The sequence below is a fragment of the Takifugu flavidus genome, chromosome 22 (assembly GCF_003711565.1).
Source record: "Takifugu flavidus isolate HTHZ2018 chromosome 22, ASM371156v2, whole genome shotgun sequence".
In the NCBI taxonomy this organism is placed as follows: Eukaryota; Metazoa; Chordata; class Actinopteri; order Tetraodontiformes; family Tetraodontidae; genus Takifugu; species Takifugu flavidus.
In genome coordinates this window covers 8,898,884-9,017,465 of record NC_079541.1, presented here as the reverse complement: position 1 = coordinate 9,017,465, position 118,582 = coordinate 8,898,884, and the positions used below count along the sequence as shown (strand labels likewise).

General features: G+C 40.5%; 6 protein-coding genes and 1 long non-coding RNA gene across 16 annotated transcripts; 2 read left to right on the top strand and 5 right to left on the bottom strand.

Moving 5' to 3' along the window:
• Window positions 1–41: 41 nt before the first annotated feature.
• Window positions 42–7,369, bottom strand: adm2a (adrenomedullin 2a). The gene is made up of 3 exons (XM_057022879.1): window positions 7,249–7,369; window positions 6,708–6,865; window positions 42–1,994 (listed from the first exon to the last, which is right to left on the bottom strand). Exons 2-3 carry the CDS (start codon window positions 6,800–6,802, stop codon window positions 1,613–1,615), a joined length of 477 nt encoding a protein of 158 aa, XP_056878859.1. The 5' UTR covers window positions 6,803–6,865; window positions 7,249–7,369; the 3' UTR covers window positions 42–1,612.
• Window positions 7,370–21,140: 13,771 nt separating this feature from the next.
• Window positions 21,141–64,713, top strand: sbf1 (SET binding factor 1). 8 transcript variants are annotated; one of them, XM_057022121.1, is made up of 43 exons: window positions 21,141–21,383; window positions 32,274–32,359; window positions 33,060–33,197; window positions 34,729–34,851; window positions 35,106–35,216; window positions 36,129–36,206; window positions 37,775–37,804; window positions 42,377–42,482; window positions 43,013–43,145; window positions 43,262–43,370; window positions 43,553–43,666; window positions 46,426–46,500; window positions 46,732–46,845; window positions 46,909–47,037; window positions 47,213–47,311; window positions 48,456–48,663; window positions 48,837–48,949; window positions 49,045–49,194; window positions 49,681–49,749; window positions 49,892–50,053; window positions 50,200–50,465; window positions 51,762–51,934; window positions 52,003–52,076; window positions 53,521–53,713; window positions 53,797–53,924; window positions 54,160–54,335; window positions 54,963–55,099; window positions 55,320–55,527; window positions 55,620–55,816; window positions 55,980–56,117; window positions 56,634–56,729; window positions 56,838–56,912; window positions 57,384–57,556; window positions 57,838–58,014; window positions 58,420–58,521; window positions 58,607–58,792; window positions 59,207–59,333; window positions 59,413–59,543; window positions 60,930–61,274; window positions 61,360–61,565; window positions 61,649–61,736; window positions 61,815–61,946; window positions 62,468–64,713. In XM_057022121.1, the coding sequence occupies exons 1-43, from the start codon at window positions 21,329–21,331 to the stop codon at window positions 62,564–62,566; spliced, it is 5,829 nt and encodes a 1,942-aa protein (XP_056878101.1). In that variant the 5' UTR covers window positions 21,141–21,328; the 3' UTR covers window positions 62,567–64,713. The 8 variants fall into 8 exon arrangements, with proteins under 8 accessions (XP_056878101.1, XP_056878100.1, XP_056878104.1 ...); XM_057022120.1 differs by having other exon boundaries at window positions 46,720–46,845; XM_057022124.1 differs by lacking the exon at window positions 36,129–36,206.
• Window positions 64,714–65,228: 515 nt separating this feature from the next.
• On the bottom strand, window positions 65,229–81,022 carry ppp6r2a (protein phosphatase 6, regulatory subunit 2a). Of its 2 annotated transcripts, none has more exons than XM_057022128.1 (24): window positions 80,766–81,022; window positions 78,964–79,133; window positions 78,074–78,328; window positions 77,794–77,980; window positions 77,513–77,650; window positions 77,382–77,447; window positions 77,185–77,297; window positions 76,621–76,734; window positions 74,550–74,676; window positions 73,555–73,707; window positions 72,686–72,904; window positions 72,532–72,596; window positions 71,359–71,474; window positions 71,010–71,095; window positions 69,870–69,950; window positions 69,688–69,785; window positions 69,552–69,609; window positions 69,347–69,474; window positions 69,157–69,281; window positions 68,937–69,078; window positions 67,316–67,404; window positions 67,080–67,236; window positions 66,732–66,845; window positions 65,229–66,541 (listed from the first exon to the last, which is right to left on the bottom strand). In XM_057022128.1, the coding sequence occupies exons 3-24, from the start codon at window positions 78,298–78,300 to the stop codon at window positions 66,493–66,495; spliced, it is 2,652 nt and encodes an 883-aa protein (XP_056878108.1). In that variant the 5' UTR covers window positions 78,301–78,328; window positions 78,964–79,133; window positions 80,766–81,022; the 3' UTR covers window positions 65,229–66,492. The 2 variants fall into 2 exon arrangements, with proteins under 2 accessions (XP_056878108.1, XP_056878109.1); XM_057022129.1 differs by having other exon boundaries at window positions 80,885–81,019.
• A 311-nt stretch (window positions 81,023–81,333) lies between these two features.
• On the top strand, window positions 81,334–85,759 carry cbll1 (Cbl proto-oncogene-like 1, E3 ubiquitin protein ligase). The gene is made up of 6 exons (XM_057022135.1): window positions 81,334–81,586; window positions 82,329–82,493; window positions 83,226–83,332; window positions 83,446–83,529; window positions 83,619–83,692; window positions 84,446–85,759. Exons 1-6 carry the CDS (start codon window positions 81,349–81,351, stop codon window positions 85,452–85,454), a joined length of 1,677 nt encoding a protein of 558 aa, XP_056878115.1. The 5' UTR covers window positions 81,334–81,348; the 3' UTR covers window positions 85,455–85,759.
• Window positions 85,760–86,092: 333 nt separating this feature from the next.
• Window positions 86,093–93,720, bottom strand: LOC130519058 (chloride anion exchanger-like). Its single transcript, XM_057022132.1, has 19 exons — window positions 93,486–93,720; window positions 93,183–93,322; window positions 92,486–92,596; window positions 92,058–92,227; window positions 91,804–91,968; window positions 90,932–91,084; window positions 90,703–90,785; window positions 90,361–90,508; window positions 89,623–89,736; window positions 89,457–89,534; window positions 88,998–89,093; window positions 88,793–88,899; window positions 88,160–88,229; window positions 87,962–88,054; window positions 87,779–87,874; window positions 87,480–87,686; window positions 87,186–87,240; window positions 86,964–87,100; window positions 86,093–86,799 (listed from the first exon to the last, which is right to left on the bottom strand). Exons 1-19 carry the CDS (start codon window positions 93,611–93,613, stop codon window positions 86,779–86,781), a joined length of 2,172 nt encoding a protein of 723 aa, XP_056878112.1. The 5' UTR covers window positions 93,614–93,720; the 3' UTR covers window positions 86,093–86,778.
• Window positions 93,721–100,107: 6,387 nt separating this feature from the next.
• On the bottom strand, window positions 100,108–112,774 carry LOC130519057 (chloride anion exchanger-like). Of its 2 annotated transcripts, none has more exons than XM_057022131.1 (21): window positions 112,648–112,774; window positions 109,319–109,495; window positions 108,704–108,843; window positions 108,237–108,347; window positions 107,993–108,153; window positions 107,237–107,401; window positions 106,992–107,144; window positions 106,668–106,750; window positions 106,086–106,233; window positions 105,882–105,995; window positions 105,493–105,570; window positions 105,313–105,408; window positions 105,116–105,222; window positions 104,630–104,699; window positions 104,457–104,549; window positions 104,276–104,371; window positions 101,038–101,265; window positions 100,902–100,956; window positions 100,653–100,798; window positions 100,480–100,533; window positions 100,108–100,359 (listed from the first exon to the last, which is right to left on the bottom strand). In XM_057022131.1, exons 2-21 carry the CDS (start codon window positions 109,447–109,449, stop codon window positions 100,333–100,335), a joined length of 2,256 nt encoding a protein of 751 aa, XP_056878111.1. In that variant the 5' UTR covers window positions 109,450–109,495; window positions 112,648–112,774; the 3' UTR covers window positions 100,108–100,332. The 2 variants fall into 2 exon arrangements, with proteins under 2 accessions (XP_056878111.1, XP_056878110.1); XM_057022130.1 differs by lacking the exon at window positions 112,648–112,774 and adding an exon at window positions 109,837–110,182.
• A 2,336-nt stretch (window positions 112,775–115,110) lies between these two features.
• Window positions 115,111–116,144, bottom strand: LOC130519066 (uncharacterized). The gene is made up of 2 exons (XR_008948214.1): window positions 115,851–116,144; window positions 115,111–115,778 (listed from the first exon to the last, which is right to left on the bottom strand). It is a non-coding gene; the product is annotated as an uncharacterized LOC130519066 (long non-coding RNA).
• Window positions 116,145–118,582: the final 2,438 nt, after the last annotated feature.

The window sequence follows — 118,582 nt, the reverse complement described above, 5'->3', positions numbered from 1 at the left end:
GCAGGTAAGTATGGAGGATTTGAAAAAGTAGAGAGACAAACTGAGCGTCAAAGCATTGGAAAAAAGATTTAATGATCTATCACGAGACAACAATGAGCTCCATTACAGCAGAAAGAATGGCATGTTTAACCTCAATGTCTTTGACGAGACTGGAATAAGGTCTCAACGGTACTGATTATAATAACCCTATGATTCCACACAGAATAGTATTGACAGATGTTGGGAGAGTAAAATCAGGTGGGACAAAAACATCCTTGCGTGTAAAAACACGTTAAATAAATAAATTAATAAATATGTTTTTAAAAAGTACAAGAACACTTTGGTGATTGAACACATTATTCTGATGGTATTTACATAATAGAATAGGTCAGCAGTCTGCTCTCTGCATTAAAAGATGATGCAATCATGGATCAAAAACCCGGACACAGAGGTTATAGCAGGACATTTAAAAATATGGACTGTAAGGCCATGTTTCTTGCAAAATACAGTACAGCACATGAGTGCATTTCTTTGTTGCCTGTGAAGCTTTTTGCATGCTCAACATCTATGACAGACATACTGTATCTAAAAGAGATAACATTAGGACATTTATTCCCGATTTCCCACTAAGCTATTTTTGTTTGAAATTTAGTATTCCATCACCTAACATTTTGGTCACTGTGTTTAGAAAACCCTTGACAGCATCACTAGCTCTAATCACCTACTTGCAAAAGAGAAAAAGAGTTTCTCAAAAGTCCCCTTATCCCAATTTGCAAGAGTTGCACAGGTAAAATACAGCATCAAGCCATGTTTATGTCTGTTTGACAAACAGATTAATTAAACAAAATTACATTTTTGGTTTTATGTTATTAATTTTGTGGACTTCCTTCCTCAGTTAAAACTAACGGGGTTTACTCTTTTATATAAACATCAACATGAGGAAAGGAGATCATTACTCATTTTAAAAGGTTAGAATTGCAGAATTGACCTCCGGCAGGAACAGTGAAGCCCTACTCTCTGGAGCCAAGTTTTGCTTTTCCAACTTTTGGTTTGGCAAGCCAACCAATAAATAGCAGCAGTGAAAGGGATGCTTTCCTTTTACAGGATGAAGGTTTTTAAAAAAAATAAATAAATGCAGAATTCATGTTAGTGATAGTCCATGATAGTCCATAAGTGTAAGAGTTAATATCATTTTTTTGGGGGGGGTAAAGGGTTCATTTGTAAGGTCTTCAGGAACATTTTGCTTTGGACATTGATGTAGTGCAAGTTGAAATCCACATTAGGCGAGCATGTGTTCACAGGATCATCCCAGCTCATAAGGTCAGTTAGCAGATGGAATTGAGCCAATAAATCACATTGTAGGCAAGGTTTTACTCTTATTAACAGGATTATGATGTTGACCTGATGATGTGTTTGTTTAAACTTGAATGACCTTCTGCCATTCTCAGGAAATTAGGCTTATGAGGATGAATTAAAAGGATAAATATGCTCAAAATTCATCAAATGGAACTCATTCAAAGATACACTTACTACATGAAATTTGATTTTAAAAAAATACAAGTAAGGCACAAAGAGATAAATAAATGATGGACAGACTGACTTGCTTGACCATTGTTTGTAATGGTCATATAATTCACCCATAACTATGTGGACTTTTGGGGTTGATGGGGGAAGAGTCGTCTCTTCCACTCTGTCCTATTAGTTGGTAGAGGCGGTGACTGAGGTTCTGCACTTGGCACGTTCCCAACGCACAACCTGCCCTTATCAACTGGTTTGGATGTGGGTAGTGGTGACCACGCATTCCACGAGAGTGGATGTGACGTCGAGCTCTGAATAGTCTTTGAGGTCTCGCCCATGCCAGGCTCCTTAAGACCACTTTCACTCTTGAATGGCTTCCTGAATGTTTCGAGAGCCATTTTGGAGACAGACTTGAAGCTAAAGGTGGGACATCAATGTTTTTCTGGCTTCGCGACACTGATGATTTATCTCGTCTTTGGTCAATGATGTCATCCAACCTAAAAGAGAGAAGAAACAATTTTTGAGGACAATGTCACCACTAAATTCAAAAATTAAATTTAGCAACTTAGCAGTAGAGACAACTTTAAGTGTAACTTGACTTTAGTCTAACTTAAACTTTATCTAAATCTGTAGAAAGGTGAGCCATATTTTATAGCTTTGATAATAAAATGACCAGTGCTAAAGTTATTGTCATTGTAGCATAGAACACAGCGTTCTCTGACTTAGCCTTGCATAATACAATCCAAACCCATGCCTGGCTACATTTTAATGCCCATCTTGGTTACCGTGGGAGTTCTGGCCTTGCGTGTCAGAGGCCAAATCGCAACTAGAACAAAGGAAAATAATCTTTCACACTTTTAGTTTCACTACCTCACAACACTATGGATTATCGCAAATGAAAGCAAAAATTTGAGATACTTGATGGAATTAATAACACACACTGAATTAAATGGGTTGTTAGATGGACTACACACGACAGTGCTCTTGACCAGTTGAGTAAACACTGATCGGACCAAATGAACTGTTCACTGTTTAAACATAGACAAGTCCCTCTTGAAACCTTTTTTGGTGTACTGTCACCACTGTTTGTAGAACAGAATGTGACTCAAATGACCAAGTCTTAACCCATGACTGCCCCTAAGGCAAGTCAGAAAAAATGCTGTGCTATCGAGCCAACCAAAAGTAAAACCCAGCATCAGATCACCTATATACCTGTTTCTTTCCTAGGTAAAAAGTAAAAAAAAAAAAAAAAGAAAAAATGATTTCACCATAATATTTTTCAGGAGACCTGCTCTGCAACACTGTTAGAATAAAAAGTATTGGCAAACCACATCACCAGTTATGCCCAACGGTCGCCAGGGTGAAATTGATACTTCGCTGTGAAAAAAGCAACTTGCATGGGTTATTACGTTCTATTTTTGTTGCATTTTTATGAAATCCAAGTCCAGTTATTGCACAGGCCAGTAATTTAGAGTTAACTTACAGTGGACAAAAACTAGTCCGTTAAGGTGGTCAGACATTTTCACTTGATGCTGTGTCTTTTGATTGTACAAGTAATGCTGCTAATGTGAGTTAGCATCATCATTATTGAACAGGCACTATTTTGATTCTGCCAACAGCGAACAAATGTGAGGGAATGCAAAGTGCTATGAAGACACCTGATGCAACGATAATGGCTGACAAGGAAAATTAACTTGAATAAGAAAAATAATCCAAAGTTTATGGATGTTACAAAAGTATTGGTCAAGCTCCAATTCACCTGCGAGTCCTGTGAGTGGCATAATCAGCAAAAGACCAATGACATGATCTTATTACTTCCAAAGTTTAAAAGAATCTTTCAAATTAGGAATCAGAGGCCAGACATTTCACTTTAGCTAACCTGATCTCACAAGACACATTTGTTTGTCAAGTGAAAGCTTAATCCGACATCTGGAGAATTACAGAGCTCTCATGATTTGGCAGATGATCAAAGATGTCTAAATCACTTTCCTTTTCAAGTTTTAAAACCTTTGGGTTTTTCCAGGAATGACTATTAACCATCATTTCTTAGAAATATATGGTTGAAAAAAGGCCAAAGGAGTCCATTGCGTTCTCTTTTTGGTGTTATTTTAATGAAGTCCTAATATCTGTCAGGGTCCTCGGTGTTTATTTTGGTGGTCTTTTTTGATTGTTTTCACTGCTCTGTTCTTTCTCCATGGGGTGGGGTGGAGCCACTTTCCTGCAGCTGTTGCTGGTCACACTTGCTGCCTAATGCTAATCAACTGGCTATTTAGGCCCTGGGCTCCTGTTCAACAGTGTCTGATCGTTTCGTCAGTATTGTGTTAAACGTGGACTCAGTTACTTGCCTTTTTGTTCGAGATTCAGAAGTTATAATCGTTTTTGTTCTTTGCTCAAGGTCACCACGCCTGCCTCCTTTGGAGAAGGAAAGACCAGGAGCTTTTCCCCCGCGCTGAGCGTGTTTGTGATCTGCATTCAGGTCCTGATCAAACTAAATCGTAACAATATCGGTGTCATTAGCTCTTGAGTAACCCTAAAACTAGATTCCAAAACACAACCTTACTTCTGCAGTAACATCTGAGAGAGCTTTCGTTACACAGAACAAAGACAACATATGTTGAGTTGCATCAATATTAGAAAGAAAAGCCCTCTAAACCAGAGAACAGAACTTTTCCAAGGATTTGATCAATGTCCTCTTAATGGCCAGCAGAGTTAGGCATCGCAAGCCGTCTTGGTCCATTGTGTTACGAGTACAAATCTTACAGTACTGTCAGTGTCAATGATAGACCTCATAGTTTTCTTCAGGTAGCTCCTCGTCTCTTGTTTTCTTTAGCTCTAATTTTCAAACGATCAAAACGATGTTCCTCTCATAACCTATACACAGAGTAATGCATTTCTCACAGCCTTCACAATAGTGTGACTTTCCATGTGCAGTGGAAACCCATTTAAGTATATGAAAGGTGGAATTTAAGCCTCAGCCATTAATCCACAATGGAATTTTTAACCCACTAAGTCTGCCTCACTAGTACAACCTAGGTTTGGTCGGAGTGACCCCTCCCCCCCATATGATTGTTTATCTTGAGTATGTATGAGTAATCCACTCCGCTCCACTATATTCTGAACATTACCAAAGCAGAAAGGTACACAAAAGATACTTATGATTGGGTTTAATGATTTGAACTGCACTGACTGCACACAGACTTTTCATACCATTGTCCAAATGGCTTTACAAGCCCTGCATTTCAAAACCCCTGCTGAAATCTTTAGCAAATCTGTGTTTGGCACAACAGGGACACAAACTGAGAACATGGACGGAATGAGAGACCCATGAGCTCCAAGAAGAAAAATGGTGTAGGTTGTTATGGTGCTGTTGGTATCTTTCGCTCATAGTATATCCTCTAAAAAGTTAAAGGAGATATATATACTGTCCTGGTAAGTCAGGCTAGAAATTAAGAGAGCCAGTTATAAACATGTTTCGTGGTCATATTTAATGCAGCTAACTTATATTATATATTTTTAACATGATCGATTATAAAGACATTTCCCTGCTTTTACACTGCTGAAATAACGTCTTTTAAGCTAAATGTTTCCATTGGTTTCATTCACAGGGTTGTGTTGAATGCTGATGTGGAATTATGTTGCCATTGCACGAACACGTGGCCCAACTCATCAGGACACTCATTCAGCCATGCATCTAACCTCAAAGAGAAGGGACAATCTTTTGCTGACAACTGAGAAGACGGCTGGTTTGAAAGAGGAAAAGACGCCATCTTTGTCATACTGGAAAAACCTTCAATGAACACGCTCTTAAGCTAATCTAAAGTAGCTCCCGGCTACCTACAATGCTATCGTGGGATCCCTACCCTGAAAGTTTCACAATCATTCCCACTCAACATGACATGATGACCCCGATGATCTACACCCCTTCAATTATATAAATTTCCTACTAACCAGTAACGACAGCTTTTAGTAAATCAACACAGTATATGTAACTCTGGGATTCCCACCAGTTTAGAAGTGAAGAAGTCTCTTGGATAAGAAACATCTTCAAAAAACAATGATCAGCATGTCCAACGATTCACATTCTTATTGTGGGCAACTCCATTCCAGATTCAGTCTGGATTGTGGTGAAGATTCAAGCCAGGTTTTTTTTTTTTTCAACCCTGCGGAAACTGCTTCCACCAAGGGAATTGAAACTCCATGTTAAATTGTTTTCTGCATGTAGGATAGAAAACTCTGCTTGAATCCAGTACTCAAGGGCCAGAGTTACCAAATTCTGCCAGTAGAGGGCAATCATACACCAACTCATACAGATTCCTCGCCCCCAGCTTAACACCTCCCCATACTGACTCCATACTGGCAGGCCTAGTTATCAGTTGGCTATCCAACTGGTTGTTGGGTTTTAGCTTTCTATTTCTGTGTGAAGGGCAGAAAAGTACAGGTGCCAGTCATTGCCTGGTGATACCTCAACAAGAGTCCCTTTGTGGTTGGCCTCTTTCCTGACACAGTTTTCCATACAGAATTATTATGGTTACACTGGAAACATCTTCTATAAACCCTTTATCATCTGATTTCTTAGTAGTTTGAGAAGACAAAATAGAAAAAAAAGAATAATAAACCTACATTAAGAGGCAAAAATGTAGGATTCTTTGGTGTTTTAATGTATAATGGAAGAGCTTTTGTCCACATTAAGGGAAGATGGATGGATGGATGGATGGATGGATGGATGGATGGATGGATGGATGAACGTCCCAGTCTGTATTATGCACAGAAAGCCTACCTAACACCAAGGCCATTTCACTTTAATGTCTTTAAAAAAAATCAAATATGAAAAACATTTATGTTTTACTGCCTTACAAAAGAAGCAAAAAAGCTTTTTCAAGCAAAATGGTCTTAATTTTAAACTTTAATTTTAAACTAACAAGTATTTCAATAATGGCTCATGATCCAACACCAGCATTTTTAGGCTTCATAACCGGGTCATAATGAAAATTAGCCTACAGGAGCTCTCTGTGTCACTTTGAAAATAACATGCAAACAAAACAAAATAAACGTTTTAATTTTAACCTTAGCCTAGAAATATATTAATGTTGAGAAAACCAAGCAGTGTTGCCATTAAGAAAATGTATGCTAATCACTATGGGCTACCATTGCAATTCATCTCAGTAAATGAATAGGTTTTCATATCGGACACCGGTGTGAGCTGGTCCTACCTGTTCTCGTCGGGAAGTTCCTCAGCCGGGAGAGTTTCCAGCCGCAGGAACGACAGCAGGCTGATGCAATACGCGGTGAGTAGAAGGGAGCGCATCTCTGGGTCTCACTTCTCACCCTCCGTGTGAAGAATTGGGCCAAGCGGGAGAAACAGAAGATCCTAAAGCCGGGGAACAAATTAAATAAACAAGTAAATAAATGATCCCAACGCTGGTGCTGTTCTGATATCAAAATGTGGGTGCAGTTGATTTTTAATTTTGGATTTTTTTTATTATTATTTTTTTTTGTGTGTGTGGGGGGGGCAGAACAAAATGATGATGACATGTTTATTTTCAGCAGGAAGAAAATGAGTTCATTTGCTCCTGTTGCAGTTCATCTTAAATCTCAAAATAGAACCCCTCTGTCTGCCCTGCAATTTAATGACAAGTCGTTACATTCACTCAAGGGAACAACACGTTTCACGAAACACGTTTCACGAAATCACCAGAACCTTTGGACTGCATGAATGAATTTACACCTAATATAAGTAGAAAGCTGTCTTACCTTCTTGTTAGTTCAACGTCAGAACCTGGAGTTAAGAGGCACCCCCCCCTCCAAAAAAAAAACCTATTTTTAAGCGTTGGTCAACATCAACTTTCCCGGTGTGTTTCTGAGCGCCCGCTGACATTGGTTTAAATAAGTAGTGGGCGGGAATTGGGAGTGACAACCGGTGGGGCTACAGAGGTGAAGGTGCCTCGCCTTCATTTTCGGCCATATTTAGGATATCCTGTGAGGAAGGCAAACATGAAGACTGGTGTCACCTTTATGATTCAAATAAATATACTTGAGTCATGAAGATGATAGATAACTGTGAACTTGTAAAGATAGGCTCAGTTAATTATAAACATAAATGTTGCCAACTTTGTTTTATCTAAAACTGATGTAAACACATTCATGATTACATTACTACAGTGTTTATTAATAAAGATATTGTAGCTGGTATGATATCTTTATATTGATATCTTGATACCAGAACCTGAGGTGACACTGTATCCTTTTGTCATCTTTACTGTTTGATACAGTACAGGCCAGCCTTGTGTTTTTATGTTAATAAAGACAGACAGCAACAATTGTAAAATTATAGTAGTTTAGAAAATCTGAAATATTTACAAGGAGGGTCAGGTCTGTGGTTCAAGTCCTCACCACAAAAAGTTGGTAGGAGTGTGCAATGATAGTCTGCAAGGTGCTATTTCACCTCCTGGGCACTGCAGAAGTGCACTCGACCATGGCACTTTTCACTAATGTTGCCTTGGAATGGCTTAATGGCATATGCTTAATGTATACAGTCTATACACAAGGACTAATTCCGTATGTATGTGTGTGTGTGTGTGTGTGTGTGTGTGTGTGTAAACACAATCATTAATTATATATGCGTATGTGGCAAATGCTAAAGGTTTTCTTTCCACTTTACAAGTGTATATGTCTTGCACAATTATACCACTTAAAAAATATTGATTATTTTAAATACACAGCTAGAAAAACAATTTAGTATCCTCCAGAGTAAGCACAGACCAGGAAAAGCAAAATTAAAGGTACGATAATGAAATATATCACCAATAATATCAATATTATGCCTGAGTTTAAAATATTTGCTAACTGAATTTCTATTCAAAAGCGTTTCTTCATTAAATATCCATTTATATGGGAAAGCTGCTTGGAAAAGGATATTATAAGGACACTGTGTAGCTGTTATTCTGCCAATTCATGTGGACCAGGGATGTTTGTTGTACCTCACACTGAGTTTATTGCTGCTGTATCAACACACATATTTCACTTTTATGTAGCAGTAAGAGGCATTGACTTAATACAATATTGGCTGCTGAATTGAACCAGAAATAAGAGCCTACCATAAACTATGTTAATGTCACAGGACTGTTGGTTTTGTACACCATTACCACAGTGATATCGTTCATGAGCAAATAAATTACCATTATTTTGTATAGTTATATTACACAGTACAACCCCTAACACTGGGATGCATTTTATTATATTTATACAGACAAAGTATAAAGCAGCTTAGAATGAATAACAAGTCACCGTAAATCTTCCAGTATATAGTTATACATAGTTGATCACAACTGATGGCTGAAAGCAATTTTCATGAATTTCATTAGTAGTTTATCCATCTGGCCAAACCCTAGTCTATCTTTTAGGTTTTCAGTCAGAAGACTGTGTGGCACAGATAAAGAAGAATAGATCACTTTTGTTGTAAATGTCTTCTGGTGGTAGTCGACAGGTGCTGATGAGGAAGGAATCTTCGCAGACACCGACTTGGTTACAATAGTTGTTTATTGGAGAGAACAGTCAGGTATCTATCGGACACTGCAGTTTGCCTGAGGGAGGTTTCGTGGTCCTGTTGGTGAAGAACTCCGAAGTGTTTACATCGATAGCTCCTTCTTATACAGTCAAGTAAACACATTCTTCTCTGATGTGTGATACACATGATACACAATATAGCAAACCCAATGGCATAGAGTTCAGTTAGTACCAAAAAATGGGAGTAGTAGAAAGGCTTCATGATACACATCCTCATGGAGAACAACCAGGAGCCTACAGGCTCCAGCATCACCTCTTAGCAGCTCCTCTTAGCAATAACAAGACTTCCATTGCAATCTTAAAGAAAGGCAGAAGTCACAGGACACATGTGGAGCATATCCTAATATGGCACCAGGCTGGCTGAGAAACACATTGTGGCCTTACAGAAGTAAAGGCATGCACAGAATAGATACACAGGCTTCAGATACTACATACTGTATTTTCCCCCTTCGAGACTACATAGAGTCTCGAAAAATAAATGGATAACCAAGTTTTAATTAAAGGTGACAGTTACTAATAAAGTGGTATAATTTGATACATGTGAGAAAAAGATTGATTAAATAGGTGTGAATAATATGTGAAAATTTATTGGAGTGTGAGAGCGAAAAACCCATCCGACAGACCTCTTTCAGTTTAAAGCCATCAAAACACTCAAGACGGGAAAATTCTCTCACAGTCCCTCTGTCTACGGTGACCACCTGTACTCCAAGCCAATTTGCAAAAAGGTTGTATTAGGAAGAATTTGGCAAGCACCTACAAGATACTCAGAAACAAAATCAAAATTGTCCATGGTCAGGCTGGTCGACCCATCGGACCTTACCCTGGACCTTTCCCTGCCTAAGAACCCTCCCTGTTCCCCAAAACAAGGAAAAACCTGAGTTCTCATAGCATCGGCCTACTGATGAAATCTCCCAAGTAACTTTATTAACACAAAACATTAGGTATATACATGTTAAACACATCGAACAATAGTTTTTGGATTTGCAGTTCATAGTTCCCTGATGAAGAATCTTCAGTTGTTCCACGTATTCATTCAGGGTCCTCCAGCATCATTCACAGTTCATTTTGAATTTCTGAGTCCATTCGAACATAGTTGTCACCCCAAAGTAGATCCCCAACTACTGTCCTGGTGCCAGTATTCTTGCAAACAAAACATTGGTTTCATTAAAAGGAATACAATACAAACATATCAGACCATGAGTAAAACAATTAGGTAAATTATGTAACCATTTCCCCCCTTGGTACCGGTATCACAACGGAAGCAATGGAAACATAAACACCATTAATGCAAAGGATAACATAAGAGTATATCTCAACCGCTTATACTGGATATTTATCAACCATCTTTTTAGAAATGTCCTCCTCATCTGAATCAACCAAAGCTTTATCACTTAGGAGCGGCATCTGGATCTGATTGCCAGGCATCACCACACTTATCCAACACAATATCATCGCCTTGGCACAGGTCAATGACAAAGTACAAAAACAAAACCCAGTGACACTACGACTGCACTGAGAACCTGAATCAACATAGCTCCCATTGGACAAAATTGGTCCTGGAGCCACGCTGTCGCAGATGTCCCTGCGTTCTCAGAAGGACCAAACACATCGCTTATCTTCTTCAAAGCGTCAGTCACATATTATCACCATTGTCTGGAATCAAAGTATAACAAGCATCTCCTGTCAAACCCAAAGACACACACAAACCTCCTTCTTTGGCCAAGATGTAATCTAAAGCCATATCATGTTTCAACAACGAAAGTCTGTGGCTCCTCTGAGCATTGGAAAGATGTTCAAAGCCTCTAATGGTTTCATTAGCAATACCCTGCAAAGTGTAGGTAATATCGTCAATATGTTCAACACCATACCACGGAAGCAAACCGATACCCCATTTTTCTCCTAGACTAATCCTCCAATGATAAGATTCAAGGTTGTGAAATTGTGTAAGTTCTCTCTTTCTCCTGGCACCCGAGGCAGCGGTAAATTTGCTGGTAGAATTGGTGTCATCTAAAGGCGGGGTTGTACTGAGTATAAAAACCTCATACGGGAGTTTCAATGTCGCCATGTAGCAACATCCAGTCCATGCATAAGGCAAAAACAAATAAGCTTTATTGCCACACACCCACCAAATGTCTTTAAACGTTCCAATAGTCACATTCGTGAGCAAAAGATGATGTTTAGGCCACACAGTCTGACTGGTTTCACCTTTTGATCCAGGAAAAATAGTCGGATGCAACTTGATAGGGTTAGTAGTATCAGGGTTGAGTACTTTCATACGACATTCCATACAGTTAGACACTCCAAGGAAGACACCATCCCCATTGTATGTGTCATTTGCACAAAAGCATGTACGTAACAGTTTTCTCTTTTGTTTTGACCTCAAGAGGGTCTGGTGATAAGATAACCATGACAACAAAGAAAATTGACAAGTTGAAGGTAAGGAACCAGACCAGGGATGTTTGGAGTGGGATGAGGACAATTATCGAGTCTGAGGAGGAGCACGTCCAGCATGTCCGGCTCGTTCTTCAACGGCTCCTAGAGAACTGGCTTTTCATTAAGGCCGGGAAATGCGAATTCCGCACCTCCTCCATTTCCTTCCTGGGGTTCGTGGTGGCGCGGGGACAGCTTTCTCCAGACCTGGCCAAAGTGAGGGTGGTAATGGAATGGCCAACTCCTTCCTCCTGTAAGCAGTTGCAACAGTTCCTGGGCTTTGCTAACTTCTACCGTCGCTTCATCCGCGACTACAGCAAGGTGGCCGCCCCGCTCACCAGGCTCACTTCCCACCTACCTTTCTACTAAGCTTCCGCTGGACCCCCGAAGCCAAAGCTGTGTTCTACAGGCTGAAGGGCCTGTTCTCGTCATCGCCCCATATTGCCCCTCTCCTGCATCCTGGGGGCCACATCCTGGCAGGTGGTGGAGAGAGTTCGCTAGGCCCAGCAATCAGCCCCGGATCCGGGAGGAGGTCCTCCAAACTGGCTGTTCGTCCCGGTTGCGATGCGTTCGGAGGTGCTGCACTGGGCCCACTCTTCGAGATTGACCTGTCATCCAGGAGTCAACCGCTCGTTACACTTCCTCCGGCAGCATTTCTGGTGGCCCCCCATGGCTCGGGACACCAAGGAATACATAGCTGCCTGCTCCGTGTGTTCTAGGGGGAAGGCCTCCCATCAGCCACCGGCAGGACTCCTCCAGCCCCTGGGAATTCCTCGGCGGCCGTGGTCACATATCGCAGTAGACTTCATCACCTGCCTCCCGCCTTCCCAGGGTCATCAAGTCGTTCTCACCGTGGTCGATCGTTTCTCCAAGTCGGCCCACTTTATTCCCCTACCCAAGCTCCCGTCGGCAGCTGAGACTGGAGAGCTCCTGGTCCAGCATGTTTTCCGCCTCCACGGATTACCTAAGGACATAGTATCTGATCGTGGTCCACAGTTTTGCTCGCACGTGTGGAGGGCCTTCTGTTCGGCGCTGGGAGCTTCGGTCTTACATTGGGGTACCACCCACAGGCCAACGGGCAGGCAGAGAGAACGAAGCAGAGCCTGGAGGACACCCTAAGGTGTGTGGCGGCTCAAGATCCATCCTCCTGGAGCACCTACCTGCCGTGGGTGGAGTACGCCCACAACTCCTTGGACTCTGCTTCCCCTGGTCTGTCCCCCTTCATGGCTTCCCTGGGCTACCAGCCTCCATTATTTGAGGGCCAGGAGGAGGAAGTTGCAGTACCATCAGTGCAGGCCAACATGCGCCGTTGCAGGAGGGTGTGGAGGCAGGTGGTGAGGTGCTGATGAGGAAGGAATCTTCAAAGACACTGACTTGGTTATAATAGTTGTTTATTGGAGAGAACAGTCAGGTATCTATCGGACACTGCAGTTTGCCTGAGGGAGGTTTCGTGGTCCTGTTGGTGAAGAACTCCGAAATGTTTACATCGATAGCTCCTTCTTATACAGTCAAGTAAACACATTCTTTTCTGATGTGTGATACACATGATACACAATATAGCAAACCCAATGGCATAGAGTTCAGTTAGTACCAAAAAATGGGAGTAGTAGAAAGGCTTCATGATACACATCCTCATGGAGAACAACCAGGACCCTACAGGCTCCAGCATCACCTCTTAGCAGCTCCTCTTAGCAATAACAAGACTTCCATTGCAATCTTAAAGAAAGGCAGAAGTCACAGGACACATGTGGAGTATATACTAAAATGACACCAGGCTGGCTGAGAATCAAATCAAATCAAATCAATCTTTATTTATATAGCATCTTTTACAATCAAAATTGTTTCACGGTGCTTTACAGAATCCAGGGCCTAACCCAAGACAAGCAACAGTGGCAAGGAAAAACTCCCCTTTAACAGGAAGAAACCTTGAGCAGGACCAGGCTCATGTAGGGGGACCCTATTGCTGATGGCCGGCTGGGTAGAGAGAGAGGAGAGGGGGGAGGACACAAGAAATAGCATCACTAGTCTACTTGATGAGGAGAGGAGAGGAAACCATGACCCAGTGGGGTGACAGAGGCCTGTCAGGTGATCATGTTTCTGGGCCCCGGCAGCCTCAGCCTATAGCAGCATAGCTAAGATGTTAACCTAAAGACTAGACAACCCCTTAAGTATGATAATTTGTCTGTCTATGATAGTAACTGGAACTACAGAATTAGTAACAATAAGCTTTTTCAAAGAGGTAGGTTTTAAACCTAATTTTAAAAGTAGAGATGGAGTCAGCCTCCCGTACCTGGACAGGGAGCTGGTTCCATAGCAGGGGGGCCTGGTAGGTAAGTGCTCGGCCCCCTATTCTACTCCTAGAGACTCTGGGAACCACATGTATTCCCGCATTCTGAGAGTGGAGCAGTCTATTGGGCTGGTAAGGTATCACTAGCTCCTCCAGGTAGGATGGAGCTAGGCCTCTGAGGACCTTGTAGGTCAAAAGAAGGATTTATAAAATTATTCTAAATTTAACGAGCAGCCAATGAAGAGACGCCAGTAGAGGAGTAATGTGATCTCTTTTGTCAATACCTGTCAGAACTCTGGCTGCAGCATTTTGGATCAGCTGGAGGCTTCTTAAAGAGTTGTTTGGACACCCTGATAATAAAGAATTACAATAGTCCAGCCTGGAAGTAACAAATGCATGGATTAACTTTTCAGCATCATGTCAGTAGTTTCCTGATCCTTGTGATGTTCCTCAGGTGAAAAAAGGAACTTCTAGAGCAGGGGTGGGGAACCTTTTTCATATCGAGGGCCATTTCAGTTTTTATAAAGTCCTCCGAGGGCCATACTATTATGAACACATACCTAGGGATGCAAAAAAAGACGAAAAAAAGTCTATAACCACTGTGTTACTAAGTCTCATGATTGCTGCATTTGAATTTGAATTATTTATTTAGCACACATGCATATAAAATCACCAAAAAAATAGAATAAAATGACAAACAAGTTAAATATTTTTACATTATCATACAAAACAATAAAAAAAAGAGGTGCAGAGTTGAGGCAAGAGACCTGTAAGGGCCTGTTCGAGGCCTCTACTCACAAAAACTAACAGACAGACTTGCTAACAGACAGACAGACAGATAAACGCCGGCAAAAACATAACCTCCTTGGCGGAGGTAATAAAGACAATAATAATAACAATAATTGCTGCATTTCTACACCTAATGCGATGGGTGGAACTGCTTCTCTTTGGAGAGGCATCTAATGTCAGCTGGCAGTGATGATGATGCCACTCGAAGCTGGTTTTCCAAGTTTGGGTCAGTCAGTCTTGAGCGGAAGAGAGTCTTTGCAAGTGTCAGTTTTGAAAAGAACTGTTCACAGTCGTACGTTGTCCCAAACAGAGATGCAAACTTCAGGGCATGTCTCCTCAAGATGGGAAAATCCTCAGCACTAACGTACAGTTTGTAAAAGTCCAGAAGAGAGAGGTCGTTGTATTTAGCTTTGAGTTCGTTGTTGTTTTGCAGCTTAATTATTTCCATTTGGAATTTGTCTGGCACATCAGATGGATGCACATTAAATGGCGTAGCAAACATGTCTAGTTCCCTTTGTATGTTTTTCACATCATGAAACCTCTCATCAAATGCCTGAACGAGTTTTGCACATTCACCAGCATATTCAGTCATAACATCAGGCTTTTGTTCTTGCAGGGTGGGAAAGTGCACAGTGTTTCCCCTTTCTAGTTGTCCTTGCCACAGCCTTAACTTCACTTCAAATGTTTTCACATTTGAAAGCAGAGAGCTGACGAGCTGGTTGGGACCTTGAAGCTTGATGTTTAGCTCTGACAGGTGCTTGGTGATGTCCACCATGAAGGCCAGATCACTGAGGAACTTGCCATCACTGAGCTCCATGACAGGTTTCCCCTTCATCTCCATGAAGTGTTTGACCTCTTCCCGCAGTGTATAAAACCGAGCGAGCATATTTGCACGACTCAGCCATTGCACTTCACAGTGATAAACCAGATCACCGTACTCTCACTCAAGCTCGCTGAGTAGCTCCTTGAACTGGCGGTTGTTCAGCCCTCTGCTTTTGATGAAGTTTATGGTGGACACGACGGTTTTCATCACATTGTTAAGCTTCAGGGAATGTGCACACAGACTCTCTTGATGTATGATACAGTGGCACACAACTATATCACTTGGATCCAGACGGCTCATTTCTTTTTTGACTAATGCAGTCAATCCTTTTTGCGTGCCAACCATTGCGGGTGCTCCATCAGTGGCGATTCCGCTCAAATTCTCAAATGGCAGTTCAAAATTGTTCATGGCCACAACAACTTGACTGAACAAATCCTCACCTTTACTAGTGCCATGCATGGCTTGCAAAGACAACAACTCCTCCTTTATTTCAAACTTGGCGGTAATCCCACGCACAAAAATGGCAAGCTGCGCTGTGTTTGTGATGTCAGTTGTCTCATCACAGGCCAGAGAAAAATACTCAAAGTCTCTTGCAGTGTCCTTCAGTGTTTTTTCAATATTTTGTGCCATGTCAGTAATCCTGTCTGCAACGGTTCTTCGAGACAAACTAACGCTTTGAAAAAGTTTTACTTTGTCCGGCGCGAGAACCTCAGCGGCGGCTACGAGGCACTCCTTCACGAACTCTCCTTCGGCGTGAGGTTTCAGCTTTGTGGCTATTAATTCACTCACCACAAAACTTGCACGTGTAATATTCTCTCTGTCGGTACATGGTCGTATGAAAGCTGCTTGTTGAGCCTCCAAACTCCAACGAAGAGCGTTAACTTTATCCACACGCATCTGTCCTTTCAACTCGTCGAGTTTAGCATGTTTCGTGCTGTAATGGCGCTCGAGATTTGCCTTTTTCATCACCGCCAGCGCCTCGCCACAAACTAGGCACACTGGCTTGCCTTTTACTTCGACAAAGAAAAAATCATTTGTCCATTTCTCCTGGAATAAACGGCATTCTGCATCCACCTTCCTTTTCTTGACGGTCGCCATGATACATCAATTTTTCGTCCGTGTCAATCAGTCCAGCCCACTACGTACATCACATGCTGTGTTCACTGACCCTGACCTTTGCTCGGACATAACATTACCGTCCGTTTTATCTCAGAAAATGAATGGCTGCCGATACGTTTTTTCCTGATTTTTTTATTTTTTTTTTTTATTCATTCATACTACAATCTTATTGCATTGCGGGCCGGTAGAAATGGTCTCGCGGGCCTTATACGGCCCGGAGGCCGGAGGTTCCCCACCCCTGTTCTAGAGATTTTAATGTGTGAGTTGAAGGAGAGTTTTTGGTCAAAAGTTACTCCAAGATTCCTCACAGAGAGACTAGATGTGAGATACCATCTAGAATGATCATGTGATCTAATCTATCCCTGAGAGGTTCAGGACCAAACACCATGACCTCAGTTTTTCCTGAGTTAAGGAGGAGGAAATTTGAAGACATCCAGGACTTTATGTCTTTAAGACAGGTCTGAAGCTTCACTAACTTCTCTGTCTCCTCTGGTTGCATGGATAGATATAGCTGAGTGTCCTCAGCATAACAATGAAAATTTATTCCATGCTGCTGAATAATGTTTTCTAAGGGAAGCATGTACAATGTGAAAAGGATTGATCCAAGTACAGAACCTTGAGGAACTCCATGGCTAACCCTACTGTATGAAGAGGGAACACCATGGACATAAGCAAACTGGTATCTATCTGATAAATACGATCTGAACCAGTCTCGTGCTGTCCCTTTAATCCCAATCACATGTTCCAGTCTATGTAACAGGATGCTGTGATCAACTGTATCAAAAGCAGCACTGAGGTCCAGCAGAACCAGCATAAAGACCAGTCCATGATCTGAAGCTATAAGAAGATAAGAGAAATACATTATGGTCTTACAGAAGTAAAGGCATGCACAGAATAGATACACAGGCTTCAGATACTACACTTTTCACCGAAGCTCAAGAACGTCTCAAGACGTTTCACCTATAGGAGAGTAGATAAAAAAAACATATATATGATTTTATACATTTAATGTCTGATATTTGTAGACATGGGTACATGTTTGTCTTTGGATCTGGATCCACTCAGACTGTGAACAACTATTGCTTTGTCTGAAAATGCATGTTTATCCCCCCCTTTGGTAAACTTATGATTACTTGGCATTTAAGAGAAAATCCAGTGTCAATGTCATTTAGAAGAAACATTTTCAGAGTTCAAAAGCAATTTAAAAAAAACAACAATTTGCTTTCATTTACAATCCAGAATTTATGTATGAATGTCCTCTCAATTCTGGACCTCCAATGCTGTCACAGTCTGAGCCACTGTCAGACTGACCAATAACATGCTAATCCAAATTTAGTTGCAATAAAAATGTCTCAAAAATCTTTGGGATCAAAAAAGTTGTGGCTTCAGGTGAGTTCACACATGTGAGTTTGCGTTTGTATATGTTGTGTTTTCTTTGTGGTTGAAAGTGAATCAGGACTGGCCAGGTTTGTTCCATCAGAGGAGTCTGGTAGTCTAATGATTGCTGCCCTCTAGTGTAATTTATTTATAGTAAAGGTCTTTTTATTTTCATTAAACTAGTGTAATTCATGTTTAATTTCCTCAAAACTACCTGTGTATAGTGCCTAAAATGACACTGGTAAAGAGCACTGATAGATAAATGCATTGTTGTTAATCCCAGACATGTTCCCACTGTCTACCATCATCATCTTCTTGCCTAACCCCCACCGCCCCCCCATCCACCCACCCCCTCCAAAAAAAAAAAAATCCCACCCATTTATTTTCACTATCTATATTGAATTTTGCTTGTTTAAATGTTTTTTCATCCAAGTCTTCATATCGATGTTTGTTTGGCATGGCTGCTTACCAACTGTGGGAGAAAATTGGAGTGAGCAAACAGGACAATGGTGCATGAGTTTTGTGGACAAATGAGAGATTGGACTTCACTGTGGGAAATATATCGCTGAAGATGTCAGCAGTAATTGAAGAACTTACAGAAAATAAACTCACATGTTTGTGATGACATTGTACAAAATTCCTTTATTGACGTAAAAAGTCTGGCCATCACAAAATAAACTCTGTAGGTGTTACTTATTTGGACCAAACCGGTTGGGTAATACTTTCTAAATAATCTCTATAGTCACAATTTGAAAACTCAAATCATCCACAAAATACTCTTCCAAGAATTACAACTTTATTTGTGTCAAAACAATATTTTTGTTCAACACATAAGCTGTACAGACATATATTTTTGCTTTATGTCTCTTCTACGATGCTTCTGCAAGTGCATGTCCCTGAAAATTCAATAAATCGTAAAGTACTTGAACTCACCACCACTGACAATTTACATAATGTGCATCATTGATGCAGTATCCAGCTGTGTGCTACTTAAAAACATTCAGGTGTTGACTGTATTTAAATTGCATTTTCTGATGTGAATTATATCATTAACCAAAGAATATAGTGCAAATAGCACCAGCATTTTTTCGACTGTCATGTAAGAGTGTTCACGTGCTGCACTTCCCTTAAGCTTAGTGCGAACTGACCAACGATGATGTAACGTGTATTAAAACCTGCAACCACTTCCTGTTGTGTAGTCCAGGAAATCACATATTTTTTTGCATCCTTACTCGAACCACTTTGTAATATGATTGGGCTGCTATAACACAGAATTGCTGATTGACAAGTTTTCCCCTTCTTTGCTGTGTATTGATATATAAATTTAAGTGAACCTCAATGAGAAATTGCATTATTGTCTCTCGGTGTTGAAAGAGAATATTAAAATAAAATGATTTTTTTCTTCTTCTAGGTAATCAAATAAGTTACTATACAGGCAAGTTTTGTTGCATCTCTTGCCAATTGAGCTGGTTTCCAGAAAGACACTTCATTACCACAGACTGGGAGGCTCTGTAGCTTGTACTCACCTGTCTCACTTGTCTATGTCATTGGCAAGGAGCCAAGTGTGATACGAGATCAAAAGTTAAATGAAATAAACTGTATAATTCTAGCAGCACTGATGGGATTGCGACTTTTTCATTGAAGGTTTCACTCACACTCCAGGATGTGCAAAACGTTATCTAAGGGCAGAGCTGTGTTGTTTGTCACTACACAGAAATATGAACTAAGGTCAGGGGGGGGTCATAGTCCAGGAAGGCTTGGAATATATTTTGGCAGTCACACAAGTTTTTCAAATTTAGCTGTTTCAGGAAACAATTCTGCTCAAAGTGAGGACTCAGCTGTAATTTAACAAGTATTCACATCAAGATTTGAGGAAAGGTTGAGGACTTAGATGTTTAATGTGTTGCTTCCTATTTTTTAAGAGACCAAAAGTAATTTGACAATTGACTCAGGAGGTTGCATGGGCACTTTCCTTATTTAACAGTATATCTTGAAGCTGTTGCTGTGAACCAACAACATTTGGTAACGGGAGCCCTCAATAGAAGGGACACGGACCATCCTGAGGCTGGAAAAACAAAAGAAAATCAATCAGACCATTAGCAAAAATGTCAAGTTTCCACATAAACAGTTTGGTATATTCAGAGGGAGCAGTGGGGAGCTTGGGAACTCCAAAAGACCCCAATAATCAGCCTCAAAAAAAAGAAAGGCCAGATCAAACCTTGCAAAAAAGCATTTAAAGAAGCTAGCACAATTTTGGAAAAGCATTCAGATGAGCACATGTACCAGAATGACGGGAAGTAGAAAGTATGGAGGAGAATTGGAACGATTCACAATCCCAAGCACATATTCTCAAAAACATGGTGGAGGCAGTATGATGCACTGGGTCACGAGTATTTATGAATAGTGTGACAGAATGAAGTGTGCTGGATGAAGTGTATAGGGATATACGTTTGTCTCAAATTTAGCTAAATGGAGCACAGCTTAATTAGATGGCCCTTCACACTACAGATGGGTACGAGCCCTGTGAAAGGTAGTCACAGTTTTTAGGGAAAAGAAATAGAATTTTCTTCTGCGACTGAGTCAGTCTCCAGATCTCAACCCAATCAAGGAAGAATTTCACTTTGTAAAGACAAAAATTTAGACAGAGAGACCCATTAACAAGCAACAATTGACAGCTGCAGTAGAAGGTGTGGCAAAGACTCCAATGCACTACACTACTATTATACTGTATGGAAGTGGTTTTATTCAACATCTAATGTGGAATGCAGCAGAAATCATAAATATTGTACAACTGTCTGAACATTTCTGGGCTGAACTGTACTGTACCTATACCTATAAACATATACAAACAAATGGTGGCATACCCAGAGCCTAATTCAAAATTTGAATGCATGCACATTATGTATATCTGTAAGGTCTTTTTACATTTGGTGGTCACATTCGGGGTTAATTTGTTTTCTATAGTTAATTGTTACTTTTTATTTCTTTCATCATCATACATCAGTACAATCTTCTATCTCTAACCAATCTATATAACTGCTTAATATGAAACGATTCTGGGTCGTTTTGATATTATCAATGCAAAGCCATTTGAAACAAACGCATGCTATTCAGTGCAGGGCTCTTGAATAATTACATTTGAACCCATGTTGTCAGTAGACTGTTAAGATCATTATTGTTTGGGTCAGACTTTTGGCCCATGAACTGGTTTGGCTCCAAGCATGGGACATTCCTGCCGGGCTGCCCCTCCCTGCCGTCCCTGAGTGCGCAGACTCACGCTTCTCCACTGTCAGGGCAGATTGACAGTATGGCGGCGGGTTGCAGCTGGGAAGATGCTACTGTCACCCATCATGTGTCTAGGACTGGGAGGACATAATAGGATTACTGACGGTGGAAAGAAGAAATGATTTATTGAGAAAGACCTTTCTCCGTGAGATCCGAAGATGGCAAGGCTCGCCGATTACTTCGTAGTGGTCGGCTACGACCTCGATAAGCGAGGTGGGTGCTAGAGCTAGCTGTGCTCGTAGCCGGAAAGCTATGTGTAAACAGAAATAGGGGAGGGAGGCGGGGACGGGCCAAGCCGCTAATTGCTACTAAGCGATTCTAGAGTCTGTCAAGGGGGCCTTGAGGTTAACATAGGCCGTGGATATGCAGGCCTCACGCCTTTATAGCAGCCTGTCAGCAGGCATTCCGTGTTTAATTAATACCTGCACAAATTAATAACTGTTCTAACCGTACTGCTGCCAGGCGCGTTTTATTGTGTTTTAGTAAGTTAAAACAAACTCTGTAGTTGACAGGAAACTTGAGCTAACTTAATTGCTTTATGAGCTAAGGTTAGCCGAGCTAGCTCTGATGTGGATCGCCGCTTTAGCGGCTGTGACCCAAGAGGGATTTATTAAACCGTTTCGCAACATCAGTCGTCTTTGCTGGATGGGTAAAAAATAAAATTGTCGCAGATTTAAGTGTCATTAAGAGGGGGAAAAAATCAGCCAGTCTATATGGCACTGCGTTAGCGTTTTGCAAGGTCCGAAGAACTTCGATACGCAGAGCTATAAACCCCGTTTCTCTAAATTTGAGTTTGTTTTATGCTCGATCTTAAACTTGGAAGGTGGCGATTATGCTATCTGCTTGCTGTTTCATTTTCCCTTGATTTTGTAGATTAACCCAGATAACTTTGCCCCTCCCCTAGCCTATTCGGACCGTAGCTCATGTTTTATTGGAACGGGTTTGGACCGTTATCTGAGCCCCCTCCCTTCTTTGAGGCTGAGCTTTGGCCTAGATCAGAGTCCTATAATGGCCCGTTTCATCATGAAATATTCAAACCGTCTATTCACTGTAATCATAAGCTTGTAATGTGGCTGAGTTCTTTTTTTTTAAAGTGAGGATTTGCTCATAATTTATTCAGAAGTAACAAAGTGTAACACAGAAAGCGTTCTGCTGAAACCTTTGTATCTGCTGTTGAAAAACCAGCATTGTTCTTTTTTCCCCCTTGTTTGCATTGCTTCAATGGTTTTGCATTTTAAAATTTTCTTTTGAGAGCGTGGCGAATACAGGATGTTATAACGCGGACACTGCATGCTCTGCAGAAACTGCTTCCTGCCTAGATGCAACATAGAAAGGAGCAAACCCGTAAAACACATCTGGAAACCAGACATTAAAGCCACAATGACTTTAAATGATCAAGTTCTCAAGAAAGAAAAGACTTTAGGCAGATAATGATTGTTGGCATCTTCCCAATCCTGCAGCCTCTGCGTTTACAGGAACTTTACTCGATGCTGAAGAATCTAGGTGGTGCCATCTTTTAAACTTCTCAAGTGGGTGCAGAGAGGCTTTTCTCTCATCACCAGTGACATGATCCTGCATCTGTCCTCTTCTTTACATAATGTGCTTTTAATACTTTCACTGTTTTCTACTTTAATTCGGTGTGTGGATGTCCTTGGAAACACTGTTTGAATGATGTATTTTCTGAAAAAACTGAAAAGCGTGAGTCGGTAAGAATATTGCCAGTATTCCGTCTCGGGGTGGTTTTTACTTCATTGTGTGGACCCATAGATTTCTAAATGTTTGTATATTTTTAGTGGATGCATTTGAGTCATCCAACACATCCAGAAAACTGGCTGTGAACCAAGAAAGAAGGGTCCCCATTATAAGAATACCAGGAATTCTGTAGCACAGTAGAGTTTCCTCTCATGTCTAAAAAATTCTTGCTTCCTGTCTACTGCGTGTGACTGCTTACATACTGTCACTCAGCATGTGGAATGATTTGAAATCATGAGCACTGATAGTTTGTGATACAGGTGACATCACTGGTGAATAATTTCTGGTTTGCTCAACTGCTTCTCAAAGCACTATCATCAACAGAAATGTAGGTGTCTACACATAAACAATACCTGGCTACTAGAGCTTCTTTCTAGTTCAAAATATCCGCCTTTTCTGTTAAGCTTTAGGCATCTCCTTATCTATGAGTTCACTTATAGAAATGTAAGACTGCAATGGGCCTAATAGCTTTGCAGTTTGCACTACATTTAACTTTTACTTTCTTGGAGTTGAGTTATGCACTTGTCTAAGTTCATGAAACACTGGTGACATGGCATCACAGTAGACCCTATTATTACTTTGGCAGTTCACCATCAAATATGATCAACCATCATTTGGTTGCGACATATAAGATAAAATAACACAGGATGGATGAGGCACTAATAGCAAATCACTGGCAAAGTTGACATATAACATTGGAAGTAGACATGCATTCATATTGATATTGTGCTTTTTCCAGAAAATCTTATTTTTGTTGAAGTATTTATATTTTGTGTTGGTTATTACATATAGTGTTGTATTCATATTTTGGGTTTGTGCTTCCAGCAGTGTCTAGAGTGGTCTACTGTAATGCACCTTTTGTTAATTAAAATCCAGTCAGTGTTTTTGGGAGATCACTCTAGAGAGTTCACACAGATTGATCAGCAAGGATACCAACACTGGTCATCACCAATGTACAGTGGGATCTCTACTTACGAATTTAATTCATTCCAGAAGTTGCTTCGTAACCTGAAAATTATGTAAGTAGAGACGCGTTTTCCATGTAAATGCCCTAATCCGTTCCAATCCCCCAAAAATTCGTACATAATGTTTTTTTATAAATCATAAAAATGCATCAAAACATGTAACAAATACATGTTACAATTAGATTACCGCACAATAAATGTAGGAATTCAGTGCAAGGCTTCTCCAGGAACAAAATGAACTTTATTACAGGCTAATCTTACATTAGCCGTCATTACTGCCAACGAACGTTAACACTTGTGGGAACAATTCCATCTAATGGAAAACATACGAACACCCACAATAAATAAAAGTGAAACGAAGGCGACGCTGGGATACACACAAACTTGTACATATTGACGTCCCTCCTAGCCAATGGGATGACAGGAAAATGCTAGGTGATAGCCAATGGCAGAGCAGCTACAAGCAAGTTTGTGTTTGCTAAACTCATCGAGCTGCGAGTAGCAGCGGTAGCGTATTTTTGACCTTCGTATCCTGAAATTTCCTTCGTAACAAGAGGAAATATTTTCCCATTGAGACGCTTCGTAACCTGAAGAATTCGCATGTAGAGACGTTCGTAAGTAGAGGTCCCACTGTATCTGTGATCTGGCTTTTTTGTTAGTGAAATTTGCACAATATATGCCATTCTATTGGTAAATCTTTCTAGGTAGGTAGGCTTGTTTAGAACCTATAGTTTAGTTTAGTTAGCTGCTGCTTCTTACTCTGCATCTGTTTCACCTGCTCCAAATGATATATTACTGTAGCTTTATAGTGACAATAAAGACTTTGCTTCTTCAAACAGGCTACTGGATACTAGGGAGACTTATGTTTAGAACACCTGCCGATAATGCAGATTCCCTTCTGGTGTACAAATGCAAACTGAAACTTTTCTATGAGCACAATCTTTGAGTTTCCATTCAAGTCTGGTAATAAACATGTATGCACATCCGCCCACACACCCACGTTCTCTATTGTCATTCCATCTGTGCTACTCTGGCAGTTGGTGGGTGTTGTTATTGCATTAGCCCCTCAGTGGACTACAGGATGCTTTGGTTCAGGTACAACCTCCCCTGCACACTCAGTTATACACGTACACACACCGGATACACAATCTTGAAGCCAGCCTGGGGCCATTCCTAATTTTAAAGGCCAGCACAGACACAAAGAAGCACACATAGGAGAATAAACTGTTGTATTTGCATCTTGTATTTGTCAAGATGTTTTACTATATCAAATGGTGACTTTGCCAAAATTGACTGATGAATGTATATGCAACAGGTTTGGTGACCTGATTGTGGTGTAGATTTAACTTCTGCCAAATAAGCTTAATTTTTATGATTAGCTTTTTGTTTTGTGATTTTTATGACTTTGTATAGGAACGTAACTGTTTTACCTGAAGAAAAAGACAGCGTACAGCCATACGAATACATCATCTGTGTGTCGTTTGCTGTACAATGGAAAACTTGATAATTTCTTAGTTGGAAATTGTGAAGATGCATCATTAGGTATTTGGTTTGCAGGATCAGGCAAAATAATTAGTCTTTCTTTCTTTCTTTCTTTCTTTCTTTCTTTCTTTCTTCTTTCTTTCTTTCTTTCTTTCTTTCTTTCTTTCTTTCTTTCTTTCTTTCTTTCTTTCAACATTATGCAAGCAAAAAATAATCATGCAGCACCGTAAGAAATTAATTTAAATTAATTTAATAGTTTAATAGTTGTATAAATTGCTATAGTGTGCAGTAGGAGAGAGCAGTTTGTGATGTCAGTAGCGCCTGCTTGTGGGCAACCATTTCCTCTTTCACCCCAGCGCATGACTGGTGGATTCCAGTGCATCCAGAAATAGCTGCCACAATCTGCATTTTAAAGGTGCACATATGTGTTTCTGAGGTAACAGGCCATAGTGTACCCACCGTCCAGACTTTACCTGGGATTGAGGTGACCTATGATAGATAATACTGGTGCGTTTATGGCCTAGGCCAATTCATACTCCAGGGTATCAACTATGATTAGGTTTACAATTTTAAATGAAGCACTTACCCCAAACAACATAATGCATTTATTATATAAAGTTGGACCAACTTGACTTTTATGTTACTGTTATAATGTTCACAAAGCAGTTTGCCTTTGTTATGCGTATGATTATGATTATGATTATGCATGGTGTTTTACTTTGTTGTTCTTGGGCCACAAGGTTGACCTTTTACATCATGCCACAACAATCCATAAAGAAGTTAGACAGTGAGGTAGCAGCCACAGCTAAATCAACAGTAGCGATGGACGAGTTTGCAAAATTCTTCCGTGAGCAGCATCGCGGTGATCTTTGCCTCGTTCCAAAAATACTTTGCCATTGAAGGTTCTTACCAGTTGCTACCACATGCAACAGACTGTAATCAACGTGATTCTTCTACTTCTAGGTCAGCAAAATATAAGTGAAATATAGTGCATCTACAGATGGCATTATAGGCCTGCTCTCCATCCAGATGCTCTCATGAATCAACTCACAACATAGATATCTGACAAGTGTTAGTTTGGCTACATTCGGGTAAATCAAGAGCTTCGCCTTCTGGCTCAGCTCGGCTGTCTGGGCATCCCTCCTGAAGCTGCCGCCCCCGCGACCCAGACCCGGATAAGCGGGAGAGAACACAACAAATGTGACTGTATACCTAAATTATCATAAAGTGATCCTTTTATCCACTCATTTCTGAACTGAACTATGCACACATGTTCCTAACTGGGGCAAGTAAAATGGTGTGATTTCTTAAGGGAGATTTAGGGATACCCTCCTCTTTGCTGCTTTGATGGTTTCCCTGGAATGTGAAAAAAATCCTCTCCTAGTACAAAGGCTGAGTCAGTATAGTTTTCAGACAGACAAACTGCTCCAGGGAGCAGTTACTCATATCCCCAAGGGGTACAACGTGTCATGATGTGTATTCACATACAGAAAGTGCTGTGAAAACCAGGTTATTTGGCTAGAACTTTGCAGCTAAAATCTTCCCTGGGGATGATTTTGCAAAGTTTTACATATTCCACATACCCTTTGCAAGTGGTGAAACAGCTTTGTACTGCCTTTCACTGCGCCCAGCTTTCAGCACATTTTGCATATAACGTCATTTTGACCGGTGTCAGTCTTAACACAGGACTTTCATCTCTCCATTACATCTGCTTGCCTTTTGTTTGTTTGTTTTTAAGACTGAACAAATTCTTGCTCATGTAAAATCGCCAAAGCATCTTTTATAGACTAACAATACAATAATAAAGTGACCACTGGTTACAGCATGAAATGGTTGTTCAGAAAATAAATCAATATGCACAGTACCTATATGTTGAAACATAGAATTATTATTAGGGATGGGGCTGATCTGATCCGGTGTCGGTATCGGCTTCCGATACCAATGTAATTCATCAGAAATTTCTGTCTGCTGAGATTTACTCTACAAATGATTCCTGCCAGCATGTCTGCTAACTGGCTGCAAACTGTTGAATAGATTTCCAGAACAGAGATGTGTCTTTAGCGATGAAAGAATGGAGATACTATTTTACAGCTAGCATTGAGCAAGCTAGCATTTAGCAGGTGTAGAGCTATCGAACTTTTCCACACAATGTGTGCACTTTGTATATACTTGAAACTTTGCAAAACAAGATGTCAACGTGTAATGTTTACAAAGCCAGTATTCTAATCGAACATTTGAAAAACAAACAAAAAATGCGTCAAAGAACACTCAAAATATTTCGCCACCGAACAGAAACATGAAAAGAGCTGTCTGGATTTGTTTTCAGGATAAGATTTTCCCTGCCATCAGGATTTCCTGTTTATCTGACATCCTTTTCTGACCTCACACATGCATACATACAGTTACAAGAAAAATGTATGTGAACCCTTTGGGATTACTTGGTTTTCTGCATAAATTTGTCATAAAATATGTTCTGATCTTCATCTAAGTCACATCATTAGACAAGGACAATCTGCTTAAACTAATACTACACAAAACATGATACGTTTTCATGTTTTTAATTGAACACATGTAAACAATTCACAGTGCAGGGTGGAAAAAGTATGTGAACCTTTGGATATAATAACTGGTTGACCCTAATTTGCCAGCAATAACCTCAACCAAATATTTCCTGTAGATGCAGATCAGACCTGCACAACAGTTAGGAAGAATTTTAGACCATTCCTCTGTACAAAACTTTTTCAGTTCAGCAATTTTTATTGGGATGTCTGGTGTGAATCACTCTCTTGAGGTCATGAAACAGCATCTCAATCATGTTGTGTTCAGGACTCAGATTGAGGTCAGGACTGGGCAGCTCCAGAAGGCATATTTTCTTCCGTTGAAGCCATTCTGTTGTTGATTTACTTTGGGTCGTTGTCCCATTGTGACACCAATCCTCTGTTGACCTTCAGTTTGCAGACAGATGGTCTTAAGTTTTCCTGCAAAATGTCTTGATAAACTTGGAAATTCATTTTTCCATCGATTACAGCAATCCTTCTAGGCCCTGAGGCAGCAAATCAGCCTCAAACCATGATGCCCCTCCACCAAATTTCACAGTTGGGATGAGGATTTGATGTTGTGTGCTTTTTTCTCCACACGTAATGTTGTGTGTTCCTTCCAAACAACTCCATTTTGGTTTAATCTGTCCACAAAATATTTTGCCAGTAGTGCTCACAGTCATCTTCACAGGACCACCATACCAAGGGAGAATAAGAACAGTGCTGAACTTTCTCATATTAAGTGAACTCCAGGTTGGCTGCAATTTGCTCTTGGAGAAGTCATTAGCATGGGGTTCACGTACTTTTTCCACCCTGCACTGTGAATTTTTACATGTTGTTTTCAATGAAAACATGAAAACTTATTTTTTCTGCACTATTACTTTAAGCAGGCTGTGTTTGTCTAGGGATGTGACTTTGATGAAGTCATGAAGATCAGAACATATTTTATGATCAGTTTATGCAGAAATCCAAGTAATCCCAAAGAGTTCCGATACAACTGTATTTATCCACATATCCAAATTTGGGTATTGGGATCTGATGGGAAGTGAAAAAAATGTGGATCGGTGTATCCCCATATAATATCATGTATAACTGACTGAAAACAGATAGCCATTTTTCTTCTGTCCAACTTAATCTTCCCTAGTACAGAATGCAGATTTTCCTTTGAACATTTGTCCAACAATAGTCGTTAGGTAGGCACAGGCAGCCAATGCAATTACAACTCAACATTTATATTTATCTTAAAGTGATTATAAATCTGATTTACATAACTTTTAACTTAAAATTGTCTATTGTTATCTATACTATTTTAAATGGTCTTAATTACTTTTGCAAAATAAATATGTTTAAATCAGTTGGTATGTGACGGATGGAAAAGATTTTAATTCCAGAGATCCTCCATGATCTACACTGTATAGGTGCCTGCATTAACAATTCTGAAATAATTACAAAAGAAGAAGAGGTTTTTGGAATCCTTTTGATTGGCAAATTTAAATAATAAAAAAAAAGAATCTACGACTTTGTTTACAGTTAATGTAAGTCTACCATTTACCATTTTCAAACCATTAGTATAGTGTAGTATAGTATACATCAGAAACGTTAGACTGGAAACACATTTGAACATGTCAATATATATTGTCTGTTGATTTGCTCATAAATATAATTTTTATATGAGTTAGTGTTATAGTGTAATTGACTTAATTTGTGTTGAAAAGTAAAGTAATATTTACAATGCAGTCAGACATACAGAAAAGATTGTCCTTGTGCATTTTTCTCAATATGTATGCACCCCCCCCATCAACAACTGTTTTTTTGTGTGGATATGACAAATGTACAAGCTGATGATTTGTTATATTTTGTTCTATTAACATGAATTCATTTTTTTGCAACTGAATAAAATGTGGTTTTGGGGTCAAGGGACAAAAGAAATATGAGATTTTGCTGAGTTAAAATATTAAGTATCCAGAAAGATGCATGAAGTTGTCAGATTATCATGTTTCCTGTTGAGCTGGGAAAGGATGACAAGGGGAAGTCCTGTTTACGTCGTGTTCTTGAGGTTCCACTTGTATTATAATGTATTTCCTGCATTTCATTGTGTCTGTCCATCATTAATCTAGTGATAACTTGGGTGCAAGTTGGTCTTCCTCAGTGGACAGTAAATTATTTATAGCTTATCCTCGCTGACATGTTTATCTTATTTAGACCCATTAGACTGAACCTGATTTCTGACAATTTACATGGCACAGTATACAGTGTAGGGCCCAACGATGAACTGACAACTTACTTACTTCTTTTATTCCTTATGTAAAGTGCGTGCAGTGTGTATTTAGTGTTTGTGGTTAGTGCATGGAGTGTGGAACAATCATTTGAATCATTTTAACTGAAAGATTTTCAAATGGAAAGCCTCTCCCTGTCTGACTATTAGAAGAGACAATGTGACCAACAGTATGGGCGAAATAAGTCAATCATTGGCAGCTGGGGAGAAATATTTTTTTTTTAGGGCTGATGTGACTGTACATTTCCCTGCACAATCCATTTTTCAGAATTTAAATCAACAGCCACGCTTTAGGTCTGCTGGTGATGATAAGGTCATGCTGGTCAGGGCTCTGTAACACAGATTTTCTCTTCCGTCGTCCTTCTTGCGAACAAGTACATACCGGTAAATAAAGATCTCACCAAATTAAGTGGAAGCCAATGGATTCACTGACTGCTCCCGCAAGATTTTTGCAGAAATTTTCTGTTGCAAGGACAATATTTTCACTGCTCCAAAACCATAAAATTGTGTTTGGCCATACTGTATATTTCTTACCGTAATTTGCCCTAGCAACCATAGACTATTTTGCTGCACTGCTGGGGCACTCGAGGATGGAAAATATGACTCTTTCTGTGGAAATTCACTGGTGAATGAATGTCAGTTAGTAAAAATGTAGTTTATATAATGCATATAATATGGGTTTCAAATCTAATGGCTCTGTTTTTGAGACTTAAAAAAGACTATTAGAGAAAAAAATGAGTGAGAAGATTTTTTTTTTACACTTTGAGAACATTGAAAATTTGAAGAATAAAGTCAAAATACAATATTGAGAATAAAGTCAAAATATGATGTTGAGAGAAAGTTGACATTTTGAGACTTTAACGGCCAATGCATGGCTCCATAACGGCTCCTAAGAAATGCCATGCGGGTCAAGTTATACTCTGGCCTTGGCTTTAGTTACAAAGAAACACTTAATCTACTATTCATACTCTATAGCTTACAACCACATCTGTATCTGTATTAGGACTTTGAAGTGACTGCCAAAAAAAGAATGATCGCATGATTATCCTCAGTTTGACACTTGTTTTGTAAAATAAAAATTGCTGATCTTTGGAATTTCCACACCTGCAAAAAATATTAACTAATACTAACAATAATGAATTCATGCAGAATGTAACATTTTTCAAGGAATTGGACGTGTGAAACAAACACCACACAAACCCTTTTTGTTCACTTGTTGCCATCCATTTGTTACAATGAATCCTCCTCTTCTTTGTGTGGATTTATAGGTGGTATTTTGTTACAGTAAATATACAATCAATGCTTTGACAGTTTAGCTGGCGCTCATTTCAAAACAGCGCCACTACCACTACTGGTGGTCTTGTACAACTGCAGTTACATATGACAGGAATGACAGATCTTGAAGGGAATTGAATTTTGATTGAAAGTAGTCAGCCTGTGATCTGATAGCATTAAGGAATTTGGTGGTGGCTGCTGCCACCAACAAGGATATTTTGGATCTCCTTACATTGTGCTGTGTCATAGAAATGGAACTTTCCTGTATTTAAAGGCCAGATAATTAAAATGTAAAACTCATTAGCATGTAATATTTGGAAAAATTATTTTCCCAAATAATTTCCTCACCCAGTCCCCAGTGTTGGGGATTGGGTGAAGAACCAGAGGGTTCTTGGTTTAAGCCCCAGGTCCAGACAAATCTACATTTTAAGTGACTGGGTGCAAATTTGTGTGTTCCTGTATGCAGGAAGATGAGCTTCTGGTGGTGAAGTTCTTCTGCTTTGTCATTGTACTACTGATATACTCAGTACTGAACAATGGAGAAATCTCCTCAATAACCAGCATCAAATAAACTTTTAACTCCTACATTTAGCATAGTTAATACACAGTTGACAAGCAGAAAACCAGTTGGGGATATCCACTAAGTTGAGCCATGAATAGTCTTAGCTTGTGATGCATTTCTTAATCGTTTCAAAGGTAATTGAGAAGTTTGCTGTCCCAATGTTACAAAACACCCTCTTTTTAAAATATGATCAATCTTGTGTATGTACAAATACAAACAGCTTGACCTGGTCTATGTGTTTTTCTGTCTCTGCAGTGGAGGGTGAGGGTCAAGGTCGCATTCTTCAGCGGTTTCCTGAGAAAGACTGGGAGGACAGTCCATTCCCACAAGGCGTAGAGCTTGTAAGTCTTATGTTCCTGTGTAAATTGGAGGCTAAAGTGGAACACACTACATATTTTCATTTAATGATACATTCATGTACAGTTATCACTGAGGACAAAAAGGCTACTTTTGTGCTTTTGAGATACAAGAACACAGCACTTATAATTTTTAAGAGGACAAAGTCAGATTACTATCACAACCCATGCAGATCACTGAGTTAGAGATTAAGGAAGGATTGCCTATCAACACACTTGAAAGGTAATTTAAATAGCTTTAAGTTGTTTTAACCATTTATTTGTTTTCTTCAGAATGCTGTATGCTTTGTATAAATATTAAATATTAATACCATTTATAATAGAAACAGCCAGGTGTTTTACTATTTTTTTCTTAACATGTTTAGTTATAGTCAAACTTCTGGGCCTCATGTGGCACTTAAAAGCATGCTAAAATGTTTCTGATTGTGTCAATTTGTATACATTACATGAAGCTATCTTTCATGTGTCTCTGTACAAAAATCAAGTCAATAAAATCTTCTTTAATCCTAACTACAAAAAACAATGATTGCATCATTGTCTACAAAATGTTATTAGTTTTAGTGAATACAAAAGGCGTAAATATTAATGTATTTTCAACATCAGTTACTGCTTAATTCCAATTGATGTGTCATTGTTTATTGATTGAGTACCAATATGAATTAAAAATGAGCTTTTCCTCCTCTAGTTTTGTCAGCCCAGTGGTTGGGGCTTGGTTCCTGAGCAGCAGCCTGCTTCCTTCTTCGTAGCTGTTTTGACTGACATCAACTCGGAGCGTCACTATTGTTCCTGTTTTACATTTTGGGAAGGCTTGGACATCTCACAGGTTTGATCAGTTATCTTCATTGTCTTTATTTTTATACTGTAATTGGCCCACTTTAGTTCGGCCAATTCGCCTGTTTCCAAAATGCATGCCTTTAGACTTTGAGAGGAAGCTGAAGTACCCGGAGAAAGTCCACCTAGACATGAAAACACACAATAGCACCCTTGACCTTCTTCTTGGGAGGGTACAGTGCTAATTACTGTTCCTTTTTGCCACTTATTAGCCCCTTATTAGCAGAATGGTGAAATGGAGAAACACACATATTCTCACTATTATTTGTGATTTGTTGATTATGATGTATAAAGATATGTGTTACATTCAAGCCTTAACGGGGGGTTAATGTAAAGACTAACAAACCACCAGGGAAAGACTGATACAGCCTGTCAAGATAGTGCTTTATTTCTTAACAGGAAATACGTGCATATATCAGGAGTGGAGGGAGAGGTGGAACAAATGGGTCTGTGCCAAAGCAAAAGTCAAAAAACGGGGCATCTTAAAAGAAACACCAACAACTCCCCTGACACGTAACAATATGCCACCCAAAATCTAATGAATAAACAAAATCTAACAAATTGATATATATCTGTAGCCACGACCATATCAAGTGCTGAATTATCTCTATAATTTTTCTTCATTCACTATTAAGATGCTATTTTAGTCCTATATTTATACATTAATAACTTAATTTTCAATGTGCAGTAACTGAATCATTAAAAAAAATGTGTTTGCACTTTGACCCAACACAGTATCAAGATTAAAGCTGCAAACAGCATTGATCAGGCCCTCCTGCCCCCACACCCATCAGAGAAGTGCCAATCAAACATGACTTTGGGACTGCTTCTACGTAAATTTGTGTGCGGCGCTACAGAGCTTCTTTACAACACATCCCCAAGATATGTTTTTGTAGGTCTTGGAACATTACAAATATGTACATACTCACAAACATCTGCCCAACCTAGTCCAGGGGCTGCTTCCTTGAATGTATCTAGGATCTACTATCTACTTTAACACAAGTAATTATTGGAGTCCGAGGCCAGTCAAACATATAAATTCTGAGGTGGATATTAAAGCATATTCGCAGTTAGCACATTTCCATGAATGGTCATTTATATTTGCTGCACTGTCACACATAAGTTGAGACCACAATCACACATTGTTGACCCTGATTCTATATTTGTCCAAGTAACAGCCATTTCCTCTTTTATTGCACTTTCAATTTAAAATTTCTGATTTTTTCACTCTCACAAATACTTTTTTTTACATCTTGGGTCGTTCCACAACCCCATAAAAATATATCTATTCATATTGATAGACAGATAGGTCTTAATATGAACAATATGTACTGGTATAAAAATGGAGTACATGTGTGTTATATATGTATGTACAGCAAATACAACGTACAATGGTTGTACAGCAGCAGTGGGATATATACAAATCAAGCCTATAATAAATGTATAAGTACAGATCACAAGTTCATATATTAAGGAAGCTGAAAGCATGCCTCTGTTTCTTTCCTCCTCATTTTCAACTACAGAAAGCAGAGGCCAATGAGACGGACGAAGCAGATGAGGAGCCAACCGTTGTTCTGGCAGCCCAGGTGTTTGCACCTAAAAGCTTGGTGCTTGTGTCCCGCCTGGATCACAATGAGGTTTTTAAGGTGCATTGCTCAACCCTCCCAATTATAAATCACAGTTCTTGTATTATATAGGAGAACTCATTTTATATGTCTGACCTCAGCAGAGCTCAGTTCTATTAACCTGGGCCAAGCTTCATTTGGAAGCTGTAGAAATGTTAGTTTCACTTCCTCGATTTGTTGTCACAGAATGACTTATATTCTGACTCTTATTGACAGTATGTCAGGAAATTTCCTTGTTCTAGTCTGTGACCTTGGGATCCTGTTTGATTGAATAGAACTGCTTGAGCCTGATCTACACCGTCCATATAGATGGTCTGCCTGTCCCTTTGGAAACAGTGATTGGGAATCTCCTCACTTGTGTCATCCCCATTGCTGGAGGCTCTCAGGTAATTCATAACCATTTTGTTCTGTAGCACAGATACCTGTATCTACAAAGTAATTTTACTGGCTGGACACTTAAGCTTGAAGGCTCTTTTCTATACCCTGAATTCATTCTTCACTCTCACTTCTTTTGCATTTTGATGGCTTTGTTTTTGTGATCATTGCTTTTGTTCGTCTGCTTTGTCAAGCAATAATCCTATTGAGTTCCATGTATAGACATCCCTAACACTGCTTTTAGCATAGAGAGCAAGGTTTAACAGGTTGCGCTGCTCAACATTCATCTATGTTTGCTTAATGCAGCAGTAATTTAGTCACAGACTTGGTTGTAAAGCAGATATTTGAAGTGTTTTTTTGGATGAGGAGCTCAGACACCTTATAACAGTTAGTCTTGGCACTTTTGCACGATTTCAGCAATTGCTGTGAACCTACTGGTACTGGGAAACAGTCCTGTAAAATGTTGTTGGAACACAAGGTTTGATACTGCTTTACACTTTTGAACTAGTTATCAAAAATGTTTTACAGTAATGAAATTACTAATATTATCAATTACAAACATATGAAATTCATTTAATATAACATATCTTCTCAGAAATACCTTTTTAATACTTTTTAAAGATCGATTATTTTAACCTGTTGGTGGAGCATGGCTGTATTAGGATTAAAATGGTGTCTTGTTGCTGCATTTTTCTTTCATATACATTTTTACATATATTCATTGTCATCAGTCTGGCTACATTTATGAAAGTAGCTAAATTAAGTAATTGTTTTAAGGATGCTGTTGCAAGTTTTTATTTTTTCGTACACAAATATGTGCTTATTTTCTGAAATTATTTGGACCCTCTGAGGTTTTGGGATGCTATTATCCACTTGTTTCTTTATATGCACTCTACTGTACCATTGGTTCCTCTTTGTTACAGATAAATGAGTCCCCAGTTTGTAGTTTAGAAAAGATTCCTCAGGCCCTGGCCTGTCACTGGCTCCTTGCTTGTCTCAAGGTAACATTATTACTCTGCAGCTTCTACAAATCAACAACCTGCTGAGTTCTATTGATTATTTTAATCGAAATGACCAAAGTTATTTTCTTTATTGTATGTGCCCTTTTGTACAATCTCTTCAAATTGTGTGATTGCCGGTGCGTTATCTCTTTTTGACATCCTCATTATATCTCTATTTTGATTAAACAGGGTGTCAGAAATAATTTCATGTATTTCATTTTCTTTTTCCTCTCTTTCAATATTTATGTAATAATCAAGTATAACAATTTATGATATTTCATGTTGATTAATTCTGAGACCAAACATAAACCCACAAATTTAAACCACTTGCTTGGCAGGTCTTAATTCTGTTACTGGGTGAGCATATGGGATGGCAGATGGCCTCCTCTTTGGCAGCACAGCATCTCTATAAAACATATAATCAGTATTAACACACATCGACCCAAACAACAATGCCCAAACAACAATGCATAATGTAATGTAATGCATAATGTGCAGCTCTGCTCACCCACTGAGACACATCTAAAAACAGAGATACAAAGCAAACTTAAACTTAAAATAATGCCTTTCCGACATGGAATTTTATTGATGTTATTTATATTGTTCCGATCTGATTCAGAATAACGGATAGGGTTGAATACAAGCCTTTTTAACAGTGTCGGATCAGCTCTGAGGAACAAAAACGCCTTATACTGTTTGTAATCAAAGGTGGTTGCAAAGGACAGAAAGTCTTGACTAGCAGAGGGTTGTCAAGCTATGCTAGCACAAAAGAAAGCAAAGCTTACTTTAAAAAAACGAACCTTAATAAATATTTATTGTTTAAGGTCAAATTTGGTTTTGCCGTATGGTGGTGGTACACCATCTGGGGCAGTACTTTGCCATGTTGTGTGTGCAGCTTCTTGTTGATATAGACTGTAAATGGGTCTAGATTGCGGCACTTCTCAGTGCAGGTTAGAACACAACTGCAAAGTTTTTATTGTGTAGTTATTTTAAGCATGAACATTATTTTAAAAACTGATGATTTGTTTAGTCTCTGTTTTTTTCTGACCAGTGAGCAGAACTGTAGATCTGGCCACTACCTACTAATGGCTCCAGTTATTTGCGTTATAGGCCTACTTCTTGAATATAATTGTTTCAAGGAACAGCTAGGATGTGGGCTTTTTTTGTGTAATTCCTCTGTAAAACATACATGCTTTGGTATTAATAAATGTAATGCTGGCCTACTTTAAGTCAGCTGTGGATTAGATTGGCAGTATATTTAGTATTGGGGCAATCCTAGTTATTTATTTCTTTGTGGTCACACTCTTTTTCTCTATTTGTTGATGCTGTATGCTAAGTGGTGACCTTTTTTTTTATTTTGCCCGTGTATGTCATGTCATTATTTCGCATTTGACATTTTGACCCTCTTGCGTCTTTTCGGTGCTTGGTTTTGGATGATTCTATTATTGTTTTTTTCAGCAATACATTTTTGCCATGTTGTTGGTTTTAGGCCTTCTGTGCCCCAATTGCTATTCTAACATTTGTCCTGTTCTATGGTGTGCACAAATGTGTTTGTGTGTGCCTTTTAGCCGGGTCAAGAAGAGCAAGAAGAAAGTTTGGTATGCCAGCTTTACTTTGTTTCATTATTCCCTTTCCACCAATCAGCTCCAAGCTTCCTTGCCAATCAGTGCATCTCCTTTTGACAGGAAATCAAATGAACATGCTCTTTAGTTTACTCTCTTTGTGACCCACAACTGATCAACTCACAACTGATTAACCCACAACTGATCAAACCATATAAAACTGGTGTTGAGGATTAAAACTAAGTTTCAACTCACGGATTTAACACTACACTACAATGAGGGTGCAAAGACAGGCAGACATGTCCCTCTCTGGAGTTGATTTAGCATTTGTGAAATTTCATTGATGATATGTGTCTTCTATATTATTGAGACATTTCTTTTGCTCTTTCTCCCAACAATCATTAATGTTTCCAAACCACAATTTTGCTTGAACAGCCTTTTGTCCATCTTGTAATTAACACAAATAATTTAATGTAATGTTCACTGACTAAGAAGCAGCTCTTAGCTCAGTGTTCAAATATCCGCAATAAGAAGCTGCTATCACAGCTAGAGATTGCCTGAGATGTGCCTCACCCACGGTACAAATATGCTACGGCAAGGGGGAGCCAGGATGCCAGGCCAGTGTGATATCGAGATTGGGTACAAAGCCCCAATGACAGACGGAATTGGGACAAGGGCAGCTGACCTAAGAGAAAGAATCATGAAGTCCTGGGGGAACTACCTCCCTGCCAAGGTTAACACACAAATCTCTACTGGAGGACATGAACACGGCACTGTCAACCATCCCTACCACTACCATCGCTGAGACCAATCAGCTGATGTATGCAGCGGCAACGGTAATCCTACAGATGCTTGGCTATAAGATGAAGAGCATGAATAGCCATGAGGAGCAAATGGCCCCATGGAGGAGAAGGCTAGAGGCAAAAGTAGTAGTAGAGGCGTGAATCCAAGGACAGAGCGGCCCAAGAAATACAACAAACTGTCCATACCCGAGGCACTGGAGACTGCTAAGCAAAGGCTCACAGCCCTGGCTACCCGACTAAAGAGGTACACAAGAGAAGTAGAGGAAATGACGATAAACAGGGTGTTCTCCACCAACCCGGCAAAGGTCTACTCTCAATGGCAGGGCAACAAGATGACAACAGACCCCCCCAGGGCTGAGATGGAACAATACTGGAAGAGTATCTGGGAGAAAGAGGCAACGCACAACACTATGCCCAATGGCTGCAAGACCTATAGACTGAGCACAGCCAACTCCCAGAACAAGACTCAGTTGTCATCACCTTAGCAGACATCCAAACAAGAGTGTCCAAAATAAAGAGCTGGACAGCACCAGGGCCCGATAAGATCCATGCCTACTGGCTTAAGAAGCTGACTGCACTCCATGAACGCCTGGCAGCACAAATGAACCAGCTGCTAACATCAGGGGACCACCCAGAGTGGCTAACCCAAGGCCGGACAGTCCTCATAATGAAGGACCCCCAGAAGGGCACAATACCGTCCAACTACCGGTCCATAACCTGCCTCAGCACCACATAGAAGCTTCTATCAGGCATCATAGCGGCTAAGATCAACAGTGGCTATGGGTACCATTTCCGAAGTGGAACAACCGTCAGCCACCTCCTCTACATGGATGACATCAAGCTGTATGCCAAGAACGAGTGTGACATCGACTCTCTGATTCACCTCACTAGGATCTACAGCAAGGGCATCGGGATGTCATTCGGGCTAGACAAATGTGGGCCGATGGTATCTAGAAGAGGAAAGGTGATCGCAACTGATGGGGTTGACCTACCTGAAGGGAACATCACAGATCTGCAGGACAGCTACAAATACCTGGGGATCCCACAGGCAAATGGTAACCATGAGGAGGCAGCTAGGAGGTCAGCCACAGCCAAATACCTACAGAGGTTAAGACGGGTACTGAAAAGTCAGCTAAATCGTAAGCATAAGATCCAGGCCATAAACACCTATGCCCTGCCAGTAATCAGATACCCTGCTGGCATAATACCCTGGCCACTGGAAGAGATACAAGCCAATGACATCAAGACAAGGAAGCTCCTCACCATGCACGGAGGGTTTCACCCTAAGTCCAGTGTCCTGAGGCTGTACAGGAAGCGAAAGGAAGGGGGCCGAGAACTAGTAAGTGTCCAAACTACTGTCCAGGAGGAAGCAACAAGCCTTCGAGAGTACACCAAGAAGATGGCCCCCACTGACCCACTGCTGAGTGAATGCCTCAGGCAACAAAAGCCCACCAAAGAGGAGGAACCTGAGGGGCTATCATGGAAGGACAAGCCTCTGCATGGAATATACCACCGACAAATTGAGAAAGTGGCTGATATCGAGAAAACATACCAGTGGCTGACAAAGGCCGGACTGAAAGACAGCATAGAGGCACTACTCATGGCTGCACAAGAACAGGCCCTGAGCACCAGAGAAATAGAGGCCAGGGTCTACGATACCAGACAAGACCCCAGATGCAGACTGTGTGGAGATGCCCCTGAGACATGTGCCCCAGCACATCACAGCAGGGTGCAAGATTTTAGCAGGCAAGGCATACATGGAACGGCATAACCAGGTGGCTGGCATAGTGTACAGGAACATCTGCACTAAGTATGGACTGGACATGGTCCAGGTGGGAGACACCCCCGAAAGTGCTGGAGAACAAGCAGGTCAAGATCCTGTGGGACTTCCAGATCCAGACTGACAAGATGGTGGTGGCCAACCAGCCTGACATTGTGGTGGTGGATAAACACCAGAAGACAGTGGTGGTGATAGATGTAGCAATCCCAGGTGATAGCAACATCAGGAAGAAGGTCCACGAGAAGCTGGAGAAGTACCAAGGGCTGAAGGAGGAGATAGAGAGAATGTGGGGCATGAAGACAACAGTGGTCCCAGTAGTGATTGGGACACTAGGGGCAGTAACACCCAACCTTAGTAGATGGCTCCAACAGATAGCAGGAACCACATCAGAGATCTCTGTCCAGAAGAGCGCAGTCCTAGGAACAGCTAAGATCCTGTGGAGAACCCTCAGACTCCCAGGCCTCTGGTAGAGGACCCGAGTCTGAAGGAAGGAGGCACCGCTCAGGAGGGCGAGGAAGAGATTTTATATACATATGTGTGTGTGTGTGTGTGTGTGTGTGTGTGTGTGTGTGTGTGTGAGTAATATAGAGGAACCTAGAGGTACAGCACGTTAGAATCAGCAGAATATTTTAGTCAGTTTAGTTAAGTTTAGTGACACATACACACATAACATGCAAACTGAGAAGTTCATGTTTATAACATGCCCTTCCATCTTGTCAAAACTAAATCTAATGAACGGATGTTACTTGATCAGATGTTGGATCGCGGTATTGATCTGCCATAAGCTTGCCATATGTTCACTGGCGTGGTTACTGCTGTTATAGAGAGCATGACAATAAATCTGTAAATCAACTTCTGATGCAAGTACTACATTGTTATTCTGTTACTTTGTACAAATTCAAATTAAAAAAGAAAGTTCCTGAATTTCATTTTAGTCTACAACATTAAAAAGAAATACCATAATAATACGCACATACATTTTATTGGTTGTTTTGCCTGTTGCAGACTTGAATTTTAGGTGTATCTTAGTTTGGTTATGCGTACCACATTGCCAGATTAGACAGAGTATAGAACAATTTTGTGTTTTCTTTTAAAATCACATAATGAAAAGATAAATTGTTGCAATTGTCACAACATCAGATTATAAAAATGTTTTACTACATCTTAAATGAATCTAATCATAATTCTTACTCTCATCATGCTTCAAATTGTGCACAGTGGAAAATGGATTATGCATGATAACCTCCTATTCATGTTGGGAATTATCTGAAAGCACAACATGATGGTGCCGGTTTTGTTTTACAGTCATTGGCATGGAGTCTTGCTCTGCTCCGATCATGTCCTGACTAGTGAGAATGGCTTGTTTTAATTTGTCATGTACAGTGGGACCTCTACTTACGAAATTAATTGGTTCTGGAAGTTGTTTCGTAACCTGAAAATTACGTAAGTAGAGATGTGTTTTCCATGTAAATGCCCTAATCCGTTCCAAGCCCCCAAAAATTCGGACATAATTTTTTTTATAAACCATAAAAATGCATCAAAACATGTAACAAATACATGTTACAATTAGATTACCGCACAATAAATGTAGAAATTCAGTGCAAGGCTTCTCCAGGAACAAAATAAACTTTATTACAGGCTAATCTTACATTAAAGTTAAACGAAGGCGACACTGGGATACACATAAACTTGTACATATGACGCAGCTACAAGCATGTTTAAGTTCGCTAAACTCCGCGAGTTGCCAGTAGCAGCGGTAGAGTATTTTTTTCCTTTCGTATCCTGAATTTCTTTCGTAACAAGAGGAAATATTTTCCCATTGAGACGTTTCGTAACCTGAAAATTACGCATGCAGGGACGTTCGTAAGTTGACGTCCCACTGTACCTGCTAAGCTTCTCGGACTCTTCATGTGGCTGTCTCTGACTCGCGCTGCTCTCCGGACAAATGCTGCTGATTAAAACCCTGCTGTTTCGCCAGATTTTCTGAGGATCACCAGTGCTTTTCTCTTTCTTTTCAAAATATAGAGGACGATAACCTTGGGTGCTGGGGATCGGCAGGTGATCCAAACCCCTACTGACGATTCACTTCCAGTCAGTGGCAGCAGTGTGGCTCAGCTCTTCAAACAGCTTGGTCAGTATACTATCGTCCCTATTCCTTCCATGAAGTGTTTTTTTTTTGGGAAGGGGGGGTTGAGTTAATAAATGTGGCAAATTTCCCAAGAAAAGGTGTAAATAGATGACAATATGTTGATTTACCAGTTATGACAAAGTCAGTCAATAGTCATCTGCACATTTGAGAAAATACTTGGTAGAGTTTTCTGCTTCCAAACTGACAGTTTTATTTCAGGAAAATGTTGTTTAACCAAATCAGACAAATACCTTATTTAAGACTTTGTAGTGTTTAGGTCCTAATATGACCTTTTTAAAAAAAAATAAAAAATAAAATTGACACATTTTCACAGTGAAACAGTAGAGTCAACTCTGAATTGATTATATATTTCCTAGACTTCTGTGGACAATTTAGAAAAACAAAATATTTTTAATAACCTTTTTGGAAAACAGAAATGATCCCTGTCAGTAATACAAAAAATAAATCCTCAGTAAATGCCTTTAGTGTTTTCCTCTTCTCGCTGATATTTAACATGCATCTTTCTCCCTTAGGTATAGTGAACGTATTGTACCTGTTCTGTGCTGCCCTGACGGAGCATAAGATCCTCTTCTTGTCCAGCAGCTACCAGAGACTGTCAGATGCCTGTCGAGGGCTTCTAGCCATTATGTTTCCCCTCAAATACAGGTATGTTTCTGCTCATCATGTCTGCACTGTTTTATTCGACTGTTTTATTACAATTTTCACTACAGTGGGCTAAAGCCATAAACACATGTATCACATTTTCTCTGTTGTCCTTCCAGCTTCACCTATGTTCCCATCCTGCCTGGAAAGCTTTTAGAAGTCCTGAGCAGTCCCACCCCCTTCATTATTGGTGTGAATTCTTTCTTCCGTTCGGAGACACAAGAACTGGTGGGTTTATCATCATATGCAAAATTATTAAGCAGCACACTTTGCTGGGTCAGGGTGGGCAACATTGCATTTGATTATTTTATATAGTTTCCTGAGATATGCAGCATTATTTGTCAGAGTATGTATCTTATATGTCATTGTTCTTTTATGCGGAGGTGAAATATGTTTTTCTACATTTTCAGTTGGATGTGATCATTGCTGACCTAGATGGTGGCACAGTGACCATCCCTGAGTGTGTCCACATTTCCCTGTTGCCTGAACCCCTCCTACAGCAGACCCAGACTGCTCTGTCAATGGTAAGAACTGCATCCAATCCTATCTTTGGGTAATACAGTGGTATATTGGTTTGACCTAATACCTAGAAATCATTGACTGCAAGCTACAGCTCTGTCTTGAATTAGTTAAGCTCTCCTTGTCTTTGTGTGGCTTTCCTTGAATGGTTTGGTGTCCCGCTGCACCTTCACCAATGCTCTGACAAGGCCTTAAGGATTGCCCCACCATCAGGTCTACAATTTTTTAAGGAATTGTATCCATTATCAAATCATGCTCCAGAGTTCCTGTAATGACACAGCCCAGTCAAAATATACAACTGTCTGTCTGTTGAGATACAGCCTCCATATAATCATAGGTTGCTGTTTTACAGTAAATATAAAAAAATACAATAAAACCTGTCATTTAATCAAGGATGTAGTTACATTTTATATCCCCAGTAAAATCCATATCAGCATATCAGGGACTGCGTAATTCTAATAACATAGCATCCTCTTCTGAGAAAATCTGTCTTTCTGGAAACAAGTGACTATTTAGTTTCCTTCTTCCATCATATTAATGAATACCCTTTTCCTACTTCCTACTGGGACTTTGCTGTTTTGCTTCGTAAACTCATAAGTGCTTACAGACACGTGCAACATCTGATAAAGAAAATTTGACTCATTTGACTGACACTCACATAGGACTCAGAGTAATAAACACCCAATTGTTGCACATGATGTGCATTAATAGCCATTCCAAAATTGATTAATTAATCTGTTCTTAAATAATGCATTATCAGCTTGTTGTGGACTTCAGATAGTTTCTCTTCAGCCATCATTGGAAGTAAACAAAATAATAGAACTGCAGACAACAGGGTTGATAGCTGTAAGGAGTCTGCCTCGCAGGCTCACTGAGACGTTGACTGTCAAAATTATTTTCAAATTTGTAATATACACTCACTGACCACTTTATTAGGTACGGCTGCTAGTTAAAGGTTTTGATTAGATTAGTCAAAACCTAGTTTTGCCATAGATTCAACAAGGTGGTGGTATAATTTCTCAGTGGTCCGTGTTGACATGATAGTGTCATGCATGCATCATGTGTCATTTGCTGTGGTGGCCATTGGAGAACAGTGACCTCATTGTCAGGTTCAGAATACCAGTTTGAGATGATCTGAGCTTTTTGACATGGTGCATTATCCTGCTGGAAGTAGCCATCAGAAGACAGTCCACTGTGGTTATATAAGGATGGACAAGTTCAGTAACATATTCAGTTAGGGTCCCAAAGTGTGCCAGGAAAATATCCCCTACACTATTACACCAGCACTACTGTTTGGTACAAGAATGGCTCCACGCTTGCATGTTGTTTACTCTAAATTCTGATACTACCATCTGCATCAACAGTCTGACATATCAAAACCCAGGCAACGTTTTTCCAGTCTACTACTGTCCAATTTTTGTGAGCCAGTTCGCATAGCATCACTTTCCTGCTCCTAGCTGACATGGGTGGCACCCGGTGTGGTCTTCATCAGGGTTTGAAGTGTTGTGCATTCAGAGTGGGAAGTGTGCATTCCTTCATTGTAATGATTGAATACTTGATTTGCTGTTGCCTTTCTATCATCTCAACCCAGTCTTCCACTCTAACCTCTAAGAACAACATGGAATTTTTGTCTTTTTTCTGAAAATTCTCTGTAAACCCTAGAAATTCCATAGATCAACATTGCATGCAAGAACAAAGTCACAAACACCTATGCCCTGCCAGTCACCACAATAGTATAATAAAATGGCCAAAGGTAAAGATAGAAGCCACTGACATAAAGAGATAGCTCCTCACAATGCATGGAGGGCTCCACCCCAATCCATCATCCAGAGGGTGAACAAGAAGCAAAATGAGGGAGGTCAAGGACGAGGTAATCCTACCAATGGCTGGAAATGCTAGACTAAAAGACAGCACAGAAGCACTGATCGTGGCAGCACACGAACAGACTATGAGTAAAAGAACAATCGAAGCAGGATCTAACACACACAATGTGTACACAGAATAGCATAGTCTACAGGACCATCAGTACCAAATTTGGACTGGAAACTCCAAGGTCAAAGTGCGACACACCTCCAAAGGTGGTGGAGAATGACCAAGCAAGGATACTTTGGACTTCAGATATAGACAAACAGATGATGGTGAACTAGCCAAACATTGTGTTGGTGGTCAAAATGGCTGTATTGATGCATATGGCAGTCCCTTGACAGCAACATCAGGAATAAGGATCTCAAGGTTTCTTCTGGTTAAAATGAAGTATTCCCTTGCCACAGTTGCTTTTTAAAATAAAATGCAGGTTGTCTTCCTGTAATTCCAGGTAGCATGATGCATCATTAGAATCAACAGATAGCTTTGGGCAATGTATCCATCAAATTTCCATTCTTGCTGCAACAAACTGTTAATGTATAACAGGTAGTTAAGGATTACAATATGTTCCCAAATATCTTGTGTGAATCACTAAGTACCGTAATTAAAAGTACTGGGTTAAAGTAATTATTGATTATTGTTACATGTATAATGTGTTTCTTCCAGAAATGTTTGAGATTTTCAGAATTTCATAACTGTAGAAAATACTGTAAAAATTGTGTGTATAAAATGCATTACTGAAATTTGTTTAAATAGGAGTGTATTACTTTTATTTTCATATTAAGAACTTTTTTAAAAACCATAATGAAAATTGCATTTATAGCTAATCCAAATTAGAACAGGTGCTTGGCTGGGGGTCATCACTATGCTGTCATCATTGTTTGCTTCATGTTTGTTGTAGGTTTTAGATCCAGAGCTGGAAGTAGCTGACCATGCGTTTCCACCCTCTACACAACCATCTGCACTCAAAATTCAGGTAAGAAATTTATATTAAGGGAATAATAACATTTAAGGTCCTGTCTAAATCTAAATAATGTACTTATATTTCTATTTGAAGCTTGTAAATTTGGCACACTGACATATTTTACACTCATGAAAGGGGATGCCATGCCATTAAAAAAAAAAAAGAAGTCATTATTCTTTCTTTTTGTGAATGTCTTATCATGTGTATGCACTTGGTTTTAAACCTGATTAGTCTTTTTTGCAGGATAAAGAGATCCGTGGTGTTTTCCTGTGGTTGTTTGCTCGTCTCTTCCAAGGCTACCGCTGGTGTTTACATATTATTCGCATTCACCCAGAGCCTGTGATTCGCTTCCATAAGGTATGGTCATAATGCATATATGTGTGGGCACACAATATCTCAAAACTAAATTTGTGTCCACAGGCTGCCTTTCTGGGTCAGAGGTCACTGTCAGAAGATGACTTTCTCATTAAGGTGTTGGATGGGATGGCATTTGCAGACTTTGTGTCAGAGAGAGGGCCTCCCTACAGAGCCATTGATCTGTTTGATGATGTAAGTTTAATGGGTCAAAAGCCATTCCATATACTGTAACACTCTAACTGTCCAGTTCTGGAAATCTTACAGTAGGAGTTTTTATGCAACCATCAATTCCACATAGAAATAAAAACATCAAGTCTTTACATTTTATATGAATATGAAATATTGTTTTTGTCATGTTTTCCCACAGCTGGTAGCCAATCATGTGGAACGCATACGACAGGAAGAAACCTCTCCGCAGAAAGTATTTAATCACGTGAAAGAGTTGGCAGAACAGCTCTTCAAAAATGTATGTTGTTGAACTTACTTTCTGTCATGTCAGTCAGGTCATTGTTCACCTTTTGGCATAGTTTGTCATTCCACTATTTTCAGAGTTTCCAAACCTGTCACACTCCTGTGGTTTAAATACCGTAATTTCTGGACTACAGAGCGCACCTGATTAAAAGCCGCATAATCTAATTTTAGAAAGAAAATCAATTTTGTACTTATACAAGCCGTACCGGATTTTAAGCCGCGTGTATCCCACGTAGTAATATGAAAAATTAGATCGAAAACATTCAGTACTGGTATATGTTTTTATTACCGTAAGAGACGAGTCACTGACAACGAGTGACAGACAAACAGGTAAGAAACAACAGCCACTCTTTTCACTTGTATGTTTATACAGAGACCTTAAATCCAATTTTTATCACATCAGGATTTTTTAACTTTTAATTTAATCCACTTAGCAACATAAACAAATATATTGTAGCGGTAAATGCTTTTTTTTTCTAACGGTGTCTGTAATGCAGCTACCTTGAAATATACGATTGTATCAGCTCCACACAAATTACGTTGTTTATGCTTTTTTACTCAAACAATGAACAATCTAAAAACCTCCGATGGCCCACCTCTAAAATCTTCTATTTTCATCGCGGTGGCGATTGCTTTTGCCTTCCGTCTGATTTGTACAGCGGAAACACCGCGGCCGCCTGCTCTCTGTGTGTTGACCCAGTCTTCCAGAACGTTTTCAAGCTCGGGCCACCTGCGATGTTTACGCCTAAAAGCTTTGGTCGTCTTTTTGCTTTCGATCAGTTCTTTATGCTGGCGTCTCCACTTTCTCCCCATTGATTACAGTAATTTATGCCAAGATTACGCGCGGCAGCTCGATTTCCTTCCTCAACCGCCAGAGTGATCGCTTTTAACTTAAAAGCTGCATCATATGCTTTTCTTCTAGTATTTTCCACGTTGATGAGGGTTAGTAAAAATGACTGATTTACAATAGTTGTGATAGTGCGCCACGAAAAAAAACATAAATAAGCCGCACCCTAGAATAAGCCGCAGTGTTTAAAGTGTAGAAAAAAGTAGCGGTTTATAGTCCGGAAATTACGGTAGCATATTGATTTGATTTTTGTTTGAATTGTCTTCTCACAGTAATCTTTTGCTACCCGTAGGAAAACCCGTACCCATCTGTGGCAATGCACAAAGTCACACGCCCTTCCGAAAATGGCCAGAATAGGACACAGAATCAAAAACTGTTTCCTTGCCTGGATGAAGTCACAGTGCAGCTCTTTATTGACCATGCAGATGCCAAGCTCAAGACATCCCCACCTATAGTGAAAGCAGAATTAAAGGGAATGGTGCCTTCTGGACCCCCACTGGGTGAGTTGGGTGAAGTCTATAGAGCTGATACTGTCTTAATGTTTAATTTGGTAATTTTTTAATACTAACAACTTCCTATGTGAATACCTCACTTGGCCCTATCTCATAATGTGTGTTTAGGAAAGTTTGGCTTTTTTGGCAGTTATGAATGTGTCTTCTCACTGTCCTTACAGGAGACACTGTAGACAGAAATGGAAACATGATCGCTAACAGCGCCCGCAGACTGGAGGTGGTCCGGAACTGCATCACATACATCTTTGAGAATAAGATGTTGGAGGCCAAGAAGGTAAAAGTAGCAAATCTTCAAGAGCTGAAGACTGTGTCGATAGTCAGAGTGGAGCCACTCATATATTTTTTGCTTCGGTCTGTTCTTTCATTCAGTTAATGCCAGCAGTTTTGCGGGCACTAAAAGGTCGGGCAGCTCGGGTTTGTTTAACCCAGGAGCTCAATCAACATGTCCTTCAGAACCGAGCTGTGCTGGATGACCAACAGTTTGACTACATTGTCCGGATGATGAACTGCACATTACAGGTTAATACAGTAATAAACATTTTTAATTTTGGGCTGATTTCTTTTTGTTTTATTTTTAATTTGGTTTGCTTTATTCAAGAAGTATATCATTTGAATATATCTCAGTATTTTTAGGTGCTTGAGCTTTGATGACAATTTCCAATTGACACTTTCCTTCATTCACACTTTACAAGAGAATTAGCATAAAGGCATCAAAGATGTTTCTGAATTACTGTTAGCAAAAATCAACAGATATTTTACCTTTGTTGCAGATCATGTCTGTTTTATGAATTTAAATGGACCAAATTAAGATGACTTGAAAATCATCATTGAAAACATTGAAAAGATTACATGTGATTGGTTTTTGTCACAAAGTGTGGTAAAAGAAATATGCCAATGTAATTAATCAAAATGTGTGTGTATATATTATAGAAAACCTACATACATATTAAATTATAAAAAAAAGTAATGATTTCTATGATCAGTTATTGCTGTGTTTTTGCCCAGGACTGCTCCCATATTGATGAACATGGTATTGCAGCTGCCCTTCTTCCGCTGGTCACAGCCTTCTGCAGAGTAAGTTATTTCAACTTAATTTAAAACAACAGCTCACAAGACATTTTTGTGTCCAAACTTACTTATGGTGAGGCTGTTTTTGATTGCAGTGCTAATTTGGTGTTCATTTTCTTTATAAGAATTATTTTTTTCCCTCTAATAGAAACTGGGAGCTGGCATTACTCAGTTTGCTTACAGCTGTGTGCAAGAGCACATGGTGTGGACCACAATGCAGTTCTGGGAGTCTATGTTCTACAGCGATGTCCAGAACCATATCAGAGCTCTGTATTTAGAAACAGAGGAAGTAGAGCAGCAGAATAACACTGTGAGTCTCACATTTAACATCTTCAACACATAAATAAATAAAGTGAAAATCTTGCCACCTCTTCTTGTAGGTTCAGTGCTGTGTCCCAACTGGGTGAAGTGCAGTTTTGTCTTCAGATCATTAATATTCCTTTGTTTGGTTGTCAGGAACTCCTGAATGGGTCAGCTAGCAGGAGAGAAATTAGTGCCTTGGAGCTGGCATCAGAGCAGAACCGACTGTGGCCAACTCTCAGCAAGGAAATGCAGGCTGAACGTGTGCAGAAGGAGGAGAGTACAGTGTTCAGCCAGGCAATCCACTACGCCAACAGGATGGGCTATCTGCTGCTGCCACTAGACACCAGTAAAAACCGCCTCCTGAGGAGCTCTGGCCTAGGAGATGTCGAGAGTGTCAGCAATAGTTATGTGACAAACAGGTACAGCCATGCATTGACACTCGATATATAAAACAACAACAGACCACTATTAAAACCACAATGAATCAAGTTCAGAATGCTATATGAAGATATGTCAAATTTGTTGCGATACGTGTTTATTTTGGGATTTAAACGCTTGCAGGAAGGTTATAACCTATTCCGTATAGGCCCAATATGAAATCAGGAAACAATTTGATTTAAATTAACTTATCAAATGTGTTTTATCTGTCTCAGTTACTCAGTTACTTTATCTGTCTCAGTTAAGTTTCACTGCACCGACATCCCTGGCATTTCTTTGCTAGTGACGGTGTTGCGCGGCAGTAATTCAAGTTTGAAAATACTTAATATAATAATATTAATAAAATACTTAATTGTCCGTCACATATGCTGTGTCCGAAACCACCCCTCTTTAGTACACTCAATGTAGTTAACACCATTTTCCAGGACTGTCCGAATGTTAAGTCCAGATCATTGTATCCTATGTAGCGCACTCAATTATCCCATAATGCATTGTGAAAAATACTGGGAAAATTATGCTCCCTAACCGAAAGTATTCCATCATCCTTTGTGATCACACTGAAGAAGCTAGACATGACGCTAATTATTAATTAATTTTTCAATTAAATATGATTGACATAATAGTACATCAACAAACAACCAGTCTGTGTATTTATTACATGTATTTATCTAGTGTATATATTATATTTATTAATTAGTAAAAAAAGTTAGTTTCTTACGCTGCTGATGTCATTCTGCTACGTATTTATTATCCAATGCTATGATGCAGTTTAAAGCACTTCGGTTTTGGAATTTTCACTTTATCAGTGAGTGCACTAAGTAGCTTATGCAAAAAAAAAAACTTCCTATTTAGTAGTGAATAGGAAAAGTTATTTTGGCTTCTCCTGATTGAACTTTGAACTTATATCTGGGCAGTTTTGAATGCCCGCTAGAGGTCATTGATGTTGAACCTTTTCATTTCCTGTGTATAGTAAATAACAAAAAATAAATTAATTAAAGGTATTTAAATAGAAATATTGCTCCCTCACTTGATTGGATCGTGATCTGTTTTCAGTTTATTTAAACTCACTGATCGGTAATTGACCCCCAAACTCCTGATCGTGTAAAGTCCACTATTTTGTAGTAACGTTTCCCCAGTAACTTTAGTAGTAACTTTTTTTTTTCAGTCATTGAAGTTCCTTTTAGTTATACCACACATGTTCACTTTGCTTTGTCCTGTAACATAATTCTGCAGCTGTTAATACATCTACAGTTCCTCAAAGCATTCCTGTCTTGTAGTATTGCAGGCAGCATGGCAGGAAGCTACGACACAGAGAGCGGTTTCGAGGACGCTGAAAGCTCGGATGTGGCTAACTCTGTGGTGCGCTTCATTAACCGCTTCGTAGATAAAGTGTGCAATGAAAGCGGCGTGACCAATGAGCACCTGAAGGCTCTCCACACCATGATACCAGGTATGGAGGCTTCATAAAAGCATCCCATTAAATCAGCTTAACCTTATTATTCAACATTTTTTTTGCAGATATTGTTCAGATGCACATCGAGACGTTGGACGCAGTGCACAGGGAGAGTAAAAGGCTGCCTCCCATCCAAAAGGTAACCAATTCCTATTTTTACCTTCCACTGGACAAAGGCCTTGCAGAGCCCCAGCCAGCCCCGCCCACTCCCCTCTCCACCACTCCTTACATCCCACAGTGTCACAGCAGGTATATCTGTCTGGCAGAGACAGCGTGTTACTCACAGCACGACCGAGCAGTGCATGCTGGGTGATTGCTCTCCATGTTTTGCCAACTAAGTGCCTTCAGTGGTGATGCTGCAGTGACCTGCAGTGGTTATGCTGAAAACATTTGTCATTTCACTAAAGACTTGAGAATAGAACATAAAACCTTTTTTACTCTGAGTATACTGTAGACCAGGGGTGGGCAAACATTTTGATTCGTGGGCCACAATGGGTTCTAACATTTGACAAAGGGGCCGGACCAGGAGCAGATGGATGGATGGAGTGCTTTGGTAACCTCACCTCATTGGAGAAAAAATACACATCTTGGGATATGGAGAAAACATGTGCTTTAATTTCAAATGAAAATGAAGAGAAGCATTACAACAAAATATCTGACTTTGGAATGAGTCTTAAAACACTTAAAATCAAATGAATAAAATGTGCCTTTTTAAAAAAAATTAATAACCATTTCTATTTTAAAGCACTGAAAGTTCTGTTATCCTTCACACCATCACTCTCCTCCTGACTGTCTTTTTTCTAGTGGGAAAACACCAGAATTGCAGTGAAAATATAACATTAACAAGGTTTATTCATTTAATTTTTGTTTGGCGGGCCGGATTAAAATGTTTAACGGGCCGCGTGTGGGCCCCCGGGCCGTAGTTTGCCCATGCCTGCTGTAGACTGTTGTTGACTTGTTAGATAAGTGTGGGCTGAGCTAAAGCACAAAACTTCACAGAATTTAGTGGCATTAGGTATTTGCAATAGCTTATAAACCAAACAGTTACAGTAGTGCCAATGAAATTTGGCATTCTTTAGCAATCTCTGGGACCTCACAAGCATACAAAGTTTTCTAAGTAGTCCCATGACATGAAATCATTATTCAGACAGGCAAACGTGTCTTGAGTGACCTGGTAGTCTTAACATGAGCTTTCACATTAGATTTTAAGCTTTGGAACAAGTGATAAAATTTAAATACAATTATTTAAAACCTCTCACCGTACAAACAAAGCATCGTTTTAAGAAAAGGCATGTTTATCTTTTGTTTATAAAATTATTTACGGCCAAGATCAACTGATTTGATGTTTCGTGCATAAGTTTACTTCCATCTTAGGTGTCTAACCTTTCCAAACAGTGAGTCAGTGAACCCAGCATGGTGTTGGAAGCATGAGAACATTTTTAGTATTGTTTGATGCATGTTGCCATTTCGCACATCACTTATTATAATCAGCACTCTCAACATTAGTAAATTTCCAATTTGTTTTGCCATTTGTCACAGTTGAAATCCTTTGCTCTCTTCTACTCTCTCCTTTCTCTATGCAGCCCAAGCTGTTGAGACCTACATTGTTACCTGGTGAAGAGCTGGTGATGGACGCCATGCGGGTCCACTTGGTCCCCGATGGGCGGGAGGAGGCCACAGGATTGATGGGAGGTCCTCCTCTTCTCCCTTCTGAGGGTGCCATCTTCCTCACCACCTACAGGCTCATCTTCAGGGGTACACCAATCGACCCATTAGGTGAGAGCTCACAAAGTCCACTGCGAGTTTAATTGTTGGTTAATTTCTTGATTCTAATGTTGTTTTTTGTCTTTGTCTTGCAGTGGGCGAGCAGGTGGTGACCCGTTCATTCCCTATTGCCTCTCTCACAAAGGAGAAGAGGATCGGGGTATCTTTACCAATGGACCAGTATGTCCAGGAAGGGCTCCAGCTCCGCTCCTGCACATTCCAGGTACTCTTCAAGAAAAAGTGTATTATATTATGGATGTCTATTTCAATGATCTGGTTTGTTTCTAATGTACCTTGCAAAGTAAATAATTTAAAAAAAAATATATATAGCTGATTAACCGCAACTTTCTCTAAATTACTTGAAAATATAGAGTGAAAATGTAAAGTAGTGACGAGCATTTCTTGATTTCTACCTAGCATCCCACCATGACATGGCGTATCTTTGCTTTCTTTTGTAGCTGATGAAAATTGCATTCGATGAGGAGGTTGCATCAGACCTGGCTGAGGTGTTCAGAAAGCACATGCACAAGCTTCGATATCCTCAGCATGTCCAGGGAACATTCGCTTTTACTGTGGGTCAAAGCGGGAAAATGGTAGTGGAGCACAAGGCCAAGGACAAAAACCAGTCACTCAAGTATGGAGAGAAAGAACAAAACTGACTTGAAAAATGAAGCAGTGGCATCAAAACTTTTAATTGTTCATTTTAATTTGCGTAAATGAAATTTGGAATAATATTTGAAGTGTTTTATTTTACGTCACTTGATCAATACTAATTACTGTAAATGTCTGCTAGCCACAATGTCACATCCCCTTTTCCAAGCCTCACGCCTGAACATGAAAATAGTCAACTACATGTGCATATGCATGTGCACACACACGCACACAGAGAAATGGTTTTGTCTGTGTGTGTGTCCATATCCCCTTTCTAGAATGAAAGAACCTTGTGAAAAGTCTTTGGTGGTCATCAGTGGAAAATGTGGCAGCCCTGTTTTTTCCCAATAGAGTACTGCATGTGTGAGTGTGCATGCTTAAGCACCTCAATTCAGTTATATTAAACTAGATTTCAGCAACAAGGCATTTCAAATCACAACACCACACTCCATTCACAGCCATGGTTTATGAACAGAGGCAAAATTGGAGCCAGGGCAAATAATTAGAAACCCTAGAAGACCCAAAAGGAATTGGATATTTAGTGACTTACTGCTGCAAATTGAGTCCATGTATGTCTCTAAAACAATTTTAATTTTTGTCTTTTTCCCAGAACACTCTCTAAAAACTTGGTGAAGAGTGCCAAAAGAACTATTGGCCGCCAGTATGTGACCAGAAAGAAGTATTCTCCCCCAAATTGGGAGAACAGGAGCAACTTTCAGTCAGAGTTGGATGAGGATGAAATCTCTGGTAATTCTGTTCTTTCAGTCTTTACATTTCTATCAGTTTCAGGTGGCAGGCTTCCTCCTATTACCTCCTTTTATTGCGTTTTTCCTTGTCATCTTTACAGGCTAATTCCAACTTTTGATTGCGACATCTGTGTACAGTCCATTACATTTAAAATTTCAAAGTGTAGCTGTGAAAACAAATGATTTTAGCTATGTCTCTGTTCTGCCCCATGCCTCTGCAGTTTCAGAGGACGTGGACCAGACTGCTCTCACTCTGTCATCCACCATCCGTTCATCGGATCGACAAACGATGAGCAATGTTGTAGAGCGCGCCTGTTGCCGTGACTACCAGCGCTTGGGTCTAGGCACCCTCAGTAACAGCCTGACGCGCTCAAAGAATGAGCCTTTCAGGATTTCCACTGTCAACAGGATGTACACTGTCTGCAGAAGGTGAGACAAATAACATGCAGATGTAATGTTGGCCAATATCTCTTGCAATTTATTATTGAATAATTGTGTGTGTGTGTGTGTGCGTGCCTCAGCTACCCTGGCCTGTTGATTGTGCCTCAGAGCATCCCTGATTCAACCATCCAGAGAATCTGCCGCTGCTACCGTCAGAATCGTTTCCCCGTCGTTTGCTGGAGGAATTCACGGACCAAAGCTGTTTTGCTGCGGTCAGCAGGTCTGCATGCGAAAGGAGTGGTGGGTTTCTTCAAGTCTCCAAATGCCCCTGCTGCAGGTACAAGACATTTCTGTGTTGACCTTGTATTTTTGCTGTGCTTTTTCCTTGTGTTAAAGACTAAAAATAAAGGAAGAGCTTCAACGTTTCAGAGATTGAATGCTGGAAACTTACAATATTGTGCATGATATACAGGTTTGATTTCAAGCATTGTTCTCTGCAGTTCCCTCCCAGGCAGATTCCACCAGTCTAGAGCAGGAGAAGTACCTGCAAGCCATTATCAGTTCCATGCCATCGTACAGCGAGAGCAGTGGCAGAAACACACTCAGCGGCTTCACTTCAACGCATATGAACACCTCAGGTTTGTTTGTACCACACGCAGTATGAAATGGATGTACTAATTCTGAGTTGTTTCTATAAATATGTGTGGGAAACATAGATTAAAATTTAAAAAAAAAAGAATCCATTAATTACAATAATACTTTTTTTTAACTGTAAGCCTAAGGTAAGCATCCATGTTTTATTTAAGTTTCATATGTAATACTTTATGTGTTGAACAACATCAACAAATTTTCTGATTTTATCTTCAAAATGTTGGATTTTCTAGATTCTCTTCTGGAAAGTTAATGTTAAATCTCTTCTGGTGTAGTTTTGGCAACCTAATTTTTACAGATGATATTCAACAGATAACAAACATAACTAATAGAAATTAAGCTTAATGGATATATTTTAATGCATTCAATTCAATGAAGTGATAAAATGTGGACTTTGGATTGATACAGTAAAAATATTATTCAATACATTTCAGTATTAAAATTGGGGTTTTAATAGACATCGTTTTTCCTGATGTTTTTTTTTTTTTTTCTTGTATCTTTAGACTTGTCAGATAAATTGAGGCAGCCCAAAATCGGTGCTCTGATGAAGCAAGTGATGGGCAACAAGGACGATGTGCCAGCGACCTTCAGTAGAGGAGGTGAGGAAAGGGCACTCGTGGCTGCATGTGTGTGTGAGAGAGAAAGGGAATGTATGTGTTATCCACTGTGGTGTTGTTTAATGGACCGTATTTGTTGTTTGACCTCAGCTCTGGGTCAAAGGGCGAAGGTCATCTCCCTCTCTCAGCACAAAGTGTCTGGCAAGGCCAGGAATCCCTCTAGAGGTACAGTCGGTCCCGCCCACCTCCCCCTCTTCCATTCCTACCTAACCAATCAGAAATTGTCCCTGGTAGTGTGGGTCTGAATGCCGTGAGTCCTTGTAGCGTCTTTTGTCTGGGGACTAATGATCTGATGATGGCTGTTGTGATCAGAGGGCTGCTGTGTATGCATGCTGCTGCTGCAGCTCTGACGTCTTCTTTGTCATTTCATGTTTTGATTCTTTGAATGTCAACAGCGACACCCTCGGTCACTCTTTTTCATGAAGCTGTAGACGGATGTACAACTGGAATAGATCGTCTTCTGTTTGTTTACTAGCATGAGTGTTTCTTGATTTTATGCACAATGGTCTGTTTTAAAGGCTCTCCAAATAAAACCAAGTGTTTCTTGAATGGCTTTAATGCTGGAAAGAACACAAAATGCTTGATGAGAGAATTTCATGGCTCGGTCAATCTGAGTACTATTTATATGTATTGCAGGTAAATGGGGCAGTATCAGAGGCAGCGGACGTCTAAGTGCCTACAATCCAGATGTGGGAACTCGCCTGGCAGGGAAAGAGTCACCACAGCCCAATGGCGGACCCAGTGATGCGCTTTTTCTCCGGCAACAAAAAGCTTATTTATACATAATAGGAGACAAGACTCAGCTCAAGGTAACTGAGTAGTCAGTTACTTGAGGGTTGTATTATTGTTTTAAAACGGCGACAATGACCAAAAGAAAATTGTGATTATTAAAAAAACAAAATGGGCAGATTAATAAGATTGTAACTCGCATTAAAATCTAAAGCGGCAAAAAAAAAAAGCCCATTCAAAATGTGCTTCATTTTAGATGAAAACACGCACCCTCAAAGGCACAAGCAAATATGTTTGTAGTGTACAAAGTTAGAAGATCATTTCCTAAAGAAATTGATAATAACTTGTGTGTTGCATTTAGGGAGGGAAGCAGGACTCTTACCTGCAGTGGGAGGTGGTCCCCATCGAGGTGTGTGACGTGCGACAGGTGAAAAACAGCTTCAAGAAGCTGATGAAGGCGTGCGTGCCGAGCTTATCGTACACCGATCCCAACATGAGCTTCCAGCGCAGCTTGGAGGAGTCGGAGTGGATGGCATTGGTTAGTGTCGTTTCATTATCCATTTGACTGTCCTTGTCTTTTTTGGATTGTTCTTTGGGTGTACTCAGACTAGGCCCACTTCTTCCGTGTGCCAAAGTGCAGCTGTCCCCTCACCCCTGCGACGTTCCTAAGTTTGGGTTCACACTTACTGTACATCATCATATTCGACATTCGCCTGGTGCAATGCCATACAAGGCCAAACCCTCGCAAATGTCCAGATTTATTGAGTTCAGGAGGCGGTGATTCCTGTGTAGTTGCCACATTTCAAACATTCTGGATGTACCATGTTCGTACGTTTGCGTGTCTACACCCTAAAGTCTGCGCTCTAGGGGGAAGCGGCACTTGGGCATGTTTGCTAGGGTCAGTGCGCTCTTACTCACTGTCTACATATGCATGTGTTTGTAGCTTCACAGGGTGTTGCAAGTGTCCGTCTTAGTGGTGGAGCTGCTGGATACGGGCTCTTCCGTCATGGTCAGCTTGGAAGATGGCTGGGATGTCACCACGCAGGTTGGCCCGACAACTTGATTCTTAGAAATCTTGTTTTTATTGAATGAGGGTTATCGTGACTCTGTGTGCGTGCACATATCCTCAGGTGGTGTCTTTGGTGCAGCTGTTGTCGGACCCATATTACAGAACCTTTGACGGGTTCCGGTTGCTGGTGGAGAAGGAGTGGCTCTCGTTTGGTCACCGATTCAGCCACAGAGGAGCACAAACTCTGTGCAGCCAGAGCAGTGGCTTCACCCCCATCTTCCTGCAGTTCCTAGATTGTGTTCACCAGGTGAGACTGCACACCCACCTTCAGTTTACAGGAGCTTTCACTTGGCTTTGATTTTACCTACTGTTGCATTGCAGTTTATTTAGAAGTAATGCAACATAATAATTAACTTGAAACATGGGGGTCTCAGTATGTCCACCCTGACTAAAATTAAGTGGATCACACTGCAGACACAATAATATGAAATAATCAATATCAATACATTTCTAATTTAAGTGAAAGGCCACGAGTCTCTATCAAGCCACGAGTCTCTTTGAAACAATAGAATAAAACACAATCGACAGCCTAAATCAGTAGAAAGGTCATATTCTGACTAGAAATAAAATTAAATGAAAATAATGTAGGTACGTTGTATTGCATACGAACATTCAAGATGAGTGTGTCCTTGATGTGCACTTGTGGTTTCCCCAACTTCAGATCCACCTGCAGTTCCCCATGGAGTTTGAGTTTAGTCAGTATTACCTGAAGTTTCTGGCCTATCACTACATCTCCAACCGCTTCCGCACCTTCCTGCTCGACTCTGACTATGAGCGCATTGAGCTGGGTAAAAAACAATTAAAAAAATTGGCTTCTTTGTTAGAGGAAAAATGAAACACTCTCTTACTGTGTACGCGTGTGTGCAGGAGTGTTGTATGAGGAGAAAGGGGAGAGGAGAAGCCCTCAGGTGTGTAAATCGGTGTGGGATTACATCGACAGGCTGAGCAAGAAAACTCCCATCTTCTACAACTACATGTTCTCTCCTGAGGACGATGAGGTGAGACTCAAGTGCAACTCAGTAATTTACAATATCCTCAAAAAATGCTTTTATTTCAGTAATTTCATTCAGTGTGTAGTTACCGTATCGGCCCGAATAAAAGACGGTGTTTTTTGCGTTGAAATAAGACAGAAAAAGTGGGGGTCGTCTTACATTCGCGGTCTAGACATTATACCCATTCACAACGCTAGATGGCGCCAGATATATTTAAAGCGAATGCTGAACTTAACGTCCCAGGCCAAAGCGAACTTCTGTCACGAAGAAGAAGAAAAAAATAGCGGTAGCACGAAGAAGAAAAATAAAAATAGCGGTAAGAAAGAAAGTAAGAGAAGAGATAACAGAAAATAGAGAAATGTAGCGACAGTCTGGAGAAAAGTGGGTCGAAGATATAATCATTTGTTTCAGATGTACTGTAATTATTTTCCTCATAAAAATTAAATTTGGTGTTCAAAAAGTCGTTTTTCAAACTTGAGTCTTGAAAAATAGGGGGTCGTCTTATAATCAGGGTCATCTTATATCCGGGCCAATACGGTATATTGATAACTTTCAGGGGATTATTTCTTCGAGTTTTGATGATTATGGTTTACAGCTAATAAAAATTCAGAGTCTGAAATATTACTAAGACAAAATACCGTCTAATTTCTCTTTTGGGTCATTCAAGGCCACTCAAGCCTGGTCCTTAAATCGGGTATTTGGCCGCAGTTCAGGCTCCTCCAGACTCTGGAAGCTTGAGTTCTGAGTGGAATGCAGAGTTTTCCCTCAGCTGAATGGTCAACTTTGCATCCCTGTTTCTTGTGCAACGTTTTCTACCACATTTCCCCTTTTATTCTGCTTTCCATTATTGTGCTCGGGTTCAGCAAGTTGAGGCCCCATTTACACGATAAAAATCCCTTTCTCTTCTGTTTTTTTTTTGTCTGGTTACAAGAGAATGCCTGAAAACCAGGTGATACAAAAACGCTCCAGAGTGGGGTTTAAAAAAGCTAACACTGTTAACACAAAGCGGAATAGTTGCGCGAGTAGTTGTGGAACGCATGTAGGCGTAGAAGAGCCGTTGCAACAATAACTCCAAATTGACATTCTCTGCAATCTTTTTTAATTTTTATTCTTAAGGATTGGCGGTAGAAGCAACTGCACCTCGTCATCGGTCCACATTAGAATCGCCTTACCTGTGCGGGGTGTCAGTAACCTGATGTCTGTCTACCCTGTCGTCTTAACCACTTTATCCCTTTCGGGGTCATGGGGAGGGGACACAATGGGTGAAGGCAGGTCCACCCCTGGATGAGTCTCATCGCAGGGCCCTATATGAGCGTTTGGGGGTTCGGTACCTTGCTCAAGGGTACCTGGGCAGTGCTCTGAAGTTGAGACTGACACTAGTGTACCTCCCAGGTGTTGCGGCCGTACAGCTTCATCTCAAATCTCAAAGTGTGGGACTTCTACATGGAGGAGACGCTGTCTGAGGGACCGTCCTACGACTGGGAACTGAGGAGTTGGCAGGAGCGTCCCGCTCAGGAGACGTCGGAGAAACCCGACAGCGGGGGCCTGAAGTCCCAGCGGCGGATCGTGTGGCCGTGCTACGACAACGTGCACAAAACGGTGCCTGACGCCATCACAAAGCTGCTGCAGGACCTACAGAGGCTGGAGGCGGAGCTGGGACAGACGTCAGAGAAGTGGAAGGACACGTGGGACAAAATCAAGACCACACAGAAAACTGAGCCCAAACTGGAAAGCAAGGTGAGGTCGTAGGGGTTTGCGGTCTGATCAACCCAGGTAATTAGTAGTACAATTAACAATAACGCTGTGCTTGATGCCCCCTCAGCCTTCGTTCTCCAGCTCCTTACTGATGTCGTCCAACTTGTGCCACCAACGGCGCTCTCAGGGCGTCTACCTGCAGGAGACCGGAGTCGGGTCCTCAATCAACTTGGCTCTGGAGTGCGAGGCCAGTGCCACGTCCACACCGGTTGCTGGGCGGACCAGCACCAGCACGCTTTACAGCCAGTTCCAGAGCACAGAGAGCGAGAACAGGTAGAGCGAGGCTGAGAGCAAAACCACTTCATAATGTAGTCATGTCATGTCTTTAATGTTCGGGTTATTCCTCCTCCAATTAGGAGCTTCGAAGGTATCCTCTTCAAGAGGGGGGCTTTGTTGAAACCATGGAAACCACGGTTGTTTGTTTTAGACAAGACTAAACATCAGGTCAGTGCTTGAACATTGCAAGCATTTAATCTGAATCATTCTATAGATTAATGAGTGTGTGTGGGTGTGTGTCTTCAGCTGAGATATTATGAGAGCAGGCAGGACAAGGAGTGTAAAGGTATGATCGAGTTGGCTGAGGTGGAGTCGGTGATCCCTGGAACGCCCACCATTGGGGCGCCCAAGAACATAGAGGAGAAAGCCTTCTTTGATGTGAGTTCATCAGCACAGATGCAAACCGGTGCCAGGATCCAATTTACATTGGAGCAACATTTCAGAATAGAGCTGCTTTATTTGGCTCCGAATCAAATGATTATCGTAAAGGAAAAGGCGTTTCTTTTCATCTGAATGATGCTTTCATACGTCACATTTACCAAATAAAATTGTAAATAACTCGTCCGACATCCACCAGCTCTGCTGCCGATGCGTCAGATTCGTGTGATGATCTAAAGCTAATATGATAAAGCTAAAGAAACGTATTGACTTGAGATTAAACTCAATAAGAACTGAAATATTTCCAGGGCTTTCTGAACAGTACCAGACCACATCACATTTTTTTTTGCCAGCTCCAGCAATTTCATTACATACAGCTGCATAAATGCCCTATTTTTGGAAACACATCAGTAGATCATTTGAATACTTTGTGTTGTTGCCCGATGTGCGTTTGTTTTCATGTATTTTAGTTCTGATCATAATTGCTGTGGATCAATGACTCAATCTCCTTTCACCCTCAGCTCAAGACGACCAAACGGGTGTACAATTTCTGTGCTCAGGACAGCACCAACGCTCAGCTGTGGATGGACAATATTCAGAGTTGCCTGTCGGACGCGTAGAATCCAAACCGTGACTGAATGAACAGAGGACACGTCTGCTGTCCCAGGAGAAAGGAAAGGGGCCTTTCAGCAATGAACGCTCTGTTCATTTCAACAGTGTTAAACTAATAACCTTTTGTCAAAATATTTCAGTGTTTTTGTAAGAAAAAAATAAGAAAAAGGCCAAAAAAAAAAGCACCAGGAGAACCACTCGCTCTTGTCTGATGAGCTACAGCAGGTCGCCGCCCCACCCTCACCACTCTAACCGTGCGCTAGATGTGTGCAAGAAAGCATGCATATTACAGAAATGTGTCCTGCAGCTCCAGCATGAAAAGTGTTCCAGACCTCCACCTGCAGCGTCCAAGTGGCGCGCGCTTCCTGTTAACCACACCCCCCTTTAACTGTCAACAGGGAGGAATGAAGGAGGGGCGACAGTCGACACATCCGATGGACCAAAGTAGCGGACACACACTTGCTCATCACAGCTTACTCTTCATTACAAACCGCAATGATAACGGAGGGAAAAGATCCCGGCTCGTGAGGGATGTCCCTCATCTCCGATTCTTCTCAAATTTGCTCCATTAAGGCTCAACGAAATACTGTGACGGACTGAAAGCAAGCGCAGATCAAGCACGTTGGCTAACTTTCACCGAGAGTGTTTACAAAGTCGATTAGCCCTTCACCCCTTTACTTGGGTTTTTATGAAGCAGTCACTCCACGATCAACATTCCAATTTTTAAGGGAAGCCAAAGGAAGCAGGAGGGATTTGTTTAAGAGCATTCTCTTGGAGTCCAAGGAGATTCCGAGAAGGGAGAGAAACGATCGTATGCATTGGAGGAACGGTAGTTTTACAGATGTTTGACACACCTGGATGTCAGTTAAAGGAAAATTCCGCTGCTTTTCACTATTTTAACATCTAAGAGCCATAAATCGCTGAATACAGGTAATAGAAAACATTTCTTTCTGACTAGAAGGAAACATCAGTTGTACTCATAGCAATCATTCAACAGGAGCAAGTTTCTTTTTTGCTAATTGCTTCTTGACAATGAGATGAGACGGCGTCTCAGAGCACACTTTTCTTTTAACTCCATCCAGCGGCTACGTCTGTGTCAACCATCGAGCCACTTCTTTTTAATAAATGTAAATGTAAACCACCCCCCTACCACCATCACCGCCTCCCAATACACACATGCACGCATCACTCTGACACAAACCCTTATGTAATATGTTCTACTGCTGTCTTTGTCAAACATTAATTTTGAAATTGTAGATTCTATTGTGTCCAATAACTACTTGTATATACTCCAGATTTGTATGTATCGTTTATGTTAGTAATTTATTTAACTTCTCAATAAGAAAGTTCCTCAAACACCTCTTTTTAAATTAGGAATCCAATGTGCCATTTGTTAATTTCTGTATTAATTTGACTAATGCTTAATTCTTTTTTTTTTTTTTTTGATAAAGTACAAGTAAACCCTCAATGTTGTCTTTTTCCTCGTCTTTTTAAAAAAAAACAAATTAAATACCAACCATTACTGCGTGGAAGAGCCTCGGTGCCGATATTTAAAGGCGGATCAAATTTTACCACGTTGTTCTGGATGAAGATTACAGTCACAACAATCAACTTTAAACACTCACGGTCTCCTTGGTGCCGTGTCCCGTCGTCTGCCTAAATGTTACGAGCCCAGTGTTCGTAATGAAGCTGCATATGTACTAATGTAACATACTAACATGAACATATACATTTAAAATAGCATTTTTTGGTGTCATGTATGTTTTTGAGAGCCAGGCTCAATATTTTGATTCCATTAGGCAGCAGGTTGATACACCCTACTGAAAAACAAATATAGACATTAAAATTGCGTATGATGTTTTTAGTAATTATTTAAAAAAATAAATCTGTCATTAAGTAGGTGGTGAGTAAAATAATGAGGCAACAGTGAGAACACTACCGACGCTGTGTTGTGACTGCAGTCGACATCCAGTCAGCTTGTTTTATTAGGATTTCTGTGGCTACTTTTCAGACATAAAGGCTAACATATTTTATGAATCTTTTTTACTGTATTTTGTTTATTTTGTTTTTTTTCTAGGACCGTGTCTCTGAGCCCAGTTGTTTTCAATCATGTCAATTTAGTTTTGAAGAGTCCAAATAAAAATTGTGGGTTTAAGTCTTTGTGTGTTATGTTAACATTTCCAACACACAGTTGGATGACATTTAACATATGTGGAGGAAAACTGCCTATCAATTAGCATCCAAAATGCTAATGCTATTGCTGTGGCTGCTGGTTCATTTTGCTTGCAGTTAGCATGGAAGAGACGTGCGTTCAGTTCTGCTAACCTGTTGAATCTATCTTTGTCACCTCAAATTACTCATTATGTAAATGAATACATAGCAAATTTATCTTTACAGTTAATTACAAAACTTCTTTCCATTCCCAGAATAGACCTTTCCATGACAACTCTACTCTCACTGATATTTTTAATATCATTTAGTTGTATATTCATGCTATAATTATGAATCTCGTTTATTCTCGTCATTTCACACTCACACACACACACACCACACACACACACACACACACACACTTCTTCCAGGACTCAACTTGAATTTCTAAGCACATCACATCACCATCATGAAGACAAACCTGGTTCTTTGCAGCATTGGAGAGACAACATGGGAACATTTTTCATATTAATGTGGCCAACCAGACACTTTTAATTTCTTTTTTTTTTTTAAACAATGATCATACAACCTGAACGCTGTCAAATATTTCATGGACGCAAAACAGGCCTGGAGCTCTGCAGAATTTATATCTGCCCTGTTTACAACCGTGCTGCTCAGAAAGGAGGAATAAAATGAAACACTTTAAAAAAAAGAAAAAAATAAAGTAAAGAAAGCATCATTCCAGATGCTCCTGCCCTCAGAGGAAGTGCTTATCGGACAGAAAAATGCAGATATCATTTGTGATTAGGTAGATAACGTTTGGTTGATTTAGGAGGAATAGCAATAACAAAGTTAAAGGTCATCACAATCAGAAGGTAGCTCACTAGCTAGGTCAACAGAGAACCAATTATACATGCACTAGAAATGAAGAAAGAAAAATTCAAACTAATTTCGACACAAATTCATATCCAGATTTGTTTGCCCAAGTCAATAGAACACAACTGTCTTTAGATTGAAAATCAAAAGATATATGCTGAATTTCATTTTAAATAAAATGGCTACTTGACATTATTGCACATGAGCAAAAGACGGTAATACTATTAGAGCTCTTTTCCGACGACCTCCCGACACTTTAAAACATTCATGGCAATGTGTGGCAACCCGAGATGTAATTGAAGGGGGGGAGGGAAAAAAAAGCATAAACGATGGATGACAAATATGCATGAGAAAAGATGAGAGCGCTAGCAGAGATGAGGGGTGGGCATGTTGTGCTAAAATGTACAGTAAGTGGCTGCATAAGTGCTTTTTCTTAAGCTTGAAGAAGAAGAGGAAGGGTATTTATTGTAAAGGCAGCCTGTAAAAATCTGCCTGTGCTATCCATTCTGCAATGTGACGTCTAATCCCAAATAACAGGATTCCAACAGCTTTGAACAAGTAGAGAGAAATCTTTCAGTTTTAGGACATAAAAAAATAATGATGGTGTTGCCTCTCAGATTCGGTTGTTGCTACATTAAAACTGCACAAATGTGCAACATTGGGTGGGGGTGGGGGGGGACGCTTTGAAGATGATTCCTCTACACCGCGTTCAGTCTGTTGGATTTCTTGAGTTTGCTTTTTCCCATTTCCTGCCGCTTCAGTTCTGTTGTTGATTGGCATTGTCCGGGTCCAATAACACGGCAGAATGCTTCTATAAAAACAGTGGAGCTGCAGTGAGGTTCTTTAAGAATCACTCTCGAGGACGCAGGACGTCTGCAGAGCTGAAACCAGCGGGTTCGACTGGCTCTCACACCGGCCCGTTCACTGACACCTCCTGTGCTGCTGCGGGTTCTTCTCTGTCAGAACAAAAAAGCAAAATAACACAATAAAACTCATCTGCAAAAGCTTCTCAGGTCAGACAAAAAGGCTCCGAATGAGGTTACTTTCGCCTTCGCATCAACCTGGTCGATGTGATGAAGACAGAGGGGTGAAACGGGTCCTTTTTTCCAGGGAGAAACAATCAAACCAGCGACAGTAGTTCCTTACTTGTTGACGGTCTTTGAGGCTGTGGGGGAATCTCCGGCGGGTGACTCCCGCTGCTCTGGAACGTCGGGAGGATCTGACAGCAGGAGCTTTTCCAGAGAGACCGGACTCTCCTCGCTGCACACACAACACAGTCAATGGATAAAGCAGTAAAAAAAAAGAGTCGGGAGAGCTCGGAATAAAGGGAGCGTCGTCACATTCGTAAGAAATGTAAGAAAAAAAACCGAGTCTGTCATTAAACTCAACCTGGTAGTTAGGGGTCAAATATAGCTGCTTCGCCGGCTCGCGGCACTTTTACGCGCTTCTGCAGCTCCGACTGCTCCGCAGAAGTCGGGAAAATAATGGACTCGCCTTTTGAGGTGATCTGGCTTGTTCCCAGGCACGCAAGTTGAAATGGGATCGGGAGGACCGCTTGTGGTTTTATCGTCTTCCTCGCTGTCGGAGCCGCCCGAGGAGCTGCTGTCGGAGGCCACCAGAGGGACGCTTCTCTTTGCGTCGGACGCCGCGTCTGTTGACGACATCACGCTCTTACAACAAAAAAGGCCGCCGGCATCTTTGAGCATCTTTGAGGCTTCCTCGACACTCACTGCTCTCGGCGTGGTTTTGATTGGCTTGTTTGCTTGGGCCGCTGCTGCCCGAGTCCACAGGAGAACTGCACCTGGGCCCGGTATCTGTACTGGAACAGGGAACAGTTGGCATATTTTAGGGCTGAAACAGCTCGATGGCTCCTGACGACAGATTAACATCTCCACTGTCCATCACAGTCCTTCCTGGGAACTTTACAGGGCCTAACTGAGTCCCCGCGCCACCATCGGGGGGCTTCAGAGGAGAGAAGAACATGTTCTACCAAGTTATCACCAGTATTTACAACAAATTGCTGCCTCTTACCTTTGAGATTTATGTGGTTTTCTAGCCTCTTACTCTTATTTTACTACCAAATATAGTGTTTTGACTGTGGTATTTTATTGAGGTAACACAAACAACACTTGTTTGTTGTTCGTTGCTTGTACAGTGGGACCTCTACTTACGAACGTCTCTACGTGCGGAATTTTCAGGTTACGACACGTCTCAACGGGAAAATATTTCCTCTTGTTATGAAAGAAATTTCAGGATACGAAAGGCAAAAATACGCTACCGCTGCTAATCGCAGCTCGCGGAGTTTAGCGAACGCAAACATGCTTGTAGCAGCTCTGCCATTGGCTATCGCTTAGCATCGTCCTGTCATCCCATTGGCTAGGAGGGACGTCAATCTGTACATGTTTGTGTGTATCCCAGCGTCGTCTTCGTTTAACTTTTATTCGCTATGGACCCCAGGAAAGTGATGGAGAAAAGAGAAAAAGAAGAAAAGAAGAAGAGAGGTTTTTTGTCCATACAAACGAAGCAAGAAATAATAGAAAAGCATGAAAAAGGGATGTGTTTGGTTGATGTCGCCAAAGAATATGGCCGTTAACGGCGATTTATTGTGAGTGTTCATACGTTTGTCCATTAGATGGCGGTGTTACCACAAATGTTAACATTCGTTGCTAGTAATGACGGCTAATGTGAGATTAGCCTGGAATAAAGTTCATTTTGTTCCTGGAGAAGCCTTGCACTGAATTCCTACGTTTATTGTGCGGTAATCTAATTGTAACATGTATTTGTTACATGTTTTGATGCATTTTTATGATTTATAAAAAAACATTATGTCCGAATTATTGGGGGCTTGGAACGGATTAGGGCATTTACATGGAAAACGCGTCTCTACTTACGTAATTTTCAGGTTACGAAACAACTTCCGGAACCAATTAAATTCGTAAGTAGAGGTCCCGCTGTATTGTCCAATCAATACGATGATGGCAGAATTCGCCTGCCGCATAAAAGTTGCCTGGGAACTGTTGGGCCTCGTTATGGGTTTATGCTAGCGCCGCTATTCCCTCGTCTGCTCGTAAAAATTGCAACTTTGCAGAGGGGGCACAGACCAAGGGAGCAGTAATTGGGTCGCCAAACTACCCCTACATCATTTCCAGGCCTCAACTTTATCCGATGCAGGTCGTGCCGCCCATATTTGCATCCTTCCGTGCTATTTTCCCCAGATATAGGGCCTCCTCGTCCACAGGACAATCATATTCAACTCCCCGATATTCCGTATTGAACATCCATTGTGTTTTAACTAGGCTGATCGGATGGAGGAATATACAGAATTCGGCGGCCGACGGTGGTTCTTCTCACCCAGAGAAAGGCCCAAACTGAGTGAAATTGGCCCAGCCAGTTTCCTGCATCTGCGCGTCGCTCCCTGGAGCGACCCACCCTGCGAGGGTCTGGGACCCCGCGTTCTCTCTGCAATCCCTGAAGTTTGCTGTCCAGCCAGGCCCTGGAATCCAAACGATGATAACGTTTGACACCACATGCATTTGACCGGGTTTATTGACGGAGCAGCTTCTCTCTCTACCTGTATCCGACGCGTTTTGCCGATGGTCGTCATCTTCATCAGACTCAGCCCCCTGTTCCTGATCCCTCCTGCCGTTCTCCATGCTGCTCCTGGAGCTTCCTTCTGAAGTCTGAGTTACCCCAAACCTGCGTGTTGAAGAAATATCAAGCTACCGATCCCAACTTGAGCCGCACGCGCCTCTCTCTCCTACCTTGTTCGGGATTTCGATTGAGTTGCATAGTTCATCTCTTTCTCCTCCCAAATGTCCTCTTCTTCCTCAACATCATCAAACTGTTGTATCCTCTCTTTACAGCAGGCTTCAAAGGCAGCGGCATTGGCCTGGAAATCAGCACCTCAGTGATTAACACAAGCTAGCTTTTTTTAAAAAAAAACATTTTTTATACCTGTAAACTTACACTGTTATCGTCAGCATCTAGATTGAAGTTTATCTCGGCGATTCTGTCAAATGTGGCACTGGGGAGAGAAATGATGATGAAATAACCAGATCAATTCGATGGATTTAACTGTGAAAAATGGACTTCTGTGACTCACTTAATATTTTCGTCATGCTCGCTGAACTCCTCGTCATTGAAACCAAACTGATCCACAAAGTTGGCAGTCATCTGTTGGATCTGGTAATCGGAGAAAGCCTGGGGTGGGAAGAAAAGGACGGTCAACATCTCTGCTCACGGAGGCATTTCAGGAGCATCGATCATTGTCTGCATGTTTGCTACCTGCTGGAGAGACAGGTCATTGGGGAAGGGGCTCTCTATGTCGTCATCCTCACTGGAGGAGTGCATGTTGTGGGTGCTGACCTGCAAAATACCGACAGTTGAAAAGGCTTTTAAACAGAGGTTTGGTAATGGCTTTTTAATGAAAAGAACTGCAGTTTTTGTCATCCTTTCTGACTTTTGGTTTTATATTTAAAATGACAAATATAGCTGTATGCTGGCCTGTTGACCTCTGACCCAGCCGACCCACTCCACTCTTATACCAGCAGCTTGATTTATTAATGTATTTCTATGATCTCTGCCTATTCTCTCCTCTCCTCTCCTCTACCTGTCCTCCCTCCTCTCCTCTCCTCCCCTCTCCTCTACCTGTCCTCCCTCCTCTCCTCTCCTCTACCTGTCCTCCCTCCTCTCCCTCCTCTCCTCTACCGTCCTCCCTCCTCTCCTCTCCTCTCCTCCCCTCTCCTCTACCTGTCCTCCCTCCTCTCCTCTCCTCTCCTCTCCTCTACTTGTCCTCCCTCCTCTCCTCTCCTTGTCCTCCTTCCTCTCCTCTCCTCTCCCTGTCCTCCCTCCTCTCCTCTCCTCTCCTCTCCCTGTCCTCCCTCCTCTCCTCTCCTCTCCTCCCCTCTCCTCTACTTTTCCTCCCTCCTCTCCTTTCCTCCCTCCTCTCCTCTCCTCTCCCCTCCTGTCTCCCTCCTCTCCTCTCCTCTCCTCTACCTTCTCCTCCTCTCCTCTCCTCTCCTCCTTTCCTCCCTCTCTCCTCTCCTCTCCTCTCCTCTCCTCTCCTCTCCTCTCCTCTCCTCCCTCCTCCTCCCTCTCTCCTCCTCCTCCTCTCCTCTCCTCTCCTCTCTCCTCCTCCTCTCCTCTCCTCTCCTCTCCTCTAGTCTCCTCTCCTCTCCTCACTCTCTCTCCCCCCAGTCATCATCATCATGCTTGGGGGGGTCAGACCCTGGGATTCTGGAAAGCGCCTAGAAGCAATTTAGGTTGTAACAGACGCTATATAAAAACAGATGGATTTGATTTGAAATCAAATAAAAATGTCTGAATGTGCACAGTGATACTGATGCTGACATTACTAATCAAACATCTCTGAGGGATAAGAAAAGGACAGATCAGCGAGGTTCCTGCTGCGGAAGGATCTCTCACCAGTTCTACCGTGTTCCTCCTGTTGGTCTCTCTTAGGGTCTCCTCTACAAAGCTTTCCCAGCGACCCCTGCAGTCTTCTGGAAGTTCTGAAATGGCGAGATTTGATATCATCAACGTCCATATGCCCACTGGTTCGTCTGGTATCACAAATAAGTAAAGAAAAGATAGCCCAGGTATTTTGTGGGTAATTGTTATCTGTTAACTCTAAATCCTTCTGCATTTGTCTGTTCCTTCAAACATTGGCTGTCCTATGAATATCCTAAAAACAATACTGTGTGCTTATCAATCTGAAATCTCAGCTGCCTTAAGGGAAGAAAGACCTTAGCACCAATTCAAGACGAGTAAATACCTTTGATTAAGTCGGCGATCTGGGCCTGAACAGGTCCTTTCTCCAGGTTGTGGACCACCATGTTGGCGATTCTGGTGAGGTGACCCATGTTGCCTCTCCTGGTGCCCCCTTCAGCTCTAAGTTTGACAAGTTTACGCCTTGTTATTATATGCATATGTATTTGGCCGCTCGGCACAAAGCTTTCTGGAGATCTGTTCGGCGATATCAGATCGGACAGTATTTTACGTTTCGTATCATTTGTAGGATTGTCTGTAATGTCTGACACCAAGGATCAGATCAATGGGGCCATTGGGGGGGGGCATTGTTGTCCTGGTCATCTACAGTGGAAGGATCCTGTTTTATCTGTCTCGTTTACTCAGAAGTTTTACTGCACCGACATGTTTGTTTGATACTGACGATGTTGCTAGCTCATGATTCCAAAAACTTTAGAGTCCATCATATGCTCACACACACACGATATAAAAACCACAAATATGTAAAACACACAGTTAAACCACATGTCATCATGTGTGTTTTTTTAAACACAAACATGTGTTGTTGTTTTTCCCCAATGTCACTGTGGCGACTACTGTCCATCACGTAGTGACATAACGTTTTTTTTTTTAATCTTGAATACAACGGATAAAAACAAATGCTAAGTAATTCAATTACAGTAAGTTAATTGGTTCCCATTATTTTTGTCTTGTTATTTTTTTTGTCTTGATCGAACCTTGGCCAGTGTTAAATATTTATGTAGTGGATTTTTTTAAATTTATTGATCGTGTCTTAACATTAATGAATGAATGAAGGAATAAATCAATGAAATCCCTCTATAGGTCATTGGCCTTTAACCTTTTCATCTCAGTCAGTTTGTGCAGAAAATTGTCAAACATTGGCAAAAAAGGCTTAAGAATTCATGTTTAGATGCTCAGTAAACAGTACACAAGTGTAAATAGTAAATAAAAGTGAATTAAATATATTGCTCCCTCACGTGATCGGATTCAAACCCATCATTTGTTTATTTAAACCTACTAATCGGCCCAAAAATTCCTGCTCTTGTAAAGCGACTGATCACAACATTCTCAGGCTTGCAGTGGAAAATCAATACAGCTGTATTTGAGGTAGCAAATAAATTAGGAACAGAGCAAAATGAGTGTTGTCACAACTATCCTTTCAATGTAAGAATCTTCTTACTGTATTTTATCATTTTCTTCCCAGGCATCCAGGATCTTCTGCACCAGCATGCACTTCTGGAAAAGCTGAACAGAAACAAGACAGGGAAGTGAGGGCGGAAACAGATGAAGAACAGCATCAAAGCTGTGGCAGAAACGTCCTGCTCGTCGCTTACATGTGCCACAAGGGCTTTGTGGATGGAAGTCTGTAGGTCTCTGTTTTGCTCCACCACCTCCCCCTGCACAACAGGGCTGGAGATGGCAGGATTCCCATCGAGATTCTGGAGGCCTGAACTCGGCCGCTCTTCTGAAGTAGGATGATTCAGGATGGCTGACACGCAAATCTCCACTTGGAAGTGCAAAAAATTATTCCAGGAGTATTTAAAGAACAAATCCTGCCAGAGAGAAAAAGTTAGTGACATATCCCTGAAATGGACATGAGTAGAAATTACTTTGAACATTCAACAATCAAAGTAACTGTATTTTGTTCACATTTTTTACTTGACTTTATTTTAAATCACATTACTTCCATAAAGAACTAAAAACCCCACTAAATTCGACTATTCTGCCAGAGACAAACTTGAAGGGAAAAAAGAAAGCTAGGCTAATATGTCCGGTGTGATTTGTTTGCACCAGAAAAGAGCACCATCTGATAAAAAAGGGCATTGAACATGCATGAAGCATGTAGAGGTATGTCAAATAAGGCTCTTACTGCCATTTTCACACCTTGATCAGATTTGGTAAAAAGCCTGCAAGGCCATAGACAGCAGCTGTTTGCTAGAACTATCATTTAGTTTGACTGTTAGTGAATGTAAATTAAGCCACATTTGCTGTCCTCTGCTTAGGTTCTTCATGTTTTAAATAAACACGAGTATGAAATACTAAACCTTCTATATTAAAAATATTTCTATATTAAAACACTAAACCTTTTGTCTGTGTAGATTCTCAATCATCCAGGTCATCGTTATGGATACTAAAACTTTTCTTAAAGGGGTGTAATATAAAATCATCAAATAAACCCAGAGTCAAGCAATCTTTAGCCTACCAGTAATGCATCAATGGTGGATAGATTGCAGAGCTCCTGGCAAATACTGGGATCACTGGTCTGCAGCAAAGCGGCCACTAGTCGGGCCACATGAAGGCGGGCGTTCCCGAGTGGTTGCTCGAGAATGCCAACGGTTGTCAATATTGCACTTTTCTGAGGAGAGAGATGACATTGTCTCCACATATTAAAACTTAAAAATAAGTCAAATAATAGAACAATTTTTTCCCCACTCAAATTAATGAGGTGGTCAATGAAGAATTAAGGAGCTCTATTTATGTTAGCATTTAAAACTACAATTTGGGTATTAGACACCAATTCCTTCAATATGAACAAACTGTTATATTTCTGGAATATACACGGGAATAATAGATAACTGTCCTCACGGCTGCAGTTGAGGAGGCCGGAAGAGATTTGCCCAGAGGAAGAAGACAAGCATCTACTAAGGTTCGCATGCAAAAAGTTGTAACTCACAATGTGGAGAAACTTTTTAAAAATTCACTGAAAAAAGCAGCGTTTGAAAACCTCAGTCTCAAATTAGGAGCTGAGTCAGACAATGTCCTGAGCATGTCCTCCCACTTCGAGGGGGGGGTGTACAGTCACCACTTCAAGAAAGGTAGGGCTACAATAGTGGAACTACTTACATACTAGGCTAAAACTAAAGACAAACATCAGTCTGTTATGTTACAGGAAACAGAGCTAACTGCGATATCACTGCACAGTATGTGGTGGCTCACACAAGACTTTTGAATACTACCTTTCTGTCATTTCCAATTTCTGTTCTCTAATTCCTGCCCCATCTGAATTTTGTACATCCCCGAAATCACGGGACAGCAAACCACCTATTATTATAAATTCAGTCTTGGTTTCATGCATACTGTGTAGCCTTCACACTCTTGATCAAATCTTGTAAATCAATGCTAAATGAGAAAATGGAAGGAAATGGATGCTTATTTGTCTAATTATTTCTCATTTATTTCAGATTTCTCCATCTTTACCTTGGGGGGATCCAAAAGAAGTTGCTGGAAGTCCTTTAAATGGGGCTCAATGGCATTTAAAATACTGCTGTTGACAGTGTAAGACCTTTCGTAACCCTGAGAATATAGATCCATAAGCCCTTCCAACCTGAAAACACACAGGGGGAAGAAGCTCAAATTTAGCTTTTATTTTCTATTTAGTTTAACCCAGGGGTGTCCAAACTTTTTGCAAAGAGGGCCAGATTTGATAACGTGAAGATGCCCGGGGGCCAGTAGATCCTTCTGATGTTTTTTTAACCAGAAAAGTTACATGCAAATGTACACTATTATAAAACAATTTTCTTTGTCACAATTCTCTTTATTTTTCAAATGGCAGTGTAACCAAATATAAGCCACTCAGGCAGACGTGAACAACTCTAAAAACACAATTCTGCCTTTAATTCATATCTGGAGAGTCAGATAACATTGAACACTGAACTGTATGGAATACCTTAAATTTCCATGAGTTTGATAAATGTAATGCAAAGTTGTCTGTTATCATTCGAGTTTAAAACAAGTAAATTTTGCTCTTGTCTTTTACAAGATCTACAAGAAAGGAGGAATTACATTTTAGTGATTTATTTATTCTGTTAGTGCCAGTGGGCCATAAACAATACATTGAATGACTGAAGTTGCGGCCGTATGAAATCTTATCGCGGGCCGTGATTGGCCCCCGGGCCGGACTTTGGACATGCTTGGTTTAACCCTTTTAGACCTACTACGCAATAAGCCCACCCGGAGCATATCTTACATTTTATATGATGTAGCTCCATATTTACCAAGTGTACGCTTACCAAACTAAATAAAAAGTAAAATTTAACACACAAGAAAATGAAAATTGTTTTTTATTTTACAACTAATTTCACGTAGATACAGATATGTTACAGCCGTATCCCTCCGAAAAGTTCTAGAAACCTATATAAAAAGGAAAAATGTATCATATTCTCTCTCAACAATATTCTGTGCCTAAAATGCACCATTGTAACGGGTTGGACGGATGCCGTAAACTGAAGCCCCGCTTTCACCCGAAACATTAAAATGACCTCCAAAGCTTCGTGACCAGTCATTTCATCTAGTACCATATTGAGGGAAAAATATTTTGGCGGGCTTGAAGCAAGACTGATAATGGTAGAATTTCTTGTTCCCTTGATTTGTGGTGGGGTTTTTTAAGTATAAAGAATTACTTCCTGTGGCCACAACATCATGACATGTATTAGTGCTGTGAACACCGAAGTACACAAAGTCAACACCCAAAGTCTGATTAGATTTTTATCATTTTAGTGCATCTGCAAAACTATCCACAGAAGAAAACAGCGCTCTGGGAATGTTGAATATGTGATTTGTAAGAGGAGTCATTCAATTTTTATATGCAAAAAGAATTGTCTTATTTGGTTGCATTTTTTTCTGCTAAAAGGATTCAATGTGGGGTTTTATTTCATTAATATTAATATTCATAATGAATCATTTACATCTGTTTTTGCTTAATATTGTAACTTGACACATTTATATTATGTTGTAATTTTATTTCTATTTTATTCTATATTTATGTATATATGCTTATAATGCTTATAATATGTCTATATTATATTATGTATATATTATATATATATGCTTATAATATATGTTGTATATATGCTAACGTTCTAATCTTATCTGTATTTATTTATTCTGTTTCTATACTTTGTATAGGTTGCTATTACAATTCAATTTCCCACGGGGATGAATAAAGTTCATCTTAATCTTAATATCTACATTTTAATTTACATCAAAATATCATTTAATCAAAAAGATCATGCACAATAGGGAACGGTTTCAGCCACCTAAATTATCAAAAGTATTCCCGTTTACTGTCAGCATTCCTGCTTAAAAAATAATAATCACAGAATAAAATAAATCAATTACTAAAAAGAATTGAGTGATGAAAAGCAGAAAAGGAGTTTAAACTATGATAACTGTGTTTAAACACCTACTAATTATCATTTAAATAATCTGAGTAGCAGAAACAGAATGTTAGGAATTTCTGAAGACTTAGATGGAATGTGGAAAAACTCACCCAGACCTTCTGATCTCCAGTAAGGTAAGTAGCACTTGAGTTCCATTAACGATGGAGGCCTCACTCCTCTTACCTTCAAACATGTTCTTGAGGAGTCCCGCTACACTCTCCTGCCTGAAATGCAGACAATTGCACGATTTAGAATCAAGCCAAATATCAATGGCACGTTAGAAATGCACTGACAAACACTTTACTACTACTTAGCATTAAATTTATCTGTTATGATTGTATAATAATACCAATATGCCAGTGCGACTCAATAAAGATCATTCTGGATCAATGATCTTGTACCCAATATCTGCTCTCAAACAGCACCGTTGATGTTTTCAACTGTAAAATGTGCAATAATTGTTCTCCGTCTTCAGAAAAAAAACCACTTTATCACAAAACAGATAAACAATGTTGCTGGGAACTTTGCTTGACCTCGAAGAACTATCCCTGCTTGTGTTACAGGAACATCCTGTTGAAATCTCACTGCGAGTTACGTATGTGTACGTTACTGGATGCTTTGATGATCTTAAGTTATTGAAATGGGTTCAAAAAGTCCAGAAAGTTCAAACGTACGACTCTAGTACTGCCAATAGTGGGTCAGCCTCCATATTCTCCTGCATCTGATTGGCCTGGTCTCGACTAAGGCGGATGATGTCACAAAGCGTTTGGGATGCATTTGATTGTCTCTAGAAGTGGCAAATTATTTAGAAATTAGCATCTTCAAATAAAATGTGCTGACAAATTTAATACCGGGCTCGATACACACTCACCTCCTCATCTTTACCAGTGTGGATGAGTTCTGAGAGCCGTTGTACCAACCTCTCTTCATTCAACCACTAACACAGAAATAAAATAAGGAACAAAGAAAGTCGTTTATGTATAACTTTAAAATATTACTTACAAGGAGGACCTCCTGCCTTAAGGAGGCAGGTTCAACACAGCTGATGAGGCGAAGCAGCAGGTCCATCATGGCAGAGGCATCAATATGCTTCAGCACGAGACTAATAAAACCTTCCTTTTTCTTTAGAAACGAAATCACCTGTAAAACAAAAGTCTCATCAACTCTAGTTGGAAACCCGAGATACATTGTATTGTTGAGAGTATTTATCAACCGACTATTGTTCTTTAAAAAAAGCAAAACTCTGGCCCAGGTCATGACTCTGACCTGTTCAACCAGTGTACCTGTTCAGTTTTCCTGGCAATGAGATTGCCTATAGTTTTACTGAAGAAGCTAGCCAGTAGAGGGTTGAGAGGCGGGTCCTGTTCCAGGAAGTGATAGAGCACCTCGAGCAAAGACTCATCCCCGCCCAGCTTATCATTTATAATTGCCACATCTGATGTCAGGAGCTCACAAGCGATGTTTGGAAACCTTGAGAGATGCAGACAAGCACAGGTGATAACATTTCTGAAATACCTGATTTCAGACTGAAAAAAAGGTTTGTCAGTTACGCTGAAAACTCACTTAAAGCGGCTTCTCTCCTCTATGTCAGTGGGAGGTTCTGTGGTGATCAAGTTGACGAGCTCCTGCATGCAGTGGTCCTGGGAAAGAAAGAAGAGCAATCGGCGGTTCTGAGCCTTGCACTCCTGCAGGACATCGTCCTCCTCCATCAGCTCTCTCAATGTCACATCCTCCTTGTCCAGCAGCTGATCTATGTGGGAGGTGGTGTGTAGGTCAAACTTCCAAAACATGGTGGCCTCCGAGATGTAGGACAGAGCCCTAAGTATGTGAAGAGCAAGGAGAAGAAGAAATGAGGGTATGACTTTAAATAACACCATTATAAAGAACAAATATAATACAAGTCCCTATTAACTCATTAACCAATAAAAATGCACTCACAATAAACACTAGTCAGCAGAAAAATAACCACTTTAAAATATTAATTTCCCATCAAGTTAAGCACTAATGATCTTGCTCTAATCAGAGCTGTTTATGTGGAAAGCCCATCAGATAATTTTCTGAAACGTATTAGAAGACGCGGTCATTTGTAAAACTAACCTTTTTGTAAATGAAGTTAATGTAGATACAAGCATGTTTATGTTTGAGAACTGATCTCAGCCTGCATTTGAATCCAAAACACACCTCTCGTGCTTGCAAAAATATTTATGCTATGTGAAAATAAAAGGGCAGCTTGGTCCATCTTGTGTGAAGTGTCATTTCAGTAGTAATATTATACATATTTACTACCTTATCATCCCTTCAGAAGTCTGAAATCTATTTAAATAAAATGTCACAGAATGACAGATTTACCGACATAAGTAACATAAGTGTTTAATAAGGTCGACGGGCTGTTTATTGTGGAAAAAGCTGAATAGTAAAATTAAATTATTTCAAAATAAAATGCTCATACACACCGACGGATGAAATGTGGATATATTTAATCAGACCTCCCAGACAGGAAGGCAGGCATTTGTGTTTGTGCAGACAACAGAGTGTGCAGTGAGGCCTGGCATTTATCAGCATGGGTCTCCTCCTAACACGCAGGCCTCTTTAGGAGATGAGACGTCGAGAAACTCAACATAACCTGGAACACAAATCAGCAAAGTATTTATTGCAGCACATCAACATTTTAGAGAGAAGACACCGTGTTAGCATGACCTCTTTTACTTGGCCGCACATGTTGCCAGCTAACGTCGAAAAGGTATATGATATCCAGTATCAATAAATGCATTTGCAAAACCAAACCGAATGTATTTATGATTCACAATCTCGTCTTAAATGTATTTTTGACTTTAGTGAGAATGCTACAGACACTGTGTATTTACTTCCTGTTGTTGCTGGGGCAGCTAATCCTATAAATTAATACTATTGGAAGAACAAAACAGTAGAAGCTTCGAGCTTCATCGGTGCTGACATTTCCAAGTTGTTAATACCGGTACATATCAACCATGGAAGTGAAACTGAAACTGGGAATCAAAGTGCTTCTCCTTTCTTTTCCCTTTCCCCCTGAGCAGGACTTTTGCCTGCACATTCAACAGCAGCAAAAGCGCTGTCCATCTGGCATACATTTACAGAGCACACAAGTACAATAATACCCCCCCCCCCCCCCCATGGTCCCCATGGACACTGAATGGGAGAGTAAATGCATGACTTTACATTTAAAATAGATCCCAGCAGTGCTGACCTCAACCCAACAGTCTGGTTGCATATATAAAATACGAAACAGGAGATGGTGTTATGACATGAATGGCATTTTAATGCATATATGAACGTCAACAAAATGGAAATCAAAGCAGAAGCACCTGAAAAGCTGTAACACCTGGTATCAAATCGTAATAAACACATATTCATCATCATGGGACTTCTTGCTAGATGCACCAACCCTAAGAGAGTTTTTACAAACTGAGCTGCAGTTCCTTTGGCAAGAAGTGCACATCAACTGACTTTGCAATAGGAGCTCAGATTTCTGTTTACTTCAACTCTAATAGAGACGGAGCTACAGACTTACTTTAGGCAGCAGAAACATACAGACTTTAAAGTTCATTTCAGCATCCACCACACATGACGTTGAGTGGTTTAAGCAGGTCGTAGCCATTTCAGACAGAAAGCAAACTGAATGGTTCCACCGTCCAGTTGTTTATTACCAACTAAACATACCTTGCTAACATTGCAAAAGAAAAACACTTGAAGTTTACAATAACCGAATCGAAGAATGCTTTGATTACGTGAGAGGTAACTTAACAATTCTGAACGACGTTAAGCGGTGATTTAACAGCACCAAGTTTTCGAGTTGAGAAGCCACTTAATATCAGCCAACTTCAAAGATAGCTCCTCCTTCCCCTGAACTAATTTGCACCTAAGCTAATTTGCTAACTAGCTATAGTATGGACCGATTCGAATGAGCGAAGTGAAATCGCTCTTTAAATTGCGTTCAACTTTGTCGATACGGTTGACGTTAGTGGAGTTCATGTAGGCTAAGCACTACAACTCATGGCCGTCTTTCCTTCCAAAAACTTGCCTTTTAATTGCAAGTCAGTGAGTATGGCTTCAGTCTTAGTGTGATTTCCGTAGGAGTTAAAACTTTACTAAAGCAGTCATTATTCATCCAACTATCGGCTACCCATGTTAGCTAACATACAGTAGCCTTCAGTGAATATTAATTTGTTTTGAAGGGTCATTCGGCGACAGAACAGGCTAGTTAGCTAGCTAAACTTACCTAACGTTGGTCGAATGTCTCTGTAGTCGATCAAATACACTGTTTCGTCTCATTAATGTCCACTCTTAATCAGTGTTAACGAATTGTATACAAATGTAGAGCGTATAATTTGTACTCACACACAAAGTAATTCAAACGCGGGGCTAAGTTTAGCATACAAAGCAGGAAAAACTCAGTCATATTTTTCGAATCAAAATGGCGACATGGTGGCGGGAGCGCGCAGCAGCGCCACACGGGAGGACGTGCACGTGCATTGACTTTGGCCAACGCATGGAACGCCTGAGCGCTACACGCTATTCACTGCGACAAATGCGTTTTCCTTTAAGTTTAAGTTAACCTTAACCAGTGATCAAAGGCCAAAAAATGTAATTCGATAGTCTATATAGTATAAACGGGGTAAAATACAATCCTCATCGTATGCAAGATTTGGTTTTTTTTATTAAATGTGACTAAGATGGACGCGTTTATTTATAAAAGATACGGAGAACCAGGTTAAAGTCGTGGCTTAATGGACGCGAGGGCATTTTATGCATTGAAATGATGATTCCAAAACATTAGCACGCACATTAAACTATGTTATGAAATGCAAATGTCATTTGTAATCCTAATATGCATAGGAATTTGGGACTTTTGCTCCATGAGCGATTTGATACGTTACATTTTTTTATTGTTTACAATGATATTTCCTTATTTAAGGCAAATCTATTTTAATTTCTCGCCAGATAACTTTTTCTTTAACTGTATCCTCTGTCCCTCTTCTCCCCCCTCCTCATCTATCCCATATTGCATTGCGGCCACACTTTGGATCATGGACCAAAGCGGTATGTTATATTCACAGAACATTAAAACTGTTTTGCTAGATACATATATCTCTCTTTCTCTCTTAAATGAAGTGCATTAGCGTAACTGTTTAGATTTCGGTATTCTACCGGACTTGTGATACATATATGGCTCAACGAACGCTAGCATTAGCTAAACAGGCTACTATTCAGAAAACCTGGGGCTCGTCTCGCTAAAAGTTCACTAAAGACTATCAATGGCCATGTAATAATAGACATATGTTGTAGCTGAGTGTACGCATAAGGAAAGTTAACTCCAAAAACCTAAGCAGTTAAGATATTTAACTGTTGGTAATCGCTAGCTGCATCTGAAGCGAGGCTTGTGCTAAGTTAGCATAATGCTAAGTTAATACATTACAAGAATAATCACACAATAATCACAAGTCCATTTTCTGAATCTACTGCCTTTGATATCAAACATGGCTTATAGGGCCGTTACATATGTGCTGCATTTTGTAACTATAAATGACAAGATAATGTGACGACTTCTTTTCCGAAATGTCGCTTACAAATACTCTGCTGATCTATGGCCTGGTGGGACTTTTCCTGCTTTTTTTTCCATTCATTTTACAAGAATGATTTAAATGTGATATATTGCCCTCTGGACGAATGTTATAGCATGCCAGGGTGATTAGTAGTAGTTCTTTAAGTTGAAAGCCATTTTGTACTAGCCTCACTGAAAGCCGTATTAAAACTATAGTTCATGTCACCTTTTCCACCACAGACAATGATCTTCAAGGAAGCGATGGTTCTGGGAGTTTGGGTGGCCCTGATGTTCGCAGGCGCATCCCTATCAAGCTAATATCCAAGCAGCCCTTAAGGAGCAAACCTCCACCTCGTACTCAAAGACCCAGCTGCAGACCAACCAAACTTGAGCCTGGTGATGATGGTAACCAGTGACTGAGCAGTACACATTATGTTTAAAGACCTTTTTAAAGTCATAGTATTAACTGCTGAGTATAGGAGTTTTGAATCTGTGCTCATCACCCTCTTTGGATCTTTAAATCCAGCTGTTTAATGCACTTTTAAGACATAGCTGTGTAGATTCTGGTCATTTCTTCAATTTTAAGACTTATTGGGGTCCACAAACACTTTTAAAAAAAGATTTAGTGCTATGGTTTGCAAATGGTTGTTTGTGACTGCTGTAGAGGGGAAAATAGCATTTTTAAGCTGTTTGTTACTAAGACTTTAATCATGTAACATGTATTTTGTTGCCCAATGTCTTAAAACTCCAACAGCTACACTGCCCAGCTTAATCAACCAGTAAAGAGATTCATTGTCATTCGTTGTACTTTTTTCTTTTAAACATGAAGTAATTAGTTTGGTAGAACTGTATTTATTTATCTATGGCAAAAAACAGAATAGAAATCTACAAAACAAATTATAACAAATTATAAACAAGGTAGACTGAAAATATAGATGTCCGCTCTGTAGTTATCCAAAAATCTTGACACAAGCGATCAATACATTGGTTATCTTTATAGTCACAAACAGGCTTAACTTTATCTAGTGTCTTTGTTGTTATTGGAGATGAGCAAGTTGAACGTCATCTTTGGTGGTTATTTATTATTCCGCTCTTGTGGCTTATTTTTCATTAATAATTGCCATACGTGTGTTACAGATAATTTTGGCTTCAAGCAAGAAGAGAGGTTCGCTTGTGGAGCCAAAGCCGTTGATGTGTATCCAGGTCAGAGGAGATTCCCCCAGCCTCTGTTTTGGGACTATAAGGTGCACAGATCATCATTAATTTAAACACTTATTTCTGTTTCTCAAAATGATTAGACGTGTAATGTGTTAAGTGGCTACCATTGATATTGATCTTTTTCAATTAATTATTCCAGTTGAATTTGATTGGAGAAAAGGACGACGTACCGATACACTTCTGTGATAAATGCGGTCTTCCTATCCAGATTTATGGGCGGATGGTATGTATTCAACATTCAAGTAAATGTTCTTACTTTAAGAGTCCGTCTACAAAGTTCCCTTGTAAATAAACGCTTTTCTAATTTCCCAGATCCCATGTAAACATGTTTTCTGCTATGAGTGTGCTTTGTTGCACGAGAAAAAAGGAGAGAAGATGTGCCCGGGGTGAGTTCCTCTATAGGTATATAACAGTCTAAGGGGCTTGTTCTGCTTGCCTAAACAAGAAAGGTTTGTCATTTATGCTTCAGCGGACTGTCACCTGGGTCGCTGTGCAAGATCCCAACAAAACGGGACAGGGGACGCCATTTCTAGGGAACCCTTGTCTTGTTCGCTATTCAACTTCCAAATTTTAGTTCTGAACAAGCAGATTTTTACAGCCAGTCACTTTGAATTTAATTAGTCGTGTAGCTGCAATGGGACTATTTGAGGATATATGGTCACCTTTTTTGTTTTCAAACACATTTAGATCACAAATTAAAACAACATTCCTTATTAATGTATATATATCATGTTTTATTTTGTATGAGGAAAGACTCACAAGCTGGGCTATGTGTTAGCCAAGGTAGTTGGTAGTTTGTACGTTGCTGCCCTAAATATTTGCCAGAGACATTCAGTAATTCTCCACTGCAGGTGGGTTAATTGCCTTCAAAGTTTTAATCAGATTAATCTGCATTGATGCATTAATTTTGACAGTCCTTGATACACTACAAAGTAAAAACTACAACCAAAATGTCTGTAGTTTGGCAAACCCTCTCTCCATAGTTACAATTTTTGGGAGGCTCAAAGCGCCTGCAGACATCTTGGAAATGAAAGTGTCTTAGCACCCTGATTTCTCATAAAGCGATGTCTACCAGCTGGAAATAAAATTCTTGTGTTTTTTTTTGTAACAAAAATCAGTATATGTTCATGTCTTTTCAGGCTCACCCTGTATAACTGCACAGATCCGGTTCAGCGCATTGAGCAGTGCCAGCGTGGTTCCCTCTACATGTGCAGTATTGTGCCAGGGTGTAAGCGCACCTACCTCTCCCAGCGTGACTTGCAGGCACATGTCAACCACCGGCACATGAGGGCCGCTAAGTCCTCTGCTACCCGCCAAGAGTCTGTCCACATGCCCTCTGTACCTGAGGTCCCGGAGCGTTTCCGTATGCATCAGCCTCACTTGGCTAAGAACCACATTCACCTCCCCAACCCCCTGCAGCATGGCCCACATGACCCCTACAGTCAGCCACCGAACCCACATGAAGCTCCGCCCCCAACCTCGGGGCTGGGGCCTGAGACGTTCCGGATTGCAACAGTAACAACTCGAAAGCACAGCAATCTCATCACTGTGCCAATTCAGGACGACTCGACTTCCTCTCGGGAGCCCCACCCCGGTGGACCAGTTCCTGGTCAGCCCCCCCATCACCACCCTGGAGACTATCCTGGTCAGCCGCCTGTAGTGTCCCACGCTCATCACATGATGGCACCCCCACAACAGCACTTTGGTCCCCCACCTCCCCCACCACCTCCCATCGGCCACCAGATGCCACATCCGCCCCAGGCCTCTGGGACTCCCCACATGGTGTACAACCAAGCTCCTCCTCCCCCCATGTCTTCAGCTCCACCACCAATCACTCCCCCACCAGGCCACATTATGGGCCAGATACCCCCTTACATGAACCATCCACACCAGGGACCACCGCCACAACACAGTGGGCCCCCTGTTAATGCTCCCCCACCTCATCATTACAATCCCAACTCCATGCAACAATTCCCAGAAGACCAGGGAACCCTCAGTCCCCCGTTCAGTCAACCTGGTGGGCTCAGTCCTGGGATGTGGCCTGCTCCAAGAGGACCACCCCCAAGGATGCAAGGTCCTCCTCCTCAACCCCAGATGCCTGGACCACATCACGCTGATCAGGGTCGCTACCGGCCATACTATCAGTAAACTGCCAGTTGAATGAACTAGCAACTTTTTTCTTTCACACCACCTGTATGAATAATGTGATTTAGACCTCAGGGTTACAGGATGTAGAATTTTTAATTTTGATAAACAGCTCAAGAAGCAAACATGAATGTTTTGCATTTTCTAGTTACATGTACTAAACATCCTGCTTAACATATAATAAACTTGGAAAAGAGCAGGAATGTTCCCTTTTGAATGCAGCGTTGTAAATGTTCCTGTATATCTATCAGCTTATCACACACATTGTACATTGAAAAACTGAGTGCGTCTGAATAAATTTGTAAACAGATTTGTATCTTTGCTTTTGTGTGAATAAAAAGTAATCATATTTGCTCTGGGGACGCTGACAGATGTTTGTTTTAACTAAGACAGTTATGACCACTGAAAACATTTTTCAACTTCCCTCTTCACTCCCTCTCCATAACTTTACATTTGTACTAGGACTGTAAGTATTTTATTCACATTAATGGGCATTTGCATGGTGACTTGATTGTGTATCACCAGTCACTTTGGACAAAAGCATCTGCTAAATGGCACACAAAAATATTATGATTAAGAGTTTATAAGAATCCACAAATACAATATTCTGCTGTGATGGCCCTGGCCAACATGAGGGCACGGTGGTTTCTCCTTGTGTGTGGTTGGGTGTTCTGGTTGTGTTTCAGCAGGTTTGGCTCCCTCTGCTGAAGGTGCTGGGCGTGGAGATGGTGTGGCTCCCTGATTGGCCTGCACCTCTAGGAAGGGCTTAAAAGAGGCTCTGAACTTCCAGCTCGGTCTCTCCCCGAGTTGCAGCCGTGACCTGCCACATGGCCTTTTTCTTTTTTTGTTTGTAGAATAAAACCTCTCTGAAAATGCAAGGTGCTGCTTGGATTTCCCCTTTTCCTATTTACTTGTGATCCTCACGAGCTGATCATAACACTACATTTGTGCTAAAATATTGAATTGAATTGAATCAGGTTTATTGCCATGAATCAGGTTTATTGCCATTGAATCAGGTTATTGCAATATGCCCTTTAATGTCCTTAATTAGCTGCATAATGGTTGGTTATGACACATTGTGCGACCTCTTTAAGATGAACACTCAAGTGTGTTTTAAGAACTTCCTTCCAAAATATGTTTAAACAAGACAATTATATGACAGACAATACAGCAAAATGAAAAGAATCCTCAAACTACTTTGACTAAATACAATGCACAGCATAAAAAATGTAGTGGAAATACAGTGTATATTGTAGTAATCTTACAGTATCAGAAACTTATACCTTGTGAATTCTTGACTGATGTTTTCTTCGTGCTGGATGCATTTTTAAAGTTTGGTACTCATCGACTTCAAAAAAAGAACACAGCAAAATCAAAGCGCTTCAAGAGACTACCCAAACCCTTATTGGTTAACATCCTAAAGCATTTCATTAAAATCTATATTTTGAAAATTGATTTGGCGTCTGCACAGTAAATGATCTGATCTGATACTTGTGTGAATGTTTTTCTTACCAGCCTGTTTGGCCTTTGGTCGAGGTTTTTTTTATCTAGCACGTGTAACACAGCATCATGGAGGGTTGGGAAGAACACGGAGGTCTGGATCTCGGTGTCAAAGAACATACAGTTGTGCAGTTTCTCTAGGACGTATACTGATAACAAGAAAGATGATTGTCATAAGTGTTTATGGACAACATTAAGTAAGATTAATTCGAGAATGTTGCACATGAAACTCACCGTCACAGGAAACAATGTAAACATCCACATCAATGTGTAGAAATTCTTTAAGTACCTACAAGGAATATGTTGTATTCAGTCATAATTTTAAATTACATTATATATTTAACAGAAAAAACTATGTATAATTGCATAATTATCCATTAAGCATCAATTAACAGATTGTATATTCTTATCATATAGGATTAATAAAGTCAGTCTATGTTGCAATTTTAGTTCTATAAAAAATTGGCAATAATTTTTAAAATCTTATGATCTTTTCAGTGGCTAGACCATCATAAAGGTTTAATGTACCAATTTGAGCCCTTTCACAGCAGAAATGTCCACGAAGGAGACGGTAGAGAAGTCCAGGATCAGGCTGTGGAGGTCCACTCTGGGAAAACTAATGCTTGCAGGAAGATTCCACCGTGAAGGAATGACCTCAACGTTGCTGAGTTCATCCAACTCTTCAGTCGCTTTGGAGCACTCATCATTTGTGCTGATCAAATCCCATAAGCCGTTCTGTTTGAATTGGATTCATGTGGTTTGTAAAAAAAATATGATCATTTGTGTAGTCCCAGTACACTGGGTAGTCTAGTAGTGTAACATCTCACCTCTGTGATGTCATAATTGCTTTTCTTCGCAAGGTTTCTTACTTTCCTGAGAGCTTTGTTCCTCTTTTTTAGAATTTTCAGGGGGTTAAATCCAACCTGAAACAACCAAGCGTTGGAATTAGCTTCATTCAACGAAAAAGCCTGGGGGCAGCAGAGCTGTGAGATGATGCGTGCTTTACGTACAGCTTCTCTGAGTTTCTCCTTAAAGAATTCAATATTGGCAAAGAAAAGCGGTGAAGGTATTTTGAAGATTTTTACTCCCTTTGGTTCAAATATCTGAGGTGGGAGGTACCAGTAAAAAAAAGAAAAAAGAAAAAAGGGATTTAACAGGCATAAAACACCAGCAAATGTTTGTTGACGCAGTTGATGACAGAAGCTTACGTGTGTGTAATCTTTGCGATCTCTGTAGAGGTTGGTCCCCTGGATGTTGGCCAGGAGACAACAACGAGGGCTGCACACAAGGAAGAAACAATGTTTTGTTCCAAAGGCACGACATCATGCGCAACATATGTGATCTCAGTGAAATTGTGAGCTGCTTTAAGAGCACTTGTGTCCTTGGGCAAGTATGTTGCTGGAGGGTTTACAATGGAAATCTGACCATTCCAGAGGCTTTTACAATCAGGATTGGTAGAAATCAATTAGACATGTTTAGGACTGTGTTCTTTTAACTCTGGATTACAAAGTCAACACAGGCAAAGCAGCATTCTAGCAATATTGCAGTGATGAGGTATGAGGTGGTAGTGAACTTTAGCCTTTACAGATCAAATTAGTTCATCATTAAGTGTTATTTTTGTAAAAATAAATAAATAAATACAAATACACTACGAGAAACCTATTTTGGATAAATATACAAATTCCACAAGGTCACAGATGCATATAATGATTGATAACAAAGATATGTGATTATCTGTCAATTTGGTATACCTTGCTAAAATAGGGGGTTTAAATCACAATAGAAGCCCAATTCATGCATTTTACATTTTACTGCTAATTTCATATATTCAGTTTTATTACAATTGTGTCCTGAAGATGACAGTAAGTAGCTCCACCCCAAGGCCAACTGCCAGACCAAGATCCAATCCCAGCAGGCAAGCTGACAAACATGTGACCACCCACACCACCTGCAGAAAAACACCTGTTTTGGTCTAGGGCTAGAAGAGCACATAGCAAAGAAAAATGGCCCATCTGAATTTGGCTAGTGAAATATTTGAACACCTACACAGTCTGGCGTGTCCTTCCTCCACAAGTACGGAATTTCTCTAAACTGCATCAGCATTCCTTTTAGGTTGACAATGACCAAAGCTCCCAGAACAGACTGGATGAAATGAATCTGAATTACAATACAATTTGGCATACGGGAAAAATGTATTGGCAATCAAAACCCTTGGAACATAAAAATATCTGAGCCGCCAGAGTGGTCTTTGCTTATAAATGAATATAAGTAAAGTATTTCAGTAAATAATATCAAAGATAATTTATAAGTAAAAGGCAAACTATAAACCATTTTAATAGAAGCCAGTAAAATTTGTAAAGCCGAAGGAAAATGTATTCTCAGATATCTTTTTAAAATTGTTTAAACATTAACGTGCTATCCAAATTGGAAAAGGTCCCTAACAAACATAGAGAATTGATCTTTCGACTCATAAAATCAGGGATAAGGATGATCTAAGAGTCTCACCCTCGGTAGTGGTTCCAAAAGGAATCCAAGTGCTAAAGTTACAATCATTGCCATCATAGCCGAGATCAGCCCTGCAACCTGACAAACAAGGGAACAAATGGGGATGCAAGGCAAATGTCTTCATGTGTTGTGCGGTAAAGGTTGATGGCAAAATTCCCCTCCTGACCTGTGTTTTGCCTCCTGAGCTCTCCTGCACAGCTGTTCTTGATAGTGCTGTGCTGGCTGCAAACGACTTGAAGGTTGCACCAAAAATGTTGCTTACGCCAAATGCAATGAGCTCCTGCATGGAAACAAACCCCAGTTTAATGGTTTTAAATTTCACTACAACTTAATGGCAAATTTGTGCTTTTGTTTTGTTTCGCATTTCTTCACTAGTTTGAATTTATTGATTTTGCAGACTACTTGTTTTGTCAGTTATGGCTTTATATTACTTTATTTTAATCTTGATAAGCTCAGATCTAACACTTTCCATCATTCAGCTCCTATAAAAGATTTCAATAAAGTGTCTGATCTGAAATGAGCCATTGTTTTATAACACTTTTTGCTCTCCTCTCCTCTCCTCTCCTCTCCTCTCCTCTCCTCTCTCCTCTCCTCTCCTCTCCTCTGTATGCTGACCTGCCGACCTCTAACCCTGCTGACCCACTCAACTCCTATACCAGCAGTTTGTTATGATTAATGTATTTCCATGATCTCTGCCTAGTCTCTCTTCTACCTGTCCTACCCCCTTCTCCTCTCTCTCTACCCAGCCAGCCATCAGCAGGAGGGTCCCCTGACATGAGCCTGCCCAAGGTTTCGTCCTGTTAAAGGAGTTTTTCTTTGCCAATGTTGGTTGTTGGGGGTCAGGCCCTGGATTTAATAAACAGGCAACCAGGAGATATTTGACATTGATGACATTATAGCTCACCTGGTTCCCATCAATAATATAATCATGTTTCTTGGAGTACACTTTAGCCACAGAGAAAGCTACAGCGAAGCCCACTATGGCTGTAGGAAAGGCCTCCAGAGCACTTTCCCGGAGCACTTCCAAATTAGGTGCAACAGGGGCCTCATACCTGAAATATAAGTATTTTGGATTTAAAACAGAAAGATCAACGTACTGTATTTGGACATATTCAGTAAATGCATGATTCGATATGCTTTCACAAACAGTAGTTACAGAAGAGTTTAACGAACTTGGAGTGAAGCAAGTTGGTCAAGGGAAACAACACATTGCACTTATACAAAAGCAGACAAAACTGAAACGTACCCACGAACCATTTCGCCAACAATATCAACGTTATATATTTTGTTGAAGTTAAAGCCATACGATACTCCACAAGCTATGATAGTCTGTGAATAAAAGGAAAATGAGAGTTTAATCTTCCTATTCCTACCACACATACATACATACTGTATATAGGTTGATTGATTGATTATTAAGGCATCCATGGGGAAAAGGATGCACCTCTGTTAGACTATAAGATAGCCATACTTACCACAATCACCTCTATGGGAATGGGAACAGGCAGCTTGGCTTTATATCTGTCGTTTAGCTCCTTCACAATAAACACCACAACCATGATGATAATGGACATCACCAAGTCACACAGGTTTGTGGAAGTGATCTGAACAAAAACCTTTTCCAGGGTCTGTGTAAATGATAAAAATGAACCCTATGGTTATAGCACAATTCACATTTCTGTTTTCTGGGAAATGAAATGGATATCCTCTTTGCCATATCTCATTCATTGTAGCTATTACATGATTATGGGAGCGTTATAGGTGAATAAAAGTCAAGTTCTGTAACACGCTAAATTGGTTGATTGCTTTCAGGTGGCTGGTTACAAGCAATGAAACCATTGTCAAAGGTCAGTCAGGAACACTTTTATTCTCTTTGATAGACTTTGGTTCTTTATTTGTGCTGCTTTGACATGGTCAGTCCCCTTTATGAGTTTTACTCCTGCAGATCACGTCTCCTTTTGAGGTCTTCTTCTGAATTGCAAAGACGTGTGTTTTTGACACATTTTCTTCAATTCCTATAACTTGTTCCTCCTACTTGAACCAGAACTCATTGAGATTGGAACAGTGGTAGTGCTCACTGTCATATATATTTTTAAAACTGGATCCACAATCTCTGTTATTGCACGATTGCAACAACCAATGCGGAGACCCCGGAGGAGCTCCACAGTACCATTAATGTGCATTTGGACACAACAATCAACTTCCAGTGTGGACCAGAAGAGAAGCGAGATAGTAAACAATTTCACAGTTAGCTTTTAATTTTTTGGTCAGTGTTAAAATAGCTAGTTTCTCATTGGAAAGTATTGAAAAGTTATTTATGATGCTTCCAGTGACATCTGGAACTTACATATATGATGGAGAGTGGACCACTGATGCCTGGAACATCTAGCCCTAACACAAATTTGAGCTGGGACACCAGAATATGGACTGCAGCAGCTGTAGTAAAGCCGGACACAAGAGTGTCAGACAGGTAAACAACTATAAACCCAAACTGCAGGATGCCCATGGCAAGCTGCAAGGAAAAAAAGGAAATGTTTTTGTGAGTTCCTGGTTGTGGTGGCTTTATAATTACTGTATATGGTACAGTCATATCTACTCTACCTGGAAAATTCCAACAAGGAAGGTCATAGAAGAAGCCACCAGGACTCTCTTTTGATCCAATGTCAAACCCTCAAATCCAGGTATGTTGGTGACGTTGGCTTGAGTTTCATCCAGCGGTACCAGACGGGTCACGACAGCCCCCACCATTAGGCTCAGGACTGGGAATGAGCCTACGTAATGACAGGTGTTGAAATGCATGAAGGCAAGGCTGTACATTCATATCTTCTACAATCTTATCTGGTTGCATCAAAGCGATAAGATCTATGATTTTCTGACATGTTTTATGGTCAAAAAACACTTTTATTACTTGGGATCATTTGTGAAAACGGTGCATAAAAGAAGAGGGAAACTGTCCATCTTGTCTGATCGATTAAAAAAAAAAGCACAAGGTGGAGATAAATCCAAAGTATGTCAATTGCAGTACATACCAACAGATATGTGTCTTGAAGTACCAAGGAAAAAGTATGTTAGCATAGGAAAGAATGCTGTGTAGAGGCCATAGCTTGGAGGAAGGGAGGCCAGCAATGAAAATGCCAGTCCTGAAAAAAAATCAGAAAAATAAGCTGATTATTTTTTTATTTTGTCTGTCATTTTTCAGTTACTGTTAATACTGACATTTACAACATTATATCATCATTTCAAGCCTCATTTTTGTTTTTAGTGGTTTTCTGTGGACGGTTAGCTTAATAGGATGGATTCTGGCAATAAATGTTTAATACTCAAGACAAACTCATCCAAGCTATTCACCTGTTTAAATATACAGTACATTGGTATAGCTTTTATATGAATACATGGGTCATTTAAGTGAAATATCCCCCGATTCAAAATACCCTTAAGTGCTCCTTGCTCTTTTGAACCATAAAAAAAGTACTGAAGCTCTACAAGATTGTTTTCATTATCTTTTCTTCATCGCTTTTATCATAATCTTCCTATTTTATCATCCATGATTGTTTTTATTTAATTTTATATTACATGTGTGCATTTTTGTTGTTTTTTCTTCTTTTAATACTTAATGGTTTACTTAAATCTGATTGATCATGGTTTAATTATTAAAAACCTTGACCCCTTTCCTCTCACTTTCAAACAAGAACTATCTTTCTGAACGCATCACTGTGTCCTCCCCACCTTGCATTATGGCCACCAGTCCAGTGCTGATTCCAGACACCACATCTCCCAGGAGCCACTCTTTAACTTTGTAGATTCTCAACCATCCAATGATGGGTAGAAGAGAGAGCACCGCATTCTTAGTCCTCTTAGAATCCCAGCTTTGGTTAAGAGAAAACAAAGCTGCTGGACGTTAATTAAATTTTTACTTCAAATCATTTTAGTGATGTCATCCCAACTTTAATTAAAAATGAGGCCTTTTTTGCTGTAGATTTTCAAGTAGGTTACAAGGTCGCATCACAGATGATCACAGCCTCTACTCACGTCAGATATTCACGAATGTGGTCCAATGTGGTTTTTCGCTGCCGACAAGTTCTCTCATAATGTTCAGCAAAGCTGTCCTCAGAGTATACAGGTCTGGCCACTTTGTATTGTCTCCTGAAAGTCACCATCCTTCCTCCTCGTAATGCCAGAGCAGTTTGAATGTCTCTGAAGATACACTACACACTCAACAGGAACCTTTGACCTTACGGCTTCTCTTCACACTGCTGTAATCCACAGTCTGAGATGGATCTTAATATTCTGCCAGTTTTGTACTAACCATGCTCAATCATTAACACAATTTCCCGTTCATTATGGTTATGCCCTCCTCTTATTGTAAATACAGTATCAAGTTTGAATTACATTTTTTTTAACATGTGTGGCATTGTATTTTAAGACGGATAGATAGAATTTTATCGGAATGGAACAACTTCCTGAAGAGATAAGGCTCACAATTTGACTGTGCTTATTTTATCACTTTTTTATCGAACCACTTTTTCTTTTTATCTTATCTTTTACCTTACCCACTTTTGCCTGTGTGACACTGTTATGATCAGCTCTTGAGGAACACAACAAGTAAATAGGAAAAGGGGAAATCCAAGCAGCAAATTGCATTTTCAGAGAGGTTTTATTCTAGTTAACAAACAAAAAAAACAAAAAGGCCATGTGGCAGGTCACAGCTGCAACTCAGGGAGACCCCGAGCAGGAAGTTCAGAGCCTCTTTTAAGCCTTTCCTAGAGGTGCAGGCCAATCAGGGAGCCACACCATCTCCACGCCCAGCACCTTCAGCAGAGGGAGCCAAACCTGCTGAAACACAACCAGAACACCCAACCACACACAAGGAGAAACCACCGTGCCCTCATGTTGGCCAGGGCCATCACAACACACATATAGTTTATAATTATCTTTGCTTATTTGTTCCCCTTTGTGGTGTTTATTAGTTCGTAGTTTTCGTTGTCACTTTGCTAGAGTTTCTGTTGCTACTTTGATTCCTTCGTTCCATGAACTGCTTCGCCTTGCATTTTTGTTATCAATAAAGAACCTTTTTCTTTTACTCTGCATCTGGGTCCTGGCCTCCTTGACTGTCCGTAACAAGAATATTACTAGAAAGAGTTAGAAGGCAGCATTGAGGAGATTTTAGTTTCAAGAATAACTATTTAATCTACTGTATGATCACAACTATTTATCAAAATTAATGTTAAAGATCACTTAATTATTTTAGGATGTGATACTGGGAATGAAAGAACTTTATTACATCTGTACTTTAGCTCAAACAAAATTCAACATTTGTGCAATGGGTAAATAGATGAATTGCACATCACATCTTTTATTTATTCATCTTTTTGATCATTACTATTTTTGTGGCATAAATGTTTAGAAAAAACAGATTTTTTCCATTGTCTGTCTTCTTTCCTCCTTCCTGTTCTTAGGTGGGTAGAGCTGACCTCCTTCCAGCTCATGCTTCCCCATCATAAAAATGGAGCTCTTCTAAGCTCATTCATCCTCCCACCAGTTTACTTTAAATGATTGCCTTCTTCATCCACTCTGCCAATTCACTGTAGACCACACTGCGGTAATGGCTCTCAAAATGGTTTTGAACATCACTTCTTTGCTCAACTGCTTTCCATGGACCCGCCTCCCACACTGCCTACACTGGGTCTAACAATACTAAATTGGATTCACTATCCTATCAATAGTCTTTGGAGGAGGTCAACACCCCCGCCTCCACCATTGTCCCTGGAAGTCATGTGGTGGCAGCACTTACCTGGGGCATCGAAATAATACACAACATCACGACCGGATGTTTTTGCTCCAGATATCTCAGTGAAAGTTGCTATAGGAATGTTTAACATTCTAAAGTGAGGATTCTGACTTTTTTCCCTGGACTGGTGATAAGAACCACTGCCTGATGAAGACTGGTGTGGCTCTACCCCTCTCACTTGGAAGTTGCTGCCTGCACCATACCAACCCTTTGGGGACCTCTCCAACAAGCAAAACCGTGGTAAAGTCTGACATTTTCGGTCTCAGAGTCATTGTAGTAGGACACCAAACTTGCTTCAGATAGTGTTGGTCAAGTAATTTGGAAATAGTAATTAGTTACTGATTACTTCTCCAAGAAAGAAAACTGATTGCTTTACTAACCAGCAGGAGGGTCTAAGGGTATGAGCCTGGTCCTGTTCAAGATTTCTTCCTGGTAAAGGAAGATTTTTCTGGGGCCCTGGGTTTCTGTAAAGCACCTAGAGACAATTTGGATCGTAACAGACACTATATAAATAAACATGAATTGAATTAAAATTAATAACCATTTCCTGAAGCAACTAATTACTTTAAGGGTCAGCCAACTGTCTCAAACTGGGAGGGTTAGTCTCAAAGAAGGGAGTCTACACACAAGATAACAAAGCAAATAAATTTATAAGTAATAAAACCCAAAAATTCCAAACAAACCACAGGAAGTAAATACTTATTTTCCAGGAGGAGACCTGTGCACGCACAAGGCAAAGTCAGGAAAGAGCTTGTATGAAAGAGCAAACACCCAGACAGCTAACTCTTAAATCCCCTGTTTGAAGTTCACCCACAGGTGAGACAACTCAGCCTGACAAGTCCCCATCTCCACCCAGGGAACACACAACCAGTGTGCAGATAGAGGGGCAGGTCGTCACACCTCCTAAAGCTGGGGTGGGCATCGAGGGCCGTATCCAAGCCAGACTTTCTGTCCTACAGGTAAACACTTTCACCTGGGGTTTCATTTACCTTGGTGAAAGCATTTCCTGCTTGGTAGGATGTAAATCCCGGCTTGAATTCAACCCTCGAGGACTGGATTTGACCTCCTCTGATGGGTAAGTCCAATCCATGAAGGCTGGAATCCAGCCAGGTTTTGCATCCTACCAGGGAGAAACCGCTTTCACCAAGGTAAATGGAACCCCAGGTGAAAGTATTTACCTGTAGGACAGAAAGTCTGGCTTGGATACGGCCCTCGAGGACTGGATTTGCCCACCCCTGTCTAAAGTATAGTCCCTTCACCTTTTCACCCATCGTCCACTCTCAGCAACCAGGATCCTAGGAGCAAATTAAGAGACCAGTGAGAAGGCAGAACTTAAAAACAACAGAAGAGAGAATGAGTGAGAACCCATGGACATCTAGGGCAGCCAAGGCAGGGCATCTTCTATCATATTTTCTCACCCTTTTATAAGTTAAACATCCAAATGGTATGGTTGTAAAATGCCCACCGCATCAGCCTCTGATTTGGGTTTTGAAGGGTTTGCAGGAATGTTAGCTTGTTATGCTCTGTATATACAACCAATGGGGTCAGACCCAATCCCAAGTAAACCTCAAAACTGCAACGCCCATATCTATCTATCACCGCATATAATTAAATTGGTATCTATTGAATTTCCTAGAAAAAAAAGCTATGGGATTTTCAACCTTCTGTTCTCCTACCTATAAAAGCACTGCCCCTGCGCCATTATCTAACATGTACTTAACCTTCTCGTCCAACTGTTTTCAATTTCCAAAGAAACACGGTAAGAACACTGGTGTATTGGAGTGGCATTGCCAACGTCAACATTGTGTTCAGAGGTATGGGAATGGTGGTGTTTTCTGGTGCATAGCTTGCATCTTGTCTCAGATTTGGTGAATGGGGTTGTTAGGATGGGTGTGTGTGCTGGTGTGTGGTAGATGGGGTGGATGTAATTTTGGGAAATGGTCTAGCTGAAGATCAGGTGTGGACTAAGGGTCCCCTTCCACATATATTGACTCAAAGTATACCTAGTCATTGTCAGCCAAAAGATATCTCAGAGTGTGCTTTTATCCAGTCTGTGCAGTCACACGGACCATAACCAGGGTGCAAAAAGCACAGAGTCCTACAGAGTACTACATCTTATGTGTCAGTCTTGGACGAGAATAGAAAAGGCTCACATATACCGTATTTTCCGGACTATAAGTCGCCCTTTTTTCATAGTTTGTCAGGGGGTGCGACTTGTACTCCGGAGTGAATTATATGTGAAATAAATACATTATTGCAGAATTCCACATGTTTGTTATTTTCACACTGACAACCACAAGAGGGTGCCAATAGGCTTGTATACCTGTACCTGAGGAACGAGTTCCTCTAGCGACGCAGAAGAGGAAGCGGCGCTTCGTCTATGGAATGAGGCTTGATTGTTTGGTAAACTTGCTTGGACGTTCTTTATGCTATAGTTATCTGAATAACTGTTAATATGTTACGTTAACAAAGCAGACACGTACTTAGTTCGTTGTGGGTCATGTAGCTGAATGTGTTACGTTAGCATACCGTAACCCTATTCAGCCTGTTGCTAATTCATTATTTGTGCTGGTCGGTTGTACCAGGACCTGAAAGCAGGCAACACACAGTGGAGGATGGTGTCCGAAAAGCACCTTTATTGAAGGTTAACAAGAACAGTTCGGTCCAAGAGAGGCGTAGAGACCTTGACAGAATCCAAAAACAAGTCCACAAAGAAAAACTCATCACAATAGTCTAGTAACAAGAAGTCAGGGTTTCGTGAAGGGAACAAAACACGCCAACGCTGGCAAACGGAAGTTCAGACTTTAAATAGAATAGATTGCCGATAGACCGCCTGCGGCGCCAACTGCAGCAGGAGAATGGCTTCACCACGCCCCCTGCAGGAAGAACCCAGCAACAAAGCTCCCAGAAGCTGGGAACCCAACATTATCATTTTTAATTGCCTTTCAAGATGAAATGTATGTTCTTGGTCTTGGATTTTATCAAATAAATTTCCCCCCAAAATCCGATTTATAGTCCAGTGCAACTTATCTATTTTTCTTCTTTATTATGCATTTTTTGGCTGGCACGACTTAAACTCCGGAGCGATTTATATTCCAGAAAATACGGTAAAATAATCAAAAGAACCTGTATCGCGTAATATCTTTACTGGGACTAAATTACCCCCTGGCAAAGACACAAAACCCCGAGACTATGGATGATTTTGGGCCCTTCATTGTTTTACCATTCTCTTCCAATAGTCCAAAATCCTCCATAATCTTCCCTTGCCTAAGGTAAGGTTGCTGTACACCCAGTTCAACTGAGGAGTTTGAACTGGTCAGAGCAGCTGGTTTTACAAGTGCACTGGATAATTTATTTTTGGATTTGAGCAAGGAAGTCTCACCCTTTCAATGCCCAATGCCGTTGCAGTAATTAAAGGATCCACCCACCATCTGCCTTTCTCGCACAACATGATCTAAACCTAAAGCATTGGAATTAGTCTTGTGAACTAAGATATATTCTTCAGCTAGAAACGCTGCCTGACTTGGTGAACTAACTTTGCACTCTGTAATATAATTAGCCACATTATTAGGAAGAATTTTTAAACTGCTCCAATGTCAACAAGTCAAAGTGGTCCTCAAAAGTGTGAACCTCTGAGGCTGTACACCAACGAACAATGTGGGTGAATGAGAGTGGAATATACTTCTTGGGCTCTACCAGTCAAGGCACATTTTAACATAAATGCCTGATCACTCTCCGGCCACTTCCTAAACTCTGCTATGTGTTCAAACAATTAGAATGATTCTGGGTCTAAGTTCAATTTATTATTCTGTACCTCCAATTTACCCAACTCAGTCTTCTGTTTCAACTCATCCAAAGCCAATTCTCTTTGATGTTTAATTATCTCCAGTTCTACTTTTAACTGCACTTATGAGACTGCTGTAGTTCTTTTTGCTGCCCAAATTCAAACCTGTATCTGCAACTTCCCTAAACTTAGTCCCCACCACAGTTAGAACTCCCTTTCCCAACAACCCTGCTTTTAAACTGCACTTAACAGAATCCTTTAGGTTCCTATCCAAAATCTCTATCTTGTAGTTCTCCGCAATTTGCAGGAAATGCACTGATCCAACAGTGTCACAGGAACCCAATGAAGTCCTCAACAACAGATGCCATGCCTTCCCGTCCACACAAACCAACTAAAACAAAGAGAATGAGGGAAGGAAGGGAAACAAACAAGAAAAATGCAGTACTAGCAGAGTCTGGAACAGTTAAACTAGAATAGAACTACCCCTAGCCCTGACTAACAATACAGAGCCCCCAACCACCCTGACTCCCTCCCTTCATGTCGCTACTGATGAAGGGGGTATTTATGCATTGCGGCCCAGTGTAGCGTGTTACCAGCCACTTTTCCTTGTACCATGGATGTGTCCCTGAGACAATTGCTCTACCCACTTTCTCAGCCACAGTAAGATACCCCAAGACTAGCTTCCCTTCTGGAAACCAGCCTTCTATACATCAATAGAGAGTCCCAAACGTTTTCTTTATTTAATGACACATGATTTGTGGAACTCAAAACACTGGCAGCTAACTAGAAGGCCACAACAGGTGCTCTCAACTCAGCCTGATGACATGTCCCAAGCTCCACCCAGGGAACACACAATCAGTGTGCAGATAGAGGGGGCAGGTTGTCACACAGCAAAAACTTAGAGCTTCATTTTAAAAAAAATGTGCCATATCTGTTGTGCAGGCGCACCGCATACGTCGCCACTACACTAGATTCCGGTAGAGTCCCATGAATCACACAAAATCACACCATTAATATATATATATATTATATATATATATATATATATATATATATATATATATATATATATATATATACAGAATTCTGAGGGGGGGAATGTAGAATTCTATGGGAAAAGTCAAAACTTTTGTTTTTTTCTTTTTTTCTTTTTCCCCAGTGGCCCTTATCAGTCTTATATAATACGTAAACACAAATTATTAGATTTATTAAATCGTTTAATTGCTTGAGACCCTTATACAGTAATTAATGTGCACAATATGTTCTGTTCTTCTTCTTTGGTTTACCTAAATAATCTGATAAAATTAAAACTTGGTTTCCGGATACAGAGTCTGTGGAAGGAAAAGAAATGCAAGTATGCAATGTTACAAATGTTCATCATTAATGTAGCACAGTAGGTTATTGCCCATTCAGTTTAGATTAAAATCAACTGAATGAAGATGGATACATACATTTCTATCTCTGTTCCTTAAATCAGGATAATGCACTGTGACTGATGTAATAATCTGCAAAAAAGAACACAATAATTTTAGTATAGTCAATTCTACCAATGGCCTTTACTTTGGTAACAGCATACCTGTTCCATTTACTATTTGCACTACCTAAAAACAATCAATGGCTTTACCGTATCATCTTGAGTATTTTTGTCTTCACATTCTGGATGTTTCTCTAAGACATGCACCATGGCATCGTGCAACGTCAAAAAGAAAATCGATGGCTTAATTTCATCATCAAAGAAGCAACAGTCATGCAGTTTCTCTAGGATATAAGCTGCAGGTGGGGACAAACAACATATTATTAACTTAAAAAATATATAATTTCACTTCCTTCCTCCTCCTCCAACTACTTCCTGGTAGTGTCCATTAGTACTTACGATCACAGGCTACAATGTAGACGTCAACTTCAATCCGGATCAGCTCTTTTAACATCTTTCAAAGTCAAAAATAAAATGGAGTTGAGCAGGAATAAATAAAACTGCAGTTGCTGCTGTTGTGAACAGTAAAACTCACAGTTTTAAGGCCCTTAAGAGCAGAAATATCCAGAAAGGAGACAGCAGCAAAGTCTAGGATCAGGCTGTGGAGGTCTAATTTAGGGACAGAGATGTTAGCAGGGAGGTCAGCATTCCAATCTATGCTCACAGGAAGGTCTTTGAAGTCGATGGACATGTCTAGCCCCTCCATGTTGCTCTCATCTTCTGACTCCGTAATGGGTTGAAATGATGTATTCAGGAAACCTTTCTGTAATATCAAAGAACAATTACTTTGGTTTCAGTAACAGGATCAATAGATGCCTTTTTTTCCTTTGGGTCTAGACTAGTTTCGTTTTGTTTCGTTTCGTTTTCTCCCGCTTATCCGGATCCGGGTCGCAGGGGCAGCAGCTTCAGGAGGGATGCCCAGACAGCCCTCTCCCCGGCCACTTCCAACAGCTCCTCTGGGGGACCCCCAGCCACCCCCAAGCCAGGCGAGAGATGTAATCTCTCCACCTGGTCCTGGGCCGGCCACGAGGCCTCCTCCCGGTGGGACATGTCCGGAACACCTCTAAAGGGAGGCATCCGGAAGGCATCCTAGTCAGATGCCCGAGCCACCCCAACTGACTCCTCTCGATGTGGAGAAGCAGCAGTTCTACTCTGAGCTCCTCCCGGATGTCCAAGCTTCTCACCCTATCTCTAAGGCTGAGCCCGGCCACCCTGTGGAGGAAACTCATTTCAGCTGCTTGTATCCGCGATCTCGTTCTTTCGGTCATCACCCAACGCTAATGGCCATAGGTGAGAATCGGGATGTAGATCGACCGGTAAATCAAGAGCTTTGCCTTCCGGCTCAGCTCCTTCTTCACCACGATGGATTGGTTAAGCGCCCGCATCACTGCTGACGCCGCTCCGATCCGCCTGTCGATCTCACGTTCCATCCTACCCTCACTCATGAACAAGATCCCGAGATACTTGAACTCCTCCACCTGGGGCAGGACCTCCTCCCCAACCCGGAGAAGGCACTCTACCTTTTTCCGAGCGAGAACCATGGACTATGACTTGGAGGTGCTGATCCGCATACCTGCCACTTCACACTCATTTGCAAACCTTCCCAGCATTTGTTGGAGGTCCCTGTTTGATGGCGCCAAAAGAACTATGTCATCCGCAAAAAGCAGCGACGAGATCTTCCGCCCACTGAACTCGACACCCTCCACTCCCCGGCTGAGCCTAGAAATTCTGTCCATAAAAGTTATGAACAGAACCGGTGACAAAGGGCAGCCCTGGCGGAGACCAACCCTCACTGGGAACGAATCTGACTTACAACCGGCTATCCGGACCAAGCTCCTACTCCTTTGGTACAGGGACTGGACAGCCCTTATCAAGGGACCGTCCACCCCATACTCCCGGAGCACCCCCCACAGGATGCTCCTAGGGACCTGGTCATAAGCCCACAAATCACATGTGGACTGGTTGGGCAAACTTCCAACTCCCCTCAAGCACCCCAGCAAGGGTAAAGAGCTGATCCGTGGTTCCACGACCAGGGCAAAACCTGGATTGTTCCTCCTCGATCAGAGGTTCGACTATCAGTCTAATCCTCTTTTCCAGCACCCTGGCATAGACTAGTCTAAACCAGTGTTTTTCAACCAGTGCCGCGAGATACTGTCAGGTGTGCTGTGGGAAATTATCCAATTTGTGTGCCTGTGTGGTCTAGCACCTGGCAGAGTAATCATGTAGTACTTTTCCATACCAGTAGGTGACAGCAGCACTGTTTTTTACACCGTGAAACCCTCGTAGCCAAGACTTTACCAGCAGACCTCGTTCCTGTGTTGGATGATGTTGTGCGCATAGTAAACTTTGTAAAGTCACGACCTGTGAAAAGTCGCATATTTGCGGCTTTGCGTGAGGAGATGGAAGTGGAGCATAAAGCCTTTCTGTTTCATACGGAGGTCTGGTGGTTGTTGCGTGGCAAGGTGCTGGCCCGTGTTTATGAGCTGCGAGAGGAACTTAAAGTGTTTCTGACAAATGAAGGGTCCGATTACGCAAAGCTGCTTGCAAGTGATGAGTGGTATGCAAGGCTGGCATACCTGGCAGATATTTTTCATCATCTGAATGAACTGAACAGACGAATGCAAGGCCGAAATGAAAACCTGCTATAAGCGAAGATAAAATAAATGGATTCCGTTCAAAGGTGCAACTCTGGCAGCAGCATGTGGAAAGTGGCAATCTTGAAATGTTCCCACTCACCAATAAAAGGCAAGATGTTGATATTGCTGCACTGTGTGAGATAATAGTTAAACATTTGAAATCTCTTGAGGAGAAGATGTCATTTTATTTCTCTTCAGCCTCCACGGAGTGCCTTGACTGGGTTAGGGACCCATTCAGCTCAGCACCAGCTTTTGGAAAGGACATGACTTTACAGGAGCAGGAGGAACTAACTGAACTGAGACAAGATCGTGGTCTCAAGCTTAGCTTTGCTCATCTACCTTTGGACAGTTTTTGTTTGGTAGCTGCCAAGGAGTTCCCCATGTTGGCCAACAAAGCTATTTTGACATTGCTCCCATTTTCCACAACATATCTGTGTGAGGTGAGCTTTTCAAGACTGACTGCTGTAAAAGCTATAAACAGAGAAAGACTGAGAGCTGTGGAGGAAGAGCTTCATGTGTGTCTTTCATCAATTCCTGTCAGGATATCAGCTCTCTGTTCATCCAAACAGGCCCAGGTTTCACACCGAGTGAGAATAAATATGAAAGATTGTAAAATACTTTTTTCTTTATGTTTATTTGATTCCTATTCAAGATTTTATAATATGTCATTTTCAATGTTAAATAAAGCTTATATTCTAATCTTATTTGTATTTATTTATTCTGTTTCTATACTTTGTAAATACAAAACCTAGTCTACAGTTATATTAATCCATGTTAGGCTGCTACTACAATTCAATTTCCCTACGGGGATGAATAAAGTACATCTTGAATCTTGAATATTAACAATATAAGTGTTAAGCTTTTTTTTCACGTTTTCAGCTGGTGGTGTGCTGCGGGATTTAAAACTGCATAGATTCAACTCTAGGATAACACAGATGAGCTTTTAATATCAGAGATTAAAGGAAGGTACGTTTCCTTGTTTGAAACTAAATAAGAGTGCAGAAGAATAAGAAGAAAGTAAATGAAAATCACTAGGCGACACTGCAGCCCATGGTCCTTAATATGAGGAGGAAGAAAACAACTTTTCATTGTAAAACATTCTAATGCTGATAATAGAACAATGTCAGTAATACTCACTGATGTCCACTGTAAATCTCCTTTCTTCAATAGTTTCCGAATCATCCTTAGTGCTTTATTCCTCTTTCTCAACACTTTCAGGGGATTAAAACCAACCTGCAAATTTATGGATTAGCAAAAAGAACAGTGGGGCTTATTGTCTGTCCATCTGTTTATGATATGGGGTCATAGTTTTACTTACAGCTTCTATTAGCTTGCTCCTGAAGAACTCAATGTTGGCAAAGAAAATGGGTGCTGGTATCCTAAAGATAATCACTCCTTTTGGCTCAATTATCTACAGAGATTTATGACCATTATACCCAAATTACATCCAAGTCCTGGCCAAGTAAAGCTACTCTTAAAGACACTACTTACATTGGTATAATCCTTCCTGTCTTTGTAGATATCTGTACCTCTGATGTTGGCAAGTACACTGCAGCGAGGGCTAAAAGAAAATAACAAGAACAATCCACAAGCAAATATATCGAAGACTTCAAGCTATGTTGATATGCTATCAGTGATATGCTATCAGCTACCAGTTTTACAGCTATGATTAAACAGTTTTAAAAATACCTCAAATCTGTTGTGTGATTAGTGGTACAATGACAAGAGGACCCAAGGATGGAGAAAGAAGGGAAGTACAATAAGATAGAAAGTACAACCAGCAAGAAAAAAAGACTGAAAGAGCTTTCCTAAATATGTGTAGAATGATTATTGAAGTATAATTATGTGATGCAAAATCCAATAAAAAAGGGGGGAAAGAAAAAAGCAGAGGAAAACCCTGCATTTATCTAGACACACAAGATGATGTCAAATGCATCAAATTAATGTGGAAAAGCAGTCGATTTGTTAGACGCTTACAATTGAGTCCTCAGGATGACGCTGATCAGTTCCACACCGAGACCTACGGCTAATCCAAGATCCAACCCCAGCAGGATGGATGCAATGCAAGTACCTAACCACACCACCTGCACCGTTTCAGAAAAATTATTCTCAAATTGAATAAACTGACTTGGTCTCTAAAAGTATACTATTTATCAGTCTGTAACTTTACTTACACAGTCTGGTTTGTCCCTTTTCCACAGGTATGGGATTTCTCTAACCTGCATCAGCATGCCCTTTAGATTTACAATGACCACAGCACCTAGGACAGACTGTCACGATGTTGAATCATGATTAGAGTCCAGCCACATTTGTAAAACTTGATTTATGTGATTCTCTGAAGTTGTGAGGTTTACCTTAGGAAGTGGATCAAGGAGGAAGCCAATGGCCAGTGTTACAATCATCACAATAAGAGCAGACAGCACACCAGCAATCTAAAAATGAAACAGTATGGCTGAGACCAAGGGCTTATCTCTGCAACCCCTCATTTTTTAATGAATATTTTACAAAGGGTGTGCTTTGCCCTGTATATATGTTTCTAGATTACCCCAGAAAAGATGCACTGTACTACAGCCTTTGGCCATTCCCTTATGTTATAATGCTCAAATTGGCATATCCTTCATTGTATTGGACAGATTGTATATTAAGTTGTTAGAACATTATTTGCATTTTAAACCAGGGCTCCCATTCATAAAAGTTGCTGAATTCATTATTGATGTGCCGTTTTTTTCAATGCAGATATTACCTGAGTCTTTCCGCCCGTGCTTTCCTGCACTGCACTCCTGGAAAGAGCTGTACTTGCAGCAAAGGACTTAAATGAAGCTCCAAAAATATTACTGATGCCAAAAGCTATCAGCTCCTATAGCCAAATAAGACAATAAAACAACAAGCACCCTGTAATCCAAAACCAGGATTAACCAAACACTTTGAGTAAATACTTGAACTTTACCTGGTTTCCATCTATGGTGTAATCATGCTTTACAGAATAGACTTTTGCCACGGAGAAAGCTACAGCAAACCCCACTATGGCCATGGGAAATGCTTCCACTGCTGTTTCCTTGAAAATGTGTAGGTTTGGGGCTATGGGTGACTCGTACCTGCAGATGGATATCGGTATGAAATTATTCCATAGTATCAACTGATGGACGGACGGACGGACAGATCTATCTATAGCTCCAGTTATCTGCAAATTGAGGTCATCTCCTTTTTTGGATTTTTCCAGATTCAGGTAAATAAAGTTCTTTAAATATTTTGTGTGTTTATTACAATGTCTAGAACACATACATAATTAGTTAATTTGGAAAACAATCATCTAATCTGAGCTATTATTTGGCCTGACATAATTTTAGTCCACTTATCAAATAAAAATGATAACACTTATCAAATTTATTGTTATGAATTACACTTGGAATAGTTTTATTTCCATGTGACCGAACTATTCTGAAATTATTAAAGTATTTCTATACATACACAAAAGATCCTGTACAACAACTGGAAAACAAAAATTTACCAAAAATAATTTCTAACTTACCCTTGTGGAATATAGCCAACTACATCAATTCCATATTTTACCCTGAAGTCAAAGGCGTATGAAACTCCACATGCGATGACAGTCTAAGGTAGCAATAAATGATGAATAAGATTAATTCCAAATGTATCTACATGCTGTACTCCTAAACTATTCAGTGGTAGATTATATTGCATTTAAAGGACATTGTTTATGGGATCATTCAGATTAAGGGCTATTGATAACCTCGCTCCAGTCCAGTATAACACATAATCACTGATATCTTCTATCAACATTTGCAGTCATTAGTTATGGAAATATCCATCATGTGTTGCTATTGGTACTCACCATGATGACCTCTATAGGGATGGGAACAGGCAGCTTGGATTTAAATCTGTCATTTAGTTCCTTGACAATGAACACCACCACCATGATCACTAATGCGATCACAACGTCACACACATTAGTAGAGGTTATCTTAGCAAAGATAATCTCCAGGGTCTATAAAAAAAACAAAACACACAAAATAAATAAATTATGTAGGATCCCTGCATGTAATAAGACTAAAATACTTTAAATGTATCTGTAATTACATATATAATAGCAAGGGGTCCACTGATGCCTGGAACCTGTAATCCTAACACAAACTTGAGCTGAGACACCAGGATATGGATGGCTGCTGCTGTGGTGAAGCCGGACACCAGAGTGTCAGACAGGTACATGACAACGAACCCCACCTGCAGGACACCCATGGCTAGCTAGATGACACGGTGAGATAATAAAATAAATGAATGCAATTTTATTGCAAAACATACCAGGAGAACATATAGAATAGCATCTATACACTGCATAGGTCTAATTTGCTGATTCATTACTGTAGCACTTGGGGTGCTTTTGGCTATTCTCATCTCATCTTCTTAACCGCTTTATCCCTTTCAGGGTCACAGGGAGGGGTTCTAACCAAAAACCCTCCGCTTCTCAGCACAGTTCCCAACAGAATGAGCTCCCACTGCCGTATTGACCATATTGACTTTGCAGCACTGAGAAAATGCACCTGTGGGAAACTGCTTTTGTGCTCATGTTGTCAAAGACAAGATGTAAAGGTGCACAAAGATTATGTCTCTTCTCTCCTCTGTTAGGAAGGTTCCTGTTTTGGTAAAATAGTAGGAGTTTATACTTAGGGGGCGCTCCCCATCCCACCAGCTGTCCTTTTTTGTCACCTGATCTAATGTGTAAATGACCTACAGGCCTTAAAGTCATATCACGTCATGTTGGCTGATGATGATTGAAATGGTGAGTACAAATCTGACTCTCATTGCTCTGACACTTATAGACAATTCATGATTCACCTGCATGATACCAGTCAGAAAGGTCACAGATGAGGCTACGAGAACTCGCTGCTCATCTCTGGTCAGGCCTTCAAAGCCCGTAATGTTGACAGGAGGACCTTCATCTGGGACCAATCTGGTGACCACTGAGCCAATCATAAGACACAAGACTGGAAATGGACCTGCAGAGAGTGAGAATTGAATTCTGTTCTTCAAGAAGCTTGTTCAAAATCTATAGTAACAATATACAGTATATGTCACTCACCTACAGAGATGTGTCTGGATGTGCCAAAGAAAAAGTAAATTACAACAGGGAAAAATGCAGAGAAGAGCCCATACCAGGGTGGTAAAGAGGCCAGCAGACAGTAGGCCAGACCTGTAACATTTTAGAACATTTTGGTTCAAGTAATCCAAAAGTGATAAAGCACTCAAGTAAAGAACAAATAATAAAGCTATAATTGTGGCTCCCATCTTAACATGTTTACTGTTTAATGGTACATCCATAAATTCTGTTTCATTTTAAATATTAACCTTTCTAAATCATTAAATAAACAGATCAAAGGTTGACTGCCGTACAGTATAAGGACGATATTGTGAATAAAATAGCTGTTTCTAGGTTATATTGGTTTTCTGACAGAATCAGCAGCTGAATAACGGCTGAGGTTTCGCAAAGAGGCAATAATTGATACTTATATTTTACCAGATTGGTTAAAACAAAGAAAAACTCTTCACCTTGCAGGACTGCTACAAGTCCGGTGCTGACTCCAGACACAATATCATTTAACAGCCACTCCTTGATTCGATAGATTTTAATCCAACCGACTATAGGCAGTAGGGACAAAGCTGTATTCTTCGCTCGTTTGGCATCACATCTAGAACAGCACAAAAGCACACCCTTTCACCCATTTGTCTTTCACAAAGAAAACATGAGAATAGCGCTAATTAGATATTTCAGCTCTCTTACCTTTTGTAAAAAAACAAACAAAGGGGTAAAAACAACAGTAACACCTTACATTGATTTTGTGGACTGATACTTCCATGCAAAATCCTCCTTTATGAACTTTTCAGTTATATTTATATTCAGTTTTCGATAATAAATAGCTCAAAATACAGATGATAATAACATTTTATATGTGTTTTCTTTTTCTTATTCATGTTTAGTGTTTCAGATTTACTCCAGATTTGTGCATAGCTTCCACCTTAAGTATACTGGTCAGGTTAAACTGCAATAACTAACAGCTATTAGATAGGATCTATAATATACTATTTTAATCCACAACGGACAGATTTGTGATTGTGTTCACAATCTTCTGACCAAAGAAGACCAAAATAATTATTTTTCCTTACTTGAAGTACTGCTTGACATGATCCAGGGTGGTCTTATGGGGTCTGCAGACTTTTTCATGCTCCTCAGCAAAAGAATCCTCCGAATACAACGCCCTGGCCACCAAGTATTGTTTCGCTCCCACTCGCTGCATCTCGCCTCTGCTGCCCTCAGAACTTGTGCTTCCGCTCTATGTAGCTCTGATGTTCATTAATCACATCAAGTTAGGAAACTGTCCTGTTTTTGAACATCACTTATCAAAGAAAATTAACAGCAAACAACAAAGGTCCAGACCCTCCAGGACAGGCAGAGCCAGATCAGACTCTGCACTGTTTTGGCTTGATGTGTCAGACTTGATCGGAGCTCGGCAACAGCATAGAGGGTGGTTTTGAATTGTATCATTAAATTCTCTTTCAACATTAGATTCCAGCTCTTTGGAAAAAAGTCCTTGAAATTCCAATGATGTCACACACACACTCTTTGTTTATGGCACTAACCTTCCTTTTCATGCCAAATCTACACTACAACGTGTCTAACATACCTGTTAGTCTTATTTTGTCCCGAATCCAAACTCTGCACTCTTCCTCACCCTCTAGCTCGATCAACTGTGACCACGGACGGCTGTGCAATTGATAAATGTCCCATCTCCTGCTTATCACAACTTTAATTATTAACAGCAATTATGATGAAGCATTTGTTCTTGACAAATGCTAGATGCCTGCCTCACCCTTGACCATTGTCCTGAGGACCTATAACCTACAAATATCACTACAAACATTTCAAGTATTAATAACGGTTGGAAGATATTGTACTGAGAGCCAGAGCAGTGAGGATGTGGACAGGGCAGGCAGGTCAGAATGCGAGGGTGGGGGCAATTATTGTTATGAAGTTGAAATAAATGGAAGTGGAAGTACTTATTCAGCTTGGAAAATTGCACATTAAGGGTGAACAGCAACCGAACTGTAGGAATGCAAAATACTTTTACTCGGTGTGATCGCAAACTATCACAATGTAACTTCAGATTTCTCAGAACACATTTTGCAACAGACAAAAAGATACATTCACAGTTTTCCAGCAACACTAAATGATAATATAGGGGATTTTACTGTCACTATGACGTCTGACCATCTTTGAAATTTGAGTCCCTGAAACTTTATTATTAAATGTCAGTGTGAAGATAAGGTTAATGATGATACATTGTGATATACATGTATGTATGTATGATATACGTATGTTTAAACTGAAGTTTACAAATGATAACCCTAACTACACAATAAAGATGCTGATGTTCTCTCTCTGTGTGTGTGTGTGTGTGTGTGTGTGTGTGTGTGTGTGTGTGTGTGTGTGTGTGTGTGTGTGTGTGTGTTTCTCCTTGCATCAGGTCCCTGTGCAGGTCTCCTCAGGTTGTGGAGTTGTCAGCAGAGAAAGAGGATAAAAATAAATGTGTAATTGTGTGAAGATGGTGCTGCAGTAATTTCAGAGAATTTCAAAAACGTGATAAGAGAATTGTTTGTGTTTCAGCATAGATAAGGGAGATGGTTGTAAGTGTTACAATTTCACACCCCGGCACACAAGAACATTAACTTCTTGTACATACAAATAGCCCTCATCCCCAATGTGCTGTAACTTGTGTGAACAAAGTAGAGTGACGTGGAAACAAGGACCTGTTCATTCCTTGATAACACCAAGGACAGCCAGCATCCACCTGGTTGTGCCTCTATTTGTATTACAAAAAGAGTCACAGTCAGCTGCTACCCAAACCTCCTCTTTGACCGTCATCAGCAGAGGTATGGATTTAAGTCACGTGACTTAGAGTAACACTTATATGACCCATTTGAATCCCAACATCAATCAGCATTGATCTTTTACGATCTTCCCGCAAACACTGTAAATTTCTTACTATGTGGCCCATTTCCATTCAATAATTTTCCCATTGTTAAGATGGAGAGCCTTTATATTAATTGTACAAATGTGTAAAATGTGGTTAGAGGTGCGCCATCTGCAAAAATTAAAATATAAAGACATAAAAAGAATAATCAGGCAGGTGATACAAAATTAGTCAACATAAAACTGAGACACCAAGCAGCATTATATGAGTCTGTGAGGGATTGGGCTGGAAGCCAGAGGATTTCTTTGTAAGGTTCCCAGTTGTGGACCAGAAATTGCAAAGTGGTAGTCGGAGAAGTGATGAGATGTTTTCAGAGCCCTGCTGAGGTGCCTTTCAGCAAGATTAGAAAAACCTGAAACGCTCTAAGCACTTGTCCACAGCAACTTAAACACAACTTTCACCTCTCTGGTAATGACTACATTTCTTCATTATTCATATATATTACATGTATCTTGTACAGCATGTAGTGACCAAAACAATTATTTCTCCTAGATGGGATTTGGTGGGATAATCCTAACCTGAAAGAAAGTATGATTGAATTTCACTTTCCTGGACAAACAAGAGATGTTGACCATTTTCAAGCCACCCTTATAGTGAGTAATCAGTCTGACCTGCTGCCCACTACCTGAATATAGAGCTTATGCAGTCATGTCTTCTCTTGAAGGAATAAATACCGTAATACCTTTAAATACCTTTAAATACTGAGTTAGAAAATACACAAAATATTGACCTCTATCCTACAATATCACCTCAGAGGATTATTCATTCAGTTAAAGTAATAAATTCTGGCGATTATTTATGACAGAATCAGACTTGTCCAGGTTAAAGTAAATCATTTATGGATTTTCAAAACATACATTCATATTATATGCACAATAACTACAGTTGTGTTTTTACTGTGTTGTGTACATTAGCAATTGTCAGGGGGGAACCTCATATATATTTTTTTATAGTGACGAATAAATAATTAAACAGGATGTGATCACAGCATGTTCAGATCAGTCAGGAGGTCACTGAAATATAAACAGCAAAGTGAAATCCAGCCGATACTGAATTGTTCATATTGTTACTAAAACCCCCCACTTCCAATGTAAAACAACGCTGGAGATTTTTGTATGTTTTCTGTCAAACATTATCCAGGCTAGAGAGTGTACTGGAACAACAACAAATCGCTCAGTATCGTGCTTGTGTACAATAAACACGCAAGGCAGCTGAAAGGCATTTTGATGGCAGAGACTTTAAACCCATCAGAGGCAATAAATAGTGGCAACCATAATGTGAAGATAATGTCGGCAGACCAAAGCTATGTGCTAATCTTTTTGATAATACAACACAGATAGCATTAAATACTACTAATAAAGTACATGTAGGGCTCGGCTGCTTTGTCTATCATCAATTCTTAATTATAATTAGTTTGATCACTCTTAAAATGATAATCAAACACCAGTGTTAAATGACAGGTACCTGATCAACGATGGGCCTTAAATATCTTTAGAATTGTTCAAAATGAAGATCCTCCAGAAGTTACAGACCACTGCGAGAAGTGACTTTCTCAGAGAAAGAGACTCTGCATCTCTCGCATGTCACTGACCATGCTGTATTCTGCTGCAGTGTTTGAGAAGGAGGCAAACTTTATTCTCTTATGAAGCAACATTAAGTTCAGGAACCTTTAGACCCAGAATATACAAAGTGGGAGGGTCCCATGGTTATGTCAACCACTTGCAATCCTTTCAAAATGAGTTTTTTGACCATGAATACTGAAAACTGGAAAATACATACTTAAAGACTAATTTCAACAACACATACTATATAACTGTTTAGAATGATTTTCTGTCATTTTTGTTACCATCCTTAGTTTCCTCTGATTGCCACTACAGCGTGAGACAGTAAAACATTCAGACATGAGTCAGTGTTTAGGCAGGGCCTTTTAATGTTCATGATGGTAACTGTTAAAGTTGAAACAGAGTCAACAAAAGACACAGACACAGGTAGCCTTGCGAGGGAGAGCGAGCAACAGTTCCCTCTAGAACACCCTCCGTCGCTCTGCTGCTCCTCTGCAAACCTCCTTCCTTTATTCACATCAGCTCATTATCCATGTGGAATTTCACCTCCTCCCAAGTGTACTAAATCAAGAGAAGTGAAAAACAATCTGTTTCTTCTTCATCTACTTAGGTGCTAAACATACAAATGCATTTAAACGATAACAATAGAATGATTATTCTCACATAACACATCACGTGAACGCCTTTCTGGGTAAAGAGGATGTATGTTTTCTTCTAGAAGATGAATTCAATGTACTTGATTGTTATTTCTGGCAGCCCGTTTGACCTTATCTGTTCTATTACTTAGCGATGACTACAATGCAAAGACCAATAGAAAAACAAATAAATCAAAGCACAATAAGAAGTGGAAAATGTTCCCAACCATGCAACGCTGGTGCTGGAACAATATTTGGAAGACGTATTAAAGAGAGCACAGTGCTATACTGTTTTATCACCACTAGTGAGTCGAAGTTGTCATTGGGCTTAAAAATATGTCAAATTAAAAAAAATAAAAAGCCCACACAAAGCATGAACACACAAATTAGACATGCATCTGAGATAACTGTAAAACTAAACTGGTGATAACACATTGCTGTAATTATCATGATCACTTTTGCTGCTGTTTTTGTGGTTGCCACTGATAATAGTGACGGAAATATTTCTGATAATAATAAACAGAAGGGGCAGGAGTCTTCAGATCTCAATTAACCTGCAGTCCACCCTACAAACTAACCTCTAACCTCTTGACTTAAAGGTTCTTTTCTTCTTTTTTTACACCTGGTATTAAAGTTTACATAATTGGTCATACTTACAGACTCAAAATACAGGGCTAACATTACATTTGTATGTATGTATGTATGTATGTGTTGATTTTGTACTTGTTTTTATGTCGTGTTTAAACATACAGTTGCCTGTTACCTGATTCTTGTGACCCTCCAAAGCAGAGATGTCAAACGTATGGCCCGCGGGCCGGATCAGGCCCGCAACAGGGTTTAATCCGGCCCGAGAGACGATTATATAAAGTATAAAAATGAACTTACATTTTTTAATCAACTGCTGTTCTAAATGCGTCCATTGCATGGCACAATAGCAATTATGTTAAGCAAGCAACCTGTTTTTACCGGGGCAGAGCAAGTAGGTCAAACAAGAGCCAATCAGATGAGCTCTTGTTTTGCCCGCGCGATTTATTACGGTTTCTACTTTTAGCATTTTATGCTTTTCACCCTCACTGCCCCAAAATGTCACTGTCAAGAGAAAAGTAGACACCGAGTGCAGAGTATTTCAAGAAAGATGGTCATCCTCCTATTTTTTCCACGGAAGTGAATGGGAAAGCAGTATGTTTGTTGTGTTCACACGTTGCAGTGCTAAAAGAATATAACCTTCGTCGCCACTATGTGAGTTTTCAAATATAACTTTCAAGGACAGTGGAGAAAAGAGAAGGTGGATGAACTGTTGTCTAGTCTGAAGAAACAGCAGTCCGTTTTTACTCACAGCCGAGACATCAGTGGTCAAAGCTAGTTATCTCATTGCTAAAGAAATCGCGGTGGCTTCAAAACCATTTAGTGAGGGTGAATTAATAAAAACATGCATGGTGACGGCAGCGGAGATCGTGTGCCCTGAAAAGCGACAGGCTTTTGCAAATATCAGCCTGACAAGAAACACCATCGCAGACAGGATTTCTGATCTTTCATTGGATTTGGACAGCCAGTTAAAAAACAAAGTCAAGGCTTTTATTGCTTTTTCAGTTGCAATTGATGAAAGTGTGGCGTGGGCCCAGACGGGGCTCGGTATCTCTTTTCTAAGTCGACAACGCCACCCCAGGAATTCCACCTGGAGAATTATCAAGGCCGGACAAGTGTTTTCTAATGAGGATAAGAGACTGGTCCAATGTGCAAAATTAATACCTTTATTTCCAGATATCCGCTAACAACAATTGCTAAAATACTCTCACACACCCATTCACACACACTCAACGTGCAGATATTAAATTCATATTCAAGATTTTACAATTATCTTTAAAACACCTGCACCCCACAGGGTAGGATCGGCACCACTTAGAAAATAACAGAAAAACGTACACAATAATAGAACCCAAATAAACATACAAAAATAACCCACACAGCACACAAACACCACAATTAATCAAATCCAAATAACATGCAAAAATAATCCACACGAGCAAAAAGCACACTTAGTCAAACCCAAATAAACATGCAAAATAACCCACACAAACAATAATCACAAATCAACCCCAAATAAACATGCAAAATAACCCACACAAACAATAATCACAAATCAACCCCAAATAAACATGCAAAATAACCCCCGCAACAAAACATTAAACCCAAAATAAAGGCAATCCTAGTCCTCCTAGAGGCGCAGTTCACTCACACACTCGCACTTTAGATTGGACCCCACACGATGATACCTCGCAGAGGTACACAGGAGTGACAGTCGGGAGCATACGCGATAAACGCGATGCGGAGGGCAAAACAGCAGCCGGCCAATGGCAACGGGAGGAAAGCGCACTAGAGCCGGCACCTGTAACAATTTCTGTTGAGAGAAAGCAATTTTAGGTTGCTGACAATTCCCCATATGGTGAGGCTAAAAGCAGCCGCTACGTACCGTCAGGTAAGGGAAAGAAATCTCTAAAATGGAGACGCACACCGAGCCACCACAGCGTTCCCCCTAGCAGGGCCAAACAGCCGACGAACCAAAGACACCCACGGCTCCCCAGCTCTGATGACAGCAGACCCGGGCGTGCATGGGATAGCACAGCAATCAAATGAGGAGGACCAAGTAAACTGTGGCGTGGCACCCAAAAGCTCGACAACAAGAGCAGCCAGTGCAGCACAGTCTCCTTTTAAGGGGAACGCCACAGCTGCAACTGCGCGAACAATTAAGGTGATCGGCAGCGCATGAACTCCATGCTGCCACAAAAGCATGGACATCAGAACTTTTAAATAAATTGAAATGATTTATGATTCATAGTGATGTTATGCTTGCACTATTTTGGATACACTGAGGTCAGACTACAGCTTTTTGTTTATATGTTGATGTGCTATTGTTTTTAATTTATTTTATTTGTATATTTAGCCTATTCTTGATTTGTGACTGTGGTTCTTGCAGTTTTTTGGGCAACAGAGTTTTATCATTTTTATCTACATTTCCGCCTGAGAAATGTCGCCCTGATATAGTTCTGTGGTTTGGGATACTGTTTTGGTTCTGTGAATCACTGAGACATTGTGTGTTCTCTGTCCTCAGAATTTTCAAATAACTTGAAGTGTTTTATGATTAATAATGCATTGTGTTTGTCCTATTTTGGACAGTATTAAACTAAAGAAAACAATCTGAAGTTGTTGTTTTTAAGTTATATACCATGATTTTGCCGGTCCGGCCCGCTTGGGAATAGATGTTGCTCTATGTGGCCCTTGAGCTAAAATGAGTTTGACACCCCTGCTCTAAAGGAAACAGAGAGTAAAAGCAGGGTTAAATGCAGAATGTGGTCTGCAGCAGAACATGGATTTCCCCCCAATACTTTTTTATTTTAGTCCAAAGTTATGTGGTCCTGTCCCGTCTTCTTAACCGCTTCATCCCTTTCGGGGTCACGGGGAGGTTACACAGTGGCCGAACGCAGGGTCCACCCCTGGATGATTCGCCAGTTCATCGCAAGGCCCTCTATGAACATTTGTGGGATCGGTACCTTGCTCAAGGGTACCTGGGCAATGCTCTGGAGGTGTTCTGGCACCTTCCCCTACAACTAGAACACCTTCCATGTTTTATTATGTTGTAGATATCATGTATGTGCATGTTGATCCCAGAACACTGACAATATAAAATAATCCACTATCACTCAAGCATTGTTAGATTAGATTAGAGTAGATTAGATTCAACTTTATTGTCATTACACATGTCACAAGTACAAGGCAACGAAATGCAGTTAGCATCTAACCAGAAGTGCTTAAGTAGCGAATAAAACTGTGATGGGTATATACAATATATACACACAATGAATATGTTTATAATATCAATCTATATGTTTGTATTTACAGAGTTCACAGATATGTAAAGGGTATATAAAAGTCATTGCAACCAAGAAAAAATATATATACAGGCTGTATGGTGCTGAATTTCCTACAGGGTCAATGTTTTACCTATACAATAATGATAAAATATGGTAAGAATGTGCACAGTATGGAAAGCAGTGCAAGTAACCGGAAGTGGGTAGTGCAAATAACAGATGTAAATAGTGCAAATAACAGATGTAAATAGTGCAATTATTGTAACAGATGTAATCAGTGCAAATAGAGTGAATGTACAATCAGTCAGTCCAGACGGGGTTATTGTGCCTGAAGGGAGGTAAAGTGAGAGGGGTCAGAGTTCAGCAGGGAGACAGCAGTGGGGAAGAAGCTGTTTCTGAACCTGGTGGTTTTTGTCCAGAGGCTCCTGTAGCGCCCCCCAGAGGGCATGAGGGTAAACAGTCCATGCGCTGGGTGACAGGAGTCTTTAGTGACCTTCTTGGCCCTCCTGTGACAGCGCCTCCTGTATATGTCCTCAATGGCAGGAAGAGAAGCTCCAGCTATTCGCTGGGCGGTCTTCACCACCTTCTGCAATGCCTTCCGGTCTGAGGGAGAGCAGTTCCCATACTAGACCATAATACAGCTGGTAAGGATGCTCTCGATGGTGCAGCGATAGAAGTTCACCAGGATGTCTGAAGAGAGGTGGTGTTTCTTCAGAGTCCTCAGGAAGAAGAGACGCTGGTGAGCCTTCTTCACCAAACTGGAGCAGTTAGTCGTCCAGGTGAGGTCCTGTGAGAGGTGGATCCCCAGGAATTTGAAGCTGGACACACGCTCCACCGCTGCTCTGTTGATGTGGATGGGTGGGTGGATGTCCGTCTTCCTCCTGAAGTCCAGGACGAGTTCTTTGGTTTTATTGGTGTTGAGCAGCAGGTTGTTGTTGTGGCACCACGTAGCTAAGCGGTCCACCTCCTCCCTGTAAGCTGACTCATCCTTATCCTTGATGAGGCCAATCACCGTGGTGTCATCTGCAAACTTGATGATGGTGTTGGAACCATGTCATTGTGATGTAATCAGTCATCACAATGACTGATTGCATTTTCTATTATTACACCTTGAATGTATTAGGCGAGAGACGCCGACATTCCATAGTGGGATGTGGGCGTGAGACCGTGTCTCAAAGTGACAATCTTAGCAGCATTTTAGCAGCACCTACCTGTCTGTATATCACATGCCTCTAGATATTTAATCAACTTTGGGGATGGTTCGTTATTTCAAGAACATTTTGGACTTTATAATGTGGACAATAATGCACAATAAATATTGCTACCCTCTCGTCGT

What these genes read in the sequence shown, in the direction of transcription:
- cbll1 (XM_057022135.1), top strand. Translation starts at nt 81,349, where the DNA reads ATGCAAATGTCATTTGTAATCCTAATATGCATAGGAATTTGGGACTTT. An exon ending in CTCTGTTTTGGGACTATAAG is followed by an intron (nt 83,333 to 83,445) that starts GTGCACAGATCA and finishes TAATTATTCCAG; the next exon opens with TTGAATTTGATTGGAGAAAA. An exon ending in TCCAGATTTATGGGCGGATG is followed by an intron (nt 83,530 to 83,618) that starts GTATGTATTCAA and finishes CTAATTTCCCAG; the next exon opens with ATCCCATGTAAACATGTTTT.
- LOC130519058 (XM_057022132.1), bottom strand. Translation starts at nt 93,613, where the DNA reads ATGGTGACTTTCAGGAGACAATACAAAGTGGCCAGACCTGTATACTCT. An exon ending in TTCAAGACACATATCTGTTG is followed by an intron (nt 92,228 to 92,485) that starts GTATGTACTGCA and finishes GTCATTACGTAG; the next exon opens with GCTCATTCCCAGTCCTGAGC. An exon ending in GTCCACTCTCCATCATATAT is followed by an intron (nt 91,085 to 91,803) that starts GTAAGTTCCAGA and finishes TCATTTACACAG; the next exon opens with ACCCTGGAAAAGGTTTTTGT.
- sbf1 (XM_057022120.1), top strand. Translation starts at nt 21,329, where the DNA reads ATGGCAAGGCTCGCCGATTACTTCGTAGTGGTCGGCTACGACCTCGAT. An exon ending in GGATGAGGATGAAATCTCTG is followed by an intron (nt 55,100 to 55,319) that starts GTAATTCTGTTC and finishes ATGCCTCTGCAG; the next exon opens with TTTCAGAGGACGTGGACCAG. An exon ending in AGCGACCTTCAGTAGAGGAG is followed by an intron (nt 56,730 to 56,837) that starts GTGAGGAAAGGG and finishes GTTTGACCTCAG; the next exon opens with CTCTGGGTCAAAGGGCGAAG.
- ppp6r2a (XM_057022128.1), bottom strand. Translation starts at nt 78,300, where the DNA reads ATGTTTTGGAAGTTTGACCTACACACCACCTCCCACATAGATCAGCTG. An exon ending in GAGGAGAGAAGCCGCTTTAA is followed by an intron (nt 77,981 to 78,073) that starts GTGAGTTTTCAG and finishes GCATCTCTCAAG; the next exon opens with GTTTCCAAACATCGCTTGTG. An exon ending in GGAGGAACACGGTAGAACTG is followed by an intron (nt 69,951 to 71,009) that starts GTGAGAGATCCT and finishes GGTATTTTGCAG; the next exon opens with GTCAGCACCCACAACATGCA.
- adm2a (XM_057022879.1), bottom strand. Translation starts at nt 6,802, where the DNA reads ATGCGCTCCCTTCTACTCACCGCGTATTGCATCAGCCTGCTGTCGTTC. An exon ending in GAACTTCCCGACGAGAACAG is followed by an intron (nt 1,995 to 6,707) that starts GTAGGACCAGCT and finishes TCTCTCTTTTAG; the next exon opens with GTTGGATGACATCATTGACC.
- LOC130519057 (XM_057022131.1), bottom strand. Translation starts at nt 109,449, where the DNA reads ATGCAGCGAGTGGGAGCGAAACAATACTTGGTGGCCAGGGCGTTGTAT. An exon ending in AAAGGGACAAACCAGACTGT is followed by an intron (nt 105,223 to 105,312) that starts GTAAGTAAAGTT and finishes GAAACGGTGCAG; the next exon opens with GTGGTGTGGTTAGGTACTTG. An exon ending in GGAGCAAGCTAATAGAAGCT is followed by an intron (nt 104,372 to 104,456) that starts GTAAGTAAAACT and finishes ATAAATTTGCAG; the next exon opens with GTTGGTTTTAATCCCCTGAA.